We start from the raw sequence: 144,179 nt of genomic DNA on the forward strand, positions 1-144,179 counted from the left end.
CCCTTCCAAAAAACCATCCCCAAACAGCACATGACGCAAAGAAAAAAAGAGGCGCAATGAGGTAGCTGACTGTGTGAGAAAGATAAGCGACCCTAGTGGCCGACACAAACACCGGGCCCATCTAGGAGTGGCACTGCAGTGTCACGCAGGATGTCCCTTCCAAAAAACCCTCCCCAATCAGCACATGATGCAAAGAAAAAGAAAAGAAAAAAGAGGTGCAAGATGGAATTATCCTTGGGCCCTCCCACCCACCCTTATGTTGTATAAACAAAACAGGACATGCACACTTTAACCAACCCATCATTTCAGTGACAGGGTCTGCCACACGACTGTGACTGATATGACGGGTTGGTTTGGACCCCCCCCAAAAAAGAAGCAATTAATCTCTCCTTGCACAAACTGGCTCTACAGAGGCAAGATGTCCACCTCATCTTCACCCTCCGATATATCACCGTGTACATCCCCCTCCTCACAGATTATCAATTCGTCCCCACTGGAATCCACCATCTCAGCTCCCTGTGTACTTTGTGGAGGCAATTGCTGCTGGTCAATGTCTCCGCGGAGGAATTGATTATAATTCATTTTAATGAACATCATCTTCTCCACATTTTCTGGATGTAACCTCGTACGCCGATTGCTGACAAGGTGAGCGGCGGCACTAAACACTCTTTCGGAGTACACACTTGTGGGAGGGCAACTTAGGTAGAATAAAGCCAGTTTGTGCAAGGGCCTCCAAATTGCCTCTTTTTCCTGCCAGTATAAGTACGGACTGTGTGACGTGCCTACTTGGATGCGGTCACTCATATAATCCTCCACCATTCTATCAATGTTGAGAGAATCATATGCAGTGACAGTAGACGACATGTCCGTAATCGTTGTCAGGTCCTTCAGTCCGGACCAGATGTCAGCATCAGCAGTCGCTCCAGACTGCCCTGCATCACCGCCAGCGGGTGGGCTCGGAATTCTGAGCCTTTTCCTCGCACCCCCAGTTGCGGGAGAATGTGAAGGAGGAGATGTTGACAGGTCGCGTTCCGCTTGACTTGACAATTTTGTCACCAGCAGGTCTTTCAACCCCAGCAGACCTGTGTCTGCCGGAAAGAGAGATCCAAGGTAGGCTTTAAATCTAGGATCGAGCACGGTGGCCAAAATGTAGTGCTCTGATTTCAACAGATTGACCACCCGTGAATCCTTGTTAAGCGAATTAAGGGCTGCATCCACAAGTCCCACATGCCTAGCGGAATCGCTCCGTGTTAGCTCCTTCTTCAATGCCTCCAGCTTCTTCTGCAAAAGCCTGATGAGGGGAATGACCTGACTCAGGCTGGCAGTGTCTGAACTGACTTCACGTGTGGCAAGTTCAAAGGGCATCAGAACCTTGCACAACGTTGAAATCATTCTCCACTGCACTTGAGACAGGTGCATTCCATCTCCTATATCGTGCTCAATTGTATAGGCTTGAATGGCCTTTTGCTGCTCCTCCAACCTCTGAAGCATATAGAGGGTTGAATTCCACCTCGTTACCACTTCTTGCTTCAGATGATGGCAGGGCAGGTTCAGTAGTTTTTGGTGGTGCTCCAGTCTTCTGTACGTGGTGCCTGTACGCCGAAAGTGTCCCGCAATTTTTCTGGCCACCGACAGCATCTCTTGCACGCCCCTGTCGTTTTTTAAAAAATTCTGCACCACCAAATTCAAGGTATGTGCAAAACATGGGACGTGCTGGAATTTGCCCATATTTAATGCACACACAATATTGCTGGCGTTGTCCGATGCCACAAATCCACAGGAGAGTCCAATTGGGGTAAGCCATTCCGCGATGATCTTCCTCAGTTGCCGTAAGAGGTTTTCAGCTGTGTGCGTATTCTGGAAAGCGGTGATACAAAGCGTAGCCTGCCTAGGAAAGAGTTGGCGTTTGCGAGATGCTGCTACTGGTGCCGCCGCTGCTGTTCTTGCGGCGGGAGTCCATACATCTACCCAGTGGGCTGTCACAGTCATATAGTCCTGACCCTGCCCTGCTCCACTTGTCCACATGTCCGTGGTTAAGTGGACATTGGGTACAACTGCATTTTTTAGGACACTGGTGAGTCTTTTTCTGACGTCCGTGTACATTCTCGGTATCGCCTGCCTAGAGAAGTGGAACCTAGATGGTATTTGGTAACGGGGGCACACTGCCTCAATAAATTGTCTAGTTCCCTGTGAACTAACGGCGGATACCGGACGCACGTCTAACACCAACATAGTTGTCAAGGACTCAGTTATCCGCTTTGCAGTAGGATGACTGCTGTGATATTTCATCTTCCTCGCAAAGGACTGTTGAACAGTCAATTGCTTACTGGAAGTAGTACAAGTGGGCTTACGACTTCCCCTCTGGGATGACCATCGACTCCCAGCGGCAACAACAGCAGCGCCAGCAGCAGTAGGCGTTACACGCAAGGATGCATCGGAGGAATCACAGGCAGGAGAGGACTCGTCAGACTTGCCAGTGACATGGCCTGCAGGACTATTGGCATTCCTGGGGAAGGAGGAAATTGACACTGAGGGAGTTGGTGGGGTGGTTTGCGTGAGCTTGGTTACAAGAGGAAGGGATTTACTGGTCAGTGGACTGCTTCCGCTGTCACCCAAAGTTTTTGAACTTGTCACTGACTTATTATGAATGCGCTGCAGGTGACGTATAAGGGAGGATGTTCCGAGGTGGTTAACGTCCTTACCCCTACTTATTACAGCTTGACAAAGGGAACACACGGCTTGACACCTGTTGTCCGCATTTCTGGTGAAATACCTCCACACCGAAGAGTTGATTTTTTTGGTATTTTCACCTGGCATGTCAACGGCCATATTCCTCCCACGGACAACAGGTGTCTCCCCGGGTGCCTGACTTAAACAAACCACCTCACCATCAGAATCCTCCTGGTCAATTTCCTCCCCAGCGCCAGCAACACCCATATCCTCCTCATCCTGGTGTACTTCAACACTGACATCTTCAATCTGACTATCAGGAACTGGACTGCGGGTGCTCCTTCCAGCACTTGCAGGGGGCATGCAAATAGTGGAAGGCGCATGCTCTTCACGTCCAGTGTTGGGAAGGTCAGGCATCGCAAACGACACAATTGGACTCTCCTTGTGGATTTGGGATTTCAAAGAACGCACAGTTCTTTGCGGTGCTTTTGCCAGCTTGAGTCTTTTCAGTTTTCTAGCGAGAGGCTGAGTGCTTCCATCCTCATGTGAAGCTGAACCACTAGCCATGAACATAGGCCAGGGCCTCAGCCGTTCCTTGCCACTCCGTGTGGTAAATGGCATATTGGCAAGTTTACGCTTCTCCTCCGACAATTTTATTTTAGGTTTTGGAGTCCTTTTTTTTCTGATATTTGGTGTTTTGGATTTGACATGCTCTGTACTATGACATTGGGCATCGGCCTTGGCAGACGACGTTGCTGGCATTTCATCGTCTCGGCCATGACTAGTGGCAGCAGCTTCAGCACGAGGTGGAAGTGGATCTTGATCTTTCCCTAATTTTGGAACCTCAACTTTTTTGTTCTCCATATTTTATAGGCAGAACTAAAAGGCACCTCAGGTAAACAATGGAGATGGATGGATTGGATACTAGTATACAATTATGGACGGACTGCCACGGTTAGGTGGTATAAAAAAACCACGGTTAGGTGGTATATATTATAATAATAATACAATTATGGATGGACGGACTGCCTGCCGTCTGCCGACACAGAGGTAGCCACAGCCGTGAACTACCGCACTGTACACTGGTTGATAAAGAGATAGTAGTATACTCGTAACAACTAGTATGACACTATGACGACGGTATAAAGAATGAAAAAAAAACCACGGTTAGGTGGTATATATTATAATAATAATACAATTATGGATGGACGGACTGCCTGCCGAGTGCCGACACAGAGGTAGCCACAGCCGTGAACTACCGCACTGTACACTGGTTGATAAAGAGATAGTAGTATACTCGTAACAACTAGTATGACACTATGACGGTATAAAGAATGAAAAAAAAACCACGGTTAGGTGGTATATATTATAATAATAATACAATTATGGATGGACGGACTGCCTGCCGACTGCCGACACAGAGGTAGCCACAGCCGTGAACTACCGCACTGTACACTGGTTGATAAAGAGATAGTAGTATACTCGTAACAACTAGTATGACACTATGACGACGGTATAAAGAAAGAAAAATACCACAGTTAGGTGGTATATATTATAATAATAATACAATTATGGATGGACGGACTGCCTGCCGACTGCTGACACAGAGGTAGCCACAGCCGTGAACTACCGCACTGTACACTGGTTGATAAAGAGATAGTAGTATACTCGTAACAACTAGTATGACACTATGACGGTATAAAGAATGAAAAAAAAACCACGGTTAGGTGGTATATATTATAATAATAATACAATTATGGATGGACGGACTGCCTGCCGACTGCCGACACAGAGGTAGCCACAGCCGTGAACTACCGCACTGTACACTGGTTGATAAAGAGATAGTAGTATACTCGTAACAACTAGTATGACACTATGACGACGGTATAAAGAAAGAAAAAAAAATACCACAGTTAGGTGGTATATATTATAATAATAATACAATTATGGATGGACGGACTGCCTGCCGACTGCCGACACAGAGGTAGCCACAGCCGTGAACTACCGCACTGTACACTGGTTGATAAAGAGATAGTAGTATACTCGTAACAACTAGTATGACACTATGACGACGGTATAAAGAATGAAAAAAAAACCACGGTTAGGTGGTATATATTATAATAATAATACAATTATGGATGGACGGACTGCCTGCCGACTGCCGACACAGAGGTAGCCACAGGCGTGAACTACCGCACTGTACACTGGTTGATAAAGAGATAGTAGTATACTCGTAACAACTAGTATGACACTATGACGACGGTATAAAGAAAGAAAAAAAAATACCACAGTTAGGTGGTATATATTATAATAATAATACAATTATGGATGGACGGACTGCCTGCCGACTGCCGACACAGAGGTAGCCACAGCCGTGAACTACCGCACTGTACACTGGTTGATAAAGAGATAGTAGTATACTCGTAACAACTAGTATGACACTATGACGACGGTATAAAGAAAGAAAAAAAAATACCACAGTTAGGTGGTATATATTATAATAATAATACAATTATGGATGGACGGACTGCCTGCCGACTGCCGACACAGAGGTAGCCACAGCCGTGAACTACCGCACTGTACACTGGTTGATAAAGAGATAGTAGTATACTCGTAACAACTAGTATGACACTATGACGACGGTATAAAGAATGAAAAAAAAACCACGGTTAGGTGGTATATATTATAATAATAATACAATTATGGATGGACGGACTGCCTGCCGACTGCCGACACAGAGGTAGCCACAGCCGTGAACTACCGCACTGTACACTGGTTGATAAAGAGATAGTAGTATACTCGTAACAACTAGTATGACACTATGACGACGGTATAAAGAATGAAAAAAAAACCACGGTTAGGTGGTATATATTATAATAATAATACAATTATGGATGGACGGACTGCCTGCCGACTGCCGACACAGAGGTAGCCACAGCCGTGAACTACCGCACTGTACACTGGTTGATAAAGAGATAGTAGTATACTCGTAACAACTAGTATGACACTATGACGGTATAAAGAATGAAAAAAAAACCACGGTTAGGTGGTATATATTATAATAATAATACAATTATGGATGGACGGACTGCCTGCCGACTGCCGACACAGAGGTAGCCACAGCCGTGAACTACCGCACTGTACACTGGTTGATAAAGAGATAGTAGTATACTCGTAACAACTAGTATGACACTATGACGACGGTATAAAGAAAGAAAAAAAAATACCACGGTTAGGTGGTATATATTGTAATACAATTATGGATGGACGGACTGCCTGCCGAGTTCCGACTGCCGACACAGAGGTAGCCACAGCCGTGAACTACCGCACTGTACTGTGTCTGCTGCTAATATAGACTGGTTGATAAAGAGATAGTATACAATACATACAACAATATACTACTATACTGGTGGTCAGGCACTGGTCACCACTAGTCACACTGGCAGTGGCACTCCTGCAGCAAAAGTGTGCACTGTTTAATTTTAAATTAATATAATATTATGTACTCCTGGGGGCTCCTGCTATAACAACCTGCAGTGCTCCCCAGTCTCCCCCACAATTATTATAAGCTTTGCCTTTTATACATTGATGTGCAGCACACTGGGCTGAGCTGAGTGCACACAGACTGAGTCACACTGTGTGACTGGCTGCTGCTGTGTATCGTTTTTTTTCAGGCAGAGAACGGATATAGCAGAGAACGGATATATTATATTAAAATAAATAAAAGTTAACTAACAACAACTGCACTGGTCACTGTGGTAAACTCTGTCTGACTCTGCACAATCTCTCTCTCTCTTCTAATCTAATTTCTAATGGAGAGGACGCCAGCCACGTCCTCTCCCTATCAATCTCAATGCACGTGTGAAAATGGCGGCGACGCGCGGCTCCTTATATAGAATCCGAGTCTCGCGAGAATCCGACAGCGTCATGATGACGTTCGGGCACGCTCGGGTTAACCGAGCAAGGCGGGAGGACCCGTAAAAAAAACATGAAGTTCGTGCGGGTTCGGTTTCAGAGAAACCGAACCCGCTCATCTCTAGTTAACTTGATGTATTTTGAAAAAAAACAGTGGTCAATTACATACAGCATTAACACTCGTCTAATAGTAGTAGTAGTAGTAGTAGTAGTAGTAGTAGTAGTAGCAATATCCTTTTTAGAAACTTCCCACTTATAGACCTTAGTATCAGCCAAGTGAGATGCCTTAACTATTTAGGATATTATTATTATTATTATTATTATTATTATTGTTGTTGTTATTGTTGTTATAAGTATTATGAGTAAGTAGTATTAGGAGCAGTAGACTTTTTAAGAAATTGCTTTCAAATTAATTTAAGAAATTAATTATTATCAATATTACAACAACATTTAGCAGTCTGTATATAGATCCCTTTTAGCTATTGGACCTTAGCTAATCTCCACATATAAATATTTTAAAATGTACCTTTACGTACAATAGTTTAGCTCTATAGTGCCTGCTTTCAAAATACTCTTCAACTTTTATCGACCTGATAAACTGTCTCCAATATTATACTTTGCAGAGGATGAAACTTATTTTCTATTATTCATCCCGTCAGCTTGTCAGTCATGCTGCACTTTTGTGCTACCCATTTCCAATGTTTGTCCAATAATAGATAATTTGAGAATATGCCATTGAAGAATGTCTATAAAGAGTTTTCTCCTGTCAGCTCATTTTTTGAACCTTTGTGGAATATGGTTCCAGTGGTATCATAAACAATCATCATTGCATTGTAAAACAGGGAAATCTTCACTAAAACAGTGTTTTGATTTGGGTTGCCATAGTAATAGGTTCATGCTCACCTCTTTGGAGGCCTTATTATATAGAGTATCAGTGATTTGTTCAGAATGACTGAAGTTCATCTGTCAAAATAGGTTTTCCTTTTGTAAAATAATGATCTGGAGAATTCCTGAGTGGCAACAAATATTTTACAGCTTTAACAAGAAGCAGTGTACACTCAAGCTCTAAAAAATCTATGCCATTATTAAATTAGAATAAATCATTTTGTACGGATATATCACTAAGAAATCTGCAATTCTAATGGGAGCATTTATTTTTCATGCAAAGAGAATTATTAACTTTTACTTCAAAAATAAATTACATTAAATTTTTCATGTAAGTTCCCAGAAGCAAAAAAAAAAAAAGCTTATATATAGAAAATTCAGAAAATGTATAGCATTTTTTTACACTTGTGATCACAGGTTAAGTAATACTGTATCTTAAATTTAAATGGAGTAATCATTTTGGGAAGGCAAATATAAAATATAACATGGATTTGCCTGAAGATGCTAAATCAAATTTAAAGCAATAGACATATTGTACAGGCAAAAATGTGTTGATTACATATTATCACACTATACATTTAAGAATGAAATTACCAATGTAGTTGATCAATTTCTTATGGTTGCAATTGGATAATAGCTTGTAACAATAAATAAATGTGGTACAACATGCTTATTGGTTGTTGTGTTGTTGTTTTTTTGTTGCAAATAACTTGACTTTACTGAGCTAGCCATAGATCTATTACTAGTTAACAAAGATTTTCTGTCACCTTTTAAAAAAAAGAGCAGCTTTAAAATATAGTGTTATTTGAATATATACATAAAATAAAACTGTAATGATTGTGTATGTACATAGCATTTTGTTTTAGAAATATACTATACATGGTTCTACTGTTTATGAACTATAGAAATGAAAATATAAAATTCAGAATTTTTGTCTGTCTGTCTGTTCGTTTCAGTATCACACAAAAACTACTGGATAAATTTGGATTGCGTTTTCACTGTTGTATAGCTTAGTGACCTAGAATGAAAGTACAGTATGTACAGTATGATCTCAATGTGACATCAGAGAGAGGAGCAATAAAGGATAAACCAAGCACTTGACATTTGGCGTGTGCAGTGTGCAGGCTTTTCAAATCCAACATGACTGTATGTGTGGAATTTCTGAACATACTTAGTGCAACTGCACTTCCAGTGCACAGCATTGCACTTAAAGTTGTTGTTCCGATCATGCTTCTTTGGAACTTGACTCCACCTAAGTTATGCAACACAACCTGACTTAAAGTGACTGCTCTGCAGAGGAACATAATCTAGACAGAAATTCAAATGGGATGTGGCACAGGTGAGCCTGTGTTTATAACACGTATAACCCTTATCCCCAACAATTTTTCTTTTAAATTCAAGTACCTGCAGTGTCCTGTAAATGTCTGCTTCACTATGGCGATCAACAAGTCGCAGGGGCAAATGCTCAGGGCTGTAGGGGTAGATCTCAGGACTAGCTGATTCTCCCATAGGCAGCTTTATGTGGTTTGCACACAAGTTAGTACCCTCAAACATTTTGTGGTAATCCCTGAAGAAGGAAAAACATCAAATATTGTTTACAAAGAAATATTGTGATTATTGTGTACAATATAAAATATACCTCAAAATATTAGATAATACTACTATCTTTGTAAATGTAGTCTGCTGAGCAATAACAGACATCCACACGAGTTAAGCCACGGGCAAATGCTAGTTGAATATATTTCATGTAATTCTCAACCTATTGTTTCCTAAAAGTACTTGTATTGATATAATTGTTATTGGTTTTCAGCCAAATGATCTGTACATATATGCCAGGCAACAAAATATTACATGAGAAAGATTAGAGGTAACGCATTACTGGTACATAGAAAGCCAATAGTCTCTCCCAAGAAATGTTTACATTAAATTTGCCAGTCAAAAATTTATGATTTTCTATTTACTATTTTAAATATTGTTAGTAATGGAGGAAATGAAAAGTACTCTTGCCGGGGGCACAAACCCACAATCAAGTATAAAACTTAGCTTTTAATAAATAAAGTAAAATAAAGGGGGTATAAGAAGAAGAGAGTACTTTTCTTTCCTCTGTTACTACCTATACGCAAATGTTACTCTCAGGGGAGCACCTCCTTGTTACAGAATTATTAGTCCTTGATTAGAATCTATTTATCCTCATTTGGAGCGACACACTACACATTTTCTTTCTTCTACACCTTGTTACTGAACCAGTGCTCAGGTCCCTATCCCCCCTCCCTTTACCCTGCACAATATTTTAAATATTGATAATTCTAAAATTAAAGAATTAGTTTACTTTTTATGTACATTTGACTACGGTATTAGCACCTAATTGTATTATTTTTCCATCCATGTACATTTAGGATATCCTTTGAAGTGGGCAGAGATAAAATAATCTATAATCAATCAGACCGTTAGACTGTTAATAGATGCTTAGATTATTTCATCAAATGATTGCAGTGTTCTTGTTCTTGTGAGGGGCGGTAACCTGTCAACTTGTGTGATAATGGGGGAGGTGTATTTAACCTTCTTAAGAATAAAGATGTTAACCATAAAGACCAATCAGCATCTAAATGATAGCTAGAAGCTGATTGCCACTGCATACTGTAGGCAAATGCAGGGGGGGACCCTTCCCCACAGCCTGGCCAGCAGCCATTACATGCAGTATAAAGGGCAGAATAGGAGCTGCCCTATTCTAGACGAATACTACCATTTATCTTGAATAGGACAGCACCATTTGTTTAAAGGAGCTGCCTAGGAGGACTGTTTGTGCCTGATTCTCCATCACCTGGCTATTGGGAGAGAGGTTTTTATACCTGGGTTTACTATCTACCTTTCTTGCGGTTATCCATGCCTTTGGACTATAATGCCCTGCATTCCACTCCTTCTGTTATGGGCTGGCGACAATCACTCTAAAATCACAACATTTGGAAACCTCCTGTAGAAATCGCGTGTTTGCCCCTGCACTGCACCTACCTCTTTAGAAGATTTTATACATTTCCCCCAATTTTAGTTAGAATATGGATGCATGTGGCAGGGAGAGTGTCTTGATGTGAGAAGAAAAATGGAGAAGAACATACAAAAAGTATAGGTTGTCAAACAGCACACAGTAATGATGGCAGCCTCCTAACGTGGGAAGATTCTGTTGTCAAATTCATCTCTCCATGCACGTACTGTATATCCAGTTTTACTGATTTCTCAATTCAGTCCCAAATTACATAGTAACATAGTAACTTAGTAACTAAGGTTGAAAAAAGACAATTGTCCATCGAGTTCATTTGTGGTCTCCTATGCAGTCTTATTATAGGACTAGTTATTTTTATGTTAGGACTAGTTAAATTAACTATAACGCATGCCTACGCACCATAACCCTGAATATCTTTATCCAATAGGAATTTATCTAACCCATTCTTAAGGTGTTGACTGAGTCCGCCATTACTACTCTCTCAGGCAGGGAATTCCAAACACGTATTGTCCTTACTGTGAAAAAACCTTTTCGCCTCAATGTGTGGAAACTCCTCTCCTCTAACCTAAGCGAGTGACCACGTGTTCTCTGTGCTGATCTTATAGAAAACAGGTCCCTCCCAAACTCTGTGTATTGATTACTGTCTTTCAAAGGCGGTAAATAGGTTCGTGAGACTAGAAAAAGACATATATATATATATATATATATGCAACAAAATCCAACAATAGAACCACAAATGCTCTCATGTGGAAAGACCAGCACAACCACTATTGATTTGATAATGCATTTATCCATAAAAAGTGCAAAAATGCCATCTCAGAGGCAGAAGTCATACATTACATGTATGTTCTTGACACAGGTTTAGTTTAAGCAGCTTGGAGCTTGATTAATTACCCCCACCCTGACAGCAACCATTTCAGTGTGTGTACACCTTTCTCAAAGGTTCATGGGGCTAGAATAAGATATATATATATATATATATATATATATATATATATATAAAATGAGTGATTGATAAGAGTTTTCTTTTATATTGTGTTTCAAGCAGAATAAAGAGCCACCATTAAAGCATGTCTGGTTATAGATCTATTGACAGCAATGGGATTTGTACCACTTATTGGAATGTGAAGAAATAATGCAAGCTATTCTATACCTTAAAGAAAAATACAATTAAGCATTGTGGATAACTAGTACTGGGATCTGTTTTTAAATTTTACCAACTAACTATAAGTCAAAAGCATGCCTGCTGGGTATTGTTTAAGTAGGTTTGACATTCCAAAAGAAATGTAAGTTATTGAAACACTAAAATGCCAATTATGATAAGTAAATTTGTATTTAGTATATGATATATTGTTACTTTATTTTTTTCATTTGTGATTAAGCATTTATTGGAACATCATATAGCCCTGACATATACCATACTTGTTCTTCAACATTCTGTTTCTGTCATGAAGGTCATGAAACTAAGTAGAGCATAGACACAGAGGTCATATCAAGCTGTATTCAAATCCAATTCATACTTGACAATTGATTCCAAGTGGAACTTTCAATCTGTCAAATGTGTTACAATGGACACTTAATCTAGTAACAGTGTAGCTAGGTTTCATTATCCAATTAACAAGTTCCATCTATGGCAGAATAATAAGACACAGTTTTCACAATGCTAATGGAAACTCTGTGAATAAAAATGGCAGAAAGAGAGTTTAATACAAGCAACAATAACACCTTATCAATAATAAGAAAAATTGCTTAGAATTACACAGTCAACGTACTAATATATTACAATTTCAGAATAAAGATTATACAACCTTTCATATTTTATTACTATTCTTTTGCCCTGTTTTCAGACTACAGTATGTATTACTACTATTTGAAATTATTGGCAAGCCTTGTTGCACAAGTTATATTTTATGAGGCATTTTCACATTTAAAGTCAGGATATTTTCCGGTTGTGTATGAACTATGAAAAGTAATGTCCCGTCAGATTGCATATAAACAAGTAAATTTATTGTGTTCAAAATTGTGGAAATGTCAATATTCCAAAAGGTAGTTTTACGGTTCATTCAAGCACTGATAAGAAATCATTACACTTTTTAAGAATATTGACAATTGCGAAGATGCATTTAATGGAGAGAGAGCCTTTTATGCAGTTCGTTAGCCTGGGCATTGCTAATTGACTCTTTGAGTCTCTAGCGTTTGAGTCAGTAAACACGCATTAGTTTACCAACTTTTCTTGGAATTTATTTTGCACATTGTTAAATTAATCTTTGCTTCTGACATAGTTGTGTGGTTTTAATTGTTTTTTATCAGTTTCAAATCTTTGTTGAATACATTCCGAAACTAAAATTTTCAACTAAAGAATAGATTTCAGTAGCTTGTCCACAATAATTGCTAATTACAATTGGACCTAAAAGTAGTAGTTTTCATTTCAGAATAGAGAGTTAAAAGTTTTTAGGTGTTTTTTAAGCTACTTTTCATCTTTACAAATATGAAAGTCAACACAGTATAACTACAATAGCTTGATAGGATACAAAGTTGAAATATGGAATAAGACATTTGCCTTTATCGATCCTTTTACGGTCTAAAAATATAATGAGTAATTATCTGCCTAGACTCATTAATTGATTTAGCTCTCCATGGGCAAGTAAAAATCAACAACATACTGGCTCTTTCACAATAGATTTTAATGTTTCTGCCAATAGTACTTAGTATTTTATTAATTGAGGGTCACTATATATATATATATATATATATATATATATACAGCATTAAGTTGATTCTAATATTTTTCTCTTTAAGGTGCTCAACAAACAAGTGGCCTATATATAATATATGATGTCCTACTTTCAACCAGTTAATTTCGTATGTCACGGGAGGGAGCAATCCAAGTAATATACTCTAAAAGTATGGTATACTAGTTAAATAGTCTCCATAAATAATATACAAGAAAAGTATCTGTTCTGTGTTATATACTTTTTGCATGCCTGATTAAGGAGCAGGACAGTAGAACTGTGTGTTCTAAGAATGCTTTTCCTTTGTTTTCAGATGTACTGTACATTACACAAAAGACCATGATAAAGACAGTATTTTGCAAGATAAAGATATTGAGGAGTTAGTGCTACAGAGTGACAGGTGACTACTTTAGGATTTGTCTGCTCTCTGATATCAAATCATGTCCTGTTTCAAATGAGCCTGGAATGATGTTGCCATTCTTTATTTCTTTGAATCCACCTGCTCAGCAACTGCTTCCCAATCAATAATTAAGGAACTTTTGCATCTCAGATCTATAGAAAGCTATTGATATTTTTACTGAAAAACAATCAATAGTGCAGGATAAAACATCTGTGTAAGACCTTTTAATGGCTTTATTTTGACTGTGAGAATTAAATGATTTGATTAAATCAATGGAAACAATTTTCCCCATTCCCCCAAATTCCCTATACAATGTCTTGTTTTAATGTAAGATGATATTTCTCTTTTTTATTGGTTAGTTTTGCCCCTCCATAAATTGAATGCCTAACACAAGATATGCTTGGTTTTCATATTGCATGAAAACACTTATCAATCATTGTGTTAGTACTGCTTTAACCTGTTTATTTGATACTTTTACTTTTTTTAAAAAGCAGGTAAAACTGTAAACTCAGTATTAAGTTCTCTATACATCATTGTTACAACCCAACTTTACATACTCTTAGAAACTCTATTGCTTGTCAAAAGAAGAACAGTCATTGCTGCTTGTCTCCCTTATTTCCTATCTTCTACACTTCCTACTCTCATACTGATTTCAACATTCCCAATTGACAACCTCAATTTCTCTGTTGCCACAAAACTTATTTATTTACTTCCTTCTTTGCTCTCTATCATCTATCTCTCACTGCAGTGTAAACTCCCATGACATTGTCTTCTACATCTTCTGTCAACTTGGATATCCCACCCTTCAACTACAACCTTTGTCCCTTCAGACCCACCTTACATCATGCCAACCCCCTTATTCCAGAATAAACACACACACACACACACACACACACACACACACACACCTGCTCTCAACCCTATCCACTTTTCCTTTTTACTAAACAAACTACTCTCTCCTATGATGACTTTATGAGCATAATTCCTCTTTCTAGAAGAGAAAAAACACTTAAGCCACAGACCATGCAGCTTAGCCACCACATGTAGTCTGTAGTGATCTAAACCTTAATAACAGTTTATCACATTAATCCAATACTTGCAATAATGCTCCCAGAATTCAGAGCACCACTGGAGAAAAAACTGTTCATAAGCCATTCCCCTCCACTATAATTAGGCTTTATTTTTCAACCCCAATTGTGTCTATGTCACTTTCAACTTCCTTCTCTGTCTATCCCCACCTTCTTTCCTTTCCTCCAAAAGAGCCCATGATTTTGCCACATACATCAAAGACTAAATCAACATAATTGGACAAGAAATGTCCTAATGCACATACTGTACACCCAATTCACTATATCCTACACCCCTCAAAACTCCACTCAGCTCATTCTTTCTAGTAAACAAGACTGAGTATTTACATTAATCTGATAATTTCACCCAACAACCTGCCCCCTCTATTCTATTCCCTCTCAAATTATTTGCACACTCTTTTCAGACTGCATGTTAATGTCTAGCTCATAGGTTCTCAAACTCGGTCCTCAGGACCCCACACAGTGCATGTTTTGCAGGTCTCCTCACAGAATCACAAGTGAAATAATTAACTCTACGTGTGGACCTTTTAAAATGTGTCAGTGAGTAATTAATACACCTGTGCACCTGCTGGGTTACCTGCAAAACATGCACTGTGTGGGGTCCTGAGGACCGAGTTTGAGAACCTGTGGTCTAGCTCATATCTTCAATCTGTCCCTCTCCGTCAGCACATGTCTATCCTTTTTATGCACCAATCTTAAAGAAACCATCTCTCGAAAAATCCTCTCTGCTACTGTTTACAAAGTATTTTCCAAAGGATATTGAATCATTCTCATAAATTCCTGTCTTGTTGGAGATCAGTCTAAGGGGTCTATTTACTTAGCCTTGGATAGAGATAAAGTGGAGATACAATACCAGTACCAGTACTTTCTACACAGTGCATATTTTATCTTGCTGCACTCAAACATCCCACTGTCCCTAGGCCAACATTGCTGTGTAACTGGATCATACAGTCCACCAAAAACCTCTGCAATCTAGCTAGATGTGGATTATGTGCACGTCTTATTCTTCACACTGCTCTGCCCCCTAACACAACTCTTCACTCACATTTTGTCCCTCACTCATCTCTCCCCCTGATACATCTCTTCCCTCACACATCTTATCCATTACGCAGCTCTTCCCTTTGACACAGCTCTTCCCTCACATCTTATCCCTCATGCAGATCTTCCCTCTGATAAAGCTCTTTCCTCACACATCATATCCCTAATGCAGATCTTCCCTCTGACACAGCTCTTCCCTCACACATCTTATCCCTCATGCAGCTCTTCCCTTTGACACAGCTGTATCCTCACACATCTTATCCCTCACGCAGCTCTTCTCTCTGACACAGCTCTTTCCTCACACATCTTATTCATTAAGCAGCTCTTCCCTTTGACACAGTTCTTCCCTCACATCTTATCCCTCATGCAGATCTTCCCTCTGACACAGCTCTTCCCTGATACATCTTATCCCTCATGCAGCTCTTCCCTTTGACACAGCTCTATCCTCACACATCTTATCCCCCACGCAGCTCTTCTCCCTGATACAGCTCTTTCCTCACACATCTTATCCCTCATGCAGCTATTCTCCTTGATACAGCTCTTCCCTCACACATCTTATCTATCATTTTGTACATTTGTTGTGTGACATTGGGTATAAGGTAAATTATACCCAATGTCACACAACAAATGTACAAAAAGTGTATGTATACAAAATGCTATATTTTGTATTCTCCTTGTTATTCAGGTTTTTATAACATACCAACATTACGTAGACTTATGCTAGTGGTCACCAGTCAAGCTCTTCCCTTTGACTCAGCTCTTACCTCACATCTTATCTCTCACGCAGATCTTCCCTCTAACACAGCTCCTCCCTCACACATCTTATCCCTCACATAGCTCTTCCCCCTGATACAGCTCTTCCCTCACGCATCTTATCCCTCATGTAGTTCTTTCCCCGATACAGCTCTTCCCTAACAAATCATATCCCTCCTGTAGCTCTGCCCCCTGACACGGCTCTTCCCTCATATCTTATTCCTCATGCAGCTCTTCCCCTGAAACAACTCTTCCCTCACACATCTCTTCCCTCATGCATTTTATCTCTCATGCTGCTCTTCCTCCTGATACAGCTCTTCCCTCACACATCTTATGCCTCACACTGCTCTGCCCCCAGATGCAGCCCTTACATATCTTATACAGATGGGTCCACATTTATCTTGACCTTTAATAGGATTAACTGAGACTGGCCAGTCGGACTTAATCCCCTGCTGTAATGACTTGATCCCCTGTTGTATTGTTCTCTGTATTGTATTGAGAACAATAGATGAAGGGTTTATGCTAATAAATCATGATGTGACAAGGTTCAGAAAACTAGTAAGATAATCATGGACCCATCTGTACCTCACACTGCTCTGCCCCCTGAAACAGCTCTTCCCTCACACATCTTATACCCCACACTTCTCTGCCCCCCCAATACAGCTTATCCCTCACACATCTTATACCCCACACTTCTCTGCCCCTGATACAGCTTATCCCTCACACAGATTTATCCACATTAACAATCTACAGTAATTAAAATAGCTGTCAAATTAGCGCCTGAATGAAAATAATACAGATTTGGATACAATATTTCCTCCATAAGTCAGGCAAATGATTGACCATGTATCTCACATTTATTATCAGCAATCACCTAACTGTTACTTATTCTGGTATATGTACTAATGTTCAAGTCAAAATGTCTAAAAAAAATTGTCAAACAAGTACAAGCACATGTTGCATGAGTTTAATGCAGAACAATTTAATTCTTGGTAAAGCAATACTGCTTAAAGCATTCTATAAGGTGTTTTTTTTTTAAATATTGCCCAAAATTCATTACCAAGGGGGATAAATAATTTTTTACATTTCAAAACTTGTATGCAAACAATACTTCTATATAATAATGCAAGATGTTCTGTCACTTAGTGTTTTTTTTAAAAAAGAGATGGATATTTTTGGTTAACGATGAGCAGCAGTGCCAATGCACAACATTGTTAATTCAGAGAAAAAGATCCTTGTGACATGTGTCATATTTTTGTTTCCCTTAAATCATATTTTTATGCAATCAAATGGAACTTAGGTTGCCAGAAAGTTGTAGGAATACAATTGTCCCTAAAAGACTGTGGTAATGATAGGTAATTATGTTCAGTTTAATTTATTTGTTGTGTGAATGTGGAAATAAAACAGAAATATTTGTGAACTAAAACAGAATAGAAATTATATTAGTGAACTAAAATTGAAAATGTGCTTGTTTCAGTTATACATTTGTGTAAAAACATGTTAACATTATAGAACATAAACGATGTAGCACCTTACGGTATATATATAAAGCAAATACATTGAAAATAGCATCAATTGGCGATATTGAGAAGAAACATCATTCATTCTAAAGTCCCAAATACCTTAAAATGTATTAAGATAGCAGGAGACATAAAAATAGGAGAGCAGATACAGTAAAAGTATAAAAAAATATTGATCAAGGGTGCAAACAATGTTTTAGTCATGTAGGGCCCTACACACTCGCTGATGTGTGCGGCCGATGTAAACAATCTCATTCAGTAATGAACGAGAAATTCATATCTTTCAGTGTGTAGGCACCAACGATGAACGATGTGCGGATCCGTGGTATTTCATCGTTGGTGCAAATTATACCTGCAAGCCAATATGGACGATATTGTCCATATTAGCATGCAGGGCTATGGGGTCGGGTGGCATCAGGGAGTGCCGCTGGGACATCCATCGGCCATGTCAGCCGTCGGGCACATCGGCCAGTGTGTAGGGCCCATTAGTGATCTTGCAGTTATTGCAGTTTATAGTTACAGCAGATGGTGTCAAAGGGGATTAATTTCCAGTGAAAAGGTGCAGTCAGAGAGAAAGGTTATGAGCAGTGGTTCCCAAACTTTTTTGAGTCATGGCACCCTAGAGTGTTAGAATTTTTTTTAAAGACACCTCTAGGCCAAAAGTTTATTTTTGAGAAATTTGGAAAGAAATATTAAATTAAGTAAATTGTGTTTACATGTCATCCTTAGGTTCAAATGAGTGGTATTGGACAATATTTGCTTCTGTTTGTCCCCATATATTAGGATTGGCAGCCGTTGACCATGAATAATTTGAATTGGTCCTGGACCACCAACCCAGGGCACCCTAGGGTGCCATGGCACACAGTTTGAGAACCACTGGTTTAGGGCATGAGACAGCAGTGTTAGTGAATGATGCACACAGGAGTAAAAGAGAAAGGAGATGTTTAATGAAAGCAGGCACTATGACTAGAGAGGTGATTTGTACTTATAAATGCACTCTCCAGGTACACACGTTTACATATAAATCAATAATAGATTATGCTAGATGTTCCATGCAAAATAAGAAAATAATAGTCACCATAGAATTGACTTTTGTCCATTTGCAATACTTTAGGATGAAGGTAATTCATATATTTTAGAACAGTAGATTCAAACTTGATTTCAATTCCCTTAATAACAGCCTTGGTAATTAGATACACTCTTTCTCTACTCCTTTGTGTATTTAAAAACAGTGTCTTCCCTCCTTATGGGAGCTGCAGCTGTCTGTTATTGGTGGGAGAAGAGCCACAGTGACCGTAGGAAAAATCATTCCACCAGACAGAGTTAATCCAGTGTTGCAGACCGGATACAGACCCTGGAGACCACTGCTGCCGTTCCTGTGCATGTTGGAGGAAAGACACTGTTTTCAGATACTGTACACCAAAGTGGAGAGAAAGAGGAGTGCATCTAATTACCATTGTTTTTACTAAGGGAATTGAAACCCACTGCTAATCTACTGTGTCTATGTGAATTGCCTTCATCCTAAAGGATTGCAAAAGGACAAAAGCAATCTTAAAGTGTCTATAATTTTCTTATTTTGTTTCAAATACAAAGGTGTAACATCTAGCAAAATCTGGTATTGGTTGTAAACATGTGTACCTGCTTTTATTTGTGGAAATCACCTCTCTATTCCCATACTAACTCTGAGTATTGGGTGTATGCTCTTTTGCACCGATTTTAGCTGCACTTTGGGCCTGATTCATATTTGGAAGTAAGGTAGAAAAAGAATGTAACTTTGCATTTGGAACAAATGTTACAATGCAAGGGGAACAAATACATTTATATTTCCTTTTGTGCAGGGTAAATACTTGCTGCTTTTGCATGTAGCCCACAAATGTGTGATAGCTTTAGTTTAAGGTGCAATTGAAATTTCAGTTTGGACACAGCCCACCCAAATCTAATTCTCTCTGCATGTTACATCTGCCCATCCTGCAGTGCAACATGGATTTGCCCAGGTGCACAGTAGTTTGCTTTATTTGCTTTGCCAAATTCATATCAGGCCCTCTATGTTTTGTGGCGCACCTTTTTAAAGTTATCCTTTATCGAAAGCATGCAGTATGTGATGGGTAATATATTGAATTATGTGATGTCCTGACTGTGGATAGAGATTGTAGTGGGGAGTAAATAATCCTAACGAGTTTAGGATGGACTATTAAGAAGAAATTGGTACTGTAAATAGAAACAGATGGCAGTTGTTAAAGTGTGAAATGAGAACATGTTTGAGAATTACAGTGATGGCTTAAATAGAAAGTATGGACTGATGTCAAATTATGAAAGTTAAAATATCAGCATTTTGCCGCAGTCTTTATATAAAATGAAATGAAAAGGAGAGATTGCAGTCAGAGCTAACTTTAAATCAATGTAGCAATGATTGGACTGCATATCAGAAAAGGTTACTTATGTCTAACATACTGTATGAAAACTGCACCTATTTGGCTGCCCATCTATTAAATCGATGGTCATTAACTCTGTGAGTAAACTCCTTGGGAACAGACCGCTTCATGAATGAGTTTTTTTTTTAATATTTTTATTCTATTTAGATTATGTTGGCTCAAGGAAAGAACAAGATTCCAGATAAGTATTTATTAGGCATACAGCACTAAAGAAAATATAGTGGCACAATTAGTGGAGTTCTTTACAGCTATGACTATGGAGCTGGCATATACAGTACCACAGACCAAACATTTCTCACTATACTTGCCCTTTGGCTGCACTTCTCCGCTCCTATTCTGTACCATCTCCATGGCTGCAGAGGGTCCCCACTCCTACTACTCATGACGGATATAGGACAGGTCATTCTGCATTGTAGTACAAATAGAAATATTATTTATTTATTGAATTGAAGCATTATGATAAATTAATTTGGAATAAAGGCACCATTAGATATTTATCCACAAAGGTGCAGTATTAGTTATTTTTCTTCACTAATTGGGCCACTATTGATTATTTATTTACTATTGGGGCACTATTAGATATTCACTCACTGTTGGGGGCACTATTAGTAATTTGATCACTAATGACTACACTATAATAGACTTAAGCCACTATGTTTTATTTTTTATTTTATTAAACTTTTTAACAGTATTTTGATACTTACCATCCATGGGGTGCCATAAGGGATCATGTGCTACTTAGTATTGAATTGGACATTTCTATGTACAGGGATCCAATGGCTTCTTCACCTCTATACCTTAGATTACATTTTTCATTCTTTACTTAAATATTGAACATGTTCTGACCAAGAAGATAGCTCAAACAACAAATTATTTGAGCTATCTCATCTCTCTCAATCACTTCTCACAACCACAGCTTGATAATATTTTAGTGGTCCCTTTTTATTAAACTCTAGCAGTAAGTTTTTAACTCTAAAAAACAAAGGAAAATGTATAGGTGTATTAATTTTTTTTATTAAACAGCTAAATATTTGTTGCACTAACCTTACACAAATTGGATAAATATTCTCCTTAAAATCTTACATTTACATTCAACCCAAGTCTTGAATATTTGCATTCTTTTTAATGATGAGTAACATTTAAAAAATTACCTGTATGTTTTTCTATGTATACAATACCAGAACTTTACTAAACAACCATATACAAAATAAAACAATAATATGGCAAAATTCCTAAATGGATTGGAATTTTGTATTAGTGGCGGAGGTTATTTAGCAATGTCCAAAAAATGCATTCCAGTTAATCAGTATGATTTGTTTTGCAAAAAAAAAACCAAAACCTTAAATACCACAAGAGAATCTTCTGAACTCTGAATCTCCTTCTCATCCCTCTAATCAATATTCAATGTGCTGTACTTTCTAACTAGGTCTGGATGAAACAGGTACAAATTCAGCAAAAATTAGAATTTGCTTCAGAGACATTTTCTGAATATTTAACTTTTGTAAAATAAAGTAGATAGTATTCATTAAATATCATATTTAAAATGCCTGGGATACTGTATTCTACTGTACATTGTATTTATAGGCAAATAAAACATATATTTTTTATGTTTATTTTAAATGTTTGTTGAATGTCAAACTGTGCTCAGAACATCCAATGATAACAAAGAATGTGAATGCTAAGCTTTTAATACACAATTTACTATCAATCTGTAGGCTACTGTTTTAGGGTCGTTTGTATTTTTTGTACTATTTGATAAACCATTACCATTATGTCATCACCATTATGCCATTAAAAAGGTTTAGACTCGCTTTTTACAGTCCTCTTTGCCCTTTGCGAAAATGCATTCCCCTGCAGTGCAGAAATTCAAAAGTGACCACTTATGTGCTATGTCTGACTCAGTATACAGTATGGGGTAGGCCAATGTTTGACCTCCAAATGGTACACATTTTATTTTAGTAAACCCCTGTATTACAGTTTCATATGATTTTTTTTATTGCTTTTCAATGTCATTTGTTCATAAGTTTACTTTGTTTGATATTATTTCTACATAATATATTTCAATAGCTTAATAATTAATTGCTAGTAATTAATTGGCTGTATGGTCATATTCAATTATACATGACAATGTGTTTTTAAAATAACGTATATTGGTTTTGAACCTTTGAGTTGTTGCATTATAGGATTTTCAGTAATGGATGTACAATAAAAAAGAGCATAGAACTAAACATAAAACCCAACCCCATTGATCTCTTACCTGCAGTGATTGGGGAAGGGGGTACTTAGCTATATCTCATGGAGATATATTGCCCTGTTCCCCAAAGTGCCTCCCATCATAGCAAGAAACACTGGTGACTTGGTCTTCATAGTATCGTGCATAGGTGAGGTCATCTGGGTCTAATAAAAACAAAAGAAAATATCTCATTCACCACTGCCGTTTGTGTTAGACACAGTTTATATAACTTAACATTGGATGGGACATCTATAATATGCAAACTGATGATATTGCAAGTAAAAAAAGGAAAGCGTGAAAAGAAAGAGTTACTGTATTAAGAAATAAAGTAAAAGAAAATTACAGGCAAAAATAATTTATGCCTAAATTTATGTTTTTTTAAACACTGTCTTTTCTTGTACAATACCCATCACTTAAAAAGATATTACTCTATTATGGCACCAAACCAAAGTACAATCTAACAACCTTCTGTTACTTGTAATAAACAATAGCAACATGTCCTATGCCAGACAAACAATCTCAAAAACTATCAGTATTGATTTTAGAAAGTCACATAGAATATAATAGCGTTGCTTCAAAGTCAGAAAACTTCTTTCTTTCAAAGAAAAGTATCTGCTTTGCCTAAGTGATCAGTGAATGGGGTAATATTTGGGGCTCCTATAAAGATCTGTTGTTTCAAGAAACCATTATAACATGGCCAAAACATGAGTTCTAGGTATTAAGATACCCCAAAATCCTGTCCTGGACTACTATATGTGAAAACATAAAGAAAACATTGATTAGTATGATCCAATAGGAATATTGCACTTTAATAAATATTATAAAACTGGATTAACTACTGTAAATATAGCATAAACTATTGGTGGTATAGAAAAACCCATATTCAATTTGGCATAGACAACAGATTATTGCATTTGTAAATCATAATAAAATGGCTGCATCCCAAATCCCTACATCCCTTTACACTTATATAGCTGTTCTGAAATCTTCTATATTTCATATTCAGCTTCCTCCTGAATGACTGCAGAAAAAGTTCAGCTCTATTTTCTACTTTATTAAGTAATAACATCTAGTAAAACAATTTTTTACTTTTAAGCAATGGTAATTTTGGGTTTATATGTTATCTTGCAATTTGAAAAAATGCATTACTCTTTGTCTCAATTTTTTACCATTTAGGCAGCTATTTTGTGTCATTTCCAATATCTATTCTAAAAGATACAAAGCTATTGCTTAAAAACATAGAAAGAAGAACAGTAAATCAATATATTGCTCAGTAATAGCAGGTTATATACAAACCAATAAATTAAGATTTCTAAATATAAAAATAAAGATTTATACTTTCCCTAATAGCTAATTATCACATTGTTTATACCATGCAATAGAAACAGTTTTATTAACAGAACTTTCTACAATCTACTATAAAAATTAGTTATAAAATTAATGATGATGATGATGATGATGATGATTATGCTGATGATGATAAGCCACCACATATACTCAAATGACTTTAAAGTGAAGGTAATTAGCCAGCATCTACAGTATGATTAAATAGAAATATCTGATTGTTTAATAAAGACTGTATATCAACATCTTAAGGGGACATTTATTAACAGCATTGTATGAAATAATTGGGTTTGCAGCAGTTTTAAATAGAGCAATATATAAAAGAAGCATCTTTTAAATAAATAATGTAAAATTTACATCTATTGTTAGCCTGGAATATTCACAATATGATATATGCGGTTTCTCTTTTGTCATCAATGAAAGCAAAGCCACTTTAACTTTTAGGCATGCGATATATATTTTTTGTATGTATATGTGTCACCCTTATAAGGCCATATTTGAAATAACAGAACAAATTAATTAATATTAAACTTATTTTCCAGGTATTAATGCACTACACAACACACACAGATTATTGGTTGCACCTTGCTCCAATGACTTTCACCTTTCCTGCCGATACAGTCTCTCAATCGCTTCACCCGCTGATAGAACAGATGCAGAAATAGCAAACATCTGTAAAGTATTACTCATCGTGCTAATCAAAATGACTCTCTGCTAAATAAACCATGAAAAAGCTTTTCCACAATCAGTGCACTAGAGTGGAAATGAAAAAAAAAATGCTGTAAAGAATCCACGGCAGAATATGTATCAACAGATTGAATTATGCTCCCATAATAAATATATGTGATGATGCACAATTCAAAACTGTTCAAAAATGCCTTCTCTGTTTCTGAAGGCGGGGTTGTGTAGCTACACAAATGTCCCTTCAGGTATTTTACACAATGCCTCTAGTTACAAGGATCTGTGGAGAACTGTGCTGTTTTCCCCACTTAAATACTAGATGAAGTTATCTGTCTGTACTGGTTATTTCAAGAAGTGCTTATATGCACATAACGTAGTAGTTACTACACATTCAGATGATCATTTAAGCCTAAGTGCCATTAATATTAAAACATAAAAGGTCACCCCTCTTCATATTAAAATGAGGACATATTATGGAAATCTCAATTTAAGAAAGTAATCTGTAAGAAGAGATTAAAAGAAGGAGCTAACCTTCTCAAGTTCATTGTTAACACAAGGTTCGGAGAAATATTCACATCATATACAATTTGAACATATGTCATTTGCTTTGTTAAAGAGCATGGCGGAAAGAAGACATGCCACTTTTGTTCTCAGCCCCTTCTCAGTGATTAAGAGATGGAGCTTCACAGTGATATATGCAAAAGTAATGTGCATTCTCTTACGATGGTTAATAATACTATTTGAGACAAAATAGGTCTTTTAATATTAATACTGTTTCTCTTTCATCTGACTAAAAATGTGTGTTAAGATCTGCTCAAGAGAGCCGTAGCTTGTAGGCTTCCATATGAGGCTACTGATTTTGCTATATTATGTCATGTGCATATACAGTGCTTAAGATATCAAGCTGGGAGTTTGATCACTCTCCCTCCACCTAGGAAATAAACATGCCTAGGACAAAGATAGATAGATAGATAGATAGATAGATAGATAGATAGATAGATAGATAGATAGATAGATAGATAGATACAGAGGTGGTAAACCTGGTGGCAGAGTAGTACTTCCTATAGTATGTCATATTGTATGAAAAAAGAAATATAGAACTTGTGCTCCCCAATTTTCTGGGTGGCAGTCGAGTGACAATAAAGTGCAGTGGTAAGTTACACAAAATAAGCATAAAAACAATGAAGTGACCAGTGCCTATAAAGTGCTTATAGTGAAATTTGTGCACTTAGTTCTTCAATTGTTAAATTAAAGAGACATAAAAAGAACAAGGGTTAGCTTTTAGAACTTTGTCTTCAGACCATTCTTAGGCCCAGTAGCATATGGTATATCCAAATGATGGAATAAAGCAAAAACAATTGATAAATCATTGAGCGCGTTTCTTATAAACCAATACCTTGCTTATACATGAGAATGCTTATCTGTCCAATTATCTAGATACAGTCATGAGGTAGGTCCCTACGTATTTCGTCTGGATACCAGACATCTTCAAGGGGATAGATGGGACTAGCCCTGATCAGATATTTATAGGGGAAACAATTAGACATGGAGGAAGTAAGAGTAAAGGTCACTTCCTGTAGGTCACATGGTGTTAATTTGGTACTTTAACAATACATACAAAGAGACAATTTGGATACAATTCTAGGTGTGAGCCACAAAGTAGCAGTACCCATCATAGGCTACAATGCAGATTTTTACACATTGTAGTCTGTGCTGGAAATTTTGACTGACAACCCAGCTGCACAGAGCCAATTACCGTGGAGCTCCTCAGGAGCTCCAATGTGATTGGCTAATTGGTTTCCTAGTGACAGAAGTCACCCGGATCCAGATTATTCACATAGTGGAAGTGTATGTGATCACACATACAATTCCACATGTCCGTGGCTCGGGATTTTTTATTTTTTTACCCCCTGGGATGCCTATTTTGGAATGAAGAGGGACAATCTACATTGGAATAAGTGAGTATGTTTTGTTTTTTTGTGTTGCAGCTACCAGGGATTTCTACTAGAGAAAATTACCAAATGGCAATGGGGGATTGTAGGTAAGGTTGTGTGAATATTTATGTGAGTTATGGTGTGCATGTAAGCATTATTATGCTTTTATGGTCTATGGTGTGCATGTCTTGTCTTTATTTTAATATTTGTTTTACAGATGGGACTACAGGTACCAGTGGGCCCTTTAATGCCCTGCATGCTGGTACTTGTGGTTCTCCAAGTACCAGCATGCAGAGTAGGCTTCCACCTGTAAAAGACAATATTATTTCTATTTTAAACACTTTAAAGCTATCAACACAGCATCCACCATTAAAGGACTGCCATGGATAGCCCCAGGCTTTGAGCACTGGCCTTGAGTACCCTGGTGAGGGGATCCCTTTATCGGGGGGTCCCCACTCCCCCAAGAATACCTGTTCAGGGCTGACTAGTTGGGGGAGTAATGCTGTATCTGCCATGACCAAATAATATAGTGTTCCCCAGCTGTGGCAATACCACCCTGGCTAGTGGACCCCACTGCTGGTTTCAAAAATATGGAGGACCCCTATGTCTTTTTTCCCCCATATTTTGGAAACAGGACTGGTCCAAGAGCCCAGTGCTGGTTGTTAAAATATAAGGGGACCTCAGTAATTTCCCCCCCTATATTTTTTCAACCTTGACCAGCTCAAAGAGTTATGCTTTTGAGGGGGGACCCCATGTCATTTTGTTTTTATATTTTTAACTCTTTCTTAGCTTTAATAGACAGAAGCATGCACAGGTCTCACTGCTCTGTGCATGCAGATGTCTAAAATCACACCTTGTAATAAAACTCACATTACAAGGAGCAAGTTTAATAGCAAAAAAAAAAAACTTACCCTACATCACACATTGCAGTAGCCTTGAGTTAACAAACTCACTAGTTGTGGGACAAACTGCACCTTTTAATGTGTGAGAAAGTGCTAGTTCTGCAAAAAAAACCTTGGACTCTATTATATCCCGCCCCATATGTGCTGTGAGCCCACGGCGGTGCATGCTAAATCAGCCTACCGTAATGGTGCGATATTAGTGCAATGTATGAGTGATACTATATGCAGCAGCTATCATGAAATTCAATCTATCTGTTTGTGTCTGATTTATTATTTTGCACAATATTATTCAATATTTTTTATGGGCGTTTCACTGCACAACCACAGTCTACACACATTCTGTGGGCTTGACCCACACACATAAAATGTTGCAAGGAACCAATGAAGTCACTCCGGAACTCCTAACATTCTCAGAATGGATGCCTGCACTGTGTGGAAGAAACAGGACACTTTAAGCTGGTCTTTCTAAAATTATCTTTCCATTATAACAAATTCCAAAACTGAAATAAAAAGCAAATCTTATGTACAAGCTTTGCGTAATAGCAATCTTTTATGACTTTTACTGTGTTTTACTCTCTTTCCCTGATGCATTAAAGCATTTGGAAGAGATATTAGCTGTATTTTTACCATAGTTTGCATCTATTCCCTTATGTCACTTAGGCACTTACTGTTATGGGCCACTGTTAGGGAATGAACTGAAGCTTGGCTTATTTCTATCATCTCCTTGGGTCACATCCAGCATGGAAGTAACCAATCCTCTCACAGAGATTTTCGTTAAGTGACTTCCTGGGAGCTATGCTGAAGATTTTAATAACGATCTTTTATCTCTATACATAGTAAATTGCCAGGAGGTCTTTCAGCTCTCTTTGTGAATAAATCTTGTTTTTTTCCCAACCAGACACTAACTATACTTTTCTTCTATTAGTATTACATTGCAATTCTGAAACATATTGATGCAGTGGAGCGTATTTTACAGAAGCTGCTAAGCTTAAAGTATGTGCCAATAATGACACAGATACTGTATAATATATTTAGCAGCTTACAAATTGAATCCAAATAATTTATATAATTAAACTAAAATAATAAGATATACTGTAATCAACGTTAACTTGATATGCAATTTTCAAAAAGCCATTCATCTGTTTACTTTAATATTATTTTAATGTAACACATTATAAAGAGAGCATCATGATAGTGTGAACGGAATTTTCAGTCATAATGAATGTTATAAACTTAACCTTCTGAGTTTAAATAGGCTTCTGTGGCTTAGGGGAAATGTAAGAAAATTATTTGATAAAGGTGACAGTTTTTCACACCTGAAATAATGTTTTTCTTCAAGCCTATTTTGATCAACAGTCAGCAGCAACACATTGCGGATATAATCCTGAGACCTTATGGCATGTACTTGTCACTACATGTATAACTTACTATGGACACTATTGCGCTCAGATCTTGAACATAATTTCCCACACTACAGGAGATTAAATAGACTGCATTTGTGAGAAGCAAGACAAATCTCTGTCTGCTGATTACAAGAAATGAACAGTGTTATGTTTCTCTCTGAGAAAACAACTTAGAAGTTGTGTTGCAATGATAATGATAAAAGTTTATTTCGTAAAGTGTGTGACAGCATTTGCATTTTTATTATAGCTGGCATTAGATTTTTTTAAATAAAACAAGGAGTAGTTAGAAATTGATAGTATACTATAGTATATATGTATGTACAGTATGTAGCATCATCTCTTTTCAACTTCCTCCTAGGTACAGGTACTGAGAAGAAACTATACACTAACTCTTGAGGGGTTCCTTCTGGAATGAAGGTGTGTAGTGTTACCCTCATTAAATATAATCTACACCATCAGTTGGGTGTTTGTTGAACACCTTGACTTGGTTTGTAAGATCATTAGTCTAATCTAAAATGTCACCTGGAAGGTATGGCTAAAATCTATGATCTCAAAAGATGCTGATGACTGACGAACATTTGAAGGGAGTCATTTGAACACCCTTACAAAATTACCATTATTGCTAAGTTGCAGGTGGTCTCTTCAAATGTTCCACCTATCTTAGCTTCTACTGCAAGATTGGTGTCAATATCAATTGCATCCTAATACATTTGCAGTAATTGAGATGAATAAAATAGCAAGTTTGTATGAGTCATCTATATATTGCTCCGTTGGTTTGGATTATGCTGTACCATTTTGTCTTATATACACTTTTATTACTAAATGCATGTTAATACATTTTTTATATTCTGTTTTGTGTGCTTTTATCAGTTGTTAAAACCCACAGAAAAAGCTAGGCCAGGGAGTAAGTGTGGGAGAGGAGGGGAAGTGAGGAATTTGGAAGTGGTTCTCTACTTGCACTTATTAATAGAGAGATGCTCAACTGTTCAAGATAGTTCAACAATTTTCACACCCTTGATCTTGAGATTTGTGCTCTGTTTGCAACTGGCTCAATCTAAATTCTGGAACTGAGTGCACAATGGAAACCCAAGCTAAATGTGTCTAATAAATGTGTTTGTTGAATGTGCTAGATGCATTTGATGGCAGACATCTCACATGTACATTGCATATGTTTAACATTAGATAAATGTGTTATATGTAAGTAAAAGATGCTTGATGGAGGTTACAGTTATCCGACTGTAAAAACGAACTATCACACTTGCACAAAGATGCTATAATAATGTTCAAATCTTTAAAATATGAAAATTCTAATTTGCACATAGAGTCTTCAATCTAGTTCTCTATGCTGGTGAGACCATAGGTCCTACTGAATCCTTTCCTGGTTCACCAGTGGCCTTATAGAATGTATTTTTTTTAATTTGCATTCCCCAACGGTAGTGTGTTCATGAGTGAGTTAACTATCATACCTGCTAACATTGGGACCAAAAACCTGGCCACATCATTGAGGGGTTATGCCTGCATCAGAGATGGGGTGGGATGGTATCAAAATCCCAGTCATCAACATTTCAATTATTAGAATGCTGATAATGACATCCCACTGGACAAAATCCCAATGGATTCCGCTAAGTATTTTAACCCTGCCCCTAGCCCACCCCTCCCATAGCCTAACCCACCCCTTCCAAAGCCTATCCCTAACCTCGGCCCCACACAGCCTAACCCTCCTTAACAAGTACAATTGGAATTATCTTGATTAGACACTGCTGTCTCCTGCAGCTCAGACCTGCTGCTTCTTCCATATGTCTGCAGTCTGGTTCATCTTCTGCTTGCATCCACACTCCATGTGAGGGTGCCTAGCTCTTTCTGCTCCTTATACCTACAATCATGTCATTGCTGTTGTCATTGGGGAGGTGAGATTAAGATCAGGCTGCCTATTTAACCTCTCCACTGGCTAAAGGAAGTTGTCAGAGTGTAAGGTTCAAATACATAGTCTGCAGCATTCCAGACCTATATGTACTTTGTTTCCAGTGTATAACCCGACTTGCTTGTGACCTCTTCTCTTTCATTTTTTCTTCGGCATTGTAATGTTCTTCAAGTTCTAAGCCTGGCTAATAAACTATTCTGCTGTTATAACCTTTTGGCTTTGGTATTCCTGCTCCATTACCAGACCCATGCTGATATCAACCAACTACCTCCTACATACAGGGCGTTGTGAAGCTTAACCTTCTTTGTGGGTATCCCCGGTAAAAACTCAGCGTCCATGCTCTTGGTAGTGCAAATCATATTCATGGTGAGAATTCATAATAGATGACCCAGAATACTGACACTCCTAAGTAGCAAGTCTACAAATATTAACTATATTTCACAGATGTTTAAAGCATAGCTAAGAGGTAAATTTACTGAAGCATCTAAAAATGAAAATAGTAATAGAATTAATCACTATACTAGCAACTATGTAAAAATCTCAGAGTTGAATTAGTTAAAAAATATGATAACTTAATATGTTCAAGTAATACTGGTATATAATACACACTGCTCTAAAATTAATTCATTAAAAGCAACTATGTGACCAGAATTTAAAAGCAATATTGCACCATAAATACAGTAGATCAATAATTTGCCTCTTAGTGGTGTATTTAGGAGTCCAATCTTGTACATATCTGGATAGTATTTTTCAATCAAGTGTATTTTGTTGAATTTTTGTGAAAAAAAACCCAATAAACAAAGGTCATGCAATAGCTCAGAAAGAAAACAATTGTACAGAAAGTGGACAGTACAAAGAACCATGACAGAGTATACAAAAGAACACATCATAGGTGTGACAAACTGGTGGCATATACAAATGTACGATACACAGTAACAGACAATACAGCATAACAAAGACTAGAGAAAAAATGTAGATCACCGACAGCCCTACTAGAATCACCCTATTCCAAGTGATGGAATAATGGCCATGCCTCTGACCATAGCTTAACAGGAACCATGCCGGCTGTCGGGATCCCAGCACTCAACATACCAGCAGCGGAATCCCGACAGCCGGCATACGGACAAATATTTTCCCTCTTGAGGTGTCCACGACACTCCTGGTGGGAGAATAAATAGCGTGGCGCGTGCGTGGTGCGCATGTGGCACGCCACTGTGCCCGCAGCATGGCGAGTGCAGCAAGCCCACAAGGGGCTCTTTTGTGCTCGCCACGCTGCCGGTATACCGGTGGTCAGGATCCCGGTGCCCGTATGATGGGCGACGGGGTCTCGAGTGCTGGCATACCGTAGTAGAACCGTTATAACACATAAATATATTTGGATTGCATGATCATTTAAAAAAACTGTATCATGTATCCTGCCAGTCAATCTAAGGGGTATTTGTTTCCAGAGATGTACTGTATTTTTCTTTTAAAGGTCTCATTGATTGTGTAACATTACCAACATAATCATGAGGTTTACAAGACACCCAAACTCCTAAATATTTAAAACAATCGCCCCCCTCAGAGAGTGAGCTGGAGCCGTGGCTCACACAGACGAGTCCCCTAAGAGACAAAATAGTAGATTTACTTCAATTGACCCTGAGGAATGAATAAAGTCCAAATGTATTTACTGTGCTCAGTAAGTTTTGTAAAGAATAATCAGCATCCACAAAAAACAAGAGCATATCGTCTGCGTATAAAGCAATGATATCAACCACATTCACAACCGTTGCAAATTCTGTACAGCAGATTAGCCAAGCATAAAGCCAGTCTGGTCAGAGTGAAACACCTGAGTAATAACATTGTTCAACCATGTAGCTAACAAATTGGCAAGTTATTAGATGTCTGTGGTACAGAGCAAAATGGGACTGTATGAATCCACATGAAGTGAATCTTTCTCAGGATTAAAAATAACAACTATTAGAGCCTCGGATATGGAGGATGGTACTGAGCAGTTTCCAGCAGTTTCCAGGAATAAAGAATTTCAATAAAATTTCATACAGATGGAACCACGCTTTTCGTGGCTCCATCTGTACCTGGGCGCGCCCGGCGAGGCGGACCACTGGGAGCGAACGGAGCGCGTGTGCATCATAGACACACACGTGCCCCATTCAAAGTGGCTCCATCTGTAGGTTTCAAGAGGATGCCATCAACCGCTGGTGCTTTGTTATTAGTAGAGATGTGCACTAAGGGCCTAATTTAGCATGAGTTGTAGGTTTGTGAAAAATTGCAAAACTACAACTCCTTTCTACAACTCCTCTCTATAGCATGCGTGCCCCCCCCCCCCCCCCCCCCACCCACTGAAATGTGAGTGCTTCACTAAACAGCAAACTGCTTTCATGCTAAGGGTAGCCTATCTGCAAAGGCAACTAGCTGGCGACTGCAGCCCGGCAACTGCGAAGGCAGTCGCCAGGCCGCCATGTTTTGGGTGGCAGTGGCTGCATGTGACATCACCGGGCCAGACATGCCTCCGACAACACAGCGTCGCCGCCTCCAAAACACTGCGATGCCACCCCCTCGCTGCCCTCCCATTGGCTCTTAAACTGAAGTGCTCGCATGCTGAGGGTAGCCCTTTGCCTTCACAACATAGCTGCAAAGGCAGCTAGCCAGCGACTGCTTCCCCGTAGCTGCCCCCTACCAGCTCTTAAACTGTGATCGCATGTAATCACAATTTAAGTCCTTGCAAATGCGCACTGTTCTTTACTATTATTTTTAATGCATGCTGAATATCTTCCTAGGGGGATTTCAGATCATTACTCTGTCTCAGTGATCAGTAGCGGATCTTGCCACGGGTAAGCAGGACTTTTGCCCGGGGCGCCGCCTTCCGGCGGGCGCCGGTGCCATCCGGAGGGCGCTGCACCATGGCAAGATCCGCTGCTGCTGTGGTGCCCCCGCTGCCGAGGCCCGCTGTCCGCTGTGAAGGGAAACTAGACGCTACGCGTCTAGTTTCCCTTCGTGGGCTGCCCGCTGTGAAGGGAAACTAGACGCTACGCGTCTAGTTTCCCTTCCTGGAGAGGATCTTCACTGTAATGATGTGCGGTGCGCGTTGACGTCATCGCGCACCGCACAGCAAAGGTCCTCTCCACGAAGGGAACTAGATGCTTAGCGTCTAGTTTACCTTCGTGGAGAGGACCTTTGCTGTGCAGTGCGCGATGACGTCCTCGCGCACCGCACATCCTACAACAGTACAGGGGGCGTAACTGACCATGCCTCCTGTTTGAAGCCACACACCCTAATGCCGCCCGGGGTGCCAGAAGCCCCGGAACCGGCCCTGTCAGTGATGCTTGACTTGGTGGTAGTGGTGTCACTTTTTGGAAGCTTAATCCATTTTGGCTTATTAATATCGGTGCCAACTCTGAATTGACTGTTGCGAGGGTAAGGTATTTTTGGGTAAACTGTCACACTTCTGCTCCTTGTTTAGTCTGAGATGCCTTTAAGACTTTTTTTAGAGGAAACTTATTGCCCATGTTTCACAAATTAAGACCTTTATTAAGAAATGAGAGAGTGCTAAAGCAACGCTGCCATGACCTTGAGTTTCTGTATGTTACTTAAAGGTTGGATGTCTACCATGACACCTTCCTCTTTATACAAAATAGAATGGACTGATTACTTGTTTGATAAGACGCGTATTAATAAGCACCACGAGAAACACAAACAATCTATAGAAATCAGTTTGGGCACAGTCAAGCTTAAAATGAAGGTGTTTCCTAACTAAAACAGTAACCCCCCCTTCTCCCTGCTTCCTTGGTGTGAGAAGTATATGTTGAGTGATAGGCCCAGCCCATCCATCTTTCTTAAAAGCCAGAATCTTTCTACCCTAAAGGTGATCCTCAGCCAAATAACATATGTCAACATTGTATTTTATGTACCTGTGATAAAACCAGGGGCCTTTTCACCTAGTCCCCCAATCCCCAGACATTCCAGGTGAGCAAATGCTGGTGACCAACCATTGAGTTACACGAGTAGGCTTCAAGGGAAATGCTTAGTGGAAGCACAAATTCAAAATTAAAAGGGAATAAATAACTCCAGAGAGAGTCCTAAATGGGCTACTGGTCATACTGTTGGGAAGAATAAAAAAGAGAATACTGTACATAGGAACATTACAATTAGACACAAAATCCACCACATGAAATTGGAGCATAGCAGGTCTACAAAAACAAAACTAATACTAACTAATACTAACAAAATAATGAATATTGGGAAAAAAGAAAAAAGCCCAACCCACTGTAAATACCTAACCCAACTTCAGTACACCTAAACCCAGAACAAAACCTGAAAGAAAACCTTAACTATAATATTTGAAGTCCTACACACCCTACAACTAGGAAAAGGTGGTGAAGGGTGAGGCTGTAGACTAGAAGGCTAGGTGTAGCCAAGACTCTCCCATATAATATACTCACAGACATACAGTATGGACCGCGAAAACAATGTGCTGTACCTAATACGAACAGTACCAAGGTAATGTCCGTAAACCTTAAGTAGAGAGTTTTAGAGAAAAGTAGTAAAGGCCAAAGTACAGTACATACACTTCATGTGCCATCTCGAAGTCTGGCCACAAGGAGCCACTCCAGCCACTCGGTCGTCTCCCCCTGAGAGTTGAAGAAATATTCAGTTTTCTGTAAACTAAACCAACCCGAATTTGACATATCCATGTAGTTCTGAGCCCGGGCTCTGGTTTTCCTGCCAGGCTTGGATTCCACAACATGGCAAAACATCTTCTTCCTGGCATAGGATTTCTTATGCTTTGGATTCTACAAAAGTGCCTATCTTGGCGATTCAGGTGCCATTTTACAAAGGGCCCAGGCGGGTTAAGATGTGAGACTGTGGGCTGCAACACCGTGACTGTCAGTGAAGGTCTGTGGGTTGCAGCACTACAGTGACACTACTGGAACTGTGTCAGACTGAAGGGCTGTGGGATGCAGCACTAGTGTAAAACTACTGTAATAATAATAACAACAACTGTGTCAGACAGACAGTGAAGTGTTGTGGGGTGCAGCACTACTGTGGCACTATTGTAACTGTGTCAGACAGACCTATTAAGGGCTGGGTGTGCAGCACTTCTGTGGCACTACTGTAATAACAATAACAACTGTGTCAGACAGATTGTTAAGGGCTGTGGGGTGCAGCACTGCTGTGATTGTGTGACTGTGTGATATCCCTTTCAGCAGGGACGTGCAGTCAGGGGAGGCAGGGGAGGCAGTGCCTCCCCTGTCCTTATTGATTAAAATAATACAAAAAAGATACTTATGACACATATTCTGTGTCATAAGTATCTGCTTTACCCATTGAATTAGTTTAATAATTTGTACTGAATAAAAAACTGTTTTAAAACTGTTTCAGAGGCACCGCTCTCGGTGCCTCCCGTTGTGAATGGGAAAGGGCCGGAAGAGGGGGGCGGGGCCAAGCACCGGGCAGTAAAAGCCCGTTCAAAAAATGCCCTATAAGCGGCACTGGTATAAGTGCCTCTTTGGCAGGGGCGTGCTTTCTGCCCATATGAAAGCACGCCCCTGTCCCTGTGATTGGACAGTAGCGGTTTGGGAGGGGGGGCAAGGACGTCTAGGACTTTCTTTACCGATGTATGAGGCCGACCGTCCCTGCCCGCCGGTCTGACTCCCCAGCCTGTCTCCCTGCACCGTAGCAGATACCGCCGGCCAGGGAAGGAAATGTATGCAGGGAAAGTTCCCTGCGTGCGGCGCTGCCACGGAGCCCCCAGTCCCGTAATTTGCGGCCACTTCCTCCTCACTCCTCCTGTGACACCGCCGCCACTGCCCGACTCAGAAACCCTAGTCTCTATTCACTCGCATGCAGTCCGGCCAGCAGTGGTGCCGGCAGCATCAGTCAGAGCAGAGACAGGGCCGGCAGGGAAGACTGGATGAGGAGGGGAGCACCAAACTGGTACTGGCTGACAGATGACCCGGGGCTGGGATGGGGACAATGATTACTTACAACTACACAGCGGGCGGCCCGCGGCTGCTGGCGCGATGCTGTGATTTATATTATTTAAATATGACATGCTGCCGCTGCTGGATCTTGGGCCCCTCACAACGTCCGGGCACGGGATCGGTGTCCCCTTTGATACCCCTGTCGCCAGGCCTGCTGGCCAGAGGGATGATGAGGGGGCCACGATCCCTGCTCCTCCCGCCCTCCCTCACTCTTCCACGACTCCAGATCCATGTTCTTGCTATCCTTGCCACCAAAGGGGGAAGCCGCGCTGCAGTTCTAGGCCCAGGACCAGGTAAGAAAATGCAATATTATCATCATTCACTGTCTGTTTCCATCACCCTTTCCTTCTCTCTGTCAAATTCTCACCCTCTGCTACTCCTGTTACCCTCTCCCTGGCATCACCCTCTCCCTGTCACCCTCCCCCTGTCATCACCGCTGTCACCCTCTCCCTAGCATTACACTCTTCCTGTCACCCTCTCCCTGGCAATATACTCTTCCTGTCACCCTCTGCTGTCACCCTTTCCCTGGCATCACGCTCTTCCTGTCACCCTCTCCCTGGCGTCACACTCTCCCTGTCACCCACTCCTGTCACCCTCTCCCTGGCATCACACTCTCCCTGTCACCCACTCCTGTCACCCTCTCCCTGGCGTTACACTCTCCCTGTCACCCACTCCTGTCACCCTCTCCCTGGTGTTACGCTCTTCCTGTCACCCTCTCCCTGGCGTCACACTCTCCCTGTCACCCACTCCCTGGCGTCACACTCTCCCTGTCACCCACTCCTGTCACCCTCTCCCTGGCGTCACACTCTCCCTGTCACCCACTCCTGTCACCCTCTCCCTGGTGTCACACTCTCCCTGTCACCCACTCCTGTCACCCTCTCCCTGGCGTCACACTCTCCCTGTCACCCACTCCTATCACCCTCTCCCTGGTGTCACGCTCTTCCTGTCACCCTCTCCCTGGCGTCACACTCTCCCTGTCACCCACTCCATGGCGTCACACTCTCCCTGTCACCTACTCCTGTCACCCTCTCCCTGGTGTCACGCTCTTCCTGTCACCCTCTCCCTGGCGTCACACTCTCCCTGTCACCCACTCCCTGGCCTCACACTCTCCCTGTCACCCACTCCTGTCACCCTCTCCCTGGCATCACATCTCCCTGTCACCCACTCCTGTCACCCTCTCCCTGGTGTCACACTCTTCCTGTCACCCTCTCCCTGGCGTCACGCTCTTCCTGTCACCCTCTCCCTGGCGTCACGCTCTTCCGGTCACCCTCTCCTTGGCGTCACACTCTCCCTGTCACCCACTCCCTGGCGTCACACTCTCCCTGTCACCCACTCCTGTCACCCTCTCCCTGGCGTCACACTCTCCCTGTCACCCACTCCCTGGCGTCACACTCTCCCTGTCACCCACTCCTGTCACCCTCTCCCTGGCGTCACACTCTCCCTGTCACCCACTCCTGTCACCCTCTCCCTGGTGTCACACTCTTCCTGTCACCCTCTCCCTGGCGTCACGCTCTTCCCGTCACCATCTCCCTGGCAATATACTTTTCTTGTCACCCTCTGCTGTCACCCTTTCCCTGGCGTCACGCTCTTCCTGTCACCGACTCCTGTCACCCTTTCCCTAGCGTCACGCTCTTCCTGTCAACGACTCCTGTCACCCTTTCCCTGGCATCACGCTCTTCCTGTCACCGACTCCTGTCACTCTTTCCCTGGCATCACGCTCTTCCTGTCACCGACTCCTGTCACCCTTTCCCTGGCGTCACGCTCTTCCTGTCACCGTCTCCCTGGCGTCACACTCTCCCAGTCACCCACTCCTGTCACCCTTTCCCTGGTGTCACGCTCTTCCTGTCACCCACTCCTGTCACCCTTTCCCTGGCGTCACGCTCTTCCTGTCACCCACTGCTGTCACCCTTTCCCTGGCGTCACGCTCTTCCTGTCACCCTCTCCCTGGCATCACCCTCTCCCTGTCACCCTCTCGCTGGCGTCACCCTCCCTGTCACCCACTACTGTCACCCTCTACCTGGTGTTACGCTCTTCCTGCTGGCTATTTTGTTGTCCAGGACTTCCATTAACTTAATAGAGTCGCACAAATGGCACTATTAAGTTAATGGAAGCCATGGGCAACAAAATTGCATTCATGTCCTCCTCCCACTGTCTCACTGATACCAAACACTAATATTTATTTTTTTATAAAAATGTAAAATAAATGAGCTGCCTGCTTATCACAAGTTTGATGAGTAGGCAGGCTGCGGGTATTGGCAGTGACGGCATCAGACTGAGATGCAAATTAATGGCGAGGGGTGGGCAGTTGATGGCGGCAATTTTGTAAGCAATTGGCAGAGGTGGTGTCCTTTAGTGGCAGGGGTAATGGGCATCAGGGGTGGTGGCGGTAGTGGGCATAAGCTCAGGTGCAGTAGAGGGCACCAGCTCGGCAGTGGTAAGGGTCATCGACGGGACTCAGTGGATATTCTGGCTGCAGTGCCTCACCAGCCACTGACCAAACCGCACGCCACTGCCTTTCAGACTGCCAGCTATGAACACGGGTTTTTGGCACATGATCGTGCATAGCCCGTGTTCATGAAAGGTGCCAGGGGAAAAATATATTTCAACACTGCTAGCGAGCATGGTTGAACTCATGTTCAACCTGGCCTGCTGTGCGGTGTGAAAGAGAGCTGGGTTGATGCAACCCATTTCCCATTCACTGTGTGTGTACCAGGGACGTGCAGTGAGCTAAATGGCTCAGGAGGCACTGGCTATCCCCAGAGCCACATTTACATGCAATACATGAGCCAAAGGGTACATCTGGGCATTATACACAGGTGCAGCACTATAAACTCCTGGAAATCTGGTGAGGTTTGATTAGAGATGTGTGGAAAGGATACACAGGTGAGGCACTGCCTCACCTGCCATAGACTTTTTACTCCAGAATTTGGGCTATAAAAATTATTAGAATAATGCAAAGAAGATATTTCAAACAAATTATCAGTATGTTTCATGTATTTTATTCAATCAATACTCTGGTTTAAACGTAAGTATGACAGGAAAGGCTCTGCCTCACCTGCCTCACCCCACCGCATGTCACTGGTGTGTACGGGCAGCGCTTGGAGATCATGTGATAGGGTACGGGTTGCAGACAGCGGCTGTGAGGCACCTGAGGTGGGTCGCACCCTGGGAGTTCCTGTGTCAGGCTCCCGGATGCGACCAGCCTCAGGCGGTGTGGAAGGGGTATAAGTTAAGGGCTGTGGACTGCAGAACTGTGAGGCACTGTGTTGTGTGTTCAGTGCAGGCACTGTGTTGACAAAAATAAAAATAAAACTGTAAAAAAAAAAATAACATTAGGTACCAGTGTCCACCATTACTAGAAGTGCTGTGAGTTGCAATGTGTAAAAAAATAAAATGTGTATGTTGTTCAGGTTTAGGCATTGTGGGCCTCATCCAGCATCAGCTGCAAATGTGACTAATTATGCAATGAATGATTATTGGCACACTGCGCATCCGTACACAACCTAACAGAAGACAGTGCGCATACGCCAAGTCTGGTTTCTGTGATTGTATCTAGGTATCTGCAAACACAGTAGGGATTGTATTTAGAAATGATAAAAATGAGTAGTGAATGCATGTCAGTGGGATGGTTACACAATTTCTGCGATGCAAGGCATGTAGTGGGTTTGTCGTGGGTGTTGCAATCGTAATATATATGAAACAGATTGCAGAAATTTCAAACAGTTCAACAGTACAAGCTGAGCAGCTAGAGAGCTACGCAGACTGTGGAAGTACTGATGGCAGCAGAAAAAGTTCAGATGGTCAAGCTAATAATTGCAAGATCATAGGCAGCTGATGGTGTTTACAGTGATACAGGGAATGCTGTTTACTGTGCTGCATGCCTAATTAAATAAATTAGGTTTTGATTAGATGAGGGCACGAGACCATATAAGAGTCCCATTTTTTGTTATTGGTTGTTTATGACAAAGCAGTTGCTAGGTAGTTTTCCAAGGACCTTGGGAATTTTCTATAGGTTGTTTTCCGTGTCCATCAGTATTTGTGGGTGTAGGCTTCAATGCATATAAAAGCTTGGGTCATGTGCTTCATACTTCCTCTTGCCATTTGGACAGCCCCAGGAAGGCTGAGTGTTTGCCTGTTTTTTATACACTGTCTTTGTTGGTTTTTATTGTTTTATTTGCGCTATTTTGCCCTCCCCCTCTCTCTTCCTCTCCCCTTTTAGGTTCCATGTAGTTTGTGGCTCCTTCCCCCTCCGGTGTGCCGCATCCCCGCAGGTGTCTCTCCCCCTCCCGTCGCCTATGGGAGACCGCGGGTGCCCAGCGTCACTGATACTGCTGTCCGCCTGGCCGGCGGGCGCGCTGTCCCGGGCACGGCGGGTGGTGGCCCTGATAGGCCGCAGTCGCGGGGGTCACCCCGGCGTCCGTTGGTCTGCGTCCAGCACTCTTGTCTGGCGCGTTGGCTTCCGGCACGTCCCCCGTCTCCTCCCGGGTTACGGCTCCGTCCAGCGGCGCTGGGGCTCACGTGGTACCTGGCGTCCTGGAGCGGCCTGCAGGGGGAGGGGGGCAGCGGCTGCAGGGGGACGCTGAATCAATGGGGCAACAGGTGTTCCCTGTGCCCCGGGTTTTGTTTTCTCGGGCTGCTCCTACTGCTGTTCTCCCCCACGCGGGGGGGGGGGGCCCGTTTGGCGATAATTACTGTTCTGGGTGGGGTTAGTGGGGTGGGTGCCCATGTTTTTTGGGGTGGTTTTGCGCAGCGGGGTGCCGGGTTGCCGGCTCCTGTGCTGGGGTCCCCTGCTGGGAAACTGGTGGATTCCACGGCGGGCATTTCAGTTTGCGGTCTCTGGCCACTGGCACCTTGGCCTCCAGCGGCTGGGCTCTGTGTGCGGGGGTCACAGCATCCCCTCCCGTTCTGGCGCAGTGCTGGCGCTGCAGCGGGGGAATGGCCTGTCGCGCGGTGCTCTGGGGGGGGCTGCCGGATCGTGTTTTGGTTGGCTTTGTGGCTCGGGCTCCCAAGTGTTACCGCCTGGGATCCCCCAGCTGGCACATATGGGTGAGTGGGCTTTGTGTTGCCTCGGTTCGGTCAATGGGGGGGTGGGGTCACGGGGTTTCCTCCTGGGGCCCTGCGGTGCGTAGGGGCAGTGCCGTAACTAGACATTTTAGTGCTGTGTGCAAGAAACGGCATCGGCACCCCCCCCTCTCAACGTAAACCGGTGGCAGTGCACGCAGTAGGTGCGCTCAAAAAATATAGGGCCGTGGTTTCGCGGGAAAGGGGTGTGGCCACAAAATACTGCCAATTCATATAATGGTGCACAGTAGTCTCCATTATTCAAATTACGCTGCACAGTAGCGCCACTGCACCAGGTAGAGCCCCTTTTTACACATTACGGCAGACAGCGTCCTCTTTTTACACATTACGGCAGACAGCGTCCCCTTTTTTTACACATTACGGCAGACAGAGTCCCCTTTTTACACATTACGGCAGACAGTGTACCCTTTTTACACATTACGGCAGACAGCGTTCCCTTTTTACACATTACGGCAGACAGCGTCCCATTTTTTACACATTACGGCAGACAGAGTCCCTTTTTTTACACATTACGGCAGACAGCGTCCCTTTTTACACATTACGGCAGACAGAGTCCCTTTTTTACACGTTATGGCAGACAGCGTCCACCTTTTACACGTTACGGTAGACAGTGTCCCCTTTTACACATTACAGCAGTACGGCAGACAGAGTCCCCTTTTTACACTTTACGGCAGACAGCGTCCCCTTTTTTACACATTACGGCAGACAGCGTCCCCTTTTACACATTGCAGCAGTACAGCAGACAGAGTCCACTTTTTACACGTTACGGCAGGATAGATACCCCTTTTGCACATTATGGCAGGCAGAGTCCCCCTTTAACACAGTACGGCAGGCAGATTACCCCTTACACCCCCCTTCTACCCTTAGGGTGTAGTGTAGTGTAGTGGAGTGTACTGTGGTGTAGTGTAGTGTAATATAGTGTAGTATAGTGTAGTGTAGTGTCTGTGTAGGCACTTACATGCTGTTGCCTGCTCCTGACTCCTCCTGTCCACTTCACCGAACGCAGCCGCAACGCTGCCGGGACCTCAGCAGCAGTGGCAGCTTAAGCTGTACACAGGCAAGCGGGCGGCGGCTTCACCGGGACACGGGCGGGCGGGTGGCGGCTTCAGCAGCAGGAGTCTTGTGGGCGGCAGCGGCTTCCGAATTGCAGGGGAGGGGGGCCGGGCTGCCGCTGGGCCATTGAGAAGCCTGCCTGTCACATAGACACCGCAGCGCTGCACTGAACTTACCGCAGCAGCGGCTTGAAAACTTCCTCTGAACTTGAAGCAACCGCTGCCCGCCCGCCTATGTACAGCTGAAGCCGGCGGCTTCAGCTGGACACAGGCGGGCGGGCGGCGGTGGCGGCTTCAAGTTCAGAGGAAGTTGCGGAACACAGGTGGGCGGGCGGCTGAAGCTTCAGCGGGACATGGTCTGGCGGCGCCGCCGTCAGCGGGACACAGGCGGCGCAGCCTTCAGCAGTCTGGGCTCGGAGCTAGCGGGTGTGATGCCCGATGGTGTGCCCTCAGTGCATTTGCGCTGTGGGCAAGGCACCATCGGCACACACCTAGTTACGGCTCTGCGTAGGGGTGCCCCTGCGCCCACCGCGGGCGCTCTTCAGAGTCCCCGGTCCACTGGGTGGGTGGGTGCGTTCTGCTGCGCCCCCCTGTTGGGGGCTCTGTTGCCCCCCCACCCCTCCCTGCTGGGTGTGATGGGCGTTGCTGATGGTTCCTCCCAGGCCTCCCTGGCTGGCTCCCATTATTTGCCAGTCCCTTCTTCCCTTCGTCCGCGTTGGTCCCTCCGGTTCCAGCCCCTCGCTGCTGCGCAGCCGTTCCCCACCCCGTTCCCAGCGACGCTTTGTTGCACAGCGGTTCCGGTTCCCTGTTAGCGCTCCCTCTTTTCTTCACAGCTACGTGTTTTCCTGTGCGGGCGTCGTCAGGACTGCGGATTGGGGGTCCGCGAGTCGAAGGCCGGAAGAAGATTCGGTGTCGGTGTCTGCTGGAGATGTCCGGTCGGGTTCGTCGTCGGCTGGAGTGCTTCCGGGTCCATCAGGTAACGGCGAGCATGCTGTTTCTTTGTTCCTTAGCATTGTTTAGTCTAGTTGTGTTTCCTCGTTTTCCCCGGGTGCCTGCGTAGATTTGCCTAGCTTACTGAGCGTCGCGTGGCTGCAGGGACGGGGTGCCGGTGGCTACGGGCATGTCGGCTCCCTGATGTTTTGGTTGGCAGGTTCATGGTGCTATGTAGAAGGTTGCGGGTAGTGCGGACGGTGGGATGGCGGCATTGCTGCCGCACTGGACTGTGGCCGTGCGCTGGTGCACGGCCTTGGACTGTCCTATTGGCCCGGGCTCCCACCCTGGGATGGTGAGGGTTAGTGTTTGCATTGGATTTTGGAGGTGCAGGGTGGGGGTAATTTATCTTGTTCCCCACTCTTGCGGGGTGGTCACACAGTCGGGTAGGCACCCCGGTCGCGAGAGGAACACTTTCCGCTCCGTATGGGGCCAGGGAGGTAGCACGGACAGCCCTTCCGCTGTTAACGGTGGGTTACCGGGGTGGTGCCCATTTCTGTAAATTTTGCCTCACCCACATGGGGTTTTGTTTCTACTGCTTTTTTAAATGCTTCCTGCAGGGAGCGTTTTTTGGGGTCGTCTTTCCTGCTGCTTAGAGTTGTGCGTTGCGTCCGCTTTTCAACATCTTCTCTTCCCCGGTGTCCGTTTGACTATTTCTGGGTTTTTGCTGCATCGGGTTCTGTCACCTGTTGGTTTGATTCTGCACGTTTTGGCTTGGATGAAACTCACAGGCCACTTCTGGTGCTGGCTCGGGGCCTTGTTTTCTTTCTCAGAGTTCTTCCTGGGGGTGGTTCACGTTTTTCATGATCGTCGGCCTTCCTCCCCCTCGGCCCTCCACCTGTTATTTTGTCTGGTTCCCAGAAGTTGACGGCACCACGTTTGTTCCCTGTGTTGCGACCCGGGCATGGCACCTGGGGTGGTGAGGCATGGTTGCGCTTCCTTTGCTACATTCCATGCATTGGTGCCTGGGACGGCTATTGAATTGTCTTTTCGTGCCTGATTGGTGTCTGGCGGATGGCCGGGTCGGTCCAGCGCTTTGGACGGGCTAGGGTGGCCCCTCCCATGCTCCGGACGATGGCTCCGATTGACAGTTTTCATTGGCTTTCTTGGCAGGTCCGGGGTAGGTTTGTTTGCTCAGGCGAGGTGGTTTTCATTAGGTCATCTTAGGTACTTTGAGGGTCGTGGTCTGCGGGTTTTTTCCCGGGATGGCAGGTCCGGAGCAGCCGGGTCGTCTGCCCTTGCGGGTGCTTCTTTTTGGTCCGTACTGCTGCGGCTGGCTGCTCTATCAGTTCTTTCGTGCTATCCATGGCCTTTATGGGATGGGTGTCAGGGCATCCTATGACTGCACCTTTTGAGTGGGCACATCGATTTCGGTACACTTAGGTGACGTTTGGTGGTCCCGTTTGGGTCCGGCCAGGCGGGGCGTAGTCTGGTTTATTTGGTCTGGCTGTTCGGGCTAATTTTTGCACTGGTTTTTTCATCAGGCGTGCCAAGTCAGTGGGTTGGTGGCCGGTGACTGGTCGTCTTTGTACTCCGGTTTGCCTGTCAATGGTGTTTTATGGCGGGGCGCCTAGATGGTGGTCAGTTCGGTAGCACAGGTACTATGTGTGGGTCGACGCAGAGGGGATTAGACTGGCCCCTGCGCATGGATGCCACGCCAATCGTGCGGTGTTCCGTATTTTCCTGTGCAGACTTGCGGGTTCTGCTAGGGATTGGGATGGCTGGGGTCATTAGTTTCCCCCTTTTAGAGGCAGGCGCTTATGGATGGTGACTCATTGCCTTTGGCGTGGGTGTGTGTCCGGTGCGGCCTTTAGGGGATGGCCATTTTCTTTTGTGTACCTTCCTGGTTCCTCTTCGCTGGTTTTTTAGTTTCTGTAGCGTTATGGCTGTGGTGGTTGCTGGGGGCTGGCAGTGGGGGGGTCCAGGGTACCCATTTCCTTGCGGATTGGGGCACCTACGCCTGCTGCGGTGGCGGGTTCTTCGGTGACAGCGTTAGGTGCTGCGCTGCTGGGGATATGTGTGGTATACAGCCTCTGCGTTTGGGTAGTTGTTGGGCTATTTATGCCCGTTTCCTTGCAGATTGGGGCTGTTGCATATGCTGCAGTGGCGGGTTTTTTGGCGGCAGCGCTTCGGGTGCTGGGCTGATGGGAGTCTGTGTACGATGCAGACTCTGTACGTTTGGATACTGTTTTCGGGCTCTTGTACCCATTCCTTGCGGATTGGGGGCCGTTGTGGGTGCTGCGGCGGCACGTTCTTCAGCGGCAGCACTTTGGGTGCTGTGCCGTGGGGCCGGCCCATTGTATGGTGTTTTGGGGCTGGGGTACCCATTCCTTGCGGATGGTGGCATCTGCGCATGCTGCAGGTGGCAGGTTCTTCAGCGGCAGCGTTTTCAGGTGCTGGGCCGCTGGGGATTTGCTTTGTCTGTGTTTTACGACTGGGGTTCCTGTTCACTGCGGATTGACGCGGCTGCGCATGCTGCGGTGGCAGGTTTGGCAGCGGCAGCAATTCCGGTACTGGGTGTCTGCGTGGTGTCCGACTGGTGTTTGTTGGATGCGTTTTTCGGGCTATGGTACCCATTCCTTGCGGTTGGGCAGTTACACATGCTGCTGCGGCGGTTTTCTTCAGCGGAAGCGATTCAGGTGCGGGGCCGCTGAGTGTATGCGTAGTATTGCGGTTTTGTGGCAGGTCATTACCAGCCTGTGGTCAAGGGTGTGCATAAGTGGTCATTGTGGGGCACCCCCTTTTGGTAGGTCGGCGAGCATCCTCTCCCTGAGGGTGGACTACGGACGTTCCCGTGCGGTTTCATTTATTGCTCTACTGGAGTAAGGGGTGGTGAGTCCTGCACAATGCGGGTTATGCTTTAGGAGGGGTTAGAAGTCCCCTCCTGGGTTATTCAGTTTTCTGCTAGTTGACTGCTGCTGGTGGGTTGGTAGCACTCCTTTTTCTGATGGCGTTTGAATGGGCTTCAGGCCACTGGTACCCATTCCTTGCCGATTGGGGCAGCTTTGCGGACTGTGTCAGCTGCAATTCGGGTGCTGGGCCGCTGGGCCTCTGCGTTGTTTAAGTTTGGTGTATGTTTGTATTGTCTCAGTTGCGCCTGTTGCGCGTACCCAAAAACTGTGTTTACCAGTCAGTTTTTGAACGGATAGCGATCAGGAATTGAGGGTGTGAAGCAAATTTTTTAATTTTCCTCCGAGGGGGCCTAATTACAATTGGCTTATCAAAGGTCCACGGGAGGTTATTTGAGTTTTCCCTTCACTTGGGTTTGTTTTGCTACTGTTTATCATGTAATTTTATTGTCTGATTTAGCACCGGTGTTAGGGATCTTTTCTTTTCAGATGCTATCGACACGCAGGAGCGTGTGCCTGGTTGGGCCAATTTTTAAAAAATAAAATTTTGGGCGGCTTGGCATCTTATGGCAAGAGGAACGGCTGTGGTTTTGGTCATGTGGTGGTCCCTTGATACGGCGCTCGTGGCTTGCCTGGTGGTCATTTGGTTGGGTTTTCTTTTCTACCGGGTAGGTAGGTGGTGTCGCACGTTTAAGTGTCCTGACCTTAGTCGGTACTTGGGTGTGGGTCGTGTTCGTAGGTTTCTGCCTCATATTTGCTATCAGTTTCCCTTTTGTTGCTCCATGCACTCACTGGCTGTTCGGAGGCATTCTGCTGTCATTGGACGGGGAGGATTATGCTTCATTGTTATTGTAGGGGTGCAGGTGTTTCTCTGCTGTCTGTTCGGGCCCAGGAGACGGTGGCTCTGCGGGTATGTTTTGTAGCTTTTGGTGGTTTGGTAGGGCGGTTGTCTTTTGCTGGTCCTCCGGGCCCATAGTTTTATGCAATGTTAAGCATCTTAGTCTCTTCCTCGGGGGGGTCGGTGGTTTTCTTGATAGGACTTTTGGGTTTTGCCTTAAGCTTACAAGGTTGTTTTTCTGTTTTTTCTGGGGATGGCGGTCGTGGTTTGGTAAACCTCGTTGTGGCGGGAAAGTCGCTACCAGCCAGCGGTCATATAGGCCTAAGTGGTCATTGTGGGGCACCCTCTTTCGGAATATATGGCGAGTGCGTCCTTACCCTGCGGTTGGACAATCGGACGCTCCCCTAGGGGAGCATCCATATTTGCCAGAGGAAGGAGTGGTGGGTCCTGCACAATGCGAGTTAGGCATGTAGGAGGTGGTTGTTGTGGTAGTCCCCTCCTCAGTTTCGGTGATATAATCAGATGACTGGAGCTGGTGTTTGGTAGCGCCTTTATCTTTGCCATCCTCCAACATAAAATCTAGTTAAAAGTTCCGGTCAGTCATCAATAAATACCGTCTGACCTTTTAAATCTAGCTATTGGTGTCCGTGTCTTTATTTGTAGTGCTAAGCTAGCTTAAAGTTAAAGTGTAAGTAATCACAATAAAATGATGGGCGCCTTATTAAATCTAACAAAATAACTCTTTTCTTTAGGAATATATGTTGTCATGTGCATGCTCATTTTAGCACAGTGTTGTGCATAACTTATTACTATTGTAAGCAACACATGTTACTTTAACATTTTACATGTATGTATTGTTTTTAAACCATGACCTTTAATGCCTATCTAACATTATTCTGACAGAATAGAAAAAACAAACAATCTCAGTCCTGACATCGATGTATAAGAGCTGCGTTTACTCTCATAATTTTGAGTTAATGTAATAGGCCCTACACACTGGCTGATATCACTCAAACCGTTCATATCTTTGAGTGTGGAGGCACCAGTGATGAACGATGCGCGCCCCCGCGCTCGTTCATCGTTGGTGCCCCGTCGGCTGTGCATGAAGGCCAATATGGACGATCTCGTCCATATTTGCCTGCACTTCTATGGAGCAGGGGGTTGGGGGAGTGAAGAAACTTCACTCCCCCCGTCACTGCCCCCCCGCTGCCGTGTCGGCCGTATCCGCCGTCGGGGTGCTTGGCGGCGGATCGGCCAATGTGTAGGGCCCTTAAGCAATGTTGCATTTGTAGCTTTGTATGCAATGGGAGTGGGCTAGATTTGTGATGGGGTTGTATAATCACAGATGAGATTGTGGGTTTGGTTAGAGGTCTTTGCAGATTTCTGATTGCAATCACAATCAGTGTACGTTTAGTCGCAATTGCAATCTGTGCTGAATAAAGCCACAGTGCCACCAATACTAGAATCGCTGTGTGTCAGAGTGTGTAAAAAGAAATATGGTTGTAGATCAGTCGATAAAAGAGCAGGAGCAGCGACCCAGTACTAGTGCTGATGACAGTCATGATAGTACTTCAACATCTACTAAGGTGATCCATGGGACACAAAGTTTATGAAAGGCACCCAAACTCTAAATATTTATCAAAACATCACCTCCAAAATTGGCAACATGCCATATACCACACACACTGACAAGGAAAGTCTCATGCCATAGGCTGTGTTTGGGAGTGGTGGTATTACTAGTGCTACTGCTGTTTCATGCACTAGAAGAATGCCTATAGTGGAAACCAGGACCAAACACAGTCAGTAATCTTCTTCGGTAGCCTCATATGATGATGATGTTGATGATGCAACACTTTCTCGCCCTGAGTCCGATAGAGATGTACCGTTAAAACAGACAAATCTGTACCCCCCACCCAAAAAAAAAAAAACCCCACTAAGGCTGAAGAACAAACCGTGTATTCAAAAATCCCTGAGGACAGTCTTTGGATGTCCACATTAGCTATGTGTGAGTCTGACATTTCTGACATACTCTTAGAGATGCCTCCTTCCACCATTTCTGCAATCTGCAAATGTTGGGATGTGCAGTACAAGTAAAGATGGTGACATAGAAATTAAGGAGACTAGTGTGGAAGAAGTGCAGCAGTTTGAGGGGGATATTTGTGTGCTATCTGATACTAAGTCCATGGGGACCAATGCTGATGGCAGCAGCACTGCAGAAATCACCAGGAAAATTGCAGCCGTGCTATTTTCTGCGCGTATGTATTAAAGACTGAACCCTCTAGTGCTCAGACTCTACATCACTGCTGGTAGAGAGGAGGGGGCCTGGACAGAGGAGACTGCACATGTGCCTCCTCCTCTCTTAAAACAACCCTGCTTGTGTGGGAATACAGTGTGCATATTCAACAGAAATATTGTATGTGCAGAGAAGGCTTCTTTGCTGAAAGGTGCCAGCCTTCTGCTTTCTGAGGCAACCCGACAAAGGGAAAATTAATACAACGGAGTCAGCCCTCATACTGTATCAGACATTTTATACCTATAAAGAGCCATCTGTTCCTTAATAGCAGCCATATCACTTTTCATAGGATGGTCAATATCATCAAAATCAGAGATTCTGTGTTAAGCCTCACCAACCCTCTCCCTCATGTTCTGGAGATCATGCTAAATCAGAGTGAGATCAACCTGGATCTCCCAAATTTTTTCAGTTACTTTCTTCTCCAATGCAACATTCACCTGAAGTACCTGTTTTTTGGATCAGATTGTACAACCTCTGAGGCAGAAGCAATGGAGATCCTGCGGGCATACTGCTCCAACCTGCTTGCTGCCGTAACAAGCTGGCCCTTAATTAATTAAGTCCAACAGAGGTAAGTAGCAAAGTAGCAATGTAGAAGCTCAATGGAGTAATACAACAGCAGCCAGGGACAAAGAGGCACTCAGGCGTGCTATTTTCTGCGCGTATGTATTAAAGACTGAACCCTCTAGTGCTCAGACTCTACATCACTGCTGGCAGAGAGGAGGGGGCCTGGACAGAGGAGACTGCACATGTGCCTCCTCCTCTCTTAAAACACCCCTGCTTGTGTGGGAATACAGTGTGCATATTCAACAGAAATATTGTATGTGCAGAGAAGGCTTCTTTGCTGAAAGGTGCCAGCCTTCTGCTTTCTGAGGCAACCCGACAAAGGGAAAATTAATACCACGGAGTCAGCCCTCATACTGTATCAGACATTTTATACCTATAAAGAGCCATCTGTTCCTTAATAGCAGCCATATCACTTTTCATAGGATGGTCAATATCATCCAAATCAGAGATTCTGTGTTAAGCCTCACCAACCCTCTCCCTCATGTTCTGGAGATCATGCTAAATCAGAGTGAGATCAACCTGGATCTCCCAAATTTTTTCAGTTACTTTCTTCTCCAATGCAACATTCACCTGAAGTACCTGTTCTTTGGATCAGATTGTACAACCTCTGAGGCAGAAGCAATGGAGATCCTGCGGGCATACTGCTCCAACCTGCTTGCTGCCGTAACAAGCTGGCCCTTAATTAATTAAGTCCCACAGAGGTAAGTAGCAAAGTAGCAATGCAGAAGCTCAATGGAGTAATACAAAAGCAGCCAGGGACAAAGAGGCACTCAGGCCTGGTGACAGTGGGGTATAAAGAGGGCACTTGTACCAGGCATGAAGACTCCAAGGGGACCTGGTCCCTCAGGTATCTTGGGAGTCCAGTTCATGCGTCCACTTTGCCTATGCAATGGCGCTGCTTTGCTAGTGTATCCAGCCTGGCACAGTCAACTGCAGGTGTATGACTGTTTTGTTTTTTTTTGTCAGTGCAATCCTCTCCTGGATTGGAGAGGAAACGAGCCTTTCTGTCTGAAATAGGAGCAGCATCCTCAGCAGGCAAGTGTGGCCTGGAGAGACACAAGTGTGGATTGGGGGTCTGTAGATGAATTTTGATGAGGGTAGAGCTGAAAATAAAGGGCTTGGGGGACACAAAAGGAGTGCTGAAAATACTCAGGATGATATTGTTGATACATGGGAAGGTAATGATGCTGAGAGACACAGGGAGAGGATAAACCTGAGAGACATAGAGTGGGAGGGTGTGTGGAGCTGAGAGACACACAGGTTGGAGGGGAAACTGAGAGATACAGGAGATTAGGGGTGAGGCTAAGAGACACCATGGGGAATGAGGCTGAGAGATACAAGGTGGGGAAGGAGGCCAAAAAAAAACAGGGAGATGAGGGTATTAGACACAGGGGAGATAAGTGGATGGTTGGAGATAGAGAAACACAGGGGGTATGAGGCTGCAGATACAGGGCTGGTGCAGGAGAGACACCACAGGGATTGTGCTGGAGCAATACCGGCAGGTATTATGCTGGAGAGACACAAGCGGGGGGTGAGCAAATGGCCAACCAACATCTATCTATCAGAGAGGGATGGGGGGGGCCCAAAAACGTGTGCCAGGCCCCAAGATTTTGGTTGTCTGCCCTGCAGGAAAGGGCAGCACGTCATATTTGGAGAACCTCATCAGGGCGAACATGCTGAAGACAAGCTCCGGAAATGTGTTCAGCACCTGTCACAGATGACAGTCCATAGGATATAGGATGTTGTACTGAGCCATCAGAGATATATTTATTTTATTTATTATTTATTACCAGTTATTTATATAGCACACACATGTTCAGCAGCGCTTTACAGAGAATATTTGGCCATTCACATCAGTCCCTGTCCCAGTGGAGATTACAAATCTATACATATACACACAACACACATTCATGCTAGGGATAATTTTGTTGGGATCCAATTAACCTACCTGTATATTTTTGGATTGTGGGAGGAAACCGGTGCACCCAGAGGAAATCCACACAAGTACGGGGAGAATACAGAGCTGGCGCCACCACTAGGCAGCTTTAGGCAGCTGCCTATGGGCACCTGCCACTTGAAGGCGGCAGCTCACGCTGCCGATAAATGCTTCTCCTCTTCCTTAAGAGGAATATGATGGGTGTTACCGCAGAGAGGAGCAGAAGACAGTTGCTATAGCAACTGTAACAATATCTGGCAGCACGCTGCTTACTCTATGTGCACAGAGGAGAGCCGCTGCAGATGGGTTACACTCACACTGTCCGTGCTGCCGGCTGAAAACAGTTGGGCAGCCACGGCATCCCTTTAGCACAGACAGTGTGAGTGTAACTCATCGCCATCGGCTCTAATACTCTATGCACATAGAGTAAGCAGCGTGCTGCCAGATATTGTTACAGGTGCTATAGCAACTGTCTTCTGCTCCTCTCCACAGTAACGGCCGTCATACTCCCGCCCCGCACCACAAGAACAGACTGTCACGAACTCACCCCACACATTATACCCCGCCACCCCCCCCCCCCCCGATTGTGAGAGCTTAATTTAATATATAAAGGGTCAGGGTGGGGGGGGAAATACTTAGGGGGTGGTGGATCATTAAATCTATACAGTAAAGGACGGGAGTGAGGGTGGATATTTAAATACATAAGAGGTAGATGGGTTGCTGGAAGGGGGAAAGGAATGATATATATATATATATATATATATATAATACAGTAACCGTCCCGTCAAAATGACGGAACATCGAAATGTCAGGAATGTGTTAGGTTCCTGGTGCTCAGAACAAGGGAGATGTTGCGTAGTGAGTCCTGAGCACCAGAACGTGACACTGAAACAAGGTGTGGTGTGGAAATAGCCCCTAGCACCCTACCTCCGTTGTTTTACCCGTGTGGTCAGTTCACGCCTGCATGACTATGGTTTCTTGGGACCATGGCAGCCGCGTTTGAAGGGCGGATTAGGTCTGCCCAACTCCGATGCCCCCGCAGGTCTTAAAGGGAGACAAAGCGTGAACTGAGACAGGGTAATAACAAGGGGACCTCTAACTGAAACAACCAAAGCCAGGGGCTACTGACTAGCCTAAAACTAAATGTATGTGCGGCTTGCCGCCAAAGGAAAAGAACAACCAAAGGAAATGTTGTCCACACGCCGACACAATACTTTTGTGTACCGGCGGTGACAGCATAAGCAGAACCCTCTGCAAAACACCAGTAACTAAATATAACAAAGGAATACAACAGCCTAGGTCGACGGACGCGGCAAAGCCGCTACTCACAGAACCGGTACAAATACTGGCAAACAGACAGGAACTCCCAATGCTGCCGACACAGACTCTCAGAACTGGAGGACAGGCAGAATCCCACACGACAGACCGGTGGACACCAAGAAGCCAGAAACTCGACCAGGCACAGGCAAAGCCACAGGACTTCTGGACAGGAATGCTTCACGGCAGGACACGGAATCAGACACAGGAACTGACACAGGAATCGACACAGGAACCGACACAGGAACCGACACCGGAAGCAGGGCAGTTTCTTGGGGCAGGCGAGCAGTGCAACCGCACTGGGCGCCCGCCGTGGCACTAACTATGGCTCCCTGCTTCCCCCTCCTATTTGTCCCCGAGTAACCCGCTCGTGGGCGGAGTTTCACAGAATGACGCGGGTGCATCGTTACGTCACGACGCAACCCCGTCACTCCGCGAAACCCCCCCCCCCCCCCCCCGAGCGGAGTACAGAGGGGGATCCAAGTTAGGAAGAGGGAAAGGCCGGCGCGAGGAGCGACTGGTGAGGCAGGCCAAAGAGCGGTAATCGCCTCTGTAAGTATTCTCTCTCTCAATGTGTAAAATGGGGACACCTGCCGTAATGTGTGAAATGGGGACTCTTGCCTGCCGTAGTGTGGGGATTTAATGTATCAAGGGCACTGCAGTGTGTGGCATAATATGGTGCAGGGGGCATTACTGTGTGGGGCTTAATATGGTAGAATTTTTATTTCCTGTGGTGGTCGTGATCTGTTGGAGCAGGGTCAAAAACTGGATTGTGAGGTAGTCTTTTCAGACGAGGCCACACCCATTTAGATGAGGCCATGTTCCCTTGTCGGGTGCGCGCACAATTTTTTTTTAAATCTAGGTGTGTGTGGGTGTGTGTGTGGGTGTGTGTGTGGGGGGGACATATTTTTATGTCATGGGGGTGCATTTTTAAATCTCGCACTGGGAGCCAAATTGGCTAGAAACAGCCCTGATCGGAAGCAGCTAGACAGACACTGCTAGACAGGAGCTCAGGCACTTGCAGGGGCTAGTTTAGAACTCAAGAACTCTGGAACCCAGGAAATCTAGAAATATCACCAGCGTCTGTGAATTGCACTCAGCCAGCATATAACAGAGAGGCCTAATTAATTATGTTGTGCAGCTGTCCTGTTGCATGACTCCAAACTGACAAGATGCAATTAGCAGACAGGTGAGACCAACCACATGGAAACAGGCTGCAATTACACAGACTCACCACTGACAGCAAACAAATATCTTCTAAACCAGAGCAAAAGGAAATCCTGGCCTGCAAGAGAACTATAAACATAAAATAGGAATGAACCACTACCTGTGGTTCATAACAGTATCCTCTCCTTAAGGGTAAGCTCCGAGCACCCCATGACACCCACGGGGAACATAAACAGAAGTATAACATAAAATACATAACCAAAATGAAACATAGGAACGAGCCACAGCCATGGCTCATAACATTACCCCCCCTTGAGGAGGGGTCAGTGGACCCCAAAATTCAGACTATCCAAAACAAGGGATACACAAAAAAAAACTGACACACTGGTCTAACAGACAAGAAAACAGAAACAAGCTGTAACAACAGCTTGTAACAGTGCCCTCCCCTTGACGGTGGCCACTGGACACAAGACAAGGAAGAAGAAAAAAATATTTATTTTTTTAAATCAAGGCAAGAGTCAAAAATTATTTCTTTTTCTTCTTCTTTTTCTTCTTCTTCTTCTTTTTACAAAGCTCTTTAGGTCTGACCAAGGTAATTCCCCAAACATTGTCTGAACTGATGGTACCACCCAGCAAGGCTGCGTTCAAATCAGAAATGGGTTTCTTACCCTTGGGAACTGAACTTTCAGGCAAAGTACTCCTATTAGAAGAAGAAGAGAGAAAAGCACATCCTGCAGTCAAAACAACGGGCTGAGAATCTTGTGCCGAGTTTACAGTATTTGGTGGACTCTCAGCAGACAAGACGGGTGACTTAGAGGAACCTGAACCAATTTCTTTGGAACCATATCTTTTAATAACTGCATCACTGAATGCTGGGGGATCCTGAAGAATGGGATCTTCAGCTTTCATTAGGTTGGTTGCCCACTCAAAAGGCTCTCCTCTAAAGGAATATATCAGATAGAGCACTAGGTTCTCTGAAGTGATGCCCAGAAATGGTCTAGACAACATAATGATGTAATAGTGTTTGTAAAGCGCCAGAAATTGGACTAAGTCCCCATCAAAGATTATGGATGTTGAGATATCAACAGAGTCAGGATCTGTTTCCTTCCCATCTGACTGACTAGAGTGCTTTGCTAGAACCTGGTCACTATTGACCTTACTCGAGGCTGAGACTCTCTGAACCCCACCTGGGGCAGTGACTTTCTGAACCCCACCCGGGGCAGTGACTTTCTGAACCCCACCCGGGGCAGTGACTTTCTGAACCCCACCCGGGGCAGTAACTTTCTGAACCCCACCCGGGGCAGTAACTTTCTGAACCCCACCCGGGGTAGTGACTTTCTGAACCCCACCCGGGGCAATGACCTTCGGGAACCCCACTGGGGTCAGCACCTCGGATTCTTTTACTGGGACCGAGCCGTCGGCCTCCCCCACTGGGACCGAGCCATCGGCCTCCCTCACTGGGACCGAGCCATCGGCTTCCCTCACTGGGACAGAGCCATTGGCCTCCCTCTCTGAGTCGATAATTATCAAAACTTCTCCCGGGACTATGACTTCCGGGACTTTTGCTGAAGCTATAACCTTCAGAACCTCCACAAATGCTATGCCTCTTAAGTTCTTTCCTGGGGAAGCGACCTCTAGACCCTTCTTTGAGGCTGCGTCTCTCGAGACCCCACTTGGGGATATTACTTCAAAGATCCCTTCTGGGGTTTTACTTCTCGAGTTCCCTTCTAGAACTATGGTTTCAGATCCCCTTTCCTGGAATTGCGCTTTTCAAGTCTCTACCTGGGGTAACAGCTTCTGAGACCCCTTCTAGTATTGACACCTGAGCTATAATATTCGATGTCCCTCTATAACCTAGAGCATCGGGTACCGCTCCAGAACTCTGGGCACCGGGTACCGCTCCAGAACTCTGGGCACCGGGTACCGCTCCAGAACTCTGGGCACCGGGTACCGCTCCAGAACTCTGGGCACCGGGTACCGCTCCAGAACTCTGGGCATCGGGTACCGCTCCAGAACTCTGGGCACCGGGCACCGCTCCAGGACCCTGGGCATTGGGCACCGCTCCAGGAACCTGGCCATCGGGCACCACTCCAGGAACCTGGGCATCGGGCACCACTCCAGGAACCTGGGCATCGGGCACCACTCCAGGAACCTGGGCATCGGGCACCACTCCAGGAACCTGGGCATCGGGCACCACTCCAGGGGCTTGCAACTCTGCTTCAACAGGAACCTCAAGAGAGGAGAGAAACATTCTCCTTTGGTTCCTGAATCTATAATGGGGCTCCCTAGCCCAAGGACCCCAATTATAGGACAGAGTGCTTTTAAGTGTGGGTTGTGGGACAAGTACCTCTGCCACAGTAAAGACAGGAGTAGCTCTTGTATCCTGACTCAACTTGGCCAGAGGGCAGGACTTGTCACCACACTTTGGCTTGCGCAACTCACAGGTCTGCAGATAGTGGCCTAAACCCCCACAATATAGGCATAAGTTTAAGTTTCTGCGACGCAGACGCTCCTCTTCTGAGAGCCTGGGCCGCAGAAAACTTTTAAACCTTTTCTCTTCACTTAAACCAGAGGATTCTCTTGTCACCATACTGTGAACAAGAGTCTCTTTAGAGATAGATGTACTCTCAACGACTTCTGGCAAGATGAGCAAGATTTTAGTCAGAAGGTTTTGCAGTTGCTTTAAGGATTGCTGCAAAACTTCCAGTCGCTCAGGTTTCAAAGCACTGAAAGCAGAGTTCAGGGCTGAGAAAGACGCCTGCAGGGCTTGCATAGTTGGCATAGGAGGATTTTAAACTAGACAAGACAAGACAAGACTAGACTAGGCAAGACAAGACTGAATTTTTAAACTAGACAAAACAAGACTGGATTTTTTTACATACCGGACTGGATTCTGCACACTGAGTTCTAGACAGGACTGGATTTCTAAACACCGGACTGGATTCTGCACACTGAATTCTAGACAGGACTGGATTCTAGACTAGACACTGGACTGGGCCAAAAAAGAAAAAAGTTTTATTTCTTTTTTGTGGTATGGCTGGTGATAATGTTAGGTTCCTGGTGCTCAGAACAAGGGAGATGTTGTGTAGTGAGTCCTGAGCACCAGGACGTGACACTGAAACAAGGTGTGGTGTGGAAATAGCCCCTAGCACCCTACCTCCGTTGTTTTACCCGTGTGGTCAGTTCACGCCTGCATGACTATGGTTTCTTGGGCCCATGGCAGCCGCGTTTGAAGGGCGGATTAGGTCTGCCCAACTCCGATGCCCCCGCAGGTCTTAAAGGGAGACAAAGCGTGAACTGAGACAGGGTAATAACAAGGGGACCTCTAACTGAAACAACCAAAGCCAGGGGCTACTGACTAGCCTAAAACTAAATGTATGTGTGGCTTGCCGCCAAAGGAAAAGAACAACCAAAGGAAATGCTGTCCACACGCCGACACAATACTTTTGTGTACCGGCGGTGACAGCATAAGCAGAACCCTCTGCAAAACACCAGTAACTAAATATAACAAAGGAATACAGCAGCCTAGGCCGACGGACGCGGCAAAGCCGCTACTCACAGAACCGGTACAAATACTGGCAAATGGACAGGAACTCCCAATGCTGCCGACACAGACTCTCAGAACTGGAGGACAGGCAGAATCCCAAACGACAGACCGGTGGACACCAAGAAGCCAGAAACGCGACCAGGCACAGGCAAAGCCACAGGACTTCTGGACAGGAATGCTTCACGGCAGGACACGGAATCAGACACAGGAACTGACACAGGAATCGACACAGGAACCGACACCGGAAGCAGCTAGACAGACACTGCTAGACAGGAGCTCAGGCACTGGCAGGGACTAGCTCAGAACTCAAGAACTCTGGAACCCAGGAAATCTAGAAATATCACCAGCGTCTGTGAATTGCACTCAGTCAGCATATAACAGAGAGGCCTAATTAATTATGTCGTGCAGCTGCCCCGTTGCATGACTCCAAACTGACAAGATGCAATTAGCAGACAGGTGAGACCAACCACATGGAAACAGGCTGCAATTACACAGACTCACCACTGACAGCAAACAAATATCTTCTAAACCAGAGCAAAAGGAAATCCTGGCCTGCAAGAGAACTATAAACATAAAATAGGAATGAACCACTACCTGTGGTTCATAACAGTATCCTCTCCTTAAGGGTGAGCTCCGAGCACCCCATGACACCCACGGGGAACATAAACAGAAGTATAACATAAAATACATAACCAAAATGAAACATAGGAATGAGCCACAGCCGTGGCTCATAACAGAATGTCAGTGCCGGTGGCTATGTGCACCCAAACGGAGCAACACTTGAACTACTCGATCGGGCACCATATAGTCACCGCCAGCATGCAAAACACTTGAATTCCCCCCATGCAGGTGAGGAGCAGCATTAGTCTTTTATTACATAGTGTGTGTGTGTGTGTGTGTGTGTGTGTGTGTGTGTGTGTGTCTATATATATTTTTTAATCACACTCCAGCTATGGCCGAGCGTGCTCATGTTCCCCCCACTGCTGCTCCCAGTCACGGCGGTCAGTGCCGGAGCTCTGAGCCACATTACTCCCCAGCAGTTACAGCGGACACACACTCCCCCTCCCACCTCCAGCAGCCGCGCGTGCACAGTGCCTTGATTCCTCCAATTACTCAACCGGGCAGCCGCATCACCATAGGGCTGCATAGTCGCTGGCGCTCGGGTCCTCATGCTGCCGGCCTCTTCTTCGGGCTTTGCCTGGGTCCGCGCCGTGGGACTCCCTTGTTGACAGTGACACCCTGCAGCTAAAGCTAAGGATGACTAGACATGGTGGTGGTGAGTGACTGCTGGAGAGCCCTGTGAACTCCTGCCCCTTTCATTCCCCATGTTCTGGACCCAGCCTTTGTGTGCGTGACACCTAATGCCCCCCTGCCCCCCCCCCCCCCCCCCACCGCTGCCTTTGTGTGTGTGTGTGTGTGTCACCAGGGGTTAAAGTGAGGCAGAATGGGGCGGAACTGCGTTCCACTTGGAGATGGAACGCAGTTCCGCCTCCTCCGGCTCACCTAACCCGATGTCCCAGCGCTGCAGGGAGATGCCGGGCACCCGCTGAGATTGCTTTACCAGCATGCGCCCGGCTCCCTCTCCGCAGCGAAAGCCGGAGGCAGGAGCTCACTACTGAGCTCCAGCTTCTGGCTCTGTCAGTGCGCGCTATGGGTGAGTATGGTGTCCCCCCCTCCCATATGTGTACTAGCGGCACTTCTACTGGGGGGCAAGCTACTGGTGGCAAACTACAAAGGAGCAAACTACTGAGGCATTACTACTGGGGGACTTTACTGCTGGGGGCAAACTACAAGGGGGCAAGCTACAAAGGGGAAAACTTCTGGGGGCATCACTACTGGGGCCGTGGCATTACTACTGGGGGAATAACTACAGAGGCATTACTACAAGGGGGCAAACTACAGGGGGGCTAAACTACTGGCGGCATTACTACTTGGGGGCTAAATTACTGGGGGTTAAACTACTGGGGGCATAATTACAGGGGGGCATTACTACAAGGGGGCATTACTAATGGGGGCGATCTACTGGGGGCAAACTACATGGGGGCTAAACTACAGGGGCTAAACAACTGGGGGCACAACTGCAGGGGGCATTACCACTGGTGGCTAAACTACAGGGGGCAGGGCTAAACTACATGGGGCAAAATACATGATGGCTAAACTACTGGGGGCATTACCACTGGGAGGCTAAACTAAAGGAGGGGAGTAAACTACTGGGGTCATAACTGCAGGGGCATTACCAGTGGGGGCATAACTACTGAGGCTAAACTACAGGGGGCTAAATGACTGGTGGCATTACTACAGGCAACATTACTACTGGGGGCAATACTACACAGGGGCATTACCATTAAGGACATTTCTGATGGGGTGCACTACTAATAATGCGTGCATTGTAAAGGGGGCACTTCATAAGGGGCATCACTCCTGGGGACTTAAGGGGCACTACTATTGCGGGCATTGCATAAGGGGCACTACTACTGTGGGCATTGAATAAGGGGTGCTACTGCTGTGGGCATTACTGTATGTGTATTACGGCATGCTACCAGTGCTCGAAGTGGGCCGGTATACAATGTTATAATATACTGGCACTTCTTCGAGCACAGCAGGGCCGACAAAGAAGCTGAGCTCCTGGTCCACACTCCATCCCTCCGCCCCTACCATCGCAGCCACACTGGAAGCCCTGGTTCCAGACTCCCAGCTGCAGCGGATCTGGGACCAGGCCAACTTTATTATCCCTGCCGCCGCATTGAGCTCCTGTGACCGCAGCGATACTAGTTCAAATCTGTCGCTGATTGGCTGCAAGTCCGCGTCAGTTTTGTTAAGGTGGATTTCGACTCATTCTATGTGCTATAATGTGAATTTCAGCTCATACTGTGTGCTATAATGTGAATTGCAGCTCATACCATGTGCTATAATGTGAATTTTGACTCATTCTGTGTGCTATAATGTAAATTTCGACTCATACCATGTGCTATAATGTGAATTTCGGCTCATACCGTGTGCTATAATGTGAATTCCGACTCATTCCGTGTGCTGTAATGTGAATTTCAGCTCATACCGTGTGCTATAATGTAAATTTTAGCTCATACCGTGTGCTATAATGGGATGTCGAGAAACCTTGCACCGGTCCTTGGAGAATATACAAACTCCGCACAGTTAGAGACATGGGCCAGTATTTACTAAGAATCCGAGTTTGTCCGATTTGTGTTTTTTTTCAAAGTCCCAATCCGGGAATTCACTAAACACCAATCTCGGCAGTGTTTGGACTATTCGTAATGGTTTGATTTGCAAAGTTCCGAAATACGAATGAATAGACCATCGGTCAAACGCGGCTGATATTTCATACAATACGGGCATTCACTATTCATTCGTATTTGGGTGTTAGTTTCTGAGTGCTCAAGTGCGGGTCTGTTTTTTTTCGATTCGTTAAAAAAAGCATCAAAAAAATAGACCTGCTTTTTCCAGTCGAGTTTGGATAACCATGCATGGATCAGTGAGATCTGTGCATGGTTATCTATGGGAAAGGGTCTGTTTAGTGTAAAAACTGAAAAAAAAATTGCGTGGGGTCCCCCTCCTAAGCATAACCAGCCTCGGGCTCTTTGAGCCGGTCCTCGTTGAAAAAATATGGGGAAAAAAATGACAGGGGTTCCCCCATATTTAATCAACCAGCACCGGGCTCTGCGCCAGGTCCTGGTTCCAAAAATACGGGGGACAAAAAGCGTAGGGGTCCCCCGTATTTTTGAAACCAGCACCGGGCTCCACTAGCCAGGTACATAATGCCACAGCCGGGGGACACTTTTATACTGGTCCCTGCGGCCCTGGCATTACATACCCAAATAGTCACCCCTGGCCAGGGTACCCAGGAGGAGTGGGAACCCCTTAAATCAAGGGGTCCCCCCCCTCCAGCCACCCAAGGGCCAGGGGTGAAGCCCGAGGCTGTCCCCCCCATCCAAGGACGGCGGATGGGGGGCTGATAACCTTGTGGAAAAATGTGAATATTGTTTTTAGTAGCAGTACTACAAGTCCCAGCAAGCCTTCCCCGCAAGCTGGTACTTGGAGAACCACAAGTACCAGCATGCGGTGGAAAACCGGGCCCGCTGGTACCTGTAGTACTACTACTAAAAAAAAAAAACGGGACACACACACCGTGAAAGTATAAGTTTATTACATACATGCACACCTCCATACACACATACTTACCTATGTTCCCACGAGGCCCGGTCCTCTTCTCCATGTAGAATCCTTGGGGTACCTGTGAAAAAAATTATACTCACATAATCCAGTGTAGAATCAGACCTTTGTATAATCCACGTACTTGGCAAAATAATAAAACGGAAACCCGACCACGCACTGAAAGGGGTCCCATGTTTACACATGGGACTCCTTTCCCCGACTGCCAGGACCCCCCCTGACTCCTGTCAAAGAGGGTCCCTTCAGCCAATCAGGGAGCGCCACGTCGTGGCACTCTCCTGATTGGCTGTGTGCTCCTGTAGTGTCTGTCAGGCAGCACACGGCACAGATACAATGTAGCGCCTATGCGCTCCATTGTAGCCAATGGTGGGAACTTTGCGGTCAGCGGTGAGGTTACTTTCGGTCAACCGCTGACCGCAAAGTTCCCACCATTGGCTACAATGGAGCGCATAGGCGCTACATTGTATCTGTGCCGTGTGCTGCCTGACAGACACTACAGGAGCACACAGCCAATCAGGAGAATGCCACGACATGGCGCTCCCTGATTGGCTGAAGGGACCCTCTTTGACAGGAGTCAGGGGGGGTACTGGCAGTCGGGGAAAGGGGTCCCATGTGTAAACATGGGACCCCTTTCAGTGCGTGGTCGGGTTTTCGATTTATTATTTTGCCAAGTACGTGGATTATACAAAGGTCTGATTCTACACTGGATTATGTGAGTATAATTTTTTTCACAGGTACCCCAAGGATTCTACATGGAGAAGAGGACCGAGCCTCGTGGGAACATAGGTAAGTATGTGTGTGTGGAATTGTGCAAGTATGTAATAAACTTATACTTTCACGGTGTGTGTGTCCTGTTTTTTTGGGGGTATTTTTTTAGTAGCAGTACTACAGGTACCAGCGGGCCCGGTTTTCTACCGCATGCTGGTGCTTGTGGTTCTCCAAGTACCAGCTTGCGGGGGAGGCTTGCTGGGACTTGTAGTACTGCTACTAAAAACAATATTCACATTTTTCCACAAGGCTATCAGCCCCCCATCCGCCGCCCTTGGATGGGGGGGACAGCCTCGGGCTTCATCCCTGGCCCTTGGGTGGCTGGAGGGGGGACCCCTTGATTTAAGGGGTTCCCACTCTTCCAGGGTACCCCGGCCAGGGGTGACTAGTTGGGTATGTAATGCCAGAGCCGCAGGGACCAGTATAAAAGTGTCCCCCGGCTGTGGCATTATGTACCTGGCTAGTGGAGCCCGGTACTGGTTTCAAAAATACGGGGGACCCCTACGCTTTTTGTCCCCCGTATTTTTGGAACCAGGACCAGGCGCAGAGCCCGGTGCTGGTTGTTTAAATATGGGGGAACCCCTGTCATTTTTTTCCCCATATTTTTTCAACCAGGACCAGCTCAAAGAGCCCGAGGCTGGTTGTGCTTAGGAGGGGGACCCCAAGCAATTTTTTTCAGATTTTTTAAGACTTTAATCAACTTTTTAAGGTACACAATGACGCCCGGCACGGATCTCACAGATCCGGCCGGGATTCCTTGTGTTTTGTCAGGCAGTGTTTTACTCATCACTCCCGTTAAACACTGCCTGATATTACGAATCACATCGACATCGGTAAAAACGATTGTGCAAAACTCGGCAGCTTAGTGAATGATCGTATCAGGATTCAAAAAGTTGCAGTAAAATGCACCCGATACCATTCGAGTTCAAACACCCTTCAAAACGGCCAAAACACGAATCTTTGTAAATATACCCCATGGTGGGAATCAAACCCATGAACCTCAGTGCTGTGAGGCAGTAATGCTAACTATTACACCATCCGTATTGCCCAATATACACTGCTCAAAAAAATAAAGAGAACACTAAAATAACACATCCTAGATCTGAATGAATGAAATATTCTTATTAAATACTTTGTTCTTTACATAGTTGAATGTGCTGACAACAAAATCACACAAAAATGATCAATGGAAATCAAATTCATTAACCCATGGAGGTCTGGATTTGGAGTCACACTCAAAATTATGGAAAAACACACTACAGGCTGATCCAACTTTGATATAATGTCCTTAAAACAAGTCAAAATGAGGCTCAGTAGTGTGTGTGGCATCCACGTGCCTGTATGACCTCCCTACAATGCCTGGGCATGCTCCTGATGAGGTGGCAGATGGTCTCCTGAGGGATCTCCTCCCAGACCTGGACTAAAGCATCCGCCAACTCCTGGACAGTCTGTAGTGCAACGTGGCGTTGGTGGATGGAGCGAGACATGATGTCTCAGATGTGCTCAATTGGATACAGGTCTGTGGAACGGGCGGGCCAGTCCATAGCATCAATGCCTTCGTCTTGCAGGAACTGCTGACACACTCCAGCCACATGAGGTCTAGCATTGTCTTGCATTAGGAGGAACCCAGGGCCCGCACCAGCATATGGTCTCACAAGGGGTCTGAGGATCTCATCTCGGTACCTAATGGCAGTCAGGCTACCTCTGGGGAGCACATGGAGGGCTGTGCGGCCCCCCAAAGAAATGCCACCCCATACCATTACTGACCCACTGCCAAACCGGTCATGCTGGAGGATGTTGCAGGCAGCAGAACGTTCTCCTTGGTGTCTCCAGACTCTGTCACGTCTGTCAGATGTGCTCAGTGAGAACCTGCTTTCATCTGTGAAGAGCACAGGGCGCCAGTGGCGAATTTGCCAATCTTGGTGTTTTCTGGCAAATGCCAAACGTTCTGCATGGTGTTAGGCTGTAAGCACAACCCCCACCTGTGGACGTCGGGCCCTCATACCACCCTCATGGAGTCTGTTTCTGATCCTTTAAGTAGACACATGCACATTTGTGGCTTGCTGGAGGTCATTTTGCAAGGCTCTGGCAGTGCTCCTCCTGTTCCTCCTTGCACAAAGGCGGAGGTAGCGGTCCTGCTGCTAGGTTGTTGCCCTCCTACGGCCTCCTCCATGTCTCTTGATGTACTGGCCTGTCTCCTGGTAGCGCCTCCATGCTCTGGACACTACACTGACAGACACAGCAAACCTTCTTGCCACAGCTCGAATTGATGTGCCATCCTGGATGAGCTGCACTACCTGAGCCACGTGTGTGGGTTGTAGACTCCGTCTCATGCTACCACTAGAGTGAAAGCACCATCAGCTTTCAAAAGTGACCAAAACATCAGCCAGAAAGCATAGGAGCTGAGAAGTGGTCTGTGGTCACCACCTGCAGAACAACTCCTTTATTGGGGGTGTCTTGCTAATTGCCTATAATTCCCACCTGTTGTCTATTCCATTTGCACAACAGCATGTGAAATTGATTGTCAATCAGTGTTGCTTCCTAAGTGGACAGTTTGATTTCACAGAAGTGTGATTGACTTGGAGTTACATTGTGTTGTTTAAGTGTTCCCTTTATTGTTGTAGATACCTGCAGGAGAGTAAGAGAAAAGTGTCCTACTCCAGACTATGCCAGGCCATCTGGATAGTGCTTTTAATAAATTGCATTCCCCTTTAAAAGATCCCCCTTGTAATCTGGTTTATTGCTATGGACCAAGATCAAATAATAATAAATAGCTCACAACGGCAACATCCCTATAGTATCAGAAAAAGGGGGAGGGATTTAGACACATTCAGCCATTCATAAATGGTCACTGATTCTCATCTTCACCTGGTGGGATTTTGCACCACGTGTCAAGTACCTGTATATGATCAGCCTCCAAATAGGTGCATGTGTGTCTTTCTCATGGTCCACATGGACCCCCTTAATTTACTTTCTCAAAGCTTACACAACCCTCCAAGCCATGACCCATCTCCAAAAGCACAAGGGGGCATATTTACTAAGAATCGTATTTATGTCTATTTGGTGGGAGTTTCATCTCGAATTGTATCAGTCATAATTTTTTGCAACTTTTTGAATAAATTGCATGTAATTTACTAGGCTGCCGAGTTGTCTTCTTTCGTATTTTCCGATGTCGATGTGATTCATATTGTCGGGCAGTGTTTTATGGGAGTGATTATTAAAACACTGCCGGACTTAACACAATTAATCCCGGCCGGATCGGTGAGATCCGTGAAGGGCTACATTGTGTACATTATATGAAGTGTGGAAAGTGTTAAAAATAGAAAAAAAATTGCGTGGGGTTCTTTTTTTATTTGCATCATGTGCTGTTTGGGGACTATTTTTTTAAGTGCCATCCTATCTGACACTGCAGTGCCACTCCTAGTTGGGCCAGGCGTTTGTGCCGCCCACTTGGGTCGCTTAGCTTAGTCATCCAGCGACCTCGGTGCAAATTTTAGGACTAAAAATAATATTGTGAGGTGTGAGGTGTTCAGAATAGACTGGAAATGAGTGGATATTATTGTTATTGAGGTTAATAATACTATAGGATCAAAATTACCCCCAAATTCTATGATTTTAGCTGTTTTTGAGGTTTTTAAAAAAAATCACCCAAATCCAGAACGCATCCGAATCCAAAACCCGAAAGGGTGGTTTTGCCAAAACGCACCCAAATCCAAAACACGACCGCGGACCAGAATCCAGAAACAAAACACGAAACACGAAAAATGCCCGCTGCACATCTCCAGTTACAATGTAACATAGCGCAGCTCCATTATATCCAGTGATGGGAACTTTGCGGTCTGCGGTTAACAGCTAATTTAATTGGGGTCTCTCTTGTGGGCGACCCCAATTAACTTTGCGGTTAACCGCAGACCGCAAAGTTCCCATCATTGGTTATAATGGAGCTGCGCTACGCTACATTGTAACCAGTGCGCTCCTCCTGATTGACAGTGCAGGAGCGCACAGCCAGTCAGGAGAGTGCCATGACGTGGCGCTCCCTGATTGGCTGGTGGGACCATCACTGATAGAAGTCAAGGGGGGTCCCGCCAGTCGGGGAAAGGGGTTCCATGTGTAATCATGGAACCCCTTTAGTTGCGAGGTTCGGGTTGTCGGTTTATTATTTTAAACAAGTACGTGGATTACAAAGTTAAAGAAGAGGACAGAACAATGCCGGATTGTTTGTAAGTAGAATTTTTATTTACAGGTAACCCGTGGATTCTACGTGGACAAGGGGACTAAGGTGCTCTGTGTCAACTTAGGTAAGTATGTGTGTGTGTAAGTGAGCATGTATGTCAATTAAAGTTATACTATCACGGTTTGTGTTGTATATTTTTTGGGTATTTTTTTTGTAGTAGAACTACAGGTACCAGCGGGCCCGTTATTTCCCCGCATGCTGGTACTTGTGGTTCTCCAAGTACCAGCTTGCGGGGAAGGCTTGCTGGGACTTGTTGTTCTACTACAAAAAAACAATATTCTTTCATTTACACTAAGGCTATCAGCCTTCCATCCACCGCCCACGGATGGGGGGGACCGCCTCAGCTTCACCCCTGGACCTTGGGTGGCTGAAGGGGGGGACCCCTTGTTTTAAGAGGTTCCCACTCCTCCAGGTACCCCGGCCAGGGGTGACTAGTTGGGGGGTAATGCCACGGCCGCAGCGACCAGTATAAAAGTGTCCCCGGCTGTGGCATTATCTCTCTGGCTAGTGGAGCCCGGTGCTGGTTTAAAAAATACGGGGGACCCCTACGTGTTTTGTCCCCCGTATTTTTTGAACCAGGACCGGACACAGAGCCCGGTGCTGGTTGTTTAAATATGGGGGGGACCCCAGTCATTTTTTCCCCTGTATTTTTACAACCAGGACCGTCTGAAAGAGCCCGAGGCTGGTTATGCTTAGGAGGGGGGACCCCACACAATTTTTTTCTTTAATTTAGCACACTTTCACACCCCTACCCACAGATAAGCATGCATGGATCTCACTGATCCGTGCATGCCTATCAGAATACGGATTAAAAAAGCAGGTCTATTTTAAAACTGCTTTTTTTTTACAATTCTATGATTTACCGGCAGTGTTTGGCTTTTGCCGGCAGTGATTGTGAAAAATTACCGAGTTGGATAAAATAACAGGCGTGTTTGACCGATGGTGTATTCATTCATATTTGTGATCTCTGCCGTTAAAACAAATATGAATGCCCTCATCACTGCCGAGATTTCTGTTTAGTAAATTCTCGAGATAGCATGTTGAAAATAACCCCAAAATCAGACAAAATTGGTAGCTTAATAAATATATCTCAGGAGTCTTAAGTGCAAAATGTGTAACAGTCGGCAGGAGAATGGTTGTATACAATTCTTTAGTGCGCATATACATTTGAAAGCATTTCCATCACTTTCATTAATCTACTTGCCCTCCGTCTATACAGAAAAACAAATATCTGCCACTGGTGACTAAAAGCAATTCCTCCAGCTCTAGTTGGCAGCCCAGCAAACACTTGTAAGCACCAGAAGTAATCATAATTAAAGGCCGTGCCTTGTATGCCTAAGAATGCCATATCAAGTTGTGCTGTACTGTAGCTCTGGAAATGTGCAGACGTGGAAAAAATTGCTTCTGTGTGCAGTTCTCTAGGCTCAACTGAAGAGAAGGAGCAGCTGCACTGTATCTACCTACAACACCATGCCCTATATCCGGTCTGTGGTCCCTATATACCGATAGGACACTCAACCTCTCTACAATGAAGTGACAAAATGAAAAAATAACTAGTATTACTGATCCTAAAAGATCGTATCTGAAAAGTACAGATACAAGCTATAATAAGTAAATAGTAAAAAACAAAAACCTCCACAATATTCAGGGAGTTTCTCTTCGACAGTATGTTAAAGTAATAGGTGGAACGGATGTGGGCTCCCAACCGCCGGTCACCCATACCCAACTTGGTGGAACCCCTTTGAACATTAGTGCTTTGGTGCTATTGTGCATAAACTTTTGTGCATGTTTCTCTTGCTACTGATGTTTCTCTGTACTTAACCTATCCATTTTTTTTTTGCTTTCAGATTCTCCCAGGAATTGCTATTCCTTCAAATGCTGTAGTTATCTACTCTCTAAAATCCTCCGAGCAAGCTGGAAGCTATACGCTAATATGCAATGAAAAGTTGCACATTTAAAATGCTACTTTTAACATTGATGTTGCAGTCTAAAAGTCTTTTTTAAGCATAATGATATATAATTCCTTGCCTGGCACTGCATGAAAAGCCTGTCCATGAACTGTCGATGCATACTGTAGTATTATAGAGCAATGGGTGCTCTATTCAAATGGCACCTACATCAATTATTTCTTCGCCTTTTTCCCATTGATCTCTGTTTGCTGTTAAAAAACTCACATAGATGAAGCATCTCAATGCTACATTTAAGCCGAATTTAGAGAAGAAGTTTATGAAATTTGCATACTTCTAAAGCACCCATACCTCTTAACACTTCCTGATGGCACAGGGAAAGATGAAATGTGTCGGAAATACATTTTTCATCGGAGTAGATGCCATTTCATCAGACAGAAGCAAATCTAATTAATCCATTTACGACATAAAGTCATTTCAAATATCTTTCAAGAAATAAAAAAAACGTAAAATCCTCAGATACTTTCAGTTTAAGTATGTTCATTTGTTCATGGTAAATTTTAGTGCCTTAGCTTGAAAGAGTACTGCATACATTATAATGAATCCTTGTATCTAAGTGCATGGCCTAACTACAGTAACCAATTACATTCCAGGGTTACTGTATGTACAGTAGCATATTCTAGTATTTATTACTGTAAATGCAAGTTTTAATTCTGTGATGTGATGTTATGCTCAAATTGGTCTCATAGATTGGGGATACTTATCTCATCTACAGAATTTTTCCTATTGATGTATCTCTCTGCTGGACTGAGCAGTAGTAAAATATGTCACCTGGGTGCTGTAAGTAGCATACAGGCTCTTTTAAAGTTACTGTAACATCAGTGTGCCCTCAATTGTTGTTATTATGGTGTGAAATAAAATGGCCTGGATTAAATAAAAAAATAAAAACACGTATGTATACATTTAATAAATTTACATGTGATTAGCAAGATTATTTTTATTAAACCTCCATTGAATATACCAACTCTTTGACCCATTAATTGTACCAACTGTCTTTCCCGCATTAATTGTATAATTAATTGTATTATCCCCCTCGCCTTAACTGTAACAGGGAGAGCTCACCAAGGGCCTGCTTTAACCTTTTTGGCCACCTATTTGCAGCCATATACTTGGTGTATGTGCCTTGTATCCAAGCTGCAAGCAGATGATGCTTTCTAACTAATAACAAACATCTGTGTGCAGGGAATGTACATTATTTTAATACACATCTGGGGCACTTCCAGCAGGTATGTTATACACACATACATGAAGAAATACCTCCTGATCTGTGTCCATATAGCAGTCTCCACTCTGCATGAACTATGCGCCTAATTCAGAGATGGACACAGATCACACAGCCATTGCAACTGTGTACATGCCACCTGTGTGATATTATGCTAATGCCAAAAGCGGAATTTGGTGTAAATAGATGCCTCCTGCTGGCTTCACTGATCACTACTGCATCCTTGGATCATCTGCATGAACTTCAGTCATCTGAGTAACCCTCTAGTCAATCAGGATGGCCAGGTAATTCATGAATCTGAAACCACTGAAGCTGCATCCAAGGACGTAGTCACTGGCTTCATTACACCCAGAAAATGGGGCCAATGCCATCATTATCCATCTGTAACACTGCCTGTCTCCAACCCTGCTCACAGCAACACAACCCCCCGGATCTGCAGTGAGACTTCTGTGTATGCGCAGACTGACAAAGAGATATACATAAACCATCAGGTTTGCCTACTTCTCTAAATTAGGCATTGTGTCTCCATGGGACATCATCCATTGATGGTGGAGAAACCATGGACTTCTGCCATCCATTCTGAAACCATTGACTATTGGTAGGAAATCATCAATGGTTGCTAATCATCAACAACTGCTGAACAATCCTAGCTAAAATGCAGTGAGAAATCACAGGAGAGGCCTAAAGCCACTCAAAGTGGGCATCAAAGTCCTCCGAAGACACTGTAAGTCTGTGTCCAAATCAGAATCAGGCCCCACATGCTTAAGTTTGCATGCGCATTATGTCTGTTTTTATATGTAAGTGCACACCAACTTTGTAATATTTGTATGGTCTGAAAGAGTTTTATGTGATCAAGGATGTTCATTGCTTAGAACACATTGGGCCTGATTCCGAGTCGGATACAGTGACAATAATGGATGTAGCTGGGAATGTTTGCCTGCTCAATCGGACCGATGTTGTAAGTACAGAGTACAGACTTGGATACACTGTAGCAGAAATGTAAGGGGCCTTCCTGCACTGTGACTGGAAGGTAACAGGGAGTGGCTAAAAAGACACACGGTGATGTTTTGTCTTATGGAAGTGTTGCAGGCATGTTGCGGACGTGTCGCTTGCATTAAAGACCATACTCAGACAGATAATCAGCCAATAGATTGGAGAAAGTTTCAACTGTGTGACCAAAGATGCACCATGCGGTATTTCAATGACTACAGATGCTGACAGTGGGCATCTCAGTCCTTGTACATTTAGAAGCATGGATTTACACAAGGGATGACCGACTAAGAATAACCCATGTTAGGTAAATGAGTACATTTACTTTTGCACCCATGTGCAAAAACAATATTTCACTTTGAGATTATTTAAAGGGGTTATTTAAATTATATAAAGGGGCGGAGAAGGCATATTTATTTGCTAGAGGAAATAAGTATTTGATTTTTTTCACCTCCACTGAGATAGATCTGCCCTTATCTTATATTTTTTATAGGAAGTCTTTTGCAGGTTCCAGTGCAAATGTCTAGGTACACTTCAGTCAATGTAATATAAACCTTTAAAACACACAAGAGACACAAGTAATAAAGATAGTCCCGATGTCCGCTTGCTGCTATACTTATTTTCCATATTAAATTGAGGTTAAACCAAACAATATTACCAGATATATGTTGAAAAGAATGGAGTGATAAACTGGACTTTAAAATTCCATTCTTTCCACCATGCATTTTTCCAGATGATCTATAAACCCACAAACCAAGTTACAACCACATTTTATTTAACCAGTTCTAACCTCTGGCAAATGGACATGTACCATAAAATTCACTATGTGGACCAATAGTTGCACAACCATGAATAAATAAGCATTGGTACTGTATATGTCATTGCAATGTCCAGGAATATTCTGGTTCCAGAGTCCAGTAGTGCAATGTACTGCATTTAGATGTTCCAAGGATCATCAGAGTGAGGTTCCTTGGCACAGAAGGCAAAGCATGACTTTTGTAAAACAAAAATAATAATTTATGCCTCCTCCTGGTTAGCTGCCAAAGCTGTAGTCCAGATGCGCTGATGTCCACTTGCACTTACAGTTAGGCCCATACAGTATATATCTGGACACTGATACAATTTTTGTTATTATGTTATTTTACCAACACATTTTCAAGTTACAGTTACATAATGAGAATTATTTTAGAGTTCAGACAATCATCTTTAATTTGGAGGAAGGGTTTAGGATTTACAACTGTTTAATATGTAGTCAACTGTTTTTCAAGGGACCAAAAGGAATTTGACATTTGACTCAATGGCTCAACACAGAGATGCAACCCGTCTGAAAGAAGAGGAAAGGGGATGCGGTCAAGATCCCGCCGGACGGAATCCCGGCGGTCAGAGCATAGGCACCAGAAGACAGAAGACTATAAGAGGTGGGAGAAAAAGACAGAATACAACGGGTCAAGTCAGAAGACTCCAGCTCAAAAGACTCCAGTATGCTTATGCCCTGGTGGCAAGGAGGTTCCTGCAAGAGAAGATCCAGTGCTTGGCAAGCTGAGAAGTGGCCGGGTCAGTACATAGGGTACCCCAAGGTTGAAAGAGTGGGTAAGGTCCCAGTGGGATCACCTTTCCTCATTACACCAGGGTGTCAGGCATTAAGCCTGTGACATGCAGTCAGGCCAAAGGAACGAAGGAGGGGAGGCACCAGCCAAGATCATGCCTGGGGCACCAAATTGATCAGGGCCAGCCCTGCAGAGATGTACTTCATTTTACTGCTAGTCTTTAATGTTGCCCTCCATAATCCTAGTACTCTAGGCTGGTGCTTCTTTTTTTTTCCAAAATATTTTTTATTGAGGTCAAAAAGGCATGTTGAATCATAACAGATGATGACATATAATGACATATAATTCAACTGTACCTGGGGCCACATTAGCCACCCGGAACCGTTGTGTGTGAAAAGAAAGAAAAAATAGAATCCGAAGCCTAGAACAGAGAACCTCATATTTTCACTTTTTACATCGATACGTTTAGATATATGTTATATCATAGTATTGTGTAATCAAATAGCAAAGTTAGTAAACATAAAATATGATGGAACAGTTAATGTGTTCCTGCTAATTAGTAGATTCTTTGCCTAGCAGTAAAGCATATTAATGCGTCTCCCCCTTTGGGGATCGCTAAATCCTAAAACAATAAAAACACTAACAGTATTAACAACATTATTAACATTATTAATCGTACCTGCCAGGACCCGGGGGCCGCCGACCCATCCACGGAGACATCAACAGTGTGATAAGAAGAGATAGACGATAGATATCCAGTGTTAGGGAGTAGGAGGAGGTAGATGTAAGAACTTAAGGGTCAGGTGCGGGCAATCAGAGTTGAGACGATGAGAGGGAATAGAAAGCAAGAAAACAAGAGAAGAGTAAAAGGTAGGGAAGCGGAGAGGGGGCTAGGGTGTAGTTATGGAAGAGCGATGGGGGGGTCATCTGCTAGAACTTGGTGTCCGTACCAGGTGGTGCAGTGAAAGCTTTGTTTGATGGCTGTTTTTGTCGAAGTGGGTAGTGTGTTGATAAATCGTCTCCAGCAGTGAAACAGGGTGGGGGTTAATATTTCTTTGTTAAGGGAAGTCTCCAGCCAGTCCATTGTGAATAGGAATAGTAGTCTAGCGGTAGCTAGAGGTAGTGTGGGAGGGGTATTGGATATCCATTGTTGTAATATGGCCTTCCTGCCCACCGCTGAGAGGATCATAATTAGTTTCGTGTCTCGAGAGGGAATATCGTTTTGGTCACGGACATACCCGAATAGCGCCCAAGAGGCAGTACATCGGAAGCGCAAGCCCAACTCGGCAGTTCCGTAGGTGTGTAGTTCTGTCCAAAATTTTTGGATGTGGCTGCAGTGCCAGAAGCAGTGCATAAGATCTGCTATTAATGAAGAGCATTTTAAGCATTTAGCCGAGTCGGACAAGCCCATCAAATGGCTCCTCCTTGGTGATATGTAGGCTCTGTGTAGTATTTTGTATGCCATTTCTTGATAGAGGCTGGCAGGGATAAGTTTGAGGGAGCTCGCAAAGCTATCCACTATGTTCTCCGGGGACATTGACGGGATTTGGGTGGACCATGTTTGTATTTGTGTGAGGTCTGTAGTAGGTATGTGTTCCGTGCGTATGCGGGTATATATTGCTGAGATGGAGCAGGTCCCTGAGCGCAAAAGTGCGTCCAGAGAGTTAACCAGGTCTGGGGCAGTAAGATGTGAGAGGGTCGATCGTATGTAGTGTGATATTTGGTAGAAATAAAAGCGATGGCGGAGGCTAATTCCATATTTGGTTGACACCTCCGTGAAGGTGAGTATTCTTTTGTTGGAGTCGAGGAGGTTTCCTATACATGTGATACCTGAGGCGTGCCAATTGGTAAAGGGGATGTGGGCCTGACCATTTTGGAATTGTGTATTTCCGACCAAAGGGAGAAAGAGTGAGTAGGTGTGGTGTAGCTTAAGAGATCTGTGGGAGAGTCTCCACGCTACAATAGTAGAGGTTAATAGAGGGTTATCCAAATGGAGGTTAGATATTTCCGATTTGTTTGCATGGAGGATGTAGCTGAGGGATAGGGGGGCACAGAATTGGGAGTCGACTAGTGAGTCGGTAAAGGTAGATGTTCCGTGGATCCAGTCCACTGCGAATCGGAGGAGACAAGCATGGTTGTACTGCTCCACGCTCGGCAGATTCACCCCTCCATTTTGTATTGTTTGGGTTAACTTAAAAAGACTTATCCTGGGTCGTTTATTGGCCCAGATAAATTTCGAGATCGAGGAATTGAGATGAGATACATCAGCTTTTGAGAGTATGATGGGCAACATCTGCAGAACGTAGAGCAGTCTGGGGAAACTAACCATCTTGACTAGATTACAGCGCCCCAAGAGATTCAAGGGTAGTGTTTGCCATAGCGTAAGTTCTGTCTGGATCTTAATGAGAATTGGGTGGATGTTGTCGGTGTATAGATGGGTGGGGTCAGCGGGTAGTATGATGCCTAGATATGTGATGTGGGTGCTAGCCCATCGGAATGGGAAGGGGGTATCCCAGTCTTTAGTAATCTGGGGAAATATGGCCAATGCTTCCGACTTGTCGAAATTGACGGTGAAGCCTGCAAAAGAGGAAAAGCGGTCAATAGCTTCTTGTAGTGCTGTTATCGACTGTCGTGGGTTGGAGGTAAGTATAAGGATGTCGTCTGCAAACGCCATAAGTTTAATTTCCCTGTTGCCAATTTTTATACCACGAAAGGTGGGTAAGTTGGTGATATATCGTATAAGGGGTTCTAGGGCGATGTTGAAGAGGAGGGGGGAAAGGGGGCAACCCTGTCTAGTTCCTCTCTCTAGGAGAAAGGGTGGGGAGGGGGTATTGTTAACTATCACCTGCGCAGATGGATTAATGTAGAGAGAGTCAACCAGTCCCCGAAACGTCTCGCCAAATCGCTGGTAGAGTAGAACTCTTGTTAAGTGAGGCCAGGCGATCTTGTCGAAAGCTTTTTCAGCGTCCAGGTTGATTAGGATGTTGTCTGTGATATTATTGGTGTGGGAGTGAGTAATGGCTGCCAGCGCCACTCTGATGCCTCGCACTGATTGTCTATGTTTAAGAAATCCCATCTGCGCTGGCGATATAATACGGGAGAGGCATAGCTGTAGTCGATTGGCCATCAGTTTGGTGAGGACTTTAAAGTCTTGATTAAGGAGTGAGATCGGTCTGTAGGACCCAGGCAGGGAGGGGTCTTTGCCTGGTTTTGGTATGACAATAATTGTGGCTTCGTTAAATCTAATGGGGATCTGTTTAGAGGTGAGAATATGGTTACAGAGTGATGCGAGGGTAGGGGCGAGTTCGTCTCTTAATATTTTGTAAAATTCCGCTCCGTATTCATCTGGGCCGGGGCTTTTGTTGTTTGGTAGGGTCTTAATGACCTCCACCACCTCCTCCACTGTTATCGGTTTATCTAGGGAGTCCCTCTCCTCTTGGGTCAAAATGGGGAGGTCTGCTTCCTTCAAAAATGATTGGTTGGCAGTAGGATCATCAGGGCCTTTGGTATATAAAGATTGGTAGAAATTTCTAAATTCTGAACAAATGAGGTCAGGAGTGGTGGTCAGTTTGTCCGCATGCATGATCGCGTTGACCCAGTTACGGGATTTGGGTCCTTTGATTAAATTTGCTAATAATTTGCCTGATTTGTTACCCCATCTGTGGAGTCTATTCCGCTGATAGTCATAGGAGAGCTGAGCCCGTTCCGTGAGAAATGTATCATATACAAGCTTGGCTGAGAGGTACGCCTCTTTGTGGGCGGGGGTGTTGTGTTGTGTGTAGCTGCGGTATGTTGAGGTGAGAGTGGAGCTCAGGGCGTGTAGTTGGGAGGAAGTTTTTTCCGTTTGGCGTGTGTATAGGACATGATGTGTCCCCTAAGGACGGCCTTTGCCGCCCCCCAAAAGATTGGTGAATCTAATTGTTGATCGTTATTGTCTGAGGTGTAGTTATGCCAGGACTGTTTGAGGTGAAGCATAAAATCAGTAGACTGGCGGAGGTAGGCTGGAAATCGCCATCTCAAGGCGGTGCGTTGTGGTAATCCCAGTTGGAGACGGAGAGATATAGGGGCGTGGTCCGAGATGATAATATTCTCGATAGATGTATAGGTGATTTTGGGTAGGAGATTGGTGCCGGTAAAGATGTAGTCGATTCTGGAGTGGGATGAATGGGGGTGGGAATAAAAGGAATAGTCTTTTTGGGTGGGGTGGAGTATTCTCCACGGGTCTAGGAGGTTTAGTTGGGTACAGAAGGAGGAGAGCAAGTGGGTGTGGGGAGTAGAGGTAGTAGCACTTACCCTGGATCTGTCCATGGATGGGCCGACGACCGTGTTAAAATCTCCGCCAACTATCAAGTTTTGGCCTCCCCAGGTTATAAGGGTCGATAGCAGATCTGCAAAAAAAGAATCTGGTGAGGTATTTGGTGCATATACGTTAAGGAGAGTGTATGTCGTGTTTTGTATGTTTATATCTAATAATAAAAATCTGCCCTCTGGGTCAAGCTGTTTTCTGAGGATTGAGTGTTGTAGGTTGGCATGGATTAAAATCGCCACACCCCTAGATTTCGCGTGATAGGGAGAAGATATGCAACTCCCTATCCACGGGGCACGGAGGGTGTGTCTAGGATCATCCAACCAGTGTGTCTCTTGTAAAAATACAATCTGGGGAGACAAACGTTTCAAATGAGCCAGCACTTTTTTCCGTTTGACCGGGTGATTAAGGCCCTCTACGTTCCAAGATACCATGTGGAGTAGTGTGGCCACTGGATCTACGTCTATGGGAGTTTGTGAGTGGGAGTCGGAGGGCAAAAATATCATTAGAAAGGTTGGAAGGATAAGATGGGGTCCCACCCCGACCCAGCGAACGGGGGGGGAGTTTCCCAGTGGGGGGAGGGGGCTCCGACTCAGGCAGGCACAACTGACAAAACATAAAAATAATAACATAAGTAGTTTCCAACTATGGAAACCTAAACAACAGAAAATATACATGAGTGCGGGATATTCGCACTCCTTATATTCTGCATTTGAGACTCGAAAAGAAGGTTCGGATAGTGTTTAGCCATAATCAAAAAGAGTCACATGGTGATCAAGTGGAAGGAAGGGCGAAGTGTAGCCTAGCTTCGTCTGGATCTTCAAAGAACTTCGGACGTCCGTCTTCAAAAACTCTGAGGCGCGCTGGGTATAGTAGTGCGAATTTGATCTTTGCCTCAAAGAGGTGTCTGCATATGGGGGCAAACTCTTTGCGTTTCGCCGCCACTACAGCTGAGAAGTCCTGAAAGATGAGAAGGCGTTCTCCGTTGATCGTCAGATTGGCTGTTTTTCGGTATTGGTCTAGGAGTCTCGTTTTATCTGCGTAATTTAAGATCCTCATGATGACCGGACGTGGGCGGCCTGATGTGTTTTTCCATTCCGGGCCTAATCTGTGTGCTCTTTCAATGATCAGGGGGGATCCCTTGAGGTTCATGGACAGTTGTTCTGGGATGGCTAGCGAGAGGAGATCTAAGAGCTCGTGGCCTTTTACGGATTCGGGGATACCGATGACTCGTAGGTTATTTCTTCTGCTACGATTTTCCAGGTCATCGAGCTTATCCGAGAGATCCGCGACTTCGAGTTGTTTCGCCTGTAAGGATCTTTGAGCTTCAGTCAGGTCATCCTCTAGGGCCGAGATCCTTTGCTCTGCCTCATCCAGGCGAGTGGAGTGTTGGGTTAATAGAGTTGATGATGATTCGATAGCTTCCTTTATGCCCGCTAGTTTTTCATCGAGAAGAGGGCCTAGTACCGCCAGTAGGTCTTTGTGCTTCATCTTGGGTTGTTTGGCAGGCGGTTTAGATTTGCGGGAGCTTCTGGAAAGTGAGCGTGTAGTAGAGTGATCAGAGTCCGATGAGTCTATTTCCGGGGTGTCCTCTCGGGTTTGTTGATCAGTCCCTGCGGGCATTACGGATAGAGGTATCAAGAATTTTTCCATGCAGGGTCGCCCAGAGGGGGAGGTTAAGGCTAGAAACACTAGGTGCTTAGGTAGTAAATTATGTAGTGGGTCTCATGTGCTAGGTGGTTATTTATTGCTGGTCTTCATTTAGTGCGTTGCAGGTGCTCATCAAATATGGCATCTAGCTCACTAAAGCAGAGATCAAGGTGAGGGGGGAATGGGTATCTCCTGACCGATGTTGAGGAGGTTGTCAGAAGTATGGATAAGAGTTGCAATAGGCTTGATTTTCGCTATCAGCAGCCGCCGCCCCGATTCCGCAGTCCGGGTCTGGTGAGAGCGCGGTGTTGAGGGAGATCTGACAGGGAGGCAGGTGTCGGCTGAGTCCTCAGGCTTCCGGCGCGAGAGCCGCCGAAATTGAGGCCCCGGCTTTTGCTCTGTGACTGGGCCGCAATCTGCGGGAGCGTCCACGTTGCTCCCCGATTCCGCGGTCCGGGTCTGATGAGAGCGGGGTGTTGAGGGGAGGGTTAGTGAGTGGGGGTAATGAATAGGAGCGGGTCTTGACGGTCCTGGAGGGGATTTTTGATGTTTTAAAGCAGGAGCTCCTCCAGGCTGCGACTGCTCTTCTCCTGTGCCAGGCCACGCCCCCCAGGCCTCACTTCTTATATCTGCAGGGTACACCTGTCGGTTCCACAAACCTAACCAGCTGTTGCAGGTCTCTGTTATACAGGAGAATATACCCCAGGTCGCCAGGGAGCAGTGTGATTAATATAAAATTTGATCCCAAGGCAGGTCTGCTGCCAAGCCACGCCCCTCCACATCGGTCATTTCAAGATGATATACAATGATGATGATGATTCCCCTCCGGTTGTCAGAGAGGAGACCTGTGGGCAGGCAGGATTATAGGGATAGATGTGTAGCAGCTGTAAAACCAGAAGCAACCACCAGAGGGAGCTCCTATTACAGCCTATCTCCAGCTATGGGTGCCTCGCCAACCTCAAGATGGCCGCCGCCAGTCGATGAGACCAGGTCCCTCCGGAGCTCTCCTGGTCGCCATCCACCATCAGCGGGGTGGGGGAGCTGTCAAACGGGGGTATGTGAGGCGGGGGGCGGGTGTCAGGCGTCCGTGGTGGCCGGGGGATCGGCGAGGCAGCGCAGGTGATGGGGTTTTAGGCGGCGCCAACCACAAGATGGCCGCCGGCCGTCCGTTCTGTGTGTCCCGGCCACTGTTTCCCGCAGGCCGCCCGGTCTCCGGTCCTCTCTGGGGCTTTAGGGGTTTGCTGGGCAGGGTGTCCGGCCTCCGGAGAGCTGCTTAGGTGGAGGGGAAAGTCCGTGTAACCGCCGCTCCGGGCCCGGCGGTCCCCCGTCCTCACCCCAAAATCGAGGCCCCGGCTTCAGGGACAGAGGTAGGCCGCAATCCGCAGGGGGCAGCGCAGGGCCCCCCCGATTCCGCAGCTTCGACCACTGGATGCAGGGTGGTTCAGCAGGGCTTAGGGCCTGTGTAATTATACAGAAGCCCTCAGATTTGGTCCAGGGGGTCTCTTTTAAAAAGCTGCTGGCTGGAGCTCTTCACAATCCTGACCTCCCTCGATGCCAGCCAGGCCACGCCCCGGCTGGTGCTTCTCAAATCCATTACTCGGACACACTCAAAGTGCATGTTTCCATATCTCCTAGCTGGAAAATAGGTGTATTTATTACTGGCTGACACATTTTAAAATTCTTACATCTTCATGTTAAATTGACCTGTATGATTCCATTTCTGAGGCAATTCAGTTTAGTAAAAGTTGCCTCACACATAATTCTTGTTTAAAGAAACAATGGAGCAGATGTATTAACTAGGGATGTGCACTTGAAATTTTTCGGGTTTTGTGTTTTGGTTATGGGTTCGGTTCCGCGGCCGTGTTTTGGGTTCGACCGCGTTTTGGCAAAACCTCACCGAATTTTTTTTGTCGGATTCGGGTGTGTTTTGGATTCGGGTGTTTTTTCAAAAAACCCTAAAAAACAGCTTAAATCATAGAATTTGGGGGTCATTTTGATCCCAAAGTATTATTAACCTCAAAAACCATAATTTCCACTCATTTTCAGTCTATTCTGAATACCTCACACCTCACAATATTATTTTTAGTCCTAAAATTTGCACCGAGGTCGCTGGATGACTAAGCTAAGCGACCCTAGTGGCCGACACAAACACCTGGCCCATCTAGGAGTGGCACTGCAGTGTCACGCAGGATGGCCCTTCCAAAAAACACTCCCCAAACAGCACATGACGCAAAGAAGAAAAAAAGAGGCGCAATGAGGTAGCTGTGTGAGTAAGCTAAGCGACCCTAGTGGCCAACACAAACACCTGGCCCATCTAGGAGTGGCACTGCAGTGTCACGCAGGATGGCCCTTCCAAAAAACACTCCCCAAACAGCACATGACGCAAAGAAGAAAAAAAGAGGCGCAACGAGGTAGCTGTGTGAGTAAGATAAGCGACCCTAGTGGCCGACACAAACACCTGGCCCATCTAGGAGTGGCACTGCAGTGTCACGCAGGATGGCCCTTCCAAAAAACACTCCCCAAACAGCACATGACGCAAAGAAGAAAAAAAGAGGCGCAATGAGGTAGCTGTGTGAGTAAGCTAAGCGACCCTAGTGGCCGACACAAACACCTGGCCCATCTAGGAGTGGCACTGCAGTGTCACGCAGGATGGCCCTTCCAAAAAACACTCCCCAAACAGCACATGACGCAAAGAAGAAAAAAAGAGGCGCAATGAGGTAGCTGTGTGAGTAAGCTAAGCGACCCTAGTGGCCGACACAAACACCTGGCCCATCTAGGAGTGGCACTGCAGTGTCACGCAGGATGGCCCTTCCAAAAAACACTCCCCAAACAGCACATGACGCAAATAAAAATGAAAGAAAAAAGAGGTGCAAGATGGAATTGTCCTTGGGCCCTCCCACCCACCCTTATGTTGTATAAACAGGACATGCACACTTTAACCAACCCATCATTTCAGTGACAGGGTCTGCCACACGACTGTGACTGAAATGACGGGTTGGTTTGGACCCCCACCGAAAAAGAAGCAATTAATCTCTCCTTGCACAAACTGGCTCTACAGAGGCAAGATGTCCACCTCATCATCATCCTCCGATATATCACCGTGTACATCCCGCTCCTCACAGATTATCAATTCGTCCCCACTGGAATCCACCATCTCAACTCCCTGTGTACTTTGTGGAGGGAATTGCTGCTGGTCAATGTCTCCAAGGAGGAATTGATTATAATTCATTTTAATGAACATCATCTTCTCCACATTTTCTGGAAGTAACCTCGTACGCAGATTGCTGACAAGGTGAGCGGCGGCACTAAACACTCTTTCGGAGTACACACTTGTGGGAGGGCAACTTAGGTAGAATAAAGCCATTTTGTGCAAGGGCCTCCAAATTGTCTCTTTTTCCTGCCAGTATAAGTACGGACTGTCTGACGTGCCTACTTGGATGCGGTCACTCATATAATCCTCCACCATTCTTTCAATGGTGAGAGAATCATATGCAGTGACAGTAGACGACATGTCCGTAATCGTTGTCAGGTCCTTCAGTCCGGACCAGATGTCAGCATCAGCAGTCGCTCCAGACTGCCCTGCATCACCGCCAGCGGGTGGGCTCGGAATTCTGATCCTTTTCCTCGCACCCCCAGTTGCGGGAGAATGTGAAGGAGGAGATGTTGACAGGTCGCGTTCCGCTTGACTTGACAATTTTGTCACCAGCAGGTCTTTGAACCCCAGCAGACTTGTGTCTGCCGGAAAGAGAGATCCAAGGTAGGCTTTAAATCTAGGATCGAGCACGGTGGCCACAATGTAGTGCTCTGATTTCAACAGATTGACCACCCGTGAATCCTTGTTAAGCGAATTAAGGGCTCCATCCACAAGTCCCACATGCCTAGCGGAATCGCTCCCTTTTAGCTCCTCCTTCAATGCCTCCAGCTTCTTCTGCAAAAGCCTGATGAGGGGAATGACCTGACTCAGGCTGGCAGTGTCTGAACTGACTTCACGTGTGGCAAGTTCAAAAGGTTGTAGAACCTTGCACAACGTTGAAATCATTCTCCACTGCGCTTGAGACAGGTACATTCCACCTCCTATATCGTGCTCAATTGTATAGGCTTGAATGGCCTTTTGCTGCTCCTCCAACCTCTGAAGCATATAGAGGGTTGAATTCCACCTCGTTACCACTTCTTGCTTCAGATGATGGCAGGGCAGGTTCAGGCGTTTTTGGTGGTGCTCCAGTCTTCTGTACGTGGTGCCTGTACGCCGAAAGTGTCCCGCAATTCTTCTGGCCACCGACAGCATCTCTTGCACGCCCCTGTCGTTTTTTTAAAAATTCTGCACCACCAAATTCAAGGTATGTGCAAAACATGGGACGTGCTGGAATTTGCCCATATTTAATGCACACACAATATTGCTGGCGTTGTCCGATGCCACAAATCCACAGGAGAGTCCAATTGGGGTAAGCCATTCCGCGATGATCTTCCTCAGTTGCCGTAAGAGGTTTTCAGCTGTGTGCGTATTCTGGAAAGCGGTGATACAAAGCGTAGCTTGCCTAGGAAAGAGTTGGCGTTTGCGAGATGCTGCTACTGGTGCCGCCGCTGCTGTTCTTGCGGCGGGAGTCCATACATCTACCCAGTGGGCTGTCACAGTCATATAGTCCTGACCCTGCCCTGCTCCACTTGTCCACATGTCCGTGGTTAAGTGGACATTGGGTACAACTGCATTTTTTAGGACACTGGTGAGTCTTTTTCTGACGTCCGTGTACATTCTCGGTATCGCCTGCCTAGAGAAGTGGAACCTAGATGGTATTTGGTAATGGGGGCACACTGCCTCAATAAATTGTCTAGTTCCCTGTGAACTAACGGCGGATACCGGACGCACGTCTAACACCAACATAGTTGTCAAGGCCTCAGTTATCCGCTTTGCAACAGGATGACTGCTGTGATATTTCATCTTCCTCGCAAAGGACTGTTGGACAGTCAATTGCTTGGTGGAAGTAGTAAAAGTGGGCTTACGACTTCCCCTCTGGGATGACCATCGACTCCCAGCAGCAACAACAGCAGCGCCAGCAGCAGTAGGCGTTACATGCAAGGATGCATCGGAGGAATCCCAGGCAGGAGAGGACTCGTCAGAATTGCCAGTGACATGGCATGCAGGACTATTGGCATTCCTGGGGAAGGAGGAAATTGACACTGAGGGAGTTGGTGGGGTGGTTTGCGTGAGCTTGGTTACAAGAGGAAGGGATTTACTGGTCAGTGGACTGCTTCCGCTGTCGCCCAAAGTTTTTGAACTTGTCACTGACTTATTATGAATGCGCTGCAGGTGACGTATAAGGGAGGATGTTCCGAGGTGGTTAACGTCCTTACCCCTACTTATTACAGCTTGACAAAGGCAACACACGGCTTGACAAATGTTGTCCGCATTTCTGGTGAAATACTTCCACACCGAAGAGCTGATTTTTTTGGTATTTTCACCAGGCATGTCAACGGCCCTATTCCTCCCACGGACAACAGGTGTCTCCCCGGGTGCCTGACTTAAACAAACCACCTCACCATAAGAATCCTCCTTGTCAATTTCCTCCCCAGCGCCAGCAACACCCATATCCTCCTCATCCTGGTGTACTTCAACACTGACATCTTCAATCTGACTATCAGGAACTGGACTGCGGGTGCTCCTTCCAGCACTTGCAGGGGGCGTGCAAATGGTGGAAGGCGCATGCTCTTCACGTCCAGTGTTGGGAAGGTCAGGCATCGCAACCGACACAATTGGACTCTCCTTGTGGATTTGGGATTTCGAAGAACGCACAGTTCTTTGCGGTGCTTTTGCCAGCTTGAGTCTTTTCAGTTTTCTAGCGAGAGGCTGAGTGCTTCCATCCTCATGTGAAGCTGAACCACTAGCCATGAACATAGGCCAGTGCCTCAGCCGTTCCTTGCCACTCCGTGTGGTAAATGGCATATTGGCAAGTTTACGCTTCTCCTCCGACAATTTTATTTTAGATTTTGGAGTCCTTTTTTTACTGATATTTGGTGTTTTGGATTTTACATGCTCTGTACTATGACATTGGGCATCGGCCTTGGCAGACGACGTTGCTGGCATTTCATCGTCTCGGCCATGACTAGTGGCAGCAGCTTCAGCACGAGGTGGAAGTGGATCTTGATCTTTCCCTAATTTTGGAACCTCAACATTTTTGTTCTCCATATTTTAATAGGCACAACTAAAAGGCACCTCAGGTAAACAATGTAGATGGATGGATACTAGTATACTTATGGATGGACGAGCGACTGCCGTCACAGAGGTAGCTACAGCCGTGGACTACCGTACTGTGTCTGCTGCTAATATAGACTGGATGATAATGAGATGAAATCAATATATATATATATATATATATAATATCACTAGTACTGCAGCCGGACAGGTATATATATTTATTATGTAATGACTGATGACGGACCTGCTGGACACTGTCAGCTCAGCAGCACCGCAGACTGCTACAGTAAGCTACTATAGTAGTATGTATAAAGAAGAAAGAAAAAAAAAACCACGGGTAGGTGGTATACAATTATGGATGGACGAGCGACTGCCGACACAGAGGTAGCTACAGCCATGGACTACCGTACTGTGTCTGCTGCTAATATAGACTGGATGATAAGGAGATGAAATCAATATATATATATATATAATATCACTAGTACTGCAGCCGGACAGGTATATATATTTATTATGTAATGACTGATGACGGACCTGCTGGACACTGTCAGCTCAGCAGCACCGCAGACTGCTACAGTAAGCTACTATAGTAGTATGTATAAAGAAGAAAGAAAAAAAAACCACGGGTAGGTGGTATACAATTATGGATGGACGAGCGACTGCCGACACAGAGGTAGCTACAGCCGTGGACTACCGTACTGTGTCTGCTGCTAATATAGACTGGATGATAAGGAGATGAAATCAATATATATATATATATATATATATATATAATATCACTAGTACTGCAGCCGGACAGGTATATATATTTATTATGTAATGACTGATGACGGACCTGCTGGACACTGTCAGCTCAGCAGCACCGCAGACTGCTACAGTAAGCTACTATAGTAGTATGTATAAAGAAGAAAGAAAAAAAAAACCACGGGTAGGTGGTATACAATTATGGATGGACGAGCGACTGCCGACACAGAGGTAGCTACAGCCGTGGACTACCGTACTGTGTCTGCTGCTAATATAGACTGGATGATAATGAGATGAAATCAATATATATATATATAATATCACTAGTACTGCAGCCGGACAGGTATATATATTTATTATGTAATGACTGATGACGGACCTGCTGGACACTGTCAGCTCAGCAGCACCGCAGACTGCTACAGTAAGCTACTATAGTAGTATGTATAAAGAAGAAAGAAAAAAAAAAAACCACGGGTAGGTGGTATACAATATTATATATATATTATATACAATTTTATATATATATATATATATATATATATATATTAAACTGGTGGTGACTGGTGGTCAGGTCACTGGTCACACTATCAGCAACTTGCAAGTAGTACTCCTAAGCAGACAATCACAATATATATTATACTGGTGGTTAGTGTGGTCACAATGGCAGTGTGGCACTCTGGCAGCAAAAGTGTGCACTGTACGTTATATGTACTCCTGAGTCCTGCTCTCAGACTCTAACTGCTCCCCACTGTCAGTGTCTCCCCCACAAGTCAGATAATATACTGTCACACTATCTATCACTTCAGCAAGTAACTAGTACTCCTCCTAATGCTCCCCAAAATTACTACTGTGTCTCTCTCTACTGTCTCACTCTCTTCTCTATAAACGGAGAGGACGCCAGCCACGTCCTCTCCCTATGAATCTCAATGCACGTGTGAAAATGGCGGCGACGCGCGGCTCCTTATATAGAATCCGAGTCTCGCGATAGAATCCGAGCCTCGCGAGAATCCGACAGCGGGATGATGACGTTCGGGCGCGCTTGGGTTAACCGAGCAAGGCGGGAAGATCCGAGTCGCTCGGCCCCGTGTAAAAAAACATGAAGTTCGGGCGGGTTCGGATTCCGAGGAACCGAACCCGCTCATCCCTAGTATTAACCTGGAGAAGGCATAGGGAAGTGATAAACCAGTGATAAATACAAGGTGAGAAATGCACCAGCCAATCAGCTCCGATATGTAAATTAACTGTTAGGAGCTGATTGGCTGGTATGTTTATCACCTTGCATTTATCACTTCCTTATGCCTTCTCCAGGTTAATACATCTGCCCCAATGTACTGAATGGGGCCTTCATAATAAGTCCAAGATAGCGGCTGGAAATAGAAATCACAGTGTAGGCTGCTCTCATATAAGCACTCAAGAACAACATAGCTAGGTACATTTAGCTATGATATTCCCTGTATACAATGTGAATTGCGCTGATACCTGCAAGTGACAGACTATTACATTTCCACCACAGTGTGCTACATATGTGACGATGGAATATCAAAACACATAGATCATGAACTTTCTTGAGAAATACACTGGAATTGTGGAATTTTATCCCTTTAAAATCTGGATTTAATGCCCAACCTTAATTAGTTTCTATATACATTAGTTTGTTTATTCAAAGTACTCAAGAAAGTTGCTCATTAATTGAAAGATAATGTTTTATGAATTTACATACTAATGTTTAGTCTTAACATATTTCTATACAGGAAACTGTAATACATATGGATACTTGTATTCATTTAGTGCTATTATCCCTTAGAAACAACTCTATCTTAACTCTATGGCCCAGATTATCGGGTGTGGTATGTTATATAGAATAGACTTAGGTCGACAGTGTCTAGGTCGACCACTATTGGTTGACAGTAAGTAGGTCAACATGGTTTCTAGGTCGACAGCGTCTTTAGGTCAACATATAGTAGGTCGACATGAAAAAAGGTCGACATGAGTTGTTTTTTTTTAAATAGTGTCGTTTTCTTCGTAGAGTGACGGGGAACCCCAATTAGTGCACCATGTCCCCTCGCATGACTCGCTTTGCTCGCCATGCTTCGGGAAAAAGTGCCTTGCTTCGCTACTGCTGTGCTCGGCACAGGTTACCATTCCCAATTGTAGTCCACGTGGATCGTAAAGTATGAAAAAGTTAAAAGAATGAAAAAAAGTGAAAAACTCATGTCGACTTTTTGTCATGTCAACCTATTACATGTCGACCTAGAGTGCCTGTCGACCTAGAAACCATGTCACCCTACCTACTGTCGACCAATAGTGGTCGACCTACACAGGTCGACCTAAGTCTTGTCGACCTAGAGACCGTATCCCAATTTATCAAGCCTTGGAGAGTGATAAATAGAACGGTGATAAAGTCCCAGCCCATCAGCTCCTAACTGTCATTTTTCATACCCAGCCTGTGACATAGAAGTTAGGAGCTTATTGGTTGGTACTTTATCACCGTGCTATTTATCACTCTCCAAGACTTGATAAATGGGGGCCTATATACCTTATGTTACATTTATTTATGCAATGCAGTCCAGTTGAATAAAACAGGTTCTATATATGGGGGTATACCCTGGGGGAGAGGGGGTGACCATAGCACAGGAAGAATACATCTTACATAACACAAGCCTCACCCCTGCTTTGTTTGTTTCAGACACAACCTAATTAATGTATTGACTGATAAATGTAGGATCCCACCAATGGCTGTGATTTTCAATGAACAGTTAGGAATGATAACGTCAAAAAGTGTCCAGACAACATACAAAATGGGTACTGTGTTAACAGGCCACATAGTACTTCTCATCAGGGTGCAGACGCTAACAGGTATGTTGGAGTATTTCTGCATTTCAGAAACCCACAGAAGAGTTACAGTTACATTGAAAGCTATAGAAAGTTTTCCTAAAAAGTGAAATGATGCGACTCGGACTGACTTGAACCTACATCCACACACAACCTTACAACTCCAGTAAATGGGAAAAGAGAGAGAAGGAGCGGAAGAAAAGTGGGGCCTTTGTAGGTGTAGGGTGGGGTAAGGCAGGGGAGTGAGGACCTCTTGATCTGGTAAATGCCAGCTTCAATATACTAGTATATTATATTTACTGTTGGACTTTAAAAAATATATACTTTATTATATAACATTATAAAATAATAGGAAACATTTGTCTTCTGCCTCCTTCAGTATTTAAAGGTAAATAAAGGGTTAGAACAAAATAATTCTTAACTCAATGTTGCAAGAGCCCCATGCTTCAATTGACATGCTTGTGTGTATGTGTAATGCAAATACCTCATTCTGGGAGACTTGTACTCTAATGAAGATATATTTATATTATTAACTGTCTTTGTTAAAATTCTAAGCATTGTTGTTTCGTATTTTAATTTTCATAATGTAAAATATTATTTACAAACTTCATTCAAATAATAAAATAAATTGCTATAGCAATAAGAGGGTGTATCAAATAAATGTGCTGCTATTATCAATGTAAGTAAAACAATATTAATATGTTTGATTTGTTCTCGCTACAATTAGTGTTAAACTGCCATAGCATTAAAGCTCTGCATTTTCTATACTCCAGTCTGTTAGATGTTCACTTGATCTGGATTTTCTATGTAATAGAAAGAATCTATTGCTACAGGGAGAGGATGTGTCCAATCAAAATAGAGAGGTGCATTTCCTATTTGATATTAAAAACAAAACCTGAAATAATGCTCTTCAAATATCAGAAATGTATCCAATGATCTTGACAGCATTCAAAACAATAGCAAATATATGTTCATTTGCATGATACTATTATGGTAACAGCAGTCTGACTTGACTGCATCCCTGCAGTTTATCGCCTTGGGTTTGCAAACTGCCTTAACAACCATCAGCCAAGAAATGTACATGTCATTTACAAATCAGAAATCACAGATCTTGACTCGAGTGATTGCACACAAAGAAGTGCTGAAGGCTTCTTAGTGGCCGGAACGAGACTTAAAAGTGATGAGAAATAAGGAGCAAAAGGGCTGCAATTGCCTTGAAGTCTAAAATAGACAGATTCACTGCTTTAGAAAAAGAAAGAATAAAACCACACCAGTTACTCCATCATTTTTTTAAAGGTCAGAATTTTTGTAGGTGGATTGGGAGAGCAGTGGATTGCAGATGCGTTTAACAGCAGGGTATTTTCCGCTGCCATAACCAGTTAAGAAAGATTTTCAAAAACACATCTGCTGGTAAACAGTTTGGCCCCACTCCGGGTCATCTGCCTTATCTGTGCTCACTGCAGCATGAATTCTTACCTGGATAAAGTCCCACATCTCACATCAGTCAAACTTAGAATTTCTCTACAGTCCATTACATTTTTACAGAGGTTCTTGAATGTAGCTTGCTTGCTTGCTTTCTTGTTTGTCCATTTTTTTTTTTCAGCCTGTGCACTGAAAACATATCTAAAGTCTAAAGCAAAAAAGAGATATATAATCTCATTTGTGACATTCCTAGAGTTATTATAGTTTCATTAAAATACACTCAATGTTGCATGAAAAATTGTTTCAATTAGGGAAATTTACTAAGCTCCTGTGTCCATTCGAATTTGCTTTCACGGCCGTACATTACATATTGGTAATTTGCTTAACACAAATCATGGCAGAGTTTAACCAATTCGTATTAAGATGCATGGCCAGCCACACATGTACGAATAGACCAATGGCCAAACACGATTGGGTTTTCACATACACCTCATAGAACACGGAAATTTAAAAAGGATTTGTATTCTCAATCTCTGCCGGCAATACCCAAACACTGCCACAAATTAATGGAATTCATACAGAAACTTTCAAATAGGACTGCTTTAGGCTGGCGTGCTTAAAGAATCATGCATGGATAAGTGAGATCTGTGCATACTTCTCTGTGTAAATGTGTATACGAAACAGTTAAAAATAAGAAAAAAATTGCGTGGGGTTTCCCCTCCTAAATATAACCAGCCCTTCTCTAAGTCGGTCCTGGTTCTTAAAATACTGGATAAAAATTGCATAGTGGTCCCTCTGTATTTTAAGACCAGTACCGGACTCTTGGACTTGTCCTTGTTTCAAAAATATGGGGTGAAAAGAACATGGGGTCCCCTGTTTTTGTTAAATCAGCACCAGGCTCCACTAGTCAATAAGATAATGTCACAGGCGGGGAACACATTTGGCCATGGCATTAACAACTCAACTAGTCAGCCTTGGCCGGGGTTCCCTAGAGGGAGTGGGGCGCCCACTCCAGAGGCCCCAAGGACAAGGGCTGAAGCCTGGGGCTATCCTCACCATCTCAATGTGGTGGATGGTGAGTTGATAGCAATCAAGGTGCAAAAATAAGAATATTGTTTTACTTGTGGAACTACAGGTTCCAACAATCCTCTGTGAGATTCTTGAGGAATAAGCTTGCTAGTTTTCTTTACTGAATACATACAAAGCAATCAGATTCATTAAATGAGTCAATGGGCCTAATTCAAAGTTGTACGGTAAGTTGATTTTTTGCAATTGAGTGATTATTGGCAGACTGCGCACGCGCTGCAATTGCACTGCACATGCGCAAAGATATGTTTCTAATTGCAATGAGAATTCAGTGGCAAAATGATTGACAGGAAGTGACCGTTTGGGGTAGTTTAATGGTGATAGCTGGGAGTGGATGTAAAAACGCAGGTGTGTCATAGCAGTTTACAGGGCGTGTCAATATTAAATGTTCTTTTGTATAGGCTGCGTATGTGTATGCAAATTGCTAATGTAATAGAAATGAGCAATAATACAGGTGAGATTACTTCATTCGAAAGCGCTTAAATAATTTATTTTTTAATATTCAATATATAAAGTAGTATTCAATCAAAAAAGCAATAAAAGTCAATCAAATATATAACAGGTGTTGAGAAACATCACATATTCTGTCTCCCACTTTGAATATTTGATGTTTTACAGCACCTGTTGGTGTTAAGAAATTAAATTATTTTAAGCGCACTCTAATGAAGTAATTTTACTTGTATTATTGCTAATTTTTATTGCTATATAACGTGGCCAGCTAAAGTCACCCTTGGGAGCTGCTATTGAAAAATTATCACTAGAGATGAGCGGGTTCGGTTCATCAAGATCCGAACCCCCCTTAATTTCATGTGTTTTACCCGGGTCCGAGGCAGCCTCGGATCTTCCCGCCTTGCTCGGTTAACCCAAATGAGGCCGAACTTCAACATCCCGCTGTCGGATTCTCACGAGATTCGTATTCCATATAAAGAACCGCGCGTCGCCATCATTTTCACTCGTGCATTGTAGATTGAGCAGAGAGGACGTGGCTACATTCTCTGCCTGAAAAGCTCTGTGCTCAGTGTGCTGCATTGTGGTGACCACCAGTATATTTTAGTAGTACAGTACAGTAGGCCATTGCTGTATCTTGCAGCTCCGTGTCAGACTCAGTTCTAGTATCCTGATCAGTGCTCAATATCTGCTGCATTGTTGTGTGACCAGTATATAGTAGTACAGTGCAGCATTGTGGTGACCACCAGTATATAGTAGTACAGTACAGTAGGCCATTGCTGTATCTTGCAGCTCGGTGTCACTTCTAGTATCCATATCTGTGCTGCATTGTTGTGACCAGTGTATAGTAGTACAGTGCAGCATTGTAGTGACCACCAGTATATAGTAGTACAGTACAGTAGGCCATTGCTGTATCTTGCAGCTCTGTGTCACTTCTATTATCCATATCTGTGCTGCATTGTTGTGACCAGTATATAATAGTACAGTGCAGCAGTTTGGTGACCACCAGTATATAGTAGTACAGTACAGTAGGCCATTGCTGTATCTTGCAGCTCTGTGTCACTTCTAGTATCCAAATATGTGCTGCATTGTTGTTACCAGTATATAGTAGTACAGTGCAGCATTTTTGTGACCACCAGTATATAGTAGTACAGTACAGTAGGTCATTGCTGTATCTTGCAGCTCTGTCTCACTTCTAGTATCCATATCTGTGCTGCATTGTTGTGACCAGTATATAGTAGTACAGTGCAGCATTTTAGTGACCACCAGTATATAGTAGTACAGTACAGTAGGCCATTGCTGTATCTTGCAGCTCTGTGTCACTTCTATTATCCATATCTGTGCTGCATTGTTGTGACCAGTATATAATAGTACAGTGCAGCAGTTTGGTGACCACCAGTATATAGTAGTACAGTACAGTAGGCCATTGCTTTATCTTGCAGCTCTGTGTCACTTCTAATATCCATATCTCTGCTGTATTGTTGTGACCAGTATATAATAGTACAGTGCAGCATTTTGGTGACCACCAGTATATAGTAGTACAGTACAGTAGGCCATTGCTGTATCTTGCAGCTCTGTGTCACTTCTAGTATCCATATCTGTGCTGCATTGTTGTGACCAGTATATAGTAGTACAGTGCAGCATTTTGGTGACCACCAGTATATAGTAGTATAGTATAGTAGGCCATTGCTATTGATATAATAATATTACTGGCATATAATTCCACACATTAAAAAATGGAGAACAAAAACGTGGAGGGTAAATTAGGGAAAGTGTCAGGCTCTGTCTAGTTTGTGTTCCCGGAGAAGGCACTAGTGGGTCAGTGGAGATGGGATGGAGAAAACGAGGAGGCTGGATAAGATTCGTGTGCTGTGTTGTTTATTTAGCAATTGATTAAAACAATATGGCAGCAGGAATACTGATGACAACAGAAGATATGCAATTGTGGGTGGAACAGCGTGGAAGCTGAAATTCTATGGCAAAGTCTGTGACGTGGGTAACAATCGATCAGGGGACTGATGTATTGGTATGGGAACCGATGGTTCCTGGATCGTGGAGCACAGCAGGGATGATGGTGGGAATAGCGAGCCAGGTAACTGTTTGCAGGAGACAGGAACAAGTGGTTTAAATCCTCAGTGCAGGTTTGAATAACACTGGCAGCTTGCAGGCTGACGAACAGGTGTAGGTTAACGAGATACACCTGGAGAAGAGTCTCTACTGCAGAGGTCTGGAGCACACTGTAGCTGGATAAGGTGTGAAGCTGATCACAGGTACCCGGGTTGCTGGTGCTTGTGGTTCCACGGCAGTGCAGGACCAGACTGGAAGGCAGAGCAGGTACAAAGAGGAACTGGAGAACAGAGCCAGAGACACAGGTCAGAGGAATGACATGAAGTCCAAGGCAAAGACTGACTCACCCTGCTGCTCCTGATATACCCCCCAGTCTGCAGGTATTGGTTGGAAGTGAATGGGAGGTGCGACCAGGCTCTGGATTGGCTGATGCGGAAGAGCTGATGGGGACTGTCTTGGCTTCGCCCATGCCGTGGTTTGGAGGGAATGCGGCATGCGTGCACGCCTGCTGACAACAGGAGTGTCCTTAGGCCCAGAATGGCATTTAGCGACAAGGTGACCAGTGGCAGCGAGACATGGGAGTCTCAGACGGAGGTTGCACCGGCAGACAGGTGCAGCTGCAGTAAGTCGATTCCGGACAGAAAGATCAAGATCCATTTCCACCTAGTGCTGAAGCTGCTGCCACTAGTCATGGCAGAGACGAATCAATGCCATCAACGTCGTCTGCCAAGGCCGATGCCCAATGTCATAGTAGAGAGCATGTAAAATCAAAAAAACAAAAGTTCAGTAAAATTACCAAAAAATCTAAATTAAAATCGTCTGAGAAGCGTAAACTTGCCAATATGCCATTTACAACATGGAGTGGCAAGGAACGGCTGAGGCCCTGGCCTATGTTCATGGTTAGTGGTTCAGCTTCACATGAGGATGGAAGCACTCATCCTCCCACTAGAAAAATGAAAAGAGTTAAGCTGGCAAAAGCACAGCAAAGAACTGTGCGTTCTTCTAAATCACAAATCCCCAAGGAGAGTCCAATTGTGTCGGTTGCGATGCCTGTCCTTCCCAACACTGGACGGGAAGAGGTGGCTCCTTCCACCATTTGCACGCCCCCTGCAAGTGGTGGAAGGAGCACCCACAGTCCAGTTCCTGATATTCAAATAGAAGATGTCACTGTTGAAGTACACCAGGATGAGGATATGGGTGTTGCTGGCACTGAGGAGGAAATTGACAAGGAGGAATCTGATGGAGAGGAGGTTTGTTTAAGTCAGGCACACGGGGAGACACCTGTTGTCCGTGGGATGAATAAGGCCATTAACATTCCTGGTCAAAATACCCAAAAAATCACCTCTTCTGTGTGGAATTACTTCAACAGAAATGCGGACAACTGGTGTCAAGCCGTGTGTTGCCTTTGTCAAGCTGTAATAAGTAGGGGTAAGGATGTTAACCACCTAGGAACATCCTCCCTTATACGTCACCTGGAGCACATTCATCAGAGGTCATTGACAAGTTCAAAAACCTTGGGTGACAGCGGAAGCAGTTCACTGACAACTAAATCCCTTCTTCCTCTTGTACCCAAGCTCCTGCAAACCACACCACCAACTCCCTCAGTGTCAATTTCCTCCTTCGACAGGAAAGCCAATATTCCTGCAGGCCATGTCACTGGCAAGTATGATGAGAGCTTTCCTGACTGGGATTCCTCCGATGGATCCTTGAGTGGAACGCCTATTGCTCCTGGCTCTGCTGTTGTTGCTGCTGGGAGTCGATCATCATCCCAGAGGGGAAGTCGGAAGACCACTTGTACTACTTCCAGTAAGCAATTGACTGTCCAACAGTCCTTTGCGAGGAAGATTAAATATCACAGCAGTCATCCTGTTGCAAAGCGGATAACTCAGGCCTTGGCAGCTGTGTTGGTGTTAGATGTGCGTCCGGTATCCGCCGTTAGTTCACAGGGACTTAGAGAATTTCTTGAGGTAGTGTGTCCCCGGTACCAAATGCCATCTAAGTTCCACTTCTCTAGGCAGGCGATATCGAGAATGTACACAGACGTCAGAAAAAGAGTCACCGGTGTCCTAAAAAATGCAGTTGTACCCAATGTCCACTTAACCACGGACATGTGGACAAGTGCAGCAGGGCAGACTAAGGACTATATGACTGTGACAGCCCACTGGGTAGATGTATTGCCTCCCGCAGCAAGAACAGCAGCAGCGGCACCAGTAGCAGCATCTCGCAAATGCCAACTCGTTCCTAGGCAGGCTACGCTTTGTATCACCGCTTTCCATAAGAGGCACAGAGCTGACAACTTCTTACGGAAACTGAGGAACATCATCGCAGAATGGCTTACCCCAATTGGACTCTCCTGGGGATCTGTGACATCGGACAACGCCACCAATATTGTGCGTGCATTACATGTGGGCAAATTCCAGCACGTCCCATGTTTTGCACATACAATGAATTTGGTGGTGCGGAATTAAAAAAAAAACGACAGGGGCGTGCAAGAGATGCTGTCGGTGGCCCGAAGAATTGCGTGCCACTTTCGACATTCAGCCACCGCGTGCCAAAGACTGGAGCACCAGCAAACACTCCTGAACCTGCCCCGCCATCAGCTGAAGCAAGAGGTGGTAACGAGGTGGAATTCAACCCTCTATATGCTTCTGAGGATGGAGGAGCAGCAAAAGGCCATTCAAGCCTATACATCTGCCTACGATATATGCAAAGGAGGGGGAATGCACCTGACTCAAGCGCAGTGGAGAATGATTTCAACGTTGTGCAAGGTTCTGCAACCCTTTGAACTTGCCACACGTGAAGTCAGTTCAGACACTGCCAGCCTGAGTCAGGTCATTCCCCTCATCAGGCTATTGCAGAAGCAGCTGGAGAGATTGAAGGAGGAGCTAAAATGGAGCGATTCCGCTAGGCATGTGGGACTTGTGGATGGAGCCCTTCATTCGCTTAACCAGGATTCAAGGGCGGTCAATCTGTTGAAATCAGAGCACTACATTTTGGCCACCGTGCTCGATCCTAGGTTTAAAGCCTACGTTGTATCTCTCTTTCCGGCAGACACAAGTCTGCAGATGTTCAAAGACCTGCTGGTGAGACACTTGTCAAGTCAAGCGGAACGTGACCCGCCAACAGCTCCTCCTTCATTTTCTACTGCCACTGGAGCTGCCAGGAAAAGGATCAGATTTCCAAAACAACCCGCTGGTGGTGATGCAGGGCAGTCAGGAGCGAAAACTGACATCTGGTCCGGACTGAAGGACCTGCCAACGATTACTGACATGTCGTCTACTGTCACTGCATATGATTCTGTCACCATTGAAAGAATGGTGGAGGATTATATGAGTGACAGCATCCAAGTAGGCATGTCAGACAGTTTGTATATATACTGGCAGTAAAAAGAGGCAATTTGGAGGCCCTTGCACAAACTGGCTTTATTTTACCTAAGTTGCCCCCCCTCCAGTGTGTACTCCGAAAGAGTGTTTAGTGCAGCCGGTCACCTTGTCAGCGATCGGCGTACGAGGTTACTTCCACAAAATGCGGAGAAGATGATGTTCATCAAAATGAATTATAATCAATTCCTCCGTGGAGACATTTACCAGCAATTGCCTCCAGAAAGTACACAGGGACCTGTGATGGTGGATTCCAGTGGGGACGAATTAATACTCTGTGAGGAGGGGGATGTACACAGTGAAAGGGGTGAGGAATCGGAGGATGAGGAGGAGGTGGACATCTTGCCTCTGTAGAGCCAGTTTGTGCAATGAGAGATTGATTGCTTCTTTTTTGGTAGGGGCCCAAACCAACCAGTCATTTCAGCCACAGTCGTGTGGCAGACCCTGTCGCTGAAATGATGGGTTTGTTAAAGTGTGCATGTCCTGTTTATACAACATACGGGTGGGTGGGAGGGCCCAAGGACAATTCCATCTTGCACATCTTTTTTTTTTAATTTATTTATCTTTTCATCATGTGATGTTTGGGGCCAATTTTTTTAAGTGCCATCCTGTCTGACACTGCAGTGCCACTCCTAGATGGGCCAGATGTTTGTGCCGGCCACTTGGGTCGCTTAGCTGAGTCATCCAGTGACCTCGGTGCAAATTGTAGGACTAAAAATAACATTGTGAGGTGTGAGGTGTTCAGAATAGACTGAAAATGAGTGGAAATTATGGTTATTGAGGTTAATAATACTATAGGATCAAAATTACCCCCAAATTCTATGATTTAAGCTGTTTTTGAGGGGGTTTTGGAAAAAAAAAACCCGAATCCGACAAAAATTTTTAAGGGAGGTTTTGCCAAAACGCGTCCGAATCCAAAACACGGCCACGGAACCGAATCCAAAACCAAAACACAAAACCCGAAAAATTTCCGGTGCACATCTCTAGTTATCACTAATGTGGAGGTTTGATTTTTAATTACGTATTTAAGTGTATATCTCTTGCGCCCAAATTTTCTCTATATATATTGCGAAGGTGTTGCTTTCGCTCCAGTGGGCATCTATTTTCATTTGTAGGCGGCAGCTTCACTTGATAACATTGGGCCTTATTCAGGTTGGATCACATCAGCGATCCAACCCATAGCTTGGGAAACTGTGCATGTGCAGAACGCGCCCTGTGATCGCATCACTATGATGCAAATGTCTCTGCCTGAGTTACAGAGGCGTTCGCGGGGAGGTATGGGTGTGGAGGCGGCAGGCTTTGGGGCAAATGGGGGTTGTCGCTGTTGCAGTTTCCTTGGCATTGCTAGCCTGCCTGCGACTACAAGTCTGAGTAAGGTCAGACTTACTCAGACTGCAGTCACAGATATTTATCCCAAACTGCAATAGCATAAAAGTTTTTAGCAATATCAAATGCAGGAAGAGGTAGCATGCACCTCTTCCTGCATGTGCATTGATAAGGATTGTAATGCAAAATTGCTAATAGCAGCTTTGCAATTACGAACCAATCTGAATAAGGCCCATTAGCAGTTGCGTAGCATAGACAATCGCAATTGTACTGGCATTATCATACAATTCTGAATTAGCCCCAATAGTCCCAACTGTGTAATTACAAAATTAAAACTAATCGGAAATTCCAAAGCATGACTATGTTTTCAGCGCAAAATAAATTTCTGCAGTACTGTTAGTTTATAGTGTAATTATCTTTTTTCCAATCACAAAATATGCCATATGCAGAGTACTGTTTATGAAAAGGTAGGTAGATTTTCTACACATTGCCTTGGTTTCAGTGTTTTCAGAAAAAAATAGATGAATCTAATTACTGAGGTCTTGGGTTTGATTTCTATCCTGGTCCTAATTCTGTGGTGGTTGAGTATGTGTGACTGGCGGTTGGGATACCGCCGGTCCCCATACTGATGCCGGGATCTGGGTGTTTAGTTTACCGCTGGGGGCAAGCGCAATAAAGCCCCTTGCGGGCTTGCTGTGCTCACCACGCAGCAGGCTTGCTGCGCTCACCACGCAGCGGGCTCGGTTGCTCGCTGCACGCACCACGGGTTCTATTCCCACGTTATGGTTGTCATGGACACCCACGAGTGGGAATAGTCCCTGTCAGTCGGCATGCCAACTGTCGGCTTTTCACTGGGCGGGATTCCGGTGTCGGTATAGTGACCGCATTCCTTCTGTGGAGTTATATATATTCAACCGGTGATTGTGTGGGTTTCATCCCACACTTCAAAAATACACCGGTGGGCATAGGTTGTTAGATGGGCGTCCACCAATCAACAAATCCAAATGATCTATTTGCGAGTGATAAAATGTACATCACCCATATAAGTTGTGTCAAACTGTGGCATTTGTCGCTCCTATACATGTGAATGGGAAACATGTGAGTCTAAGATGCACGCGTGTCACAGAAGTGCACGTGGCCGCACCTAACAAGGCGATGAGCGTGGCTACATCTGTAACTGCAATATCAACACCTGCACACACATAATTTCCAGATGACATTGGGTATAGTGTGTCAACATGGAGAGATTAAATATATGGGTGATGTACATTTTATCACTCGCAAATAGATAATTTGGATTTGTTGATTGGTGGAAGCCCATCTAACAACCTGTGTTTAGTAAACGTAGCCCAGAAAGGTACTCAAAACACATTCTTTAATTTCCCTCACCTGATTTATAAAATTAAGCCTGAGCTGAGTGAAGACTACTCATCCTTTGGACTATTTGAGTCTATAGTGACCATGGAAAAAAAAATCCCTACAGCCGGCATCCAGATTGTAAGTATATTGGGTTGGTTAAGGTTAGGGCTGTGTGGGAGGTTGGGTTTAGTTGTCACCTGGAGAGGTTAGGTTTAGGCTGCGGGAAGGGGGGGTTAGGTTTAGGCACCACTGGGGGGAGGTTAGTATTAGACACTAAGGGGAGAGGTTAGGGTTAGGCTGTGGGAAGGGTGGGTTAGAGTTAGGGGGTAGGGGAGAGGGGATAACACAGTTACCTCTCCCCTGTCGGGATTTCAAAGATCAGGATGCTGGCATTGGTATTGTGACAATGGCCCGGTTAGAAAAGAAGATAGGCGTCTCATCTGGATCCATCCACTTGATATTCCACAAAACATTTGGCCTGAACAAGGTTTCTGCACACTGGATGCCCCATTAGCTGACTTGAGAGCAGAAGGAAGCTGGCCAGGTTTGATGGCAGTCGCCCAAGCTCTGTCTAGGAGATCATCAGTGGTAATGAATCCTGGGTACACAGTTTTGACCCCCAAGACCAGACAACAGTCGGCTCACTGGCCCCAATTGGAGGTGTTCCGACGTGAGTGCAGTCTGTCCAAGCAGATGGTGACTGTATTTGTGGCCAAGGCTGGACGTACCGTACCACTCATGCAACAGCACACCGACAATGTGTAGCATTGTATTATTCAAAGTTTTCATGAATAAAACATAGATTATCTCCAATATTTTAGATATTTTTTATATATATGCAGTGAAGGGGCATACCTTACTTACAATGTAAGTAAGTTTTCTAATCTTGGAAAGGTATCTTTTATGAATAGATGAATTGGATTTAAAATTAACAGCTAACAACACCAATAGATGCACCTAACTCACAGAGTGAAAGGCATGCTGACACACATCAAGGTATCTTTAAACTGCTGGTTACGTAGAATCGTACCTAAGACTCACAATGAAGGATGTTGGTATCCGCACATAAAGGTATCTTTGTGTTACAAATATTCCAGGAATAGGGTCTTCAAGCTGTGTAGCAAACCGCTCATAGATATATTAAAAAACTTTTATTGGACATATGCGTACAGCACTGGCGTTCGGCAGTGGAGAGCTAGGACAGCCATTGTTCAGCTGCACTGCATGCGGAGCTGGCATTTGGCAATGTGAAGCCTGGAGCCAGGACAGCCATTGCTGCGCTCCTTGCTGCACTCCTTGCTCTCTGCTGCACTGCTAAACGCCAGCGCCACAAGCAGTGTACCTGAGCGATGAATGATTGAAGTTTGCCATCTGGGGATCGAAAACTCTCCACATGCCTGCTAGCTAAGTACTCTTAATTGTAACTACCTCTATCCCATCTTCCCCTTTTGGTAGCGCCAGCTTCCTCACATTCCAACTTTTCCACTTCATCTGTCATCCAGACAACTATTTTAAAGGTCAGGTATTTACCAACAAATAAAGGTTAAAGATTAGAAATGTAGGTGCCCCTGAAGAATTAACAACTGTGTTCCTGTTCTAAAAGATCCACTTTGGCAGAGGGCCATCTTTTGGGTTTGGTGTGTGTCACGGGATGCCGAATGTCAGTATACCGATCTCGGCATACCAAGCAGTAGAATGCCAGCAGGTGGAAGTGCAACATAGACCCTTGCAGACTCGGTGGCGAGCTATGCTTGCCACAGGTTCTATTCTCCCTCTGTGGTTGTCGAGGACACCCATAGAGGGTAATGACCTACCTCGCCAGTATACCGGTGGCAGTATGGTGCTCCAGTCAGGATCCCGGCATCAGTATTGTGACAGCCGGGATCTCGGCGAACGGTATGCTGACCGCATACAAATCTTTCTGGGATTGGCTGCCGCACCCCTCTAGGGAGGTTCCTCAAAACAAGATTATATGATACCAGATTGGTTGGTTGCCACTGCCTAACCTCCAAACACATAAAAAGGTTCTACACTGCTGTGACTGATGACTGATAATACCAATACATAATTCAAAATGCTGATTCAGACATTAAAGCAATAACTAAATATCAAACTCTGGAATAATTTATAATTGATAAACTTACTTTTAGAATAAACATAAGGGCCACCATAGTGCACATTTTGACAAAACTGTAGATGTCAATCTACTAATGACAATGACCCAATGACCTCTTTGTGATGGAAACCAACACTAATATTGTATTATTGTAATATAGCGGCTTTCCCGGAGGGTGCCAAACACAAAGGCTGAGCACTGGGTGAGTGTTTTCTATATATATGTGTTTTGTATTGTTATTTGACTTATACGTCCTGACGAAGGAGGTGCCTCCGCCCTATGAAACTTTGACAGGTGTCATGTCTGCATTAAAACTGTTTTGAACTTGACAAGTCTTCACTGATGTGTGTGATATACATATGTATGTCCAGCAAGTTTTGGTTAGGAGCAGATCCACATAATTTGGGTGGATTTGGACTTCTGGGGAACTGAACCGCACATTTTTAGTTGAAAGCTTGAATTAAAAGAAGGAGTTTCATGTGATGGGCACATAGCCGGATTAAGGGAGGGGCAACAGTGGTGAGCGTCCCAGGGCCCCGTCTGGAAGCTTAACTGTTCATTAACAGCTCCTCCGTGCTCAGGCAGTCTCATGGGATCGTGCAAGAAAAACCCGCGAGACAGTGTCTGTGCGTTCTGGCACGCTGTCACTGCTGCTGCTCCGCTCTGGATGTCCAGGTGTGCGTGTGTGTGTGTGTGTGTGTGTGTGTGTGTGTGTGTGTTTGTGTGACACATGGGGGGGGTTGCAAGCAATAGTGGAGGCCCCTATCTAGCTTAATCCGGCCCTGGGAGGGCCCTTATGATTTTCCCCCTTATTCATAGCTTTGACTATAGTATGGCATTCCATTGATGGCTCCACTGAATGTGACTTATTTTAGCATATATTACTATTAAGGACCTGGAATTACCAATGATACAATAACAGAATGTAAGCCACTGAGACCTTAACTTCTCATGAAAAATGCAAACTGCTGACAAAAAGGCTTGGATCAGATTTGTTACAATTAAAGTTTATTAAATGCCATTAGAGGTCTGGAGGGCCTCAGGGGTCAGCTATAATGACTGATCATGCCTGAAGCCACAGCAGCTATACATAGTACAGTGCTGTCACACTGGCATTTATCAGTAGTGTAGGTGGGACAGTGAGTGGCTAATGAGGTTAACTGATGAGTTAACCTAGCAATTAAAGAGAATTAGTATCAGAACTCATAGAACAACAGCTTATTTTACTAAAAAATGTACAATGCAGCAAATGTAACTCTAGATACCTTTTAACATGCCGCAAATGGATTTGCGTCCAACTCTAAATCATGTGATTAATGTACATAAGTCAATTCAACCATCCCAACTTCTTTTTTTAAGAATCCAATTAACAGAGGCATCTTTTAAAATTTTGGCCATTATTGACACAAAATGCAGTCGTAGATAACATAATAGAACCCTAAAAGAGATCATAACATTCCTTATGAAATAAGCTCGTTAGTTTTAATACTTGAATTGTCAATATAGTCATATTGCAAAGAACATTATAAAGGGGTCTGCTAAACATTACATATTTGGGGTAAAAGAAAAGCATTTTGCAATACTTTACTTTAAATATATTTTGGTTTGCAATGTTTTGATATATTTTATAGTAAAATTATATACTGTACTAGAGAATCTACACATGCACATAACAAACACTGGCAAATGCCAAACATTATAGTTATTAAAAAAAAATGCAGTTTTATTTAAATAGCCCTTTAAGCACTATTGTTTGAATTTAATTATTAGGCAAATCAATAGACCTGGACATGTCCATCAAAACAATAAAAGTCTAAACTCTGTGGCTGTTGAAGAACATCTTGGGACACAGAATTACCAATCTATATTCTGTTTCAAAGAAGCGTAACAGTGATTTATAGCCTTACTTCCTAAAAAGCTTGGGGCAGCTGAGATCTTTCATGTTCATATTCTGTTCTAAAACAATAAATTAATGCGATTATCAAGTCCTGAAGTGATAGAGTGTACAGACCATGAAGATACAATTGCTCCCCAATGGACAGGTGCTGGGCAAACACAAAAACCAGTTTTGCAGCACTTATTACATAAATATGCTACACCATTCTGCAAGTCTGCCTTCAGTGTGTATATCCTTCTCTTTTGACTGAAAATAAATGATCATCTACTGTTGGTCATTGCCAAAGAAAGTTACATTCCTCATAGGTGCCACAGTTTTCATCTAGAAGAGAAACAGGACAAATGTCAAGTGGAACAATGACCCAGGGCAGCTCTAATTAATGTGTGGATACTTGCACCGTAGTTGTGATTTAGTCAATGGTACAACACAGGGCTTCGAAATCAGTAACTAAAATTCACTTTGGAAAATGTAACCAGCATTTAAGATGTAATTAGAAATTCAACTACATAATTTAAGCAAATGTTAAAATTTTCTTGAATTTTGTGGCATTGCTGAGAAACAGAAATACATTTTAAAGAAGCTTTAGGGACTGGGCGAGTTTCGTTTATTGCTTAGTTGGATCACTTGAAGTTGCCATACAAATACTTTAGGAGATATAATGTAATTGTATGCAGGGTTTATTTAACAGATGGCACAGCACCTCTGGGCAGATAATCCTTGCTATACATAATTTACAGCTCTGTTCTCACAGAAGTAGTCCCCTGACACCCAGATATCAAGCCCAGTAGTAGACATCCCATTTTACCCTGCAATTTTAGTGCTTTAGAGTATCTATATTCACTTATAAAGTTGTTTATTGAGCTTTAGTCTTGTTACTCATATAATTCCACTCATAGAATTATAGATATTGGGCTTAGCAATTGCAATTCATGTTATTCATAAAATATATTGATGTCTGTCAATATCGACATGACTCTGGGTACGTTGCCTATGTACTCATCATGTCATCATACACTATTATCTATAAGAGGTGCATTTGGCAACACAATCAGTTCAACTGTAGTCTCACATCACTAAATTGTGCTGTTAGGTGACATTGCCATTCCCGCTACCTATGGTGCCTTATTCTATGGCTTCTCGCATGCAATTATTTTCCTACTAACATCATGATACAGCCCCATCAAATGTAGCACTGTCGTCACTGACTCGATCACAGAAATGGACAGATTACTGGCTCCCATAAGATCAGTCACACTCCCTTCTTAATATACATTGAACGGTATCTTATTGATAGAAATAAAAACAAAATCTAAATATTCCAGTATAAATAATCATAAGCAAATTATTATAAACATGTATAAAATAACATAACATTATACAATGCTCTTTTATCCAACACATCCTCTTAATATTTAAGAGGAAACTTAAGTTTAACTCCACTTAAGTTATAGGAACTCACTGTTGAACTTGGGCTTGAACTTGTCGGATTTAATATCCAGTGAGTTTGAGGTTGGGCAAAGTCATCAATCTTTTCCAGTAATTTGTGGCAGGTTCAGAAGGACAAACTCACCAGAAAATGGCTCTGGTTGGAGAAATTTCTCAGACCGCATGCATTTTTAGCTGTGACAGCAGAATGTAACAAAGAGCCACATTAAATATATGTATTGCTTTGTCACTAATTAATACTCAATTAAGGACCACCCAAAAACAATAAATATATAGAAGGGCCGTTAATCTTGAAATAATTTATTATTGTGGACTATTATGTTTAAAAACAATAACATTTTAAGTTATAAAAAAAAAATGTTAATGGAGCAATATTCATTCAATAATAATAATATTGGCACCAGTTAAGTTTATGGCACTACTCTGTATTATGGTCTGTCCAGACAGATAGCTCAAAATGCATGTAATATGAACAAATATATACAGGGTTGTCCAAGGGGAGGGGGTGCTAACTTCCTGGAGCGTAGGCTTAGGGTCCTGGTGGGGGTCCAGGTCAGCTGCTGATGTAGAAGAGTGGCTGCCAATGCCGTTGTCACAGTGTTGGGAACACTCTTTTCCTTTTGGGAGGGCACATGGCCATGATTTTCTAGATCTGGCCAAACCCACTCAGTACCCTGGCCTATGGCAACTCTTTGCAGCCCTGAATGTACAGTATATAACATTAATATTTAAAGAAAATCCAATGATATTTTCCTAAGCATTTGGTTGTATGTTATATGCTGTAGAAATGGCCCTTTTCCAGATGTGGCAAAACTTGTGCCCATTTCCTATTAGTGACATTTTAGCAAACACAGAATTAATTGAATAGTATTTCTACATCTACTGTATCACACTAATGACTGTGCAATTACTCAAGTTGAAATCACAATGAATTACCTGATATCTGTACACCTAGATAGGAAATTACACTAATAAGTATTGTATAAGAATATCAAAAATAACTGTGTTTTGTGGCAGTAAGTGAGTAGCAGTGATGGTGTAATTGTGTTTTCTGGCAGTAAGTGTGTAGTAGTGATGGTGTAATTGTGTTTTGTGGCAGTAAGGGTGCAGTAGCGATGGTGTAATTGTGTTTTGTGGCAATCAATGAGTGGTAGTGATGGTGTAATTGTGTTTTGTGTCAGTCAGTGTATGGCAGTGAAGGTGTAATTGTGTTTTGTGGCAGTCAGTGTGTGGTAGTGATGGTGTCGTGTTTTGTGGCAGTCAGTGTATGGTAGTAATGGTGTCATTGTGTTTTATGGCAGTGTGTAGTAGTGATGGTGTCACTGTGTTTTGTGGCAGTCAGTGTGTGGTAGTGATGGTGTCCAGGGCCGGCTCAGGGGCTTTTTGCGCCCCGGGCGGCCATAGAGGGCATGGCTTCATACAGGGGGCGTGGTCAGTTATGCCCCCTGTACAGTAGTAGCGCTGCTGAAATGATGTGCGGTGCGCGATGACATCATCTTGCACCGCACAGCAAAAGTCCTCTCCACGAAGGAAAACTAGACGCTACGCATCTAGTTCCCTTCGTGGAGAGGACCTTTGCTGTGCGGTGCGCGATGACGTCAACGTGCACCGCACATCACTACAGAAAAGGTCCTCTCCACGAAGGGAAACTAGAAGCTACGCATCTAGTTTCCCTTCACAGCGGGCAGCCCACGAAGGGAAACTAGACACTACGCGTCTAGTTTCCCTTCACAGCGGGCAGCGGGAAGTGGCAGCGGGGGGCACAGCAGCAGCGGATCTTGCTGTGGTGCGGCGCCCTCCAGATGGCGCCGGCGTCCTCCGGAAGGCGGCGCCCCGGGCAAAAATCCTGCTTGCCCATGGCAAGATCCGCTACTGATGGTGTCATTGTGTAGATAGTTAAAGAAAACCAAGTTTTCAGAATTGACAAAATTGATTGGCCCATCTCTACCAGACACATTAAATAGGGCAAATACTAATGTAAATATAAAAGTTACGGAAAGTTGTTTTCCTTGCTAGATTTAGGGGTGAAAATTAGTGATGAGCGGGTTCAGTTCCTGGGAATCCGAACCCCCCCGAACTTCACCCATTTAACACGGTTCCGAGGAAGACTCGGATCCTCCCACCTTGCTCGGTTAACCCGAGCATGCACGAACGTCATTTTCCCGCTGTAGGAATCTCGCGAGATTCGTATTATATATAAGGAGCCGCGTGTCGCCGCCATTTTCACTCGTGCATTGTAGATGATAGGGAGAGGACGTGCAGCGTTCTCTCAGTTTCTGTGTTGAGTGTGCTGCAAATATCTGTGCTCAGTGTGCTTGCAAATATCTGTGCTCAGTGTGCTGAAAGTATCTACGTTCTCTGCCTGAAAAACGCTCCATATCTGTGCTGCACTGTAGTATATAGTAGGAGGACAGTGCAGAATTTTGCTGACCAGTGACCACCAGTATTATATAGTAGTACGGTACAGTAGTACACTGCTCTACCTACCTCTGTGTCGTCAAGTATACTATCCATCCATACCTGTGGTGCATTTTAGTTGTGCGCAGTATATATAGTAGGAGGACAGTGCATAATTTTGCTGACCACCAGTATATAATATATAGCAGTACGGTACAGTAGTCCACTGCTCTACCTACCTCTGTGTCGTCAAGTATACCATCCATCCATACCTGTGGTGCATTTTAGTTGTGCGCAGTATATATAGTAGGAGGACAGTGCAGAATTTTGCTGATCACCAGTATATAATATAAAGTAGTACGGTACAGTAGTCCACTGATCTACCTACCTCTGTGTCGTCAAGTATACCATCCATCCATACCTGTGGTGCATTTTAGTTGTGCGCAGTATATATAGTAGGAGGACAGTGCAGAATTTTGCTGACCACCAGTATATAATATATAGCAGTACGGTACAGTAGTCCACTGCTCTACCTACCTCTGTGTCATCAAGTATACTATCCATCCATACCTGTGGTGCATTTTAGTTGCGCGCAGTATATAAAGTAGGAGGACAGTGCAGAATTTTGCTGACCACCAGTATATAATATATAGCAGTACGGTACAGTAGTCCACTGCTCTACCTACCTCTGTGTTGTCAAGTATACTATCCATCCATACCTGTGGTGCATTTTAGTTGTGCGCAGTATATATATAGTAGGAGGACAGTGCAGAATTTTGCTGACCATCAGTATATAATATATAGCAGTACGGTACAGTAGTACACTGCTCTACCTACCTCTGTGTCGTCAAGTATACTATCCATCCATACCTGTGGTGCATTTTAGTTGTGCGCAGTATATATAGTAGGAGGACAGTGCAGAATTTTGCTGACCACCAGTATATGATATATAGCAGTACGGTACAGTTGTCCACTGAACTACCTACCTCTGTGTCATCGAGTATACTATCCATCCATACCTGTGGTGCTTTTTAGTTGTGCGCAGTATATATAAAGTAGGAGGACAGTGCAGAATTTTTATGACCATCAGTATATAATATATAGCAGTACGGTACAGTAGTCCACTGCTCTACCTACCTCTGTGTCGTCAAGTATACTATCCATCCATACCTGTGGTGCATTTTAGTTGTGCGCAGTATATATAGTAGGAGGACAGTGCAGAATTTTGCTGACCACCAGTATATAATATATAGCAGTACGGTACAGTTGTCCACTGCTCTACCTACCTCTGTGTCGTCGAGTATACTATCCATCCATACCTGTGGTGCATTTTAGTTGTACGCAGTATATATATAGTAGGAGGACAGTGCAGAATTTTGCTGACCACCAGTATATAATATATAGCAGTACACTACAGTAGGCCACTGCTCTACCTACCTCTGTGTCATCAAGTATACTATCCATCCATACCTGTGGTGCATTTTAGTTGTGCGCAGTATATATAGTAGGAGGACAGTGCAAAATTTTGCTGACCATCAATATACCAATATATAATATATAGCAGTACGGTACAGTAGGTCACTGCTTTACCTACCTCTGTGTCGTCAAGTATACTATCCATCCATACCTGTGGTGCATTTTAATTGTGCACAGTATATATATATATATAGTAGGAGGACAGTGCAGAATTTTGCTGACCACCAGTATATAATATATAGCAGTACAGTACAGTAGTCCACTGCTTTACCTATCTCTGTGTCGTCAAGTATACTATCCATCCATGCTTGTGGTGCATTTTAGTTGTGTGCAGTATATATATAGTAGGAGGACAGTGCAGATTTTGCTGACCACCAGTATATAATATATAGCAGTATGGTACATTAGTCCTCTGCTCTACCTACCTCTGTGTCGTCAAGTATACTATCCATCCATACCTGTGGTGCATTTTAGTTGTGCGCAGTATATATAGTAGGAGGACAGTGCAGAATTTTGCTGACCACCAGTATATAATATATAGCAGTACGGTACAGTAGTCCACTGCTCTACCTACCTCTGTGTCATCAAGTATACTATCCATCCATACCTGTGGTGCATTTTAATTGTGCGCAGTATATATAGTAGGAGGACAGTGCAGAATTTTGCTGACCACCAGTATATAATATATAGCAGTACGGTTCAGTAGTCCACTGCTCTACCTACCTCTGTGTTGTCAAGTATACTATCCATCCATACCTGTGGTGCATTTTAGTTGTGCGCAGTATATACTGTATAGAGTAGGAGGATAGTGCAGAATTTTGCTTACCACCAGTATATAATATATAGCAGTACGGTACAGTAGGCCATTGCTATTGATATATTACTGGCATATGATTCCACACATTAAAAAATGGAGAACAAAAATGTGGAGGGTAAAATAGGGAAAGATCAAGATCCACTTCCACCTCATGCTGAAGCTGCTGCCACTAGTTTTGGCCGAGACAATGAAATGCCATTAACGTCGTCTGCCAAGGCCGATGCCCAATGTCATAGTAGAGAGCATGTAAAATCCAAAAAACAAAAGTTCAGTAAAATGACCCAAAAATCACAATTAAAACCGTCTGATGAGAAGCGTAAACTTGCCAATATGCCATTTACGACACGGAGTGGCAAGGAACGGCTGAGGCCCTGGCCTATGTTCATGGCTAGTGGTTCAGATTCACATGAGGATGGAAGCACTCCTCCACTCGTTAGAAAACCGCAGTGCCACTCCTAGATGGGCCAAGGGTTTGTGTCGGCCACTTGGGTCGCTTAGCTTAGCCATCCAGCGACCTTGGTGCACCTCTTTTTTTCTTTGCATCATGTGCTGTTTGGGGACTATTTTTTAAATCTGCCATCCTGTCTGACACTGCAGTGCCACTCCTAGATGGGCCAGGTGTTTGTGTCGGCATCTTGGGTCGCTTAGCTTAGTCACACAGCTACCTCAATGCACCTCTTTTTTTCTTTGCATCATGTGCTGTTTGGGGACTATTTTTTTGAAGTGCCATCCTGTCTGACACTGCAGTGCCACTCCTAGATGGGCCAGGTGTTTGTGTCGGTCACTTGGGTCACTTAGCTTAGCCATCCAGCGATCTTGGTGCACCTTTTTTTTTTCTTTGCATCATGTGCTATTTGGGGACTATTTTTTAAATCGGCCATCCTGTCTGACACTGCAGTGCCACTCCTAGATGGGCCAGGTGTTTGTGTCGGCCAGTTGGGTCGCTTAGCTTAGCCATCCAGCGACCTTGGGGCACCTCTTTTTTTCTTTGCATCATGTGCTGTTTCGGGACTATTTTTTGAAGTGCCATCCTGTCTGACACTGCAGTGCCACTCCTAGATGGGTCAAGTGTTTGTGTCGGTCACTTGGGTCGCTTAGCTTAGCCATCCAGCGACCTTGGTGCACCTCTTTTATTCTTTGCATCATGTGCTGTTTGGGGACTATTTTTTAAATCGGCCATCCTGTCTGACACTGCAGTGCCACTCCTAGATGGGCCACGTGTTTGTGTCGGCCAGGTGGGTCGCTTAGCTTAGCCATCCAGCGACCTTGGTGCACCTCTTTTATTCTTTGCATCATGTGCTGTTTGGGGACTATTTTTTAAATCGGCCATCCTGTCCGACACTGCAGTGCCACTCCTAGATGGGCCAGGTGTTTGTGTCGGCCACTTGGTTCGCTTAGCTTAGTCACACAGCTACCTCATTGCACCTCTTTTTTTCTTTGCATCATGTGCTGTTTGGGGACAGTAGATAAAGAGCAGCTTTCTGTCAAAGTGACAGGTACCACGCTCCCTTTCTCCTGGGGCACGCCCCCTTTTATATTAAATTATAGTGTTTGATATCGCTTTTATATAAAATTTAATATAGAATTTATAGAGTTCGATATTAAACTGTATTAAAAGATAATGGCTTTGAAAAGAGTGTCACGTAACACCAGTCGCAGAATGTCACGCAATGCAGCGCGTCAAATCAAGTGGATGAAAGATGCATATTACACAGTGTTAAAACCAGGTTGTTTTAGCGGCATTGATAAATATTATGGGTCAGTAAAAAATAAATTTAAAAGATCCGACGTAAGAAAGTGGTTACAAGAACAAGACGCATACACGTTGCACAAATCGGCAAGAGAAAACTATAAAAGGAACATGATTTGTGTATCGGGTATAAATCAACAGTGGCAATGCGATTTGGTTTCGCTGATAGATCTGTCAAAATACAACGATGGTATTAAATAAATATTAACAGTCATCCATATATTCAGTAAGAGGGCATGGGCTGAAAGTCTGAAGGCTAAGAACGCTGCAACGGTCGCTAATGCTTATGAAAAAATATTCCAGCGGGGTGCTGTGCCGATGAAGCTACAAACCGATAACGGTAAAGAGTTTCTAAACAGAAACCTAAAAAAGGTGTTAGAAAAATACGTTATAAATCATTTCACGACCAATAACGATGTGAAAGCGGCTGTTATAGAGCGCTTCAATAGGACTTTAAAAACACGTATGTGGCGCTATTTCATGGCAAAGAATACTTACAGATATAAAGATGTTTTACAAGACTTCATACGCAGCTATAATAACACATACCATAGAACGATTAAGTGCGCACCAAACGATGTGAATGACTCTAACGCATTGAGTGTCTTCAAAACGACCTACGGTGATTACTTTAGAAGTAAGAAAGCCCCCGTTTGTTTAGGAATCGGTGACCACGTCCGCATTTCTAAATATAAGGACATATTTCAGAAAGGCTACGAACAGAGTTTTTCTGAGGAGATATTTGTTGTACATAGTGTGAACACTAATGAGCTTAAGCCGCTTTATAAGTTGACAGATCTGTACGGTGAAGTTATAACAGGTAGTTTTTACCCCGAAGAGCTTCAAAGTATACCAAAAAACTATAACAGGGTTTACAAAGTGGAAAAGATTTTAAAAAATAAGAGGGTTAGAGGCCGAAAATATGCGCTAGTCAAGTGGCGCGGGTACCCCGCAAAATGTAACAGTTGGGTCGCGGCCTCGGTGATAAAAGACATATAAAGCTCATCACTATCTAAACAAGACGAGCGATGGATGACAAGTCTTTCTACATAACCTTACCCAGCAACGCCACAGCGGTTACTTTCCCGCAAAATAAGATTTCTAACTATACGACAAAGTTGGCTAAACTGATAGACTTAAATGGCGAATGGGAAGTAGCACTTACTAAGATACAATATCCACACACGTGGAATACATTGGATTTACAAGATTGTAGACTGCGATTATCATGGGATGGAACGGTGGATCAGCCGGTGGCAAGAGTCGCAAGTTTGTGCATTAAACCGGGTTTTTATGAAACAATCGAAGCGCTACGGAACGTAATCAACGCTGAAATTGTACAACTGAAACTGGACGTTGGATTAAGACTAACGTACGATCCGTTTGCACGTGTTGTAACATGCGACAGTAAGCTGTTGTATCAAATCCACGCCGGTTCTAAGCTGACATGTATACTGGGTTTACAACTTAAAACTAAGATTTCTAAACCATGCGCCGACATCAAAGGCGGCCAATATACAATGTACATGTACACAGACATTATCGAACACCAGCGTGACGGGGATAGTTATGTACCGCTACTTCGCACTGTTGAAATGAAGGGTTATAACATTGAGGTGGTCACAATACGATACGAGAAGCCCGATTACGTGCCATTGTGCAAAACACATTTTGACACGATAGCCATAGAGATAAAGAACGACCAGAACGAGAACATGGCATTTAAGTTTGGGAAATCGATCGTGCAGCTACACTTCAGACGCCGCAAAACTGATTTTTATTAACTAAGCAGAATGGTCACTGTTAAAAATTATGGCGATCCGGGTCCGCGCAATATTATAAATCTCAAGCCGGTAATGGATTAACCAGGTTTTCACGGCAGCGCGTACATGTACGGCTGCGGTTTAGGCTGTATTTTTCGAAGTCTTTTCAGAAAAGCTGTTCCTCTTTTCCGGAGAGGTTTAGAGTTAGCTAAACCGCATATGAAGACCGCGGCACGTAATATAGCGTAAGAGGTTATCGGACAAGCCACAACGGCCGTGGTGAATAAGATACACGATGCGAACCAAGCAAAACAAGACGGTTCAGGAATAATATATACAAGAAAAGGCGTGTCTAAAAGAAAGCGGAAGCGTATGATAGCACTTCCGTCTTGGGAGATACCCTTTTTAAATAAAAACCAGAGACGACGCAACTCAAAGAAGAAGAGAAAGCCGAAGCGCACCGTTGGTGATATTTTTTAAACATGTCTTTCATACACCACGAGTCCGTCGAATGTGCAAAAACACTGTGTTGGCATTTTGCGCCACAATGTTTAACTTATGTCAATAATATTTTATGTAATGTTTTAAATGTGTGTCTTTACGTGTTATATATATCAATAAAATATACTTATGATTTATAAAACAACGTTTTGTTCTTTGTTTCTATTGCTGTAAACGGAAGAAATTTCAATCACGCAATATCAAGTTTAATAAACAACGTTGTTTATTAGAAAAACATCATAGATATGATATGTTGTACATAAAATGCATCAAACAGAATGTTGATTACAAGTTACACAAACAATACAGCATTGTACGTAATACGCTTCATACACAACGTTGTGTGTGAAACATTTTATGTACAACGTGCCATAGTTATTAGAGATGAGCGGGTTCGGTTTCTCTGAATCCGAACCCGCCAGAACTTCATGTTTTTTTTCACGGGTCCGAGCGACTCGGATCTTCCCGCCTTGCTCGGTTAACCCGAGCGCGCCCGAACGTCATCATGACGCTGTCGGATTCTCGCGAGGCTCGGATTCTATCGCGAGACTCGGATTCTATATAAGGAGCCGCGCGTCGCCGCCATTTTCACACGTGCATTGAGATTGATAGGGAGAGGACGTGGCTGGCGTCCTCTCCGTTTAGAATAGATTAGAGAGACACTTGATTTACTAATTTTGGGGAGCATTAGGAGTACTCAGTACAGTGCAGAGTTTTGCTGATAGTGACCAGTGACCACCAGTTTTATTTATAATCCGTTCTCTGCCTGAAAAAAGCGATACACAGCACACAGTGACTCAGTCACATACCATATCTGTGTGCACTGCTCAGGCTCAGGCCAGTGTGCTGCATCATCTATTATCTATATATAATATTATATATATCTGTCTGACTGCTCAGCTCACACAGCTTATAATTGTGGGGGAGACTGGGGAGCACTACTGCAGTGCCAGTTATAGGTTATAGCAGGAGCCAGGAGTACATAATATATTATATAGTGAGTGACCACCAGACACACAGTGCAGTTTATTTAATATATCCGTTCTCTGCCTGAAAAAAGCGATACACACAGTGACTCAGTCAGTCACATACCATATCTGTGTGCACTGCTCAGGCTCAGGCCAGTGTGCTGCATCATCTATATATATTATATATCTGTCTAACTGCTCAGCTCACACAGCTTATAATTGTGGGGGAGACTGGGGAGCACTACTGCAGTGCCAGTTATAGGTTATAGCAGGAGCCAGGAGTACATAATATTATATTAAAATTAAACAGTGCACACTTTTGCTGCAGGAGTGCCACTGCCAGTGTGACTAGTGACCAGTGACCTGACCACCAGTATATATAATATTAGTAGTATACTATCTCTTTATCAACCAGTCTATATATTAGCAGCAGACACAGTACAGTGCGGTAGTTCACGGCTGTGGCTACCTCTGTGTCGGCACTCGGCAGCCCGTCCATAATTGTATATACCACCTAACCGTGGTTTTTTTTTCTTTCTTTATACATACATACTAGTTACGAGTATACTATCTCTTTATCAACCAGTCTATATTAGCAGCAGACACAGTACAGTGCGGTAGTTCACGGCTGTGGCTACCTCTGTGTCGGCACTCGGCAGCCCGTCCATAATTGTATATACCACCTAACCGTGGTTTTTTTTTCTTTCTTTATACATACATACTAGTTACGAGTATACTATCTCTTTATCAACCAGTCTATATATTAGCAGCAGACACAGTACAGTGCGGTAGTTCACGGCTGTGGCTACCTCTGTGTCGGCACTCGGCAGCCCGTCCATAATTGTATATACCACCTAACCGTGGTTTTTTTTCCTTTCTTTATACATACATACTAGTTACGAGTATACTATCTCTTTATCAACCAGTCTATATATTAGCAGCAGACACAGTACAGTGCGGTAGTTCACGGCTGTGGCTACCTCTGTGTCGGCACTCGGCAGCCCGTCCATAATTGTATATACCACCTAACCGTGTTTTTTTTTTCTTTCTTTATACATACATACTAGTTACGAGTATACTATCTCTTTATCAACCAGTCTATATTAGCAGCAGACACAGTACAGTGCGGTAGTTCACGGCTGTGGCTACCTCTGTGTCGGCACTCGGCAGCCCGTCCATAATTGTATATACCACCTAACCGTGGTTTTTTTTTCTTTCTTTATACATACATACTAGTTACGAGTATACTATCTCTTTATCAACCAGTCTATATATTAGCAGCAGACACAGTACAGTGCGGTAGTTCACGGCTGTGGCTACCTCTGTGTCGGCACTCGGCAGCCCGTCCATAATTGTATATACCACCTAACCGTGGTTTTTTTTTCTTTCTTTATACATACATACTAGTTACGAGTATACTATCTCTTTATCAACCAGTCTATATATTAGCAGCAGACACAGTACAGTGCGGTAGTTCACGGCTGTGGCTACCTCTGTGTCGGCACTCGGCAGCCCGTCCATAATTGTATATACCACCTAACCGTGGTTTTTTTTTCTTTCTTTATACATACATACTAGTTACGAGTATACTATCTCTTTATCAACCAGTCTATATATTAGCAGCAGACACAGTACAGTGCGGTAGTTCACGGCTGTGGCTACCTCTGTGTCGGCACTCGGCAGCCCGTCCATAATTGTATATACCACCTAACCGTGGTTTTTTTTTCTTTCTTTATACATACATACTAGTTACGAGTATACTATCTCTTTATCAACCAGTCTATATATTAGCAGCAGACACAGTACAGTGCGGTAGTTCACGGCTGTGGCTACCTCTGTGTCGGCACTCGGCAGCCCGTCCATAATTGTATATACCACCTAACCGTGGTTTTTTTTTCTTTCTTTATACATACATACTAGTTACGAGTATACTATCTCTTTATCAACCAGTCTATATATTAGCAGCAGACACAGTACAGTGCGGTAGTTCACGGCTGTGGCTACCTCTGTGTCGGCACTCGGCAGCCCGTCCATAATTGTATATACCACCTAACCGTGGTTTTTTTTTCTTTCTTTATACATACATACTAGTTACGAGTATACTATCTCTTTATCAACCAGTCTATATATTAGCAGCAGACACAGTACAGTGCGGTAGTTCACGGCTGTGGCTACCTCTGTGTCGGCACTCGGCAGCCCGTCCATAATTGTATACTAGTATCCAATCCATCCATCTCCATTGTTTACCTGAGGTGCCTTTTAGTTGTGCCTATTAAAATATGGAGAACAAAATTGTTGAGGTTCCAAAATTAGGGAAAGATCAAGATCCACTTCCACCTCGTGCTGAAGCTGCTGCCACTAGTCATGGCCGAGACGATGAAATGCCAGCAACGTCGTCTGCCAAGGCCGATGCCCAATGTCATAGTACAGAGCATGTCAAATCCAAAACACCAAATATCAGTAAAAAAAGGACTCCAAAACCTAAAATAAAATTGTCGGAGGAGAAGCGTAAACTTGCCAATATGCCATTTACCACACGGAGTGGCAAGGAACGGCTGAGGCCCTGGCCTATGTTCATGGCTAGTGGTTCAGCTTCACATGAGGATGGAAGCACTCAGCCTCTCGCTAGAAAAATGAAAAGACTCAAGCTGGCAAAAGCAGCACAGCAAAGAACTGTGCATTCTTCGAAATCCCAAATCCACAAGGAGAGTCCAATTGTGTCGGTTGCGATGCCTGACCTTCCCAACACTGGACGTGAAGAGCATGCGCCTTCCACCATTTGCACGCCCCCTGCAAGTGCTGGAAGGAGCACCCGCAGTCCAGTTCCTGATAGTCAGATTGAAGATGTCAGTGTTGAAGTACACCAGGATGAGGAGGATATGGGTGTTGCTGGCGCTGGGGAGGAAATTGACCAGGAGGATTCTGATGGTGAGGTGGTTTGTTTAAGTCAGGCACCCGGGGAGACACCTGTTGTCCGTGGGAGGAATATGGCCGTTGACATGCCAGGTGAAAATACCAAAAAAATCAGCTCTTCGGTGTGGAGGTATTTCACCAGAAATGCGGACAACAGGTGTCAAGCCGTGTGTTCCCTTTGTCAAGCTGTAATAAGTAGGGGTAAGGACGTTAACCACCTCGGAACATCCTCCCTTATACGTCACCTGCAGCGCATTCATAATAAGTCAGTGACAAGTTCAAAAACTTTGGGTGACAGCGGAAGCAGTCCACTGACCAGTAAATCCCTTCCTCTTGTAACCAAGCTCACGCAAACCACCCCACCAACTCCCTCAGTGTCAATTTCCTCCTTCCCCAGGAATGCCAATAGTCCTGCAGGCCATGTCACTGGCAATTCTGACGAGTCCTCTCCTGCCTGGGATTCCTCCGATGCATCCTTGCGTGTAACGCCTACTGCTGCTGGCGCTGCTGTTGTTGCCGCTGGGAGTCGATGGTCATCCCAGAGGGGAAGTCGTAAGCCCACTTGTACTACTTCCAGTAAGCAATTGACTGTTCAACAGTCCTTTGCGAGGAAGATGAAATATCACAGCAGTCATCCTACTGCAAAGCGGATAACTGAGTCCTTGACAACTATGTTGGTGTTAGACGTGCGTCCGGTATCCGCCGTTAGTTCACAGGGAACTAGACAATTTATTGAGGCAGTGTGCCCCCGTTACCAAATACCATCTAGGTTCCACTTCTCTAGGCAGGCGATACCGAGAATGTACACGGACGTCAGAAAAAGACTCACCAGTGTCCTAAAAAATGCAGTTGTACCCAATGTCCACTTAACCACGGACATGTGGACAAGTGGAGCAGGGCAGGGTCAGGACTATATGACTGTGACAGCCCACTGGGTAGATGTATGGACTCCCGCCGCAAGAACAGCAGCGGCGGCACCAGTAGCAGCATCTCGCAAACGCCAACTCTTTCCTAGGCAGGCTACGCTTTGTATCACCGCTTTCCAGAATACGCACACAGCTGAAAACCTCTTACGGCAACTGAGGAAGATCATCGCGGAATGGCTTACCCCAATTGGACTCTCCTGTGGATTTGTGGCATCGGACAACGCCAGCAATATTGTGTGTGCATTAAATATGGGCAAATTCCAGCACGTCCCATGTTTTGCACATACCTTGAATTTGGTGGTGCAGAATTTTTTAAAAAACGACAGGGGCGTGCAAGAGATGCTGTCGGTGGCCAGAAAAATTGCGGGACACTTTCGGCGTACAGGCACCACGTACAGAAGACTGGAGCACCACCAAAAACTACTGAACCTGCCCTGCCATCATCTGAAGCAAGAAGTGGTAACGAGGTGGAATTCAACCCTCTATATGCTTCAGAGGTTGGAGGAGCAGCAAAAGGCCATTCAAGCCTATACAATTGAGCACGATATAGGAGGTGGAATGCACCTGTCTCAAGTGCAGTGGAGAATGATTTCAACGTTGTGCAAGGTTCTGATGCCCTTTGAACTTGCCACACGTGAAGTCAGTTCAGACACTGCCAGCCTGAGTCAGGTCATTCCCCTCATCAGGCTTTTGCAGAAGAAGCTGGAGGCATTGAAGAAGGAGCTAAAAGGGAGCGATTCCGCTAGGCATGTGGGACTTGTGGATGCAGCCCTTAATTCGCTTAACAAGGATTCACGGGTGGTCAATCTGTTGAAATCAGAGCACTACATTTTGGCCACCGTGCTCGATCCTAGATTTAAAGCCTACCTTGGATCTCTCTTTCCGGCAGACACAAGTCTGCTTGGGTTGAAAGACCTGCTGGTGACAAAATTGTCAAGTCAAGCGGAACGCGACCTGTCAACATCTCCTCCTTCACATTCTCCCGCAACTGGGGGTGCGAGGAAAAGGCTCAGAATTCCGAGCCCACCCGCTGGCGGTGATGCAGGGCAGTCTGGAGCGACTGCTGATGCTGACATCTGGTCCGGACTGAAGGACCTGACAACGATTACGGACATGTCGTCTACTGTCACTGCATATGATTCTCTCAACATTGATAGAATGGTGGAGGATTATATGAGTGACCGCATCCAAGTAGGCACGTCACACAGTCCGTACTTATACTGGCAGGAAAAAGAGGCAATTTGGAGGCCCTTGCACAAACTGGCTTTATTCTACCTAAGTTGCCCTCCCACAAGTGTGTACTCCGAAAGAGTGTTTAGTGCCGCCGCTCACCTTGTCAGCAATCGGCGTACGAGGTTACATCCAGAAAATGTGGAGAAGATGATGTTCATTAAAATGAATTATAATCAATTCCTCCGCGGAGACATTGACCAGCAGCAATTGCCTCCACAAAGTACACAGGGAGCTGAGATGGTGGATTCCAGTGGGGACGAATTGATAATCTGTGAGGAGGGGGATGTACACGGTGATATATCGGAGGGTGAAGATGAGGTGGACATCTTGCCTCTGTAGAGCCAGTTTGTGCAAGGAGAGATTAATTGCTTCTTTTTTGGGGGGGGTCCAAACCAACCCGTCATATCAGTCACAGTCGTGTGGCAGACCCTGTCACTGAAATGATGGGTTGGTTAAAGTGTGCATGTCCTGTTTTGTTTATACAACATAAGGGTGGGTGGGAGGGCCCAAGGACAATTCCATCTTGCACCTCTTTTTTCTTTTCTTTTTCTTTGCATCATGTGCTGATTGGGGAGGGTTTTTTGGAAGGGACATCCTGCGTGACACTGCAGTGCCACTCCTAGATGGGCCCGGTGTTTGTGTCGGCCACTAGGGTCGCTAATCTTACTCACACAGCTACCTCATTGCGCCTCTTTTTTTCTTTGCGTCATGTGCTGTTTGGGGAGGGTTTTTTGGAAGGGACATCCTGCGTGACACTGCAGTGCCACTCCTAGATGGGCCCGGTGTTTGTGTCGGCCACTAGGGTCGCTAATCTTACTCACACAGCTACCTCATTGCGCCTCTTTTTTTCTTTGCGTCATGTGCTGTTTGGGGAGGGTTTTTTGGAAGGGCCATCCTGCGTGACACTGCAGTGCCACTCCTAGATGGGCCCGGTGTTTGTGTCGGCCACTAGGGTCGCTAATCTTACTCACACAGCTACCTCATTGCGCCTCTTTTTTTCTTTGCGTCATGTGCTGTTTGGGGAGGGTTTTTTGGAAGGGACATCCTGCGTGACACTGCAGTGCCACTCCTAGATGGGCCCGGTGTTTGTGTCGGCCACTAGGGTCGCTTATCTTACTCACACAGCGACCTCGGTGCAAATTTTAGGACTAAAAATAATATTGTGAGGTGTGAGGTATTCAGAATAGACTGAAAATGAGTGTAAATTATGGTTTTTGAGGTTAATAATACTTTGGGATCAAAATGACCCCCAAATTCTATGATTTAAGCTGTTTTTTAGTGTTTTTTGAAAAAAACACCCGAATCCAAAACACACCCGAATCCGACAAAAAAAATTCGGTGAGGTTTTTGCCAAAACGCGTTCGAACCCAAAACACGGCCGCGGAACCGAACCCAAAACCAAAACACAAAACCCGAAAAATTTCAGGCGCTCATCTCTAATAGTTATGCCGCGTTGTACATAAAACGCTTCACACACAACGTTGGTTACAAGTTACACAATTCTGTATATATCTATATGCATAATGACTCAGACAATGACTGCTTGGGAGCCGTCTTACAAAATTTGAAACAGAACAATCATTACGTTTTGTGTCATTACTAAAACGGGCCAGTACATACACATATTTGTAATTTTTTACACATGTAAAATATAAAGTATACGCAATATTGACCGCAAACTGTGCTGTTAAAATGTTGCAACTGCTTATTTTGGTGATAAATACTTTTTGAATTCAAGTTTAAAAAATATATTATTGCTTTTGGGTATAGGGGGCTGTCAGGGGCTAACCCGTAAGAATCAAAAAAGTAACATTCACGCTGTTCGTTAAAATAGACGGCCAACTAGTGCTCACCTGGCTGCCCGCTGCTATGCGTATTGATTACAAACGCGCAGGGGTATTGCACCAGTTTACCGACCGGTAACATATCGCATGGATACGTTCCTTTAAAAATATGCCGTGTGCTTTGCACAGCGTACAGAATACAGTTTATCTGTAATGTGTTCATTTTTTCAGCAGCGTATTGTTAGTTTATTTCATTTATAGATAATCGTACAGCACATCGCGCCTTTGATTAATCTCGATGATGTTATCAAATAGAGCGTATATTATCACATTGACTGTCCGGTCCAACGCTTCTGCAAAGCGGAATTCGGCACGTAGATTGCCTGTTCTTATCAGAGAAAGGTGTTCTCCACACTCCTGTTCAGGTGAAAGATTAAAAGCAAATAGCGTGTAGCCTCTGAGGTACTCTTCGCAGTCAATCAGTATACCATTGTCAGATTTCTGTTTATTTGTGATCTGAATGAGTGACATATAAATGGTTTGGCGTGGTGCGGTGTTCCATCCAGATAAAGGGACGCAAAACATACATTTTTATGTTCAAAGCAAAGGGGATTTCGGTTATGGATTCCTGAAAATGATTCGTTATCCACAAAGCAGACTATAACGGTTTTCGGCACTTGACCTAAAAATAGATTTCCTAGATTAAATACTCTACTGCCTGCTGGTACGCTCTAGATTTTTATCCCAACGCAGTCAATCGCGTATTTCACGTTACCGTTTAACAGGGCCTGCGCGTGCCCAATCCGCACGGCCGGTGAGTCCTGCACTCTTTTCACGAACAGGGATGCCGCTGTGATCTGTATTTTAAAGGCATCCGCTTCAGACGACATTAAGCAGAATGCGTCTTTGTGTCTGGTTAGTTTAATCTTCAGATCAACGGCGTTTAAAATTAGTTTATGTTGATGGAAAAGGTCGCAGTGAAGCGGTCCTAGCAATTCAACCGTGCGACTCTGCTCTGTTGCGCCTGTTCGTTTATTGAACCCCCGTATTCGGGCCGTCCAGTGCCGTGTTGTTAAATTCTCCAGCCGAATCTTTGTTAAATAATCCTGTTGTCTGCTTTGTTGACAAAGCATCCGAGCTGTAATTCAATATAGTCTCAATGTACGCGCGGTATGCGTAAAGATTGTTGGATTGTGATATGAGCCTGTCGCCCAAAGTTACATCCACTTGGTTGAATAAAGTCGCTAAGGGGTAATTAATAAGTGCAACCAGCGCACCTTGCGGTATTGGTGTGTTATCGGTTCGTACGATCTTGCACGTCACGTACAACAGCGTGTTGTTCAGATCGTAGTAGTGTTCACCGCTGGCAGCTATATAAAATTCAAGCGGAGCTGTGTCTGATAACGCCGCTAAAGGTTGAACTTCGACGTATAGACTTTTCTCTATGCTAGTTTGTGTCGGGGGCACGTCAAAAAGATCCAGCTCTGTTTTTGCACATTCGACCATCTCGTGGTGTATGAAAGACATGTTTAAAAAATATCACCAACGGTGCGCTTCGGCTTTCTCTTCTTCTTTGAGTTGTGTCGTCTCTGGTTTTTATTTAAAAAGGGTATGTCCCAAGGCGGAAGCGCTATCATACGCTTCCGCTTTCTTTTAGACACACCTTTTCTTGTATATATTAGTCCTGAACCGTCTTGTTTTGCTTGGTTCGCATCATGTATCTTATTCACCACGGCCATTGTGGCTTGTCGGATAACATCTTTCACTATATTACGTGCCGCAGTCTTCATATGCGGTTTAGCTAACTCTAAACCTCTCCAGAAAAGGGGAACAGCTTTTCTGAAAAGACTTCGAAAAAATACAGCCTAAACCGCAGCCGTACATGTACGCGCTGCCGTGAAAACCTGGTAATCCATTACCGGCTTGAGATTTATAATATTGCGCGTAGAGACCCGGATCGCCATAATTTTTAACAGCGACCATTCTGCTTAGTTAATAAAATTCAGTTTTGCGGCGTCTGAAGTGTAGCTTCATGATCGCTTTCCCAAACTTAAATGCCATGTTCTCGTTCTGGTCGTTCTTTATCTCTATGGCTATCGTGTCAAAATGTGTTTTGCACAATGGCACGTAATCGGGCTTCTCGTATCGTATTGTGACCACCTCATTGTTATAACCCTTCATTTCAACAGTGCGAAGTAGCGGTACATAACTATCCCCGACCCACTGGTGTTCGATAATGTCTGTGTACACGTACATCGTATATTGGCCGCCTTTGATGTCGGCGCATGGTTTAGAAATCTCAGTTTTAGGTTGTAAACCCAGTATCCATGTCAGCTTAGAACCGGCGTGGATTTGATACAACAGCTTACTGTCGCATGTTACAACACGTGCAAACGGATCGTACGTTAGTCTTAATCCAACGTCCAGTTTCAGTTGTACAATTTCAGCATTGATTACGTTCAGTAGCGCTTCGATTGTTTCATAAAAACCAGGTTTAATGCACAAACTTGCGACTCTCGCCACCGGCTGATCCGCCGTACCATCCCATGATAATCGCAGTCTACAATCTTGTAAATCCAATGTATTCCACGTGTGCGGATATTGTATCTCAGTAAGTGCTACTTCCCATTCGCCATTTAAGTCTATCAGTTTAGCCAACTTTGTCGTATAGTTAGAAATCTTATTTTGTGGGAAAGTAACCACTGAGGCGTTGCTGGGTAAGGTTATGTAGAACGACTTGTCATCCATTGCTCGTCTTGTTTAGATAGTGATGAGCTTTATATGTCTTTTATCACCGATGCCGAGACCCAACTGTTAAATTTTGCGGGGTACCCGCTAGAGATGTGCACCGGAAATTTTTCGGGTTTTGTGTTTTGGTTTTGGGTTCGGTTCCGTGGCCGTGTTTTGGGTTCGAACGCGTTTTTGGCAAAACCTCACCGAATTTTTTTTTGTCGGATTCGGGTGTGTTTTGGATTCGGGTGTTTTTTTCAAAAAACCCTAAAAAACAGCTTAAATCATAGAATTTGGGGGTCATTTTGATCCCAAAGTATTATTAACCTCAATAACCATACTTTCCACTCATTTTCAGTCTATTCTGAACACCTCACACCTCACAATATTATTTTTAGTCCTAAAATTTGCACCGAGGTCGCTGGATGACTAAGCTCAGCGACCCAAGTGGCCGACACAAACACCTGGCCCATCTAGGAGTGGCACTGCAGTGTCACGCAGGATGGCCCTTCCAAAAAACACCCCCCAAACAGCACATGACGCAAAGAAAAAAAGAGGCGCAATGAGGTAGCTGTGTGAGTAAGCCAAGCGACCCTAGTGGCCGACACAAACACCTGGCCCATCTAGGAGTGGCACTGCAGTGCAAGGCCGGATGACCTTTCCAAAAAATACTCCCCAAACAGCACATGACGCAAAGAAGAAAAAAAAGAGGCGCAATGAGGTAGCTGTGTGACTAAGATAAGTGACCCTAGTGGCCGACACAAACACCTGGCCCATCTAGGAGCTGCACTGCAGTGTCACGCAGGATGGCCCTTCCAAAAAACACTCCCCAAACAGCACATGACGCAAAGAAAAATGAAAGAAAAAAGAGGTGCAAGATGGAATTGTCCTTGGGCCCTCCCACCCACCCTTATGTTGTATAAACAGGACATGCACACTTTAACCAACCCATCATTTCAGTGACAGGGTCTGCCACACGACTGTGACTGAAATGACGGGTTGGTTTGGACCCCCACCAAAAAAGAAGCAATTAATCTCTCCTTGCACAAACTGGCTCTACAGAGGCAAGATGTCCACCTCATCATCATCCTCCGATTCATCACCGTGTACATCCCCCTCCTCACAGATTATCAATTCGTCCCCACTGGAATCCACCATCACAGCTCCCTGTGTACTTTGTGGAGGCAATTGCTGTTAGTGAATGTCTCCACGGAGGAATTGATTATAATTCATTTTAATGAACATCATCTTCTCCACATTTTCTGGAAGTAACCTCGTACGCCGATTGCTGACAAGGTGAGCGGCGGCACTAAACACTCTTTCGGAGTACACACTTGTGGGAGGGCAACTTAGGTAGAATAAAGCCAGTTTGTGCAAGGGCCTCCAAATTGCCTCTTTTTCCTGCCAGTATACATACGGACTGTCTGACGTGCCTACTTGGATGCGGTCACTCATATAATCCTCCACCATTCTTTCAATGGTGAGAGAATCATATGCAGTGACAGTAGACGACATGTCCGTAATCGTTGGCAGGTCCTTCAGTCCGGACCAGATGTCAGCATCAGCAGTCGCTCCAGACTGCCCTGCATCACCGCCAGCGGGTGGGCTCGGAATTCTGAGCCTTTTCCTCGCACCCCCAGTTGCGGGAGAATGTGAAGGAGGAGATGTTGACAGGTCGCGTTCCGCTTGACTTGACAATTTTCTCACCAGCAGTTCTTTGAACCCCTGCAGACTTGTGTCTGCCGGAAAGAGTGATACAACGTAGGTTTTAAATCTAGGATCGAGCACGGTGGCCAAAATGTAGTGCACTGATTTCAACAGATTGACCACCCGTGAATCCTTGTTAAGCGAATTAAGGGCTCCATCCACAAGTCCCACATGCCTAGCGGAATCGCTCTGTGTTAGCTCCTCCTTCAATGTCTCCAGCTTCTTCTGCAAAAGCCTGATGAGGGGAATGACCTGACTCAGGCTGGCAGTGTCTGAACTGACTTCACGTGTGGCAAGTTCAAAAGGTTGCAGAACCTTGCACAACGTTGAAATCATTCTCCACTGCGCTTGAGACAGGTGCATTCCACCTCCTATATCATGGTCAGTTGTATAGGCTTGAATGGCCTTTTGCTGCTCCTCCAACCTCTGAAGCATATATAGGGTTGAATTCCACCTCAATACCACTTCTTGCTTCAGATGATGGCAGGGCAGGTTCAGGCGTTTTTGGTGTTGCTCCAGTCTTCTGTACGTGGTGCCTGTACGACGAAAGTGTCCAGCAATTCTTCTGGCCACCGACAGCATCTCTTGCACGCCCCTGTCGTTTTTTAAATAATTCTGCACCACCAAATTCAAGGTATGTGCAAAACATGGTATGTGCTGGAATTTGCCCAGATTTAATGCACACACAATATTGCTGGCGTTGTCCGATGCCACAAATCCACAGGAGAGTCCAATTGGGGTAAGCCAATCTGCGATGATCTTCCTCAGTTGCCGTATGAGGTTTTCAGCTGTGTGCGTATTCTGGAAAGCGGTGATACAAAGCGTAGCCTGCCTAGGAAAGAGTTGGCGTTTGCGAGATGCTGCTACTGGTGCCGCCGCTGCTGTTCTTGCGGCGGGAGTCAATACATCTACCCAGCGGGCTGTCACAGTCATATAGTCCTGAGTCTGCCCTGCTCCACTTGTCCACATGTCCGTGGTTAAGTGGACATTGGGTACAACTGCATTTTTTAGGACACTGGTGAGTCTTTTTCTGAGGTCTGTGTACATTTTCGGTATCGCCTGCCTAGAGAAATGGAACCTAGATGGTATTTGGTACCGGGGACACAGTACCTCAAACAAGTCTATAGTTGGCTCTGCAGTAATGATGGATACCGGAACCACGTTTCTCACCTCCCAGGATGCCAAGGCCTCAGTTATCCGCTTTGCAGCAGGATGACTGCTGTGATATTTCATCTTCCTCGCAAAGGACTGTTGGACAGTCAATTGCTTGGTGGAAGTAGTAAAAGTCGTCTTACGACTTCCCCTCTGGGATGACCATCGACTCCCAGCAGCAACAACAGCAGCACCAGCAGCAGTAGGCGTTACACTCAAGGATGCATCGGAGGAATCCCAGGCTGGAGAGGACTCGTCAGAATTGCCAGTGACATGGCCTTCAGGACTATTGGCATTCCTGGGGAAGGAGGAAATTGACACTGAGGGAGTTGGTGGGGTGGTTTGCTTGAGCTTGGTTACAAGAGGAAGGGATTTACTGGTCAGTGGACTGCTTCCGCTGTCGCCCAAAGTTTTTGAACTTGTCACTGACTTATGATGAATGTGCTGCAGGTGACGTATAAGGGAGGATGTTCCGAGGTGGTTAACGTCCTTACCCCTACTTATTACAGCTTGACAAAGGCAATACACGGCTTGACACCTGTTGTCCGCATTTCTGTTGAAATACTTCCACACCGAAGAGCTGATTTTTTTGGTATTTTCACCAGGCATGTCAATGGCCATATTCCTCCCACGGACAACAGGTGTCTCCCCGGGTGCCTGACTTAAACAAACCACCTCACCATCAGAATCCTCCTTGTCAATTTCCTCCCCAGCGCCAGCAACACCCTTATCCTCCTCATCCTGGTGTACTTCAACACTGACATCTTCAATCTGACTATCAGGAACTGGACTGCGGGTGCTCCTTCCAGCACTTGCAGGGGGCGTGCAAATGGTGGAAGGCGCATGCTCTTCACGTCCAGTGTTGGGAAGGTCAGGCATCGCAACCGACACAATTGGACTCTCCTTGTGGATTTGTGATTTCGAAGAACGCACAGTTCTTTGCTGTGCTTTTGCCAGCTTAAGTCTTTTCATTTTTCTAGCGAGAGGCTGAGTGCTTCCATCCTCATGTGAAGCTGAACCACTAGCCATGAACATAGGCCAGGGCCTCAGCCGTTCCTTGCCACTCCTTGTGGTAAATGGCATATTGGCAAGTTTACGCTTCTCCTCCGACGATTTTATTTTAGATTTTTGAGTCCTTTTTTTACTGATATTTTGTGTTTTGGATTTTACATGCTCTGTACTATGACATTGGGCATCGGCCTTGGCAGACGACGTTGATGGAATTTCATCGTCTCGGCCATGACTAGTGGCAGCAGCTTCAGCACGAGGTGGAAGTGGATCTTGATCTTTCCCTATTTTTGGAACCTCAACATTTTTGTTCTCCATATTTTATTAGGGACAACTAAAAGGCACCTCAGGTAAACAATGGAGATGGATGGATACTAGTATACTTATGGATGACGAGTGACTGACGACACAGAGGTAGCTACAGCCGTGGACTACCGTACTGCGTCTGCTAGTATAGAGATGATAATGATATAAAAAATATATATATATATCACTACTGCAGGTATATATAATATAATGACGGACCTGCTGGACACTGTCAGCAGACTCCTACTACTAGTATGAAGAAGATAGAAAAAAAAACCCCACCACAGGTAGGTATACAATTATGGACGAGCACTGACGACACAGAGGTAGCTACAGCCATGGACTACCGTACTGCGTCTGCTAGTATAGAGATGATAATGATATAAAAAATATATATATATCACTACTGCAGGTATATATAATATAATGACGGACCTGCTGGACACTGTCAGCAGACTCCTACTACTAGTATGAAGAAGATAGAAAAAAAAACCCCACCACAGGTAGGTATACAATTATGGACGAGCACTGACGACACAGAGGTAGCTACAGCCGTGGACTACCGTACTGCGTCTGCTAGTATAGAGATGATAATGATATAAAAAATATATATATATATATATCACTACTGCAGGTATATATAATATAATGACGGACCTGCTGGACACTGTCAGCAGACTCCTACTACTAGTATGAAGAAGATAGAAAAAAAAACCCCACCACAGGTAGGTATACAATTATGGACGAGCACTGATGACACAGAGGTAGCTACAGCCGTGGACTCCCGTACTGCGTCTGCTAGTATAGAGATGATAATGATATAAAAAAAAAATATATATATATATATATATATATATATCACTACTGCAGGTATATATAATATAATGACGGACCTGCTGGACACTGTCAGCAGACTCCTAAACTACTAGTATGAAGAAGAGAGGAAAAAAACCCCCACCACAGGTAGGTATACAATTATGGACGAGCACTGACGACACAGAGGTAGCTACAGCCGTGGACTACCGTACTGCGTCTGCTAGTATAGAGATGATAATGATATAAAAAAAAAATATATATATATATATATCACTACTGCAGGTATATATAATATAATGACGGACCTGCTGGACACTGTCAGCAGACTCCTAAACTACTAGTATGAAGAAGATAAAAAAAAACCCCCACCACAGGTAGGTATACAATTATGGACGAGCACTGACGACACAGAGGTAGCTACAGCCGTGGACTACCGTACTGCGTCTGCTAGTATAGAGATGATAATGATATAAAAAATACATATATATCACTACTGCAGATATATATAATATAATGACGGACCTGCTAGACACTGTCAGCAGACTCCTAAACTACTAGTATGAAGAAGATAGTAAAAAAAAAACCCACCACAGGTAGGTATACAATTATGGACGAGCACTGACGACACAGAGGTAGCCACAGCCGTGTACTACCGTACTGCGTCTGCTAATATAGAGATGATAAAGATGATAGAGATGAACAAAAAAAATATAACACTACTGCAGGTAAATATTTATATAATATAATGAATGACGGACCTGCTGGACACTGTCAGCAGAATGCGTTTATAGAATAAAAAAAAAAAAACACCACAGGAGTGTTTAACTTTTTCAGGCAGACAATATACTGGTGGTCACTGGTCAGTCACACTGGCATCAAAAGTGTGCACTGTACTCCTGCTATAACTGCACCCCAGTCTCCCCCACAATTCAGCTGTGTGAGCAGTGAGCACTCAGCACAGTCAGATATACATAGATGATATTATCATGCAGCACACTGAGGCTGAGCACAGATATGGTATGTGACTGTGTATCGTTTTTTTTCAGGCAGAGAACGGATTATATTAAATAATAAATAAAACTGGTGGTGGTCACTAGTAACTATCAGCAAAACTCTGCACTCTGAGTACTCCTAATGGTCCCCAAAATTACTAAGTTAGTAGTAAATCAACTCAAGTGTCTCTATCTATTCTAATGGAGAGGACGCCAGCCACGTCCTCTCCCTATCAATCTCAATGCACGTGTGAAAATGGCGGCGACGCGCGGCTCCTTATATAGAATCCGAGCCTCGCGAGAATCCGACAGCGGGATGATGACGTTCGGGCGCGCTCGGGTTAGCCGAGCAAGGCGGGAAGATCCGAGTCTGCCTCGGACCCGTGTAAAAAGGCTGAAGTTCGGGGGGGTTCGGATTCCGAGGAACCGAACCCGCTCATCTCTAGAACCCGCGCCACTTGACTAACGTATATTTTCGGCCTCTGACCCTCTTATTTTTTTAAATCTTTTCCACTTTGTAAACCCTGTTATAGTTTTTTGGTATACTTTGAAGCTCTTCGGGGTAAAAACTACCTGTTATAACTTCACCGTACAAATCTGTCAACTTATAAAGCGGGTTAAGCCCATTAGTGTTCACACTATGTACAACAAATATCTCCTCAGAAAAACTCTGTTCGTAGCCTTTCTGAAATATGTCCTTATATTTAGAAATACGGACGTGGTCACCGATTCCTAAACAAACGGGGGCTTTCTTACTTCTAAAGTAATCACCGTAGGTCGTTTTGAAGACACTCAATGCGTTAGAGTCATTCACATCGTTTGGTGCGCACTTAATCGTTCTATGGTAGGTGTTATTATAGCTGCGTATGAAGTCTTGTAAAACGTCTATATATCTGTAGGTATTCTTTGCCGTGAAATAGTGCCACATTCGTGTTTTTAAAGTCCTATTGAAGCACTTTATAACAGCCGCTTTCACATCGTTATTCAGAGCCGGCCTTAGCTATAGGCAGGCTAGGCATTTGCCTAGGGCATCCAAGCATGTCTAGGGGCATCCAAGCATGTCCCTGCAGTATCTCATGTTGGGAGGGACAGTCTGCAAACTCACTGTTACTTTCCAAATGTATTCAATCAGTACTGGTTTACACTGCTGTTTACATTTGTCAAATAAAAATGCACACTCTCCCTTAAAGTTCTTTAAACTCCCTCTGACATGCTTGAATGCCAATGACTTGTGAGACCTCAGACAGACAGCAGAAGCCCAGTAACTGCAATTCCTAGACTTGTGACATTTTCACTGACTATATAAGGTTATTACTTATTACTAAATGGCTCCTTATGATACCACATGTGTATTTGGAAGATTGCTTCACATTAATCTGACATCACCTATACTGCTTGTGCACATGGGGGAGGGGGACCCTGCCATCCTGTGTGTGTCCCTTATCCCTGTGCAAACCCCAGGTGTCTGCAGGGACATAACATGGGCATGTGTTCTCCCCACACTTTATTTCCTAGTCAGTCCATGCCGTAAAATTCCCCTGCCAGGATGGTATACCCTGTGAGGTCACATCCCTTGTACGGGGGCCCCTTTAACGGGTGCGAGCGCAAACACTCACCCACCCACCCACCCATCCTGCCATTCCCTATCTCACAAAACGCAGTCACGGATCCTGGGAGCTGCATGGGCGCACACACTGACTGCAAGCACGCCAGCAAGCAAAAGTAAGCTTTATCAAAAAAGCTACAAGTATTACTAATGTGGGGCATATGTGTAAGGTGCATTACTGTGTGGAATTATGTGTATTATGGGCATTACTGTGTGCCATTATGCAGGTTTGAACAGGCCCACAGGGTAACCCCCCCGGTGGGCCCCACTGCCTCAGTGTTGCTGCGTCAGATGCAGAACTAGCGGCGGTGCTAGGGGGCACCAGACAAAATTTTGCCTAGGGCATCAAATTGGCTAGGGCCGGCTCTGTCGTTATTGGTCGTAATATGATTTATAACGTATTTTACTAACACCTTTTTTAGGTTTCTGTTTAGAAACTCTTTACCATTATCGGTTTGTAGCTTCATCGGCACAGCACCCTGCTGGAATATTTTTTCAAAAGCATTAGCAACTGTTGCGGCGTTCTTAGCGGTCAGACTTTCAGCCCATGCCCTCTTACTGAATATATTGATGACTGTTAATATTTATTTAATACCATCGTTGTATTTTGACAGATCTATCAGCGAAACCAAATCGCATTACCACTGTTGATTTACACCCGATACACAAATCATGTTCTTTTTATAGTTTTTTCTTGCCGGTTTGTGCAACGTGTATGCGTCTTCTTCTTGTAACCACTTTCTTACGTCGGATCTTTTCAATTTATTTTTAACCGACCCATAATATTTATCAATGCCGCTAAAACTACCTGGTTTTAACACTGTGTAATATGCATCTTTCATCCGCTTGATTTGACGCGCTGCGTTGCGTGACATTCTGCGACTGGTGTTACGTGACACTCTTTTCAAAGCCATTATCTTTTAATACAGTTTAATATCGAACTCTATAAATTTTATATAAAATTTTATCTAAAAGCGATATCAAACACTATAATTTTATATTAAAGGGGGCGTGCCCCAGGAGAAACGGACGTGGTACCTGTCACTTTGACAGAAAGCTGCTCTTTATCTATTGGGGACTAATTTTTGAAGTGCCATCCTGTCTGACACTGCAGTGCCACTCCTAGATGGGCCAGATGTTTGTGTCGGCCACTTGGGTCGCTTAGCTTAGTCATCCAGCGACCTCGGTGCAAATTTTAGGACTTAAAATAATATTGTGAGGTGTTCAGAATAGACTGGAAATGAGTGGAAATTATGGTTATTGAGGTTAATAATACTATGGAATAAAAATGACCCCCAAATTCTATGATTTAAGCTGTTTTTGAGAGTTTTTTGTAAAAAAACACCCGAATCCAAAACACACCCGAATCCGACAAAACATTTTCAGGGAGGTTTTGCCAAAACGCATCCGAATCCAAAACACGGCCGCGGAACCGAATCCAAAACCAAAACACAAAACCCGAAAAATTTTCGGTGCACATTACTAGAGAAAATATTAGTTTTTGGTGTCTTTGAATTTTTTTTTTTAAACAATTACCTACATATTCACAGTGTAAACAAGATATACCATGATAATACCAATACACATTGCTGCAATTAAACTAAAGTGAATTGAGGACTTTGAATTCATATCACATAATGTACATTATTATACGAACAACACCTAGTTGATTACACATAATACACCGGTTTGACAAAACTACAGTACATGTGCCATATATATTTTCAACAAAAATTATAGGGGTCTATTTAGTAAGTCTTGTTGAGAGATAAAGTAGTTTGAAATAACCAACCAATCAGACCTAACTGCCATGTTACAAACTGTGGGCCAGATGCATCATCGCTTGGAAAGTGATAAAATGAAGAGTGAAAAAACATACCAGCCAATCAGCTCCTAACTGCCATTTTTCAAACACAGCCTGTGACATGGAAGTTAGGAGCTGATTGGCTGGTACTTTTTCAATCTCCATTTTATCACTTAAGAATGCCAAATTGATTTCTCACAAATATTTAAAATGCCCGCTCTAATATATATTGTAAATGCCTGCACATCTTATTACCAAATCCCATAAATATGCGCTGTACATCACACAACACTGCATCCCATAAGAGAAAACAATACACCCACACATTATCTGAGTTCCAAAGCTCATTGATGTATTCATTTGTTATTAAAAAGGATATGGATTCAATATATACACTGCTCAAAAAAATAGTTTCCTGTCCTTCACCTCTAAGAATATCCATTGTTCTAATAACGGTGACTTTAGCTTTTATACATGTGATCATAACTATTCGCTGCAATGTCCTACAACTTAATAACAAGTATCAAATTAATCTACACATTAAGCTGGTTGTTTTAATAGTAAACATGACCGGTGTATCTGGTTTCATTCAAATAATACACATACATGACATTAATTCAATAGATAATTTTAAATCATCATGATGGCTGGCGCTTGATATTATTATAATTATGTACTGTATGAAAAAAGTGTTGAATCCATCTCTGTGTCATGTTCGTGTAAATGCGTGTGTTACCATATATTGCTGTGCTCGCTGCGCGTATTTGCAAGTATTGTGACTTAAATGTGTGTAGTTTGTATGTTCTCTCTATGTAATATTTTTTACTTTGACACACTCTCCAAGCGATGATGCATCTATCCCTGTGTTTGATAAATGACAGTTAAGACCTGGTTGGTTGGTACTTTATCTCCATCCACTTTATCTCTCTCCGAGGCTTAGTACATAGACCCCATAGGGGGACATGTACTAAGCAGTGATAAATGTGGAGAAAAGTGTGGAGAAGTGAGCCAGTGGAGAAGTTGCCCATGGCAACCAATCAGCATTGAAGTAAAATTTATAATTTGCATACTATAAAAGTATATAGAGCAGCTGATTGGTTGCCATCCATGGGCAACTTCTCCACTGGCTCACTTGTCCACTTTTATTAATGCTTAATACATGTGCTTTAGGGGTCTTTGAATAATATCACAACGGTGTAACCAAGGCAGGGCACAGTGTGGCAGAGCAGTTGGAGCTTATGCTTGAGGCACAAGTTATTAATAATCTGCCAGGCCCGCCACAGGTGATCACTTCCTGCTGCTCCTCCTCCAGTTGGTGCTCTGTAGCTGATCCCCCCTGATCTCCACACACACACACACACACACACACACACACACACACACACACACACACACTTCTCTCATACATTAACTTTTATAAGGGGAATGAGGAGCACTTGGTTGACATATTATTGCTCGTTTTTTTTATATCTTTATCTTTATCAATAAAACATCCTTGTGCCAGAATAAATATAGATTTTCAGTATGTCATTAAGGGGGTAATTCAGATCTGATCGCTGGGCTGCGTTTTTTTGCTGCCCTGCAATCAGATAGTCGCAGCCTACAAGGGGAGGGTATAAGCTCTGTGTAAGTGTGCATTCGCTTTTGTAGCAGAGCTGCACAAAAATCAGTTTGTGTAGTCTCTGCGCAGCCCAGGACTTACTCAGCCACTGCAATGGAATCCTGCTGATCAGGGCCGGAGCTGAGGTCAGATACCCTCCCTGAAAACGCCTGATCCCGCCTGCGTTTTTCCGGACACTCCTGTAAAATGGTCAGTTGTCACCCACAAATGGCCTCTTCCTGTCAATCACCTTGCAAACGCCTGTGCATTTGGATTTTTTGCCCCAACCCATCACTAGGCGCCAAAGCTTGACGATTTTGTGAGATGAACCGGCGCATTGCGGCTCACATGCATGCACAGTTCAGATATGATCACATGATGTCCGAAAAGGCACAGCAGCAATCAGATCTGAAATACCCCCAAAGTTCTAAAAAATAAGTGAATGAAGTGCCGTCTATGTTTTTGGAACTACATAGAATCTTTAACCGTTTTTCTGCCTTTTTGTAATCTATGTGTATTCATTGAGAACTTCTTGAGATGGGTTTAGGACCCTATTCAGAACGGATTGCAAATTTTGCTAAAAATCAGAATTGGAAATCCGTTTTTCACATGCTGGGGGCCACCCATTCCAGGGCAATACCACCCTGCATGCTACCTGCTGTCCACCAACCGCGACTGCACTCTAATTGTCACCTTTCCAGAATTAGAGTGCGGTCGCAGAAACTAGGGAAGCCTCCTACTGGCGCAGTTATATCAATCGAAGCGGCTGTGTGTGATGTCATGCATCTGCCCCAAAAATGCCACCAACATGCCCCTGCTTCTCTCACATCGACCGTGCAATAGTCCACGAACATCCCCCACCTGCCCTGCGAACGCCTCTGCCTATCAATCAGGCAGAGGTGTTCACAGTTAATGTGAGCCAACCGCATTAACTGTGCGCACACAGACAGGATGGGACCAGCAGTTGTGCACTGCTGCCACAGCTGGGGTTATTGCAGTGGCATCAATTGGCTGTATGATCTGAATAACTCCCTCAGTACACTATCAATCCTAGCATAGCTGTATACATAGCATACCTACCGACTCATAAGTATTGGTAAGAAATTTCTGCCCAGTGTGTGTTTTTTTAATGTATGTTTTTTAAACCCTCTTTGAAAAACCTAATGTATATTTTCTATTAGCTTCACAGATCTATTCATTGTTTGGCAGGGACGGTCACATGATGCTCGAGTGCTTGCAAACTCGGATCTGTACCACCTAGCAGAGGACAAGCAAGGGGGCTGGCTTTTTCCAAGAGAGGTAAGAAAAAATAAACATTTTTGAATATTTGTTTAAACAGGCCCTGGTGTAGCTGTGCTTTATTTTCTAAACTGACGCAATGTTCAAGAATCGAGCGGGAAATACATGAATGTGATTCAATTATGATTGAGACCAAATAGTTGTCCTTACCTCCACACACGCTCCCAATGTGGCCACCAGCCTGCCCCTCACAGAGGTGTCTGCTCATGTGCGTATACCTATTCCTCTTTGCTAATGTAAATCTTTTTCTATTTTTATATTAGAAATTTAAAATTGTGTACAGAGTGGGAATCCCGTTTCACATAATTGGTGATGCAGCCTACCTGTTAAGACAATGGTTCATGAAGGGGTTCACCCAACATGTCCAGCTGAGCCCAAATCAAATTTCATATACTCGCACCCTGAGCTCGGCAACAAAAGGTGGTTGAAAATGCCTTCGGACGATTAAAAGGACGTTGGCACTGTCTTATGAAGTGCAATGATTTTGACATTACTATCATGCCTAACATTGTTGTTGCATGCTATATACTGTACTTCATAACCTCTGTGAATTTCAGAGAGAGGAATTCCTACCAGAGTGGGCAGTGCAGGACTTAGTTGTATACCCTGCCCTTGATTCTGAGAGCTATTTGGGCAACCATTCTGGAAGTGCAAAACAAATGAGGTCTGCTATAATGGCCAACCTTCCCTAATTACTCCGTTAAGTTTTATCAGTTTGTATATTCAGTTTATTTTTGTTTCCACAAAAAATAAATCTGTTTGTTTGACATTCAGCTACTGTGACGATTTCAAATGTTCAACAGCTATACACAATTTAAAAGTATGTATCAAGCATTTGGGTTTTCAGGAAAAATAGGACAATTCTGAAGATTAACAAAAGGTCATAGACCTTATAGTTTTAATGTGTATAAAACCTTAGAAAAGTAAACATTCAAATATTTGCATAAACGTAAGACAAACCAGTAATAGTGTATGAAATATACTCGTATTAAAACTACATTTTTCAAAACTATCACCACTTAAGATAAATTCCTGGAAATAGGAGAATCTGTAGTTGTCTCCCTTTCAGGAGGTGGTTAGGTGTGTTGAGGTTGGGTATGTCGAGGATGGGTATATTGAGGTTGGGTTTGTTGAGGTTGGGTATGTCAAGGATGGGTATATTGAGGTTGGGTTTGTTGAGGTTGGGTGTGTTGAGGTTGGGTGTGTTGAGGTTGGGTGTATTGAGGTTGGGTATGTCGAGGATGGGTATATTGAGGTTGGGTTTGTTGAGGTTGGGTTTGTTGAGGTTGGGTATGTCCAGGATGGCTATATTGAGGTTGGATTTGTTGAGGTTGGGTATGTTCGAGGTAGGAAGGGCCAGGGTTATACTGGGAAAAGGGTTGAGGGTAGTTTGGAGGCAGGTGCTGAGGTGGCACTGTGTGCAGCCCTTCAATACATTGAAACATTCTGTCAAATATTGACATTTGAAATTCCTGCATTTCCCTCAGACGTTCTCTTGCATCCCTATTATAGGTTTCATGCATAGAGTCCAGCTGAGCCATAAATGTATTGTTCATGTCTTGCTCAGCCTGCCTGCAATGCCTGCAGCGTCCATCTGTTCCAATTTATCGACCAGGATAGTGGTCATAATTCGAGCAGCTTGCTCTATTTTGTTTGGATGGCACCACCATTGCGGAACAGTATATACTGTGGACACAAGTCAAAGAATTTTCAAAATGGAATTTGCAATGAGCTTATATAAAATAGCAGCGATGTTTGCAAACATGTTTGTCGCCTCCTCCCACCTACACACTGTGTATACTCTGCAACATTTATCATTTTGAATTATAAGAATTTATTTAGTACTGTATGAATAATAGTAGTTTTTGTTTAATGTATTAAGTTAATGTTGTTGTTAAAATTTAATGTACTTAATGTTTAGAGTTGTTAGTTTGTGTTTTAGTTTAAGTTAGTAGTTAATGCTAGTTATTATGTATTTTGGAGTGTTGTACTTACTGTTTCCAGGTAAAGGCAGCGTTTGTGAAATTGGGCCCATCTGACTCATCCCAGCCTGTGTGTCTTCCGGCACCTCAGTGGTTGGAGTTATGATGGTTCATGTCCAATTGGCTCAAGCACAATGGGTTGCATCGGTTGCGTAGACTCATCCATTACGAGTGGTGGGGATGGTGGGGGTGGTGATCGTGTCTCTGGGTCCGGTATGCTGCAAATGGATTTAGCAGCAAAGGCCCGGCTTGTTTCTGCCACTGCTAGGCTTGACGATAAGCTCACAGGTGTCATAAGCGCTGTGTAGCCAAATATGGTGGCACACTTCTCATAGTACAGCCACTCCATCTGGGCAGCACCACTCTTGTTTTGGTTGTGGTTGTGGACCTTACTGAAATTCCTTTTAAGGGCCTTTCATTTATTTATTACCTGCTGTGAGGTACGCTGGAAAGTGGAAACTAGAGATGAGCGGGTTCGGTTTCTCTGAAACCGAACCCGCACGAACTTCATGTTTTTTTCACGGGTCCGAGCAGACTCGGATCCTCCCGCCTTGCTCGGTTAACCCGAGCGCGCCCGAACGTCATCATGACGCTGTCGGATTCTCGCGAGACTCGGATTCTATATAAGGAGCCGCGCGTCGCCGCCATTTTCACACGTGCATTGAGATTGATAGGGAGAGGACGTGGCTGGCGTCCTCTCCATTAGAAATTAGATTAGAAGAGAGAGAGAGATTGTGCAGAGTCAGACAGAGTTTACCACAGTGACCAGTGCAGTTGTTGTTAGTTAACTTTTATTTATTTTAATATAATATATCCGTTCTCTGCTATATCCGTTCTCTGCCTGAAAAAAAACGATACACAGCAGCAGCCAGTCACACAGTGTGACTCAGTCTGTGTGCACTCAGCTCAGCCCAGTGTGCTGCACATCAATGTATAAAAGGCAAAGCTTATAATAATTGTGGGGGAGACTGGGGAGCACTGCAGGTTGTTATAGCAGGAGCCCCCAGAGTACATAATATTATATTAATTTAAAATTAAACAGTGCACACTTTTGCTGCAGGAGTGCCACTGCCAGTGTGACTAGTGGTGACCAGTGCCTGACCACCAGTATAGTAGTATATTGTTGTATGTATTGTATACTATCTCTTTATCAACCAGTCTATATTAGCAGCAGACACAGTACAGTGCGGTAGTTCACGGCTGTGGCTACCTCTGTGTCGGCAGTCGGAACTCGGCAGGCAGTCCGTCCATCCATAATTGTATTACAATATATACCACCTAACCGTGGTATTTTTTTTTCTTTCTTTATACCGTCGTCATAGTGTCATACTAGTTGTTACGAGTATACTACTATCTCTTTATCAACCAGTGTACAGTGCGGTAGTTCACGGCTGTGGCTACCTCTGTGTCGGCAGTCGGCAGGCAGTCCGTCCATCCATAATTGTATTATTATTATAATATATACCACCTAACCGTGGTTTTTTTTTCATTCTTTATACCGTCATAGTGTCATACTAGTTGTTACGAGTATACTACTATCTCTTTATCAACCAGTGTACAGTGCGGTAGTTCACGGCTGTGGCTACCTCTGTGTCGGCAGTCGGCAGGCAGTCCGTCCATCCATAATTGTATTATTATTATAATATATACCACCTAACTGTGGTATTTTTTTTTCTTTCTTTATACCGTCGTCATAGTGTCATACTAGTTGTTACGAGTATACTACTATCTCTTTATCAACCAGTGTACAGTGCGGTAGTTCACGGCTGTGGCTACCTCTGTGTCGGCAGTCGGCAGGCAGTCCGTCCATCCATAATTGTATTATTATTATAATATATACCACCTAACCGTGGTTTTTTTTTCATTCTTTATACCGTCGTCATAGTGTCATACTAGTTGTTACGAGTATACTACTATCTCTTTATCAACCAGTGTACAGTGCGGTAGTTCACGGCTGTGGCTACCTCTGTGTCGGCAGTCGGCAGGCAGTCCGTCCATCCATAATTGTATTATTATTATAATATATACCACCTAACCGTGGTTTTTTTTTCATTCTTTATACCGTCGTCATAGTGTCATACTAGTTGTTACGAGTATACTACTATCTCTTTATCAACCAGTGTACAGTGCGGTAGTTCACGGCTGTGGCTACCTCTGTGTCGGCAGTCGGCAGGCAGTCCGTCCATCCATAATTGTATTATTATTATAATATATACCACCTAACCGTGGTTTTTTTTTCATTCTTTATACCGTCGTCATAGTGTCATACTAGTTGTTACGAGTATACTACTATCTCTTTATCAACCAGTGTACAGTGCGGTAGTTCACGGCTGTGGCTACCTCTGTGTCGGCAGTCGGCAGGCAGTCCGTCCATCCATAATTGTATTATTATTATAATATATACCACCTAACCGTGGTTTTTTTTTCATTCTTTATACCGTCGTCATAGTGTCATACTAGTTGTTACGAGTATACTACTATCTCTTTATCAACCAGTGTACAGTGCGGTAGTTCACGGCTGTGGCTACCTCTGTGTCGGCAGTCGGCAGGCAGTCCGTCCATCCATAATTGTATTATTATTATAATATATACCACCTAACCGTGGTTTTTTTTTCATTCTTTATACCGTCGTCATAGTGTCATACTAGTTGTTACGAGTATACTACTATCTCTTTATCAACCAGTGTACAGTGCGGTAGTTCACGGCTGTGGCTACCTCTGTGTCGGCAGTCGGCAGGCAGTCCGTCCATCCATAATTGTATTATTATTATAATATATACCACCTAACTGTGGTTTTTTTTTCATTCTTTATACCGTCGTCATAGTGTCATACTAGTTGTTACGAGTATACTACTATCTCTTTATCAACCAGTGTACAGTGCGGTAGTTCACGGCTGTGGCTACCTCTGTGTCGGAACTCGGCAGGCAGTCCGTCCATCCATAATTATATTATATACCACCTAACCGTGGTTTTTTTATACCACCTAACCGTGGCAGTCCGTCCATAATTGTATACTAGTATCCAATCCATCCATCTCCATTGTTTACCTGAGGTGCCTTTTAGTTCTGCCTATAAAATATGGAGAACAAAAAAGTTGAGGTTCCAAAATTAGGGAAAGATCAAGATCCACTTCCACCTCGTGCTGAAGCTGCTGCCACTAGTCATGGCCGAGACGATGAAATGCCAGCAACGTCGTCTGCCAATGCCGATGCCCAATGTCATAGTACAGAGCATGTCAAATCCAAAACACCAAATATCAGAAAAAAAAGGACTCCAAAACCTAAAATAAAATTGTCGGAGGAGAAGCGTAAACTTGCCAATATGCCATTTACCACACGGAGTGGCAAGGAACGGCTGAGGCCCTGGCCTATGTTCATGGCTAGTGGTTCAGCTTCACATGAGGATGGAAGCACTCAGCCTCTCGCTAGAAAAATGAAAAGACTCAAGCTGGCAAAAGCAGCACAGCAAAGAACTGTGCATTCTTCGAAATCCCAAATCCGAATTCCGAGCCCACCCGCTGGCGGTGATGCAGGGCAGTCTGGAGCGACTGCTGATGCTGACATCTGGTCCGGACTGAAGGACCTGACAACCATTACGGACATGTCGTCTACTGTCACTGCATATGATTCTCTCACCATTGATAGAATGGTGGAGGATTATATGAGTGACCGCATCCAAGTAGGCACGTCACACAGTCCGTACTTATACTGGCAGGAAAAAGAGGCAATTTGGAGGCCCTTGCACAAACTGGCTTTATTCTACCTAAGTTGCCCTCCCACAAGTGTGTACTCCGAAAGAGTGTTTAGTGCCGCCGCTCACCTTGTCAGCAATCGGCGTACGAGGTTACATCCAGAAAATGTGGAGAAGATGATGTTCATTAAAATGAATTATAATCAATTCCTCCGCGGAGACATTGACCAGCAGCAATTGCCTCCACAAAGTACACAGGGAGCTGACATGGTGGATTCCAGTGGGGACGAATTGATAATCTGTGAGGAGGGGGATGTACACGGTGATATATCGGAGGATGATGATGAGGTGGACATCTTGCCTCTGTAGAGCCAGTTTGTGCAAGGAGAGATTAATTGCTTCTTTTTTGGTGGGGGTCCAAACCAACCCGTCATTTCAGTCACAGTCGTGTGGCAGACCCTGTCACTGAAATGATGGGTTGGTTAAAGTGTGCATGTCCTGTTTTGTTTATACAACATAAGGGTGGGTGGGAAGGGCCCAAGGACAATTCCATCTTGCACCTCTTTTTTCTTTTATTTTTCTTTGCGTCATGTGCTGTTTGGGGAGGGTTTTTTGGAAGGGACATCCTGCGTGACACTGCAGTGCCACTCCTAGATGGGCCCGGTGTTTGTGTCGGCCACTAGGGTCGCTTATCTTTCTCACACAGTCAGCTACCTCATTGCGCCTCTTTTTTTCTTTGCGTCATGTGCTGTTTGGGGAGGGTTTTTTGGAAGGGACATCCTGCGTGACACTGCAGTGCCACTCCTAGATGGGCCCGGTGTTTGTGTCGGCCACTAGGGTCGCTTATCTTTCTCACACAGTCAGCTACCTCATTGCGCCTCTTTTTTTCTTTGCGTCATGTGCTGTTTGGGGAGGGTTTTTTGGAAGGGACATCCTGCGTGACACTGCAGTGCCACTCCTAGATGGGCCCGGTGTTTGTGTCGGCCACTAGGGTCGCTTATCTTTCTCACACAGTCAGCTACCTCATTGCGCCTCTTTTTTTCTTTGCGTCATGTGCTGTTTGGGGAGGGTTTTTTGGAAGGGACATCCTGCGTGACACTGCAGTGCCACTCCTAGATGGGCCCGGTGTTTGTGTCGGCCACTAGGGTCGCTAATCTTACTCACACAGCTACCTCATTGCGCCTCTTTTTTTCTTTGCGTCATGTGCTGTTTGGGGAGGGTTTTTTGGAAGGGACATCCTGCGTGACACTGCAGTGCCACTCCTAGATGGGCCCGGTGTTTGTGTCGGCCACTAGGGTCGCTTATCTTT

This window comes from Pseudophryne corroboree, chromosome 9, assembly GCF_028390025.1.
Source record: "Pseudophryne corroboree isolate aPseCor3 chromosome 9, aPseCor3.hap2, whole genome shotgun sequence".
NCBI classification, from domain to species: Eukaryota; Metazoa; Chordata; class Amphibia; order Anura; family Myobatrachidae; genus Pseudophryne; species Pseudophryne corroboree.